General features: G+C 52.2%; 3 protein-coding genes across 5 annotated transcripts; 2 read left to right on the forward strand and 1 right to left on the reverse strand.

Moving 5' to 3' along the window:
• Positions 1-30590: 30590 nt before the first annotated feature.
• Positions 30591-33267, forward strand: LOC120924748 (microseminoprotein, prostate associated). The gene is made up of 3 exons (XM_040335771.1): positions 30591-30767; positions 31926-32034; positions 32826-33267. Exons 1-3 carry the CDS (start codon positions 30680-30682, stop codon positions 33013-33015), a joined length of 387 nt encoding a protein of 128 aa, XP_040191705.1. The 5' UTR covers positions 30591-30679; the 3' UTR covers positions 33016-33267.
• A 1234-nt stretch (positions 33268-34501) lies between these two features.
• RGP1 (RGP1 homolog, RAB6A GEF complex partner 1) lies at positions 34502-45389 on the reverse strand. The gene is made up of 9 exons (XM_040335775.1): positions 45284-45389; positions 43768-43899; positions 42116-42252; positions 39404-39487; positions 39172-39321; positions 38439-38585; positions 36149-36276; positions 34965-35142; positions 34502-34853 (listed from the first exon to the last, which is right to left on the reverse strand). Exons 2-9 carry the CDS (start codon positions 43881-43883, stop codon positions 34630-34632), a joined length of 1164 nt encoding a protein of 387 aa, XP_040191709.1. The 5' UTR covers positions 43884-43899; positions 45284-45389; the 3' UTR covers positions 34502-34629.
• A 244-nt stretch (positions 45390-45633) lies between these two features.
• Positions 45634-121427, forward strand: GBA2 (glucosylceramidase beta 2). 3 transcript variants are annotated; one of them, XM_040335772.1, is made up of 20 exons: positions 45634-45740; positions 58476-58575; positions 80025-80093; positions 83105-83366; positions 86579-86670; positions 90055-90170; positions 90284-90502; positions 97541-97780; positions 100224-100326; positions 103728-103881; positions 104103-104228; positions 112595-112782; positions 114301-114405; positions 114498-114605; positions 116564-116715; positions 116792-116898; positions 117231-117373; positions 118273-118388; positions 118597-118788; positions 121092-121427. In XM_040335772.1, the coding sequence occupies exons 4-20, from the start codon at positions 83191-83193 to the stop codon at positions 121317-121319; spliced, it is 2565 nt and encodes an 854-aa protein (XP_040191706.1). In that variant the 5' UTR covers positions 45634-45740; positions 58476-58575; positions 80025-80093; positions 83105-83190; the 3' UTR covers positions 121320-121427. The 3 variants fall into 3 exon arrangements, with proteins under 3 accessions (XP_040191706.1, XP_040191707.1, XP_040191708.1); XM_040335773.1 differs by lacking the exons at positions 45634-45740; positions 58476-58575 and adding an exon at positions 70132-70347; XM_040335774.1 differs by lacking the exons at positions 45634-45740; positions 58476-58575; positions 80025-80093 and adding an exon at positions 82056-82212.
• The last annotated feature ends 9895 nt before the right edge of the window (positions 121428-131322 follow it).

Below are 131322 nucleotides of genomic sequence, written 5' to 3' on the forward strand. Positions count from 1 at the left end.
CCCCGTGGGATTTATAAGCATTATCATTTGGAAATATCCCGGATACTGAAGGACTGAATCATTAGTAGCCGCTGCCAGCTCTGCAGGCCAGTGCCGGGTCCCGGCCAAGACAAACCAATAAAAGCCGAGACCCGGGCAAACACATAAACCGCAAGTTTATTCCTACAGAACGAGAACAAACTGAATGATAAACTGAAAACAGCCCAAACTAAGGAAGCGGAGCCGTACGGGGGGGGGGGGAGGGGGAGCGTGGATTGTCAGCTCCTCTGGCTCCATTCTGTATAATCTGGCTCCTGACACGTCTAAGACCCATAAATCCCATAGATGTGGTCAGAGACACTCATGATGTTAGAACATTGAAGCAGATACTTCTCCATCATGCCAGACCATCAGAGAGGCGTGTGATTGGCCCCCAATGTATTATATAGGGGGTTCCCATTCATTTTCTAGCAAAAAAAATGATTTTAACCCCTTCCCGCCGAGCGTATGCACATATATGGGTCCTCGGTATTTGGGGGTTATCCCGGCATGAAGCCCGCAGCTGCAGTCATCATCCCAGTATCGTTTTTTTGAGCGGGTGATCGGCTCTTCAGGGATAACAATCGATGTGGCTAAAAGCCGCTCGGTTGTTATCCCGGAGGAGCGGGAGGGGACATTCCCCCCTCCTGCCATGTAGGAAAGAAATGTCAGAATTGGTCTAGTGGGCAAGTGGTTAACCACTTCCTTACTGGGCACATATACCCCCCTCCTGCCCAGGCGAAATTTCAGCTTACGGCACTGCGTCGCTTTAACTGACAATTGCGCGGTCGTGCGACGTTGTAACGGATCATGGACTATGCTGCCGGGACAGTTATAATCTTCATGAGGACTACAAGGAACTGCATGGCTTGTCACAATTGGATGTACCACATTGTATTCTGAGCTTAAAGGGTTAATTGGACAAGTCTCTTTCATTGCTCTTTCATTACCTCTCTTTTGTGGAGGTAACAGCCCCCTGTGAGGTGTATGCTGAGGGGGATTATGTGTGAGTGATAATTGTTTTAAAGGTTAATTGAATTCTATTGTCTGATCAAGTTAAGGAGCCAAAACGGCTAGCGGCTGATTGGCTCAAGGGAGTGTCATTGTTTCAAAATATGTGTATTGAAGTCCCCCCTGGGGGGGGGGGAGTGTCATTTGTTTCTGTACAGTTGTAACCAGATATAAGGAGGAAAAATGTGGCAAATAAAGTCAGTCTGCTTGACCCTTCAAACGTAGCCCGTCTCGTTTCTTGGAAGGGCGTTCGATGGGATATACCGGCGGTACCTGCATATCGCAGCTTGCCAGGGAAAAGGACGTCTCCAACGGCTGAGACCCTCACACCAGTGGGTAGCCGTTACATTGGTTGGCAGCGGTGGGATGGTCCTTTTATCCAAAGAGCAAGTGCTGAATGGAGTCGCAGTACGCCAGGCTGAAAAGATCCACACTAAAAGATCTATTGGAGAGTCGTGGTAGGAGCGCCAGCAACAGACCACGGAGGGAGCTGATAGCTGAACTGCTGGAGCTGGACGAAATGGATGGATCCATGGAAGGAACGGAGCCCCTTGCACCTGTCAGCAAAGAAGATGTAATTACTGGGATTGTACAGCGGAGATTATCCTTGTATCCAGAAACGTCCGTGGAACTAATCAACCAGCTGTTCCGGGAAGCAAGGGAGGAGATACAAACGAAGAGGGGACAAGAACTGGAACTGGTAAGAGCGAGACAGCCCATTACACCTGCAGTTCCTACCCCCCCCACCCGTGGCTACAGGAAAGAAAATACCGTTCACTGCATTTAAAGCTTTTGTAGAAAGTGAGGAGGAAATCGATGGATATTTGGCGGACTTTGAGAGGCAGTGCTCACTACACCAGGTACCACCAGACCAATGGGTCACTATTTTGTCGGGGAAATTGTCGGGCAAAGCCAACGAAGCCTTTCGGGCTCTCGCTCCAGAGGATATTTTACAATACCAGCAAGTTAAAAAGGCGCTGCTAACCCGATACGCCGTAACGCCAGAAGCCTACCGCCGGCGCTTCCGGGAGTCCAAGAAGATGGCTGTGGACTCCCACATGGAATGGGCCAACCAGTTACAAAGGGTGGCATCCCTTTGGGTCCAAGGGTGCAAGGCCAACACCGGGGAGGAAGTATTGCAGCTGTTCCTAATGGAACATTTCTTCCAAGACCTGGCCGCAGACATACAAGACTGGGTACGAGATCGCCGTCCCGCTAACTTAAACGAGGCGGCTCGGCTAGCAGATGAGTACGCGGAGACAAGGAAAGTAAGCCAGGGTACTACATGGCTGGCTCAGAAGGTAGAACCGCGTACTCCAACCGTCACCCCACGCCCAGAGTTTCGGGCTCCAGGACCACCACGTCCTCAGGGGCCTAGCAACTACCCCCGGGATTCGCCTAGGGTGACGTGCCATCACTGCAGCGACACGGGACATATTGCTCGTTATTGCCCTTTGAGAGCTACAAATAACAATTGGAGACGCACAACACCCAACACAGAGGTCACTCCATCACGTCCCTCTGCGGCCCACTGCCTGGAGACCGAGGGGGGCCCTGAGGAATGTCTGGGAATTTGGTATGAGGCAGACCCAATACAAGCGGCCTCTCCGGATTAACCGTCAGCATCACCGTCAGGAGGTACGAGTGAATGGACAAGTAGCACAAGGCTAAGAGATTCCGGGACTACTATCACTCTGATTCAAAAACATCTGGTAAAGCCAGAGAACGTGTCCACTCGCACAGTTGCCGTCCGGGTCGCAGGGGGTGCTGTATTTCGCGTACCCACCACCCGGGTGCACTTAGACTGGGGAGCCGGGTCAGGAAAGACCACAGTTGGTATCATGGACAACCTACCTGCCGAGGTGGTGCTGGGCAACGACATTGGCCCTCTGACTTCGGCTTATTTACCTACACCTGCTGCTGCTTGTCCCGGGACCACCCGCGTTGCTGGAATCAACCCGCTTGCTGCTGAGAACCGGGTAAGACTACCTTCCCCGACATGTACTGTAGATCCGGCACAATATCACAGTCTAAAATGGGAATGTGACAAGTTGGCCAGTGAGAAATCAGAGATGCAACGACACTATGTCATGTATTATGAGATGTCCCGTGGCCTGAACATTGAAATGCACAAACAGGCGGAAATTGTCAAAAGATTAAATGGGATTTGCATCCAGGTGGTGCCGTATCTGTCCCAAGAGCATCAGCAACAGGTTTTGGGAGCCATTGAGAGAGCAAAGCAAGTGACTGTTCCAGAACTGAATTCTATTCTTCACCGTCACCATCAGCTACCGACCTGGTAAGCCAATAGGAAGGCCGACGGACTGTCCAGGCAAACTGAACTTTTACCCTAACAGCAGACCGGACATCCCCAAGTTGATCCGAAAAGGATCAATCCGGGTCTGCCGGAGTGTTCCACAAAAGGGGGGGCAGTGTAACGGATCATGGACTATGCTGCCGGGACAGTTATAATCTTCATGAGGACTACAAGGAACTGCATGGCTTGTCACAATTGGATGTACCACATTGTATTCTGAGCTTAAAGGGTTAATTGGACAAGTCTCTTTCATTGCTCTTTCATTACCTCTCTTTTGTGGAGGTAACAGCCCCCTGTGAGGTGTATGCTGAGGGGGATTATGTGTGAGTGATAATTGTTTTCAAGGTTAATTGAATTCTATTGTCTGATCAAGTTAAGGAGCCAAAACGGCTAGCGGCTGATTGGCTCAAGGGAGTGTCATTTGTTTCTGTACAGTTGTAACCAGATATAAGGAGGAAAAATGTGGCAAATAAAGTCAGTCTGCTTGACTCTGCAAACGTAGCACGTCTCGTTTCTTGGAAGGGCGTTCGATGGGATATACCGGCGGTACCTGCATATCGCAGCTTGCCAGGGAAAAGGACGTCTCCAACGGCTGAGACCCTCGCACTACGTGGGTAGCCGTTACAGACGTGGCTCCCAAACAAAATTGGCGTCCTTTTTTTCCCATAAATAGAGCTTTATTTTGGTGGTATTTGATCACCTCTGCGGTTTTTATTTTTTGCGCTATAAACAAAAAAAGAGCGACAATTTTAAAAAAATATATATTTTTTTACTTGTTGCTATAATAAATATCCCTTTTTTTATAAACAAAAAACAATTTTTTTTCTCAGTTAAGGCCGATACGTATTTTTCGACGTATTTTTGTAAATAAAAAAAAAATCGCAATAAGCGTCTGGTTTGCGCAAAAGTTATAGCGCCTACAAAATAGGGGACAGAATTATGATTTTTTTTTATTAGTTTTTTTTTTACTAGTAATGGCGGCAATCTGTGATTTTTATTGGGACTGGGATATTGCGACGGACGTATCGGACACTTTTGACACAAATTTGGCGCCATTCACATTTATACAGCGATCAGTGCTATAAATATGCACGAATTACTGTATAAATGTGACTGGCAGGGAAGGGGTTAACACTAGGGGGTGAGGAAGGGGTTAAATGTGTATCCTGGGTGTGTTCTAACTGTGTGGGGGGAGGGGGGTGACTGGGGGAGGTGACCGATGCTGTGTCTCTATGTACAAGGGACACAGATCGGTCTCCTCTCTCCTCTGACAGGACGTGGAGCTCTGTGTTTACACCCCATCATTACACACAGAGCTCCACGTCCCTGCTGTCACCGACGATCGCGTGTAACCGGCGGACATCACGGCCACCAGGTACACGCATCGGCTCTTCGGCGGTGCGCCGGGACAGTGTTTACCCGCCGCGCGCGGGTAATGCTTTTAAATGACGTCCAAAGACGTCCAGTTGGCACCTGAGAACCGCGCTGTGGACGTCTTTTGTCTATAGCGCGGGTCTCAAGTGGTTAAAGGAGACCTCCAGCCACACAGCTAAATACAGATTGAAAATGCGTTTCTCTTTAGCAGACTCCTCCCAGATTCATCCCAGACTCCTCCCAGATTCATCCCAGACTCCTCCCAGATTCATTCCTCCTCCCATGGAGTCATTCTTGTGATTCTAATGCCGCATACACACCATCACTTTATGTGATGAAAAAAAACGACATTTTCTGTGAAGTAAAAGACGAAGTTGCCTACACACCATCGTTTTTCTCACAATGTTCTAGCAAAGCGCGGTTACGTTCACCACGTTTTTCCATTGAAGCCCGCTTCAAAACTAGCTTCTGGGCATGTGTGGGTGTAAAAACGTTGTTTTTTACTACACACGGTCAATTTCTGTGAAGTAAAAAACGACGTTTTGAAAAACGACACATAAAATTGAAGCATGCTTTAATTTTTTTTGTCGTTTTTCAGAAGACATAAAACGTCGTTTTCCACCCACACACGGTCATTTATAGTGACGTTTTTAAAAACGTCGTTTTTTTTCATCACATAAAGTGATGGTGTGTACGCAGCATTACTCTCCGCACATTGCAGCTTCCTGTGTGACTGAAGTATGAACTTCCCCCCAAGGTCTTCCCTGTACGCTCCTTCTCCACACCGCTCCCTCCTGCTCTCACCCTTAGAAACGTTAGACTGACTGCAGAGTCCGATGGTGAGTCACGGTGCCGAGCCCCAGATCTGGGGGATGGGGTGAGAATTGTTCTCATTTAATCTCCCTGATGATTGGCTCTAAGTCTGGCAGTTGAAGGTCCTGTTCCGCCATGAAAGGGTTAAAGTTCCTCCAGGACCCCAAAGCAGCCCGTCCTTCCCGCGGTGTCACCGGTCAGGAATGTGCCGTCTCCCGGGGTTCACCGAGTGGCAGGAAATCTCATCTGTGAAATATTATGGAAGCCTCGGCTCTCTCTTTGACATAAAGCACCTGCTGGAGGCATGACCGGGGGGCTGGCACCGGGCGCTGCCACCGAGATCCTGGCAACGGAACCTTCGCAGCCCTTCCAGGCACCCCACTTATCCAGCAACTTACAAGAGCGCTAATTAACGGCAGGAAACAGATCTGACCGAGGCCGAGCGACACGGCCAGGACAAACATCCATAAAGCAAGGTGAGGACCAACATTGGGGCCCGGCCCAGGAGAGCCTCTGGGATTAGAAATCACGGGGCCCCGTACCTGGCAGGGCCCCCCTCAAATACTAAAATCATTCCTAGCGACACAAAGATAACAGAGAAGCTGCGTGAATTAGACATTTTTTTATTCGTTTTTTTTTTTACATTTTTGAACAAAAACATTTTATTATTAATTAAAAACTATGGGTCGGATTCACATACATCGGCGCATATTTATGCCACCGTAGCATATCTCTTTTACGCTACGCCGGCGCAGCGCACAGAGGCGAGCACTGGATTCACAAAGCACTCGCTCCTAAAGAGTGCTGGGTTTTCTCGGCGTAAGCCAGCGTAGGTGGAAGTGGGCGTGACCCCATGCAAATGATGCAAATGATGAATTGAGCGTCATAAAGATACGAATAACGTACGGCGCATGCTCCGTCCCGTGGATGCATCCCAGTGCGCATGTGCTGAATCACGTCGGAACTACTCCCTAAGACACGACGGATCACTGCCTACGACGTGAACGTAACCTACGCCCAGCCCTATTCACGTACTACGTAAACGACGTAAAATACGACGGCTGTGTTCCCTGGTCCATACCTTTGCATGAGTTGCGCCTCCAATATGGGAAATAACTTTGGCCGGACGTACACCTTACACAAACCACGTATATTATGCGCCGGGCGCAACTACGTTCGTGAATCGGCGTATCTCCCTCATTTGCATATGTGCATAGGAAATCAATGGGAGCGCCAAATGCGCCCGGCGTAAATGTGCGCCCCCGGCATAGGCAAGTTACGTCGGTGGGATGAAGCCTGTTTTCAGGCGTATCTCAGTTTATTTATGTGCACGGCGCACAGATACGACGGCGCATATTTACACTTACGCGGCGTATCTCGAGATACGTCGGCGTAAGTTCTTTGTGAATCCGGGCCAAGATGTTTTGAAAAAAAATATTTTACTAAATATTTTTTGAACAATTTATTTTTTTCCAATAATTTGAAGGGATTAAAACAACACAGGGTTGTCATTTTTTATTATTTTTATGGGCAGGGAAGCCGTCAGCTGTGTGTGTGTCTCTCCCTGCAGCAGCTGAAAGTCGGTGGGAGGGAGAGAAAGCAGTTTCCAGCTGCTGCAGAGAGTCACACAAGGCATCCTGCAATTGCCCCTCTATCCGACCGCACTGATTTCCTCTGCTGTGAGCCCGGGCCCCCTACAGGAGGACTGGTGGTCCCCCCCCCCATCAGCAGCCCTGGGTGTCAGTATGAAGGAACTCCGGACCACAGCCATAGAAAGACTCTCCTCATCCAATAATGAGACATAAAGGGGAACTCTACTGGTGATCGGAACACTTCACCGTCCAGGAAGAGGTCCTGGGTGTCGGTATGGAGGAACTCCGGACCACAACCATAGAATTAGAGCTGCAAGATTCCGGCTAAAATGAGAAGTAGATAGATCACAATTCTCGCAGCGTAGCGTCATCTTTCACATAAAAACTAAAAAATTGGGCTGACTTTACTGTTTCTTTTTTTTCATTAATTGAAGTGTATTTTTTCCCAGGAAATTGCATTTGAAAGACCGCTGGGCAAATACAGTGTGACATAAAATATTGCAGCAATAGCCATTTTATTCTCTAAGGTCTCTGCTAAAATATATATAATGTTTGGGGGTTCCAAATAATTTTCTAGCAAAAATTTACTTAAACAAGTGTCAGAAAAAGATTTGGGGCCAGATCCACATACATGTAGAACGGCGCAGCGTATCAGAGATACACTACGCCGCCGTACCTTACCTGGCGCATTGGCACATTTTCGAATCCTCTGCGATTTCGCGCCGTAAGTTACGGCGGCGTAGTGTATTTCTGGCGGCGGATTTGAAATTGGGCGGGTTTCATTTAAATGAAGCGTGTCCCTGCGCCGAATAAACTGCGCATGCGTCGTCCCGAAAGTTCCCGCCGTGCATTGCGCTAAATGACGTCACTAGGACGTCATTTTTTTAACTTAGACGTGAGTTATGTATACGCCAAAATATACCAGCTTTAACTATACGCCGGAAAAAGCCGACTACAGACGACGTTAGAAAATGCGACGGCCGCGCGTACGTTCGTGGATCGTCGTAAATCGCTAATTTGCATACCCAACACATAAAACGCCACCCAGCGGACGCCAAAGTATTGCATCTTAGATCCGAAGGCGTACAAAGCCGTACACCTGTCGGATCTAACCCAGAAGCCGTCGTATCTTGGTTTGAGGATTCAAACTAAAGATACGACGCAGGAAATTTGAAAGTACGCCGGCGTATTAGTAGATACACCGGCGTACTTTGTCTGTGGATCTGCCCCTTGGACTTTAAGTGGTTAAACTTCCTGCATTTACACACAGAAGTTTCATCTAAGAAGGAAGCGTTAGTTACATTGTTTCCTGATAAAAACTTGGCAGACTGCCGGATATTTTCTTTACACACAGAAGTTTATCCCTTTGATCTGAGAAGGAAGCGTTAGTTACATTGTTTCCTGATAAAAACTTGGCAGACTGCCGGATATTTTCTTTACACACAGAAGTTTATCCCTTTGATCTGAGAAGGAAGCGTTAGTTACAATGTTTCCTGATAAAAACTTGGCAGACTGTCGGATTTTTTCCTTTACACACAGAATTTTATCCCTTTGATCTAAGAAGGAAGTGTTAGTTACAATGTTTCCTGATAAAAACTTGGCAGACTGCCAGATATTTTCTTTTGACAGCTGAGTGAGCAAATGAAGTCTCTCCATATGAAAGAATCGGCAAATTCTGAATTGGAGATCATCGGGGGGGGGGGGGGTGTTGAATCGAGATCACGATTTTTTAACGATTAATTGTGCAGCTCTGCATTGAATGTCATAAGAAAGACTCCTGTTATTGTCACGCTGGTACTGTTGTGAGCCCACAGGCGAGCAGGTGACACGGGATCCCCCAGGGCATGGAATCTAAGGGCCAGCCGGTATTCTGCCAGGGACCCCCTCACAAGGGTTTGGGCTTAGCTGTGTGCTGAGGTCACGACCCCTAGGTTCACCCTGCTCGCGAGGAGAGTACCATAAAGACACAGATGGATGGATGAAGCAAAAGGAAAGCCGGATAGCGAGCCAAGGTCGGGGCGGGCAGCAGACAACGTAATCAGGAGAACGCTGATTCGGTACACAAGAGATGAGTCCGCGAGACGTCCGGTTAGCAGGTTACAGGAAGGGCGCTCAGAAACAAGTGTTGCTCAAGCAACCAGAAACTGATCTGAGTGGAATATAAATAGAGAGGCAGATGGGGGCCTGGACAGGAAGTAGCAGGAAGGAAGGATATAATAAGCAACAGGTGAAGCCGGCGACACCCATTGCTGCTGAGTCCAGCCAGAGCTGAACACAAGCTTGTGGAACAACAAGTGCCAGCCGACCTACAGCAGTAAAGGTAAGACACAAGTTGTAAACGTTTTTAATCAGGCTCACACTTACCACCCAAACAGCAAGCCAAATTCAACTGTCTAACTGTGTACATTAAAAGCAGAGGATTGGTTGCAGAGGATTGGTTGCAGAGGATTGGTTGCAGAGGATCGGTTGCAGAGGATTGGTTGCAGAGGATTGGTTGCAGAGGATCGGTTGCAGAGGATTGGTTGCAGAGGATTGGTTGCACGCATTTGCAAGTACATGATTAAGCTGCAGAGCCATCGCCAAGGCTCTCTGCGTTCTGCAAATGCGTGCAACCGATCCTCTGCAACCAATCCTCTGCAACCAATCCTCTGCTTTTAATGAACACAGTTAGACAGTTGAATTTGGCTTGCTGTTTGGGTGGTAAGTGTGAGCCTGATTATAAACGTTTACAACTTTATTTATACTTACTGTTTGCATCTCATCTGAAGTCCCAAAATCTTTCCTCTTTTTTGTATCCAACAGGGATGGAGGCGAATGTTTTTCATATGCCTCATTTAAAGTCCCAATGCTAGTTTTCGTCATCCAATAATGAGACATGTGAGGAACTCTACTGGTGATGAGAACACTTCACCTTCCAGGAAGAGGTTCGGGGTGTCGGACCACAACCATAGAATGTCGTCTGAAGGACTCCAAAGAATTGTTCCATTGGGTGTTACCGAGTATCCGGATTGATTGTGAGGACCTCTAGTGGTTATCAGAAGACGTGTGAGGACCTCTAGTGGTTATCAGAAGACCTGTGAGGACCTCTAGTGGTTATCAGAAGACCTGTGAGGACCTCTAGTGGTTATCAGAAGACATGCGAGGACCTCTAGTGGTTATCAGAAGACGTGTGAGGACCTCTAGTGGTTATCAGAAGACGTGTGAGGACCTCTAGTGGTTATCAGAAGACGTGTGAGGACCTCTGCTGGTTATCAGAAGACGTGTGAGGACCTCTAGTGGTTATCAGAAGATTTGTGAGGACCTCTAGTGGTTATCAGAAGACGTGTGAGGACCTCTGCTGGTTATCAGAAGACGTGTGAGGACCTCTAGTGGTTATCAGAAGACGTGTGAGGACATCTAGTGGTTATCAGAAGACGTGTGAGGACCTCTAGTGGTTATCAGAAGACGTGTGAGGACCTCTAGTGGTTATCAGAAGACGTGTGAGGACCTCTGGTGGTTATCAGAAGACGTGTGAGGACCTCTAGTGGTTATCAGAAGACGTGTGAGGACCTCTAGTGGTTATCAGAAGATGTGTGAGGACCTCTGCTGGTTATCAGAAGACGTGTGAGGACCTCTAGTGGTTATCGGCAGACGTGTGAGGACCTCTAGTGGTTATCAGAAGACGTGTGAGGACCTCTAGTGGTTATCAGAAGACGTGTGAGGACCTCTAGTGGTTATCAGAAGACGTGTGAGGACCTCTAGTGGTTATCAGAAGACGTGTGAGGACCTCTAGTGGTTATCAGAAGACGTGTGAGGACCTCTAGTGGTTATCAGAAGACGTGTGAGGACCTCTAGTGGTTATCAGAAGACGTGTGAGGACCTCTAGTGGTTATCAGAAGACGTGTGAGGACCTCTAGTGGTTATCAGAAGATGTGTGAGGACCTCTAGTGGTTATCAGAAGACGTGGGAGGACCTCTGCTGGTTATCAGAAGACGTGTGAGGACCTCTGCTGGTTATCAGAAGACGTGTGAGGACCTCTAGTGGTTATCAGAAGACGTGTGAGGACCTCTAGTGGTTATCAGAAGACGTGTGAGGACCTCTAGTGGTTATCAGAAGACGTGTGAGGACCTCTAGTGGTTATCAGAAGACGTGTGAGGACCTCTAGTGGTTATCAGAAGACGTGTGAGGACCTCTAGTGGTTATCGGCAGACGTGTGAGGACCTCTGCTGGTTATCAGAAGACGTGTGAGGACCTCTAGTGGTTATCAGAAGACATGTGAGGACCTCTAGTGGTTATCAGAAGACGTGTGAGGACCTCTAGTGGTTATCAGAAGACGTGTGCTGTGCGTTTGGTTTTGGAGCTCTTTGTTGATTGAAGAATTTTGCCTCCTCCTTCATTTTTCTGCACCGATTTGTTTCCATAATTCGTTTTGTATCTTTGGCGTTTGTTTTTTATATTCAGAACATCTGGTTGTTAAAGTGGAGTTCCACCTAAAAGTGAAAGCCCCGCTTATCTGCTTTCCCCCTCCCCCCACTTTCTGGTGACACATACCTTCTTTGACAAGTACCCGTCCCCACCTCCGAGAGATCCCGCCGCAGTGAAGTCCGAATCAAGACTGCTGAACAATTCTATAACTCTGATCAGCCGATTAGAACCCGCTGATCAGAGTTATTAACCCGTAATGTGACGCTCCCCTGACACCCACACACCCCGCCACCTCCCTATCCCCTGCCTCTCCACCCCCCACCACACCCACACTCCCCTCCCACCCACTCGCCACCTCCCTGTCCCCTGCCTCTACACCTCCGCCGCCCCCTTTTTATCTAAAACTGCCTCTTCACCCCCTTCTCCTCCCGCAGCACTAATTACCCCCCTGCACCTGATCCGACCCCCCCTGCAAACCCGCTCCCTGCAGCCACCAACATTAGCCGGCATTCCTCCTCTGCCCTGAAGACGTTGGTGTGCACCAACAAAACCGGTAGGGTGCCTGATTGTGATACGTCATTCCCGCCATTTTTTTTTAAGCGCAGCTGGAACGCACCGCCTCGTCTCCATCCACGCGGATTTTTATCTGTTTTCTGGAATAAAATGGTGGCATACTTCACTATGGAAGCTTTTTCTTTTTGATCTTACCCATTGACCATTGGACAGCTCTCCTCAGATCGTTGTTTGCCGGGGAACGTGCCGAAACCATCGGGATTCCTTTTTGGTGTGAGTGTCCTGGAGGTCGGTAGGGATCATCATTGGGATCGTGTACAACTCCTGCTGGATATACCCAATATATATATATATATATGTGTGTTTTATGACTGCCTGTAATGGGGGTCATGGAAGTCCGGTGGGGGGGATGTGTGGAAGAAATTTCAGTCACATTGACCTCCTGTCTGTCCAGCGGGGATTTGAAGATTGTGCGCACTACGTGACGAAGAAGTTGTTTGAACATTCACCGCGCGACTATTTACGTCGACAAAATGGCACGGCTGGGCACAAGGGCGTACAGGTACGTCCCCTTTAAGAGCCCAGCCATGGGTCGCGCGGCGCGGTCCTCTCCTCAGTGACCGTCCCCGCGGACCCGATCGCCGCCGGTGTCCCGCGATCGGGTCACAGAGAGGAAGAACGGGGAGAGGTGAGTGTAAACAAACCTCTCCCCGTGCTTCCTAGTGTGGCTGTTCCTTGTGTTAGGGAACGATGATCAGTGATGTCACACGCACAGCCACGCCCCCCCCCCCCCACAGTAAGAACACTCCCTTAGCGCACAATTAACCCCTACAGCGCCCCCTCCTGGTTAACCCCGTCACTGCCGATGTCATTTTCACAGTAATCAGTGCATTTTTATAGCACTGTTCGCTGTGAAAATGACAATGGCCCCAAAAATGTGTCAAAATTGTCCGAAGTGTCCGCCATAATTTCGCAGTCACGAAAAAAATCGCTGATCGCCGCCATTACTAGTAAAAAAAATAATAATAATAATAAAAATGCTATAAAACTATCCCCTATTTTGTAGGCGCTATAACTTTTGCGCAAACCAATCAATAAACGCTTATTGCGGATTTTTTTTACCAAAAATATGTAGAAGAATACGTATCGCCCTAAACTGAGGGAAACAATGTTTTTTTATATATTTTTGGGGGATATTTATTATAGCAAAAAGTAAAAAATATTGGGCCAGATTCACGTAGATGGGTGTAAATTTGGGCGGGCGTAACGTATCTGATTTACGTTACGCCGCCGCAAGTTTTTCAGGCAAGTGCTTTATTCACAAAGCACTTGCCTGTAAAGTTGCGGCAGTGTAGCGTAAATCACCCGGCGGAATTCAAATTCGGTGGGTAGGGGGCGTGTTTCATTTAAATGAAGCGCGTCCCTGCGCCGAACGAACTGCGCTTGCGCCGTCCCTAAAAAATTCCGGCGTGCATTGCTCTAAATGACGTCGCAAGGACGTCATTGGTTTTGACGTGGACGTAAATGGCGTCCAGCCCCATTCACGGGCGACTTACGCAAACGACGTAAAATTTCAAAATTTCGACGCGGGAACGACGGCCATACTTAACATTGGCTACGCCACCTAAGGGGCAGCTTTATCTTTACGCCGGCGTACCTCTTACGGAAACAGCGTATCTTTACTGCGACGGGCAAGCGTACGTTCGTGAATCGCCATATCTACTCATTTGCATATTTTACGCCGAACTTAACGGAAGCGCCACCTAGCGGCCAGCGGAAATATTGTACCCTAAGATACGACGGCGCAGGCCGTCGTATCTTAGGCAGGTTTAAGTGTATCTCAGTTTGAGAATACACTTAAACATACGACGGCCTTAGATTGCGAGTTACGTCGGAGTATCTACTGATACGCCGGCGTAACTCTTTGTGAATCTGGCCCATTGAATTTTTTTCACAATTGTCGCTTTATTTTTGTTTAAAGCGCAAAAAACAAAAACAGCAGAGGTGATCAAATTCCACCAAAATAAAGCTCTATTTGTGGGGATAAAAGGACGCCAATTTTGTTTGGGAGCCACGTCGCATGACCGCGCAATAGTCAGTTAAAACCACGTAGTGCCGAATTGCAAATAGGGGCCCGGTCCTTTACCTGCATAATTGTCCGGGGCTTAAGTGGATAATCAATTTAGTATTGATTGCTATTCATTTATTTTCTCTTATACAACGTGCTGCTCCTTATCAATACGCACCGGTTTAATTACTGCAATTACTCTAGTTGTTGTTACTCATTATCTTTCCACTTTGCGCTAGTTCTGGGTTTTTTACCCCTCATTCACATTTTTTTGCTTTGTTTTTAATCTGAGAATAATGGTTTTAGTGTATTTTTTGCCAATATATTGGTTTCGACAAACATTTGCGCAAATACCGCAGGGTCTAAAAAATCCGTAGCACCTTTTTTTTATTCTGAGGATCATGTGCTTTCAGGAAATATATGGTTTTGGGGGTCTTTTACAAACTCTGAAAGCTGTAAGGGAAAAATGAAAATCTTCAGACTGTTCAGAAATTTGGATATTTACACTTTTGCGTCTGTTCAATTTTCACCATTTCGCAAAAAGGCGCAATTTACAAATATTTGTTATTTATTCTCTCAATGCAGGTTAAGCTTTTATATTTAGCAGGAGTTTTGTAAAATGTTCTGTGTTTTTTTCTGCTAATAATGGTTTTAGTGCATTTTTATGCAAATATATCGGTTCGACAAACATTTGCGCAAATACTGCGGGCGTCTAAAAAATCCGTAGCGCCTTCTTTTTATTCTACTTATCTTGTGCTTTCAGAAAATATCTGGTTTGGGGGGAGGGGTCTTTCACAAATTCTGAAAGCTATAAGTGGAAATTAAAAAAACAAAAGGAAAAAATTGCCAAAAATGTTCTGGCCACCTGAGTGTAGGAAGTGGAGGGCGGGGCCTGGCAGTGAAGGGGTTAAGGGCCGACAGGACGCCACGCCCCTTAACAACCACGACTCATCATCCGTCAGCGGGATTCCCGACCGACAACAGAACGTAAACAAAACAAGTGCCGCCATTACATATTTTTTTTAATCTAAACATCGTGGGGGTCCCCCCAATCTCTAACAGACTCTTTAGGTCTGGTTTGGGTTTTGATGGGAATCCCATGCCAAGATTTTAAAAACAATGGCATGGGGTTCCCCCCAAAATCCATACCAGACCCTTATCCGACCTTGCAGGAAAAGGGGGGGAGCAAGTGCCTCTCCCACAAACCATTTTAGGACACTCCCCCCCCCAAAGCACCTAGTCCCCATGTTGATAAGGACTTCTTCCCCACAACTTTGCTGCATGTACACTCTGACAGGGGTAGAGAGCAGAGGGGTGAATGGTCAGTGTGTTAGCCAAATCAGCAGGCTGGGGGCAGGTAGGCGACACCACAATATGCCCGGTCTCTAACAGAGAAGGTGGTTTTACCCCCCAGGCTGTGGTGTCTGGCAGAGGTGTATGAATCAGAAATGTGGCCGGACAGAATCCGGACTCCTTTGGCAGAGGATCCAGTATCCAGCACAGATCACATGGAATCTGACAGAGGATCCAGTATCTGGAAAAGATCACAGGGACTCCTTTGGCAGAGAAGAAAATTTTTAGTGTTTGAAGCATTGAAAGTTTTATTTATAAATGCGCATCAAATTAACTTTAACAATTTTCAGCAGATCTCTTGATTGTCCTGATGGTGGTCCGATGGAGGACTCAGTATGAGGGCCAGATATAGTCTGTCTGATGTGGGGGTGCAGTAAAAAATGTCAGGGGGGGGGCAGAGGATGGGAGGTCAGCAGGGCATTATACAGGGGTCAGCATGGCAAAGGATGGGGTCAGCAGTTTATGGGGCAGAGTACAGGGGGTCAGCAGGGCAGAGGACAGGGGGTCAGCAGGGCAAAGGACAGGGGGTCAGCAGGGCAGAGGACAGGGGGTCAGCAGGGCAGAGGATGGGGGGTCAGCAGGACAGAGGATGGGGGGTCAGCAGGACAGAGGATGGGGTCAACAGGGCAGAGGACAGTGGGTCAGTAGGGCAGAGTAGAGGGGTCAGCAGGGCAAAGGACAGGGGGTCAGCAGGGCAAAGGATGGGATCAGCAGATTCTAGGGCAGAGTAGAGGGGTTAGTAGGGCAGAGGACAGGGGGTCAGCAGGGCAGAGGATGGGGGGTCAGCAGGGCAGAGGATGGGGTCAACAGGGCAGAGGACAGTGGGTCAATAGGGCAGAGTAGAGGGGTCAGCAGGGCAAAGGACAGGGGGTCAGCAGGGCAAAGGATGGGATCAGCAGATTCTAGGGCAGAGTAGAGGGGTTAGCAGGGCAGAGGACAGGGGGTCAGCAGGGCAGAGGACGGGGGGTCAGCAGGGCAGAGGACGGGGGGTCAGCAGGGCAGAGGACGGGGGGTCAGCAGGGCAGAGGACGGGGGGTCAGCAGGGCAGAGGATGGGGGGTCAGCAGGGCAGAGGACGGGGGGTCAGCAGGGCAGAGGACAGGGGGTCAGCAGGGCAAAGGATGGGGTCAGCAGATTATAGGGCAGAGTAGAGGGGTCGGCAGGGCAGAGGACAGGGGGTCGGCAGGGCAGAGGACAGGGGGTCAGCAGGGCAGAGGACAGGGGGTCGGCAGGGCAGAGGACAGGGGGTCGGCAGGGCAGAGGACGGGAGGTCGGCAGGGCAAAGTATGGGGTCAGCAGGGCAGAAGATGGGGTTAGCAGGGCAGAGGACAGGAGGTCAGCAGGGCAGAGGACGGGAGGTTAGCAGGGCAGAGGACGGGAGGTCAGCAGGGCAGAGGACGGGAGGTCAGCAGGGCAGAGGACAGGAGGTCAGCAGGGGATTGTACAGCAATCAGTAGGGCAGAAGACAGGGGGGTTTCGCCATTGGAGAGGCAGCGGACAAGGAGCGATTGCCAGCAGAAAGGCAATGGACAGGGGGGTCACCTGTGGAGTGGCAGAGGACATGGGCATCTCCATTGGCAGAGCTCTCTCTCTACTGTCACTGCACATCAAACTGACAGGAAACTGAAGATCTTATACAAAGGAGTCTACGAGAAGCAGGTGATCCAGTAACTGGTTGCGATCCCAGGTATGTGTAATCAAGGAGAGGATCCAGTCACTGCTAGAGATCACAGGTACCAGTTATCTGACAGAGGATCCAGTATCCAGCAAAGATCACATGGAATCTGGCAGAGGATCCAATATCAAGCAAAGATCACATGGAATCTGGCAGAGGATCCAGCAAAGATCACATGGAATCTGACAGAGGATCCAGTATCTGGAAGAGATCACAGGGAATCTGACAGAGGATCCAGCACAGATCACAGGGAATCTGACAGAGGATCCAGTATCCAGTGGAGATCACAGGGAATCTGACAGAGGATCCAGCACAGTTTACAGGGAATCTGACAGAGGATCCAGTATCCAGCGGAGATCACAGGGAATCTGGCAGAGGATCCAGTATCCAGCACAGATCACAGGGAATCTGACAGAGGATCCAGTATCTGGAAGAGATCACAGGGAATCTGCCAGATGATCCAGTATCCAGCACAGATCACAGGGAATGTGACAGAGGATCCAGTATCCAGCGGAGATCACATGGAATCTGGCAGAGGATCCAGTATCCAGCAAATATCACATGGAATCTGACAGATGATCCAGTATCTGGAAGAGATCACAGGGAATCTGGCAGAGGATCCGGTATCCAGCAAAGATCACATGGAATCTGGCAGAGGATCCAGCAAAGATCACACAGAATCTGGCAGAGGATCCAGTATTCAGCAAAGATCACATGGAATCTGGCAGAGGATCCAGTATCCAGCAAAGATCGCATGGAATCTGACAGATGATCCAGTATCCAGCAAATATCACATGGAATGTGACAGAGGGTCCAGTATCTGGAAGAGATCGCATGGAATCTGGCAGAGGATCCAGTATCTGGAAGAGATCGCATGGAATCTGACAGAGGATCCAGTATCTGGAAGAGATCGCATGGAATCTGGCAGAGGATCCAGTATCTGGAAGAGATCGCATGGAATCTGGCAGAGGATCCAGTATCTGGAAGAGATCATATGGAATCTGGCAGAGGATCCAGTATCTGGAAGAGATCACAGGGAATCTGGCAGAGGATCCAGTATCAGGCAGGTAACGTGGAGTCTGACAGGAGATCCAGTATCTGGAAGAGATCACATGGAATCTGCCAGAGGATCCACTATCTGGAAGAGATCACATGGAATCTGACAGAGGATCCAGTATCCAGCGGAGATCACAGGGAATCTGGCAGAGGATCCAGTATCTGGAAGAGATCACAGGGAATCTGACAGAGGATCCAGTATCCAGCACAGATCACAGGGAATCGGACAGAGGATCCAATATCAAGCAAATATCACATGGAATCTGGCAGAGGATCCAGCAAAGATCACATGGAATCTGGCAGAGGATCCAGTATCAGGCAGGTAACGTGGAGTCTGACAGGAGATCCAGTATCTGGAAGAGATCACTGGGGATCTGACAAAGCATTGTATACATGACGATGGGCATGACTGAGCCCAGGATGTGAGACACATGGTAACCCTCCATCCAATCCGGGGACTGGATCTGTCTACAATGAAGAACTTTCTATTGGTATCCCGTTGTGATTTGCGGCTTCCTATTCCACGTTCCGTAGACTGCAGCAGAGATCTCCCACCCGACAGATCCAAGGAAGACTCTGATGGGGTTACTAGATTTCCGTGTCTTCAGAGAGTGTGAGCTGTGGGGTCACCTATAGGGAATGTCCCCTCGGGGGCTACATACAGATCTTGTGACTGCATGGTGGTAAAGCAGAGAGTGTGAGCTGTGGGGTCACCTATAGGGAATGTCCCCTCGGGGTCTACATACAGATCTTGTGACTGCATGGTGGTGAAGCAGAGAGTGTGAGCTGTGGGGTCACCTATAGGGAATGTCCCCTCGGGGGGTTACATACAGATCTTGTGACTGCATGGTGGTGAAGCAGAGAGTGTGAGCTGTGGGGTCACCTATAGGGAATGTCCCCTCGGGGCCTACATACAGATCTTGTGACTGCATGGTGGTGAAGCAGAGAGTGTGAGCTGTGGGATCACCTATAGGGAATGTCCCCTCGGGGGCTACATACAGATCTTGTGACTGCATGGTGGTGAAGCAGAGAGTGTGAGCTGTGGGGTCACCTATAGGGAATGTCCCCTCGGGGGCTACATACAGATCTTGTGACTGCATGGTGGTGAAGCAGAGAGTGTGAGCTGTGGGATCACCTATAGGGAATGTCCCCTCGGGGGCTACATACAGATCTTGTGACTGCATGGTGGTAAAGCAGAGAGTGTGAGCTGTGGGGTCACCTATAGGGAATGTCCCCTCGGGGTCTACATACAGATCTTGTGACTACATGGTGGTGAAGCAGAGAGTGTGAGCTGTGGGGTCACCTATAGGGAATGTCCCCTCGGGGTCTATATACAGATCTTGTGACTGCATGGTGGTAAAGCAGAGAGTGTGAGCTGTGGGGTCCCCTATAGGGAATGTCCCCTCGGGGTCTACATACAGATCTTGTGACTACATGGTGGTGAAGCAGAGAGTGTGAGCTGTGGGGTCACCTATAGGGAATGTCCCCTCGGGGGCTACATACAGATCTTGTGACTGCATGGTGGTAAAGCAGAGAGTGTGAGCTGTGGGGTCACCTATAGGGAATGTCCCCTCGGGGGCTACATACAGATCTTGTGACTGCATGGTGGTAAAGCAGAGAGTGTGAGCTGTGGGGTCACCTATAGCAGTGGGAATGTCCCCTCGGGGTCTACATACAGATCTTGTGACTGCATGGTGGTAAAGCAGAGAGTGTGAGCTGTGGGGTCACCTATAGGGAATGTCCCCTCGGGGTCTACATACAGATCTTGTGACTGCATGGTGGTGAAGCAGAGAGTGTGAGCTGTGGGGTCACCTATAGGGAATGTCCCCTCGGGGGCTATATACAGATCTTGTGACTGCATGGTGGTAAAGCAGAGAGTGTGAGCTGTGGGGTCACCTATAGGGAATGTCCCCTCGGGGTCTACATACAGATCTTGTGACTGCATGGTGGTGAAGCAACCAGGGTTAGGTGTGAGACAAGGCCTCGGGTATTCACAGATCTAGGTTATCTGATGGCCAATGAGGGTCAAATGGAGGGGAGGTGATCAAAAGATACTGTAGGTGGGCAACAGGAAGAGACTGGAGATCGGCGTGCCCCATGGCTCTTCTGCAAAGCAGGGGCAGCAGAGGGAACCTACCTCAATGCTTAATGGAGGTAAAGAGAGCATGTTCGAATTTTTTTTGCCCATTTTTTAGAACCCGAAAAATGCTCTGAAGACCACACACGCGATCGTTTTTATTGAACCCGAAAAATGATCGCGTGTACGCGGCATCAGTCTTCAGATATGTTATATCTATTGCCAATCTTTATTTTTTGTATGCCTTTTAGATCTCATTAGTCTTCAAAGAAGGACACGCCCCTGAAGAAAGGGAATTTCCCTGAAACGCGTCGGGCCTCATCACAAAACTTGAGACAACGTTCGTTGTATTCATTTATGATTGTTTTTATGTATTCTGAATTATATTCATGATTTTATGGTCGCCATATACCTGGCTTCTTAGACATTTATACAAAAATTTAAATGATTTTCAAACTTAGTCCCAACCCCTTGCTGGGGGGACACCCATTTTTTCGTTCTCCAAACAGATGGGATGTTGGCAACATAATTGATCTATCTCTGGTACAAAACTGTTTTTTTGCAGTATTCAGTAGAGTGAGTCTTCAGAGACAGGGACCAGGGCTGAGCTCCCAGTGTTTAAACCCAACTGATATTATTCAGTAGAGCAAGTCATCAGAGACAGGGGCAAGTACTGAGCTCCCAGTGCTTCAGCCCAACTGGTCTTCCTTAGTAGAGTTAGTCTTTAGAGACAGGGGCAAGTACTGAGCTCCCAGTGCTTCAACCCAACTGGTCTTCCTTAGTAGAGTGAGTCTCCAGAGACCAGTGCTGAGCTCCCAGTGCTTCAGACCAACTGGTCTTCCTTAGTAGAGTGAGTCTTTAGAGACCAGTGCTGAGCTCCCAGTGCTTCAGACCAACTGGTCTTCCTTAGTAGAGTGAGTCTTTAGAGACCAGTGCTGAGCTCCCAGTGCTTCAGCCCAACTGGTCATCCTTAGTAGAGTGAGTCTCCAGAGACCAGTGCTGAGCTCCCAGTGCTTCAGCCCAACTGGTCTTCCTTAGTAGAGTGAGTCCTCAGAGACAGGGGCAAGTACTGAGCTCCCAGTGCTTCAGCCCAACTGGTCTTCCTTAGTAGAGTGAGTCCTCAGAGACAGGGGCAAGTACTGAGCTCCCAGTGCTTCAACCCAACTGGTCTTCCTCAGTAGAGTGAGTCCTCAGAGACAGGGGCAAGTACTGAGCTCCCAGTGCTTCAGCCCAACTGGTCTTCCTTAGTAGAGTGAGTCCTCAGAGACAGGGGCAAGTACTGAGCTCCCAGTGCTTCAACCCAACTGGTCTTCCTTAGTAGAGTGAGTCTCCGGAGACCAGTGCTGAGCTCCCAGTGCTTCAGCCCAACTGGTCTTCCTTAGTAGAGTGAGTCTCCAGAGACCAGTACTGAGCTCCCAGTGCTTCAGCCCAACTGGTCTTCCTCAGTAGAGTGAGTCTTCAGAGACAGGGGCAAGTACTGAGCTCCCAGTTCTTCAGCCCAACTGGTCTTCCTTAGTAGAGTGAGGCTTCAGAGACCAGTACTGAGCTCCCAGTGCTTCAGCCCAACTGGTCTTCCTTAGTAGAGTGAGTCTTCAGAGACAGGGGCAAGTACTGAGCTCCCAGTGCTTCAGCCCAACTGGTCTTCCTTAGTAGAGTGAGTCTCCAGAGACCAGTGCTGAGCTCCCAGTGCTTCAGCCCAACTGGTCTTCCTTAGTACAGTGAGTCTTCAGAGACCAGTGCTGAGCTCCCAGTGCTTCAGACCAACTGGTCTTCCTTGGTAGAGTGAGTCTCCAGAGACAGGGGCAAGTACTGAGCTCCCAGTGCTTCAGCCCAACTGGTCTTCCTTAGTAGAGCAAGTCATCAGAGACAGGGGCAAGTACTGAGCTCCCAGTGCTTCAGCCCAACTGGTCTTCCTCAGTAGAGTGAGTCCTCAGAGACAGGGGCAAGTACTGAGCTCCCAGTGCTTCAGCCCAACTGGTCTTCCTTAGTAGAGTGAGGCTTCAGAGACCAGTACTGAGCTCCCAGTGCTTCAGCCCAACTGGTCTTCCTCAGTAGAGTGAGTCTTCAGAGACAGGGGCAAGTACTGAGCTCCCAGTTCTTCAGCCCAACTGGTCTTCCTTAGTAGAGTGAGGCTTCAGAGACCAGTACTGAGCTCCCAGTGCTTCAGCCCAACTGGTCTTCCTTAGTAGAGTGAGTCTTCAGAGACAGGGGCAAGTACTGAGCTCCCAGTGCTTCAGCCCAACTGGTCTTCCTTAGTAGAGTGAGTCTCCAGAGACCAGTGCTGAGCTCCCAGTGCTTCAGCCCAACTGGTCTTCCTTGGTACAGTGAGTCTTCAGAGACCAGTGCTGAGCTCCCAGTGCTTCAGACCAACTGGTCTTCCTTGGTAGAGTGAGTCTCCAGAGACCAGTGCTGAGCTCCCAGTGCTTCAACCCAACTGGTCTTCCTTAGTAGAGTGAGTCTTCAGAGACAGGGGCAAGTACTGAGCTCCCAGTGCTTCAACCCAACTGGTCGAAAAAAGGGAAGGGACACAAAATAATAGAGATGAAGGAGCTGCTAACCCTGAGATTGCATGAAAAAGAGAGGTTCCCCAATGGGTCTATAGGCAGCGGATGAGACAGTAAAAATATGTATAATAAGTATTTATTCTGAGATTTTCTCGGGTAGCAACAATGAGTGAAAGATTGCATATGAACAATTGTACAGATTAAAAAGTCACATTCCTTATTAAAGAGAATCACAGTCCTTGATACAGTATAAGTGAAAGTAGGTAATGATACATATTACAGCTTCACATGATACAGTGTTGAGCCCCGACGCGTTTCGACCAATGGGGTCTCTTCAGGGGGACAGGATTGCTGGGAAATAATAATTACATGGGTTCAAACATTGGATGAAAGGACACATGTCAACATACATCACAGTTGAATTAGCCATCATATTATATTGACCATAATGTTATAGTTACCACTGGATCAAGGTGTCGATAGTCTGTGATGCCGTTGGATAATCGGGAAGGGCACAGATTGCCCCCGTCCACCCCAGGGGGAAGGGCCCACCCTGGAGAACTTACAAAGAGCCACATTAAGATCGCCCCCGGAGGGCGATGGAGGGGCAGATGCCTACAGGAGAAACACCCGGAATAACCATAATTAAAAAAGTATGCAAGTAGATAAATGCAGAAGGTGGCTGTTGTAGTGACAACTGAACCTATAACTGCATATGTGTGGGGTAATAGGGTATAGGGGAGCTAAGCAAAGGATAGTAGCTGAGATAATGGATAAAGGTCAGAGCATCCATGATTGTCCAAGTAGATAAGTATATGCGTAAAGAAGATATGTATATTTATGTATTTATGAAGTTGTATGAGTGTGCAGATAAATTGAAATGAGTAAAAGTAAATGTATTAAGTGTGTGATTGCCGAATAAGGGCAATGACAGTGATAAGTGATATCTAAGTATGTTGAATACCAAAAAGAAAAATTGGTGAGTAAAAGGGTATTTTGTTGAAAACAAATGTGTTAATATAAAATAAGTATGGAATAAAATGAAGAATATTATAATGAAAAATATTAAAATATGTCCCCATAAGGAGTAGGTGATGTAGTGTAGGAAAGTGCAGATAATCAAGTATATAGGTGTGATGCATTTGCCTATATGTCTCAGTCTAATTCTCCCTGCTTGCCCTGTGTAATTCTGTCCTGGCTAACAGGTTATTGATGTGCTAATGTCCCCTCACTATTTCTAAAGGTTAATTGATCTATTGTGTTGTGTGAAGGAGATCTGTGTTTAAGTGGCTTGTGTTAATTATTCTGATTGCTCCATTGTGGTAATTATCTCTCTATATGCGGGGTCGAGCGGTCTAGTTAATGTATTCAGTACAACTAGTAATCAGCGTCCTTGATGTCATTGTCTAAAGAAAATGTGTTTTCAGCATCGGCTCCGTCGTGTCTGCCTAATCATCTGTATGGAAGCCCCAGTGTGAGGGGGGGCGGAGATTTGTCATTGTAACAGTTTTGGAAATGACATATAAGCTGTGTGTTATAACATTAAACTCTGTCTTGTTCTAGCAGTAAGCCTGGACTAATGTGTGGCTTAATGGGCGATCTCAGGAATATTCCTCCTAGTGGAATATTGGGTGATGTTCTTATGGAAGAAGGGAATCTTTGACGGGGATATCATACCGATACCGTCACAATTGGTTGGTAGCAGTGGGATTTTCCCTTCTATTCCCCTTCACACCCGGATTCCAAGCAGACACTGGAAGAACTACTGGAAGTTCATGGAAGGATTGCTAGCAACAAAACCAAGCGGGTCATCATAGCAGAATCAATGGAGATAGACCAGGAGGACGGGATTGCAGCAACGCCAGCGGTACAAGAGATGGAGACACCAGTGATTCAGGAGGAGGAATCGCCAGCCAACAAGCTAATGAGAGAGAAGCTAGCATGGTTCGGCCCGAACCCAACGACGGATGTGGTGCTGAAAGTGATGGACCTGTTAGCGAAGGAGGCTAAACAAATAAGAGACGCAGAGCTACAGTTAAAACTGGCAGCAGTCCAACAAGCAGCCGCACATCCTCCAAACAGTGAGTACAGCACAGCAGACGCAAGGAAGATCCCGTTTAGCGCTTTTAAAGCTTTTGATGAAAAGGACTGTGAGATTGATAACTTCCTGGCGGATTTTGAGCGACAATGTAACCTGCACCGAATAGCTAGAGGAGAGTGGGTTGCAATATTGTCAGGCAAAGCTTCTGATGCTTTCCGGACCGTGCCAGATCAGGATATCCATAGCTACGCCAGGGTTAAAGAAGTGCTCCTGGCTCGTTATGCAGTAACCCCAGAGTCCCACCGACAGAAGTTCAGGGACTCACGCAAAACCACGAAAGACTCTTACGCAGAATGGGCATGCCAGCTGTCCCTGTCGGCCTCTAACTGGGCTAACAGCAGCCAGGCCACCACCGCAGAGGACATTTTGCAACTAATGCTCCTGGAGCAATTTTACAATCACATCCAGGCGGATGTCAAAGATTGGGTGAGAGATCGCAGGCCCATGACTCTACCAGAGGCCGCTAAGTTGGCAGATGAATATGCGGATACTCGCAAGACAAACCAGGTCACACCACGGGTACAACCTCCACGACCAACGGCGCCCTCACACCCACCAGCCGCTAGATACCAACCACCTAACAGACCGATGACATCTAGCCCTCGCTATCCACGCCAGGAGGACAACGAACAACGCTGCTTCCGGTGCAAACAGCTGGGTCACTTCAAGCAGAATTGCCCCATGAACGACAACACCAGGTCAAATTGGTCTCAACCTGGGTACCGCCCACCAGCAGCAGCCCATTGTGTAGAGTCGGCTTGGGATCTCCAGGAGCTGGGTCCGGAAGAAACATCGGACACCATTTACGAAGTCCTCACGGAACAATCTGGTATTACGGACAACAGGGAACACCATTGTCAGCTGGTCATGGGCGACAGCCCTGAGCCGGAGGGGCCCTGGAGGGAGCGGGGCAGAAAGAGGCACCGCCGGCTACCCCCCAAGAAGAAGAGGTCCTGGAAGCCGTATAACAAGCTGACCTGGGAGAAGAAGCGACTGGAGGAGAGGGAGTCGCAGCGGGCGTCTCAGATGCGGGCCGAGATGTTCGCCAAGGGCCCACCGGTGGCCCCTTACACCACCACCCAGTTCCTGATGATGAAGGACCACGTGGAGAGCCTGCAGGACATGAGCAAGCAGGAGCTGATCCGTGAGTACATGGAGCTGGAGGAGTGCATAAGCCGCATGGAGGAGGAGAACAACCACCTGAGGTCACAGCAGGCTGACCCCCCCAGGCTCCATGAACTGGAGATGGAGCTGGAGAAGCTCAAAGAGGAGAACTGGCGGCTGCGGAGGGAGCAGAGGGTGGCTGACCCTATGGGGCCCTGATTCCCCCCCCCCCGAACTCTGAGCACCGGTGCTACAGCATTTCAACAAATATAACTTTTTCTTTTTATGAATCTCCTGTGACTGTCACTTCAGAGCCTTAATCTGCCCCTCCCATAGCGGGACACCTAGATGGCGGCGCACAGACCCATTCGCCGTCTTCACACTGACTTCTGGTGACTCTGCAGATCGCACAAAGACTTGGGGACTGACCGGCGTGTGATCTGACGATCCGGTGACATACCTGAGTCGGAAGCAGTTGCCAAGGGAGGTCAGTCACGCCAAACAGAGTTAACCTCGGACTAAAAGCTCTGAACCCGTCAACCCTACTGGACCAGGGAAGGTCCAACCGGGTTTTCCGGAGCAGGGAGAAAAAGGGGGGCCATTGTGATGCATTTGCCTATATGTCTCAGTTTAATTCTCCCTGCTTGCCCTGTGTGATTCAGTCCTCGGCTAACAGGTTATTGACGTGCTAATGTCCCCTCACTATTTCTAAAGGTTAATTGATCTATTGTGTTGTGTGAAGGAGATCTGTGTTTAAGTGGCTTGTGTTAATTATTCTGATTGCTCCAGTGTGGTAATTATCTCTCTATATGCGGGGTCGAGCGGTCTAGTTAATGTATTCAGTACAACTAGTAATCAGCGTCACTGATGTCATTGTCTAAAGAAAATGTGTTTTCAGCATCGGCTCCGTCGTGTCTGTCTAATCATCTGTATGGAAGCCCCAGTGTGAGTGGGCGGAGATTTGTCATTGTAACAGTTTTGGAAATGACATATAAGCTGTGTGATATAACATTAAAGCCTGTCTTGTTCTAGCAGTAAGCCTGGACTAATGTGTGGCTTAATGGGCGATCTCAGGGATATCCCTCCTAGTGGAATATTGGGGTGATGTTCTTATGGAAGAAGGGAATCTTTGACGGGGATATCATACCGATACCGTCACAATAGGTATATATATATATATACGTGATTGGGCATGTATAAAGAAAAACCAAAGTATGGTAGTAGTTACCTAGAAAGGTGGTTGACGTGGAATATATCCATATGAGCCTGAGGTGCAATGTGCACTGGAGGAAGGACGGGATGCCTGAAGCGGGGTAGGGATGCAATAGCATCTAGCCTGCCCAGCGTGGTGTCTAGGAATATTTCCAAAAGTGGCTGCTCCTATATATCTGCCCAGGGGGTGTGTTGATCACATGTAGGCTGGTCCGTCAACAGCCCCCCAGCCGGAGGCGTTCCGGCCGCCACAATGGCGGCCCACGTGTGGCTCCCCCGGCGTCCCCGAGGGGCCGAACCGCCCCGGCCACCGCCGCCCCCCCGCCGCAGCCGCGCAACGTGATGACGCGGCACGCACGTGACCAGAGCGTGCGCGCCGCGCCAAAGGCAGCGCAGGGAGGACTCAGAGGACGCCGCCGGTGGGGCGGGGCCCGCACGGACGCCCGATAGGAAACCGGGCACCCTGCGGATTAGTGAAGAGGGGGGAAGGGAGGCGTGCACTCCTCCCCCCCACCCCAAAACACACATCCCACCCCGCCGGGAAGCACCCAAGGATAGGCCCCCCCCCTCGAGAAGGGGCCGGGCAGGGACAGCCGTGCCCCCCCCCAAATCCAATGCGGCCATAGTAACAGAGAAGTGTATCAGTGAACATATGTCAAAACTCAGTATGTTGAATAATAAATACTGTTATAAGGTGGAAAGTGTATACACATATGCAGTGTGTTAATCCCAGGAGTGGAACTCCTTACGAGAAAATCTGGGACTAATGGACAATAACCATAGGCAAATATTTGCACATGCTGCGCAACAGGAATATAATGCAATGATTCCAAGTGCGAGCAGGAGGGGGATGTATGGGTCTAATCTCCCAAAAAGGGAAGGTGTATGACCTTCTGGGCTCCTATTGCATAGGATTAACCCATTGCCCGCTAAAGACGTGAATCACTAGTGGGCGATAGAGGAGTCCACAAACCACCTTAATCTGTACAATTGTTCATATGCAATCTTTCACTCATTGTTGCTACCCGAGAAAATCTCAGAATAAATACTTATTATACATATTTTTACTGTCTCATCCGCTGCCTATAGACCCATTGGGGAACCTCTCTTTTTCATGCAACCCAACTGGTCTTCCTTAGTAGAGTGAGTCTTCAGAGACCAGTGCTGAGCTCCCAGTGCTTCAGCCCAACCGGCCTCACTCGGACTCTGAGCCTTCCGTGGTAACTTTTGCCAGGACTCAAAAGTCAGGAAGGTGCCACAAAGCAGTGTCCAGAGCCCGGAGGTCGAATTCCAAGCTAGCCCCACACGTCCAGTTCAGTCAAGTGTGGTCAAAGAAGAAATAAATCCAAAAACCGAACTGAAGAGAACCGCTAGCACAAATTGGTTAGACTTTTCTCAGCAGATCTATAGACAAGACTGCCATGCCCCTAAAAAAACACCGACCCATTCTGGGTAAAGAAGGGAATATTTTGGGTTGACCTACAATTTTTTCCTTTTGTCCTCCTGTAGGTGGTGATAACCCGACAGTATGTCAATTCCTGTGTCCCTCAAAAGCCACTTCTGGTTTCATAAAGCACTTCCCCTGGTGACGAGGAAGATGGTATCATGGATGAGGAGTCGGGAAATCTTAGCGTGTACCCAAGCCCACAATTTTCCCATTTTCTAGCTTTGGTTGAAGTGGGGGGAAGGGCTAAAATACTTGTCCGATTTTTTATTTTATTTTCTGTGTCCCAATGAGATTTCCCATTCAGACCAATCATTGATATGTCTGCAGCTCAGAAGAGCACCCACTTAGGTAGGTGACATAGGTAGGTGACTGTCATTAGACCTTGTACTGAAGAGCTAACACTTCAATGAACAGGTGTACCACAGCCACGAAGTTCATCCTCAAGACTTGCATGTCATCGGACTTTACTACGACTTTCAGACCTGTACTGAAGAGCTAACACTTCAATGAACAGGTGTAGCAGGGCCAGGCGCTGCCAATATCCACATTAGACGTAGAGTGCCAGGCCGAGGTGTGAGAGAGAGAGGTCCAGCGAGGGTTCCTCAGGACGGGTGCCAGCCCTGGGACGGACCCCCTCCGAGGGGCGCTGAATCACATTTTCACACCTTGTTAAAAACAAAAAGCTCCTTCATCGGGGGTTTGTTTTTCTGCCTTTCAAAGCAGGAAATGAGTTTTATAGGATTTCCAGGTCCTGGCCCCAACCGGCAACAAAATGATATAAATATACGAGGAGAGAGCAGAAATACATCACCTAGAGGAGAGGGACAGAGAGAGAGAGATAGGACCAGTCTATCCATCACACACAACTCCGGATAGAGACAACCAGACAAAGAGCACCCCAAACACCAAGACAAGGAGCACCCCGGCTACACACAGACAGGGAGCACTCCAGATAGAGACAACCAGACAAGGAGAACTCCAGATAGAGACACCCAGACAAGGAGAACTCCAGATAGAGACACCCAGACAAGGAGAACTCCAGATAGAGACAACCAGACAAAGAGCACCCCAGACACCAAGACAAGGAGCACCCCGGCTACACACAGACAGGGAGCACTCCAGATAGAGACAACCAGACAAGGAGAACTCCAGATAGAGACAACCAGACAAAGTGCACCCCAGACACCAAGACAAGGAGAACCCCGGCTACACACAGACAGGGAGCACTCCAGATAGAGACAACCAGACAAGGAGAACTCCAGATAGAGACAACCAGACAAGGAGAACTCCAGATAGAGACAACCAGACAAGGAGAACTCCAGATAGAGACAACCAGACAAGGAGAACTCCAGATAGAGACACCCAGACAAGGAGAACTCCAGATAGAGACACCCAGACAAGGAGAACTCCAGATAGAGACAATCAGACAAGGAGAACTCCAGATAGAGACACCCAGACAAGGAGAACTCCAGATAGAGACACCCAGACAAGGAGAACTCCAGATAGAGACAACCAGAACACCAGATAGAGACACCCAGACAAGGAGAACTCCAGATAGAGACAATCAGACAAGGAGAACTCCAGATAGAGACACCCAGACAAGGAGAACTCCAGATAGAGACACCCAGACAAGGAGAACTCCAGATAGAGACAACCAGACAAGGAGAACTCCAGATAGAGACAACCGGGCAAGGAGAACTCCAGATAGAGACAACCAGGCAAGAACTCCAGATAGAGACACCCAGACAAGGAGAACTCCAGATAGAGACACCCAGACAAGGAGAACTCCAGATAGAGACAGCCGGACAAGGAGAACTCCAGATAGAGACAGGCGGACAAGGAGAACTCCAGAAACAAGGAGAACTCCAGATAGACAGCCGGACAAGGAGAACTCCGGATAGAGACACACAAAGGGTTATTAGCAGAGACACAAGCAGGTGCTGCCAGGTAGATTTCCATACATAGTCATACACAGAGACCAGGCCCCCCCCCTCATATCCTCGGGGAACGATATCTGTCCTCGATATAAGAAGCCTTGAGCATGCTGCATCCTCGGACATCTCCACTTCTGGCGCTCCTCCTCCTCGTCCTTCCATACACACACAGCCGCTGCTACTTTCAGGCCAAAGGTGAGTGGTGCCCGGCGGGGCACTCAGCTATTTTTACAGTACATAGTGTGTATGGGATGTATTGGGGTAAATTTTACACTGGGGTCAGTGATTGGACTATATGGGATGTACTGTTGTAAATTATGCCCAATAGGCCTATTGCTGGGAGATGGCATTGTATAGGATGATTCCTGGGAAATGGCCTTGCATTGCACTATTCCTGGAGGGAATTTCATTGCATGGGACTATTCCTGGGGGAGTGGCCTTGCATGGGACTATTTCTGGGGGAGTGGCCTTGCATGGGACTATTCCTGGGGGAATGGCTTTGCATGGGACTATTGCCGGGGAATGGCATTGTATAGATCTATTGCTGGGGAATGGACTTCCATGGGACTATTGCTGGGGGTAAGGCCTTGCATGGGACTATTGCCGGGGAATGGCGTTGTATAGATCTATTGCTGTGGAATGGACTTGCATGGGACTATTGCTGGGGGAATGGCATTGTATATAGATCTATTCCTGGGGGAATGGCCTTGCATGGGACTATTCCTAGGGGAATGGCCTTGCATGGGACTATTTCTGGGGGAATGGCATTGTATATAGATCTATTCCTGGGGGAATGGCATTGTATATAGATCTATTCCTGGGGGAATGGCCTTGCATGGGACTATTTCTGGGGGAATGGCGTTGTATAGATCTATTGCTGGGGAATGGCCTTGCATGGGACTGTTGCTGAGGGAATGGCCTTGCATGGGACTATTCCTGGGGGAATGGCATTGTATAGATCTATTGCTGGGGAATGGTCTTGCATGGGACTATTTCTGGGGGAATGGCATTGTATATAGATCTATTGCTGGGGAATGGCCTTGCATGGGACTATTCCTGGGGGTATGGCCTTGCATGGGACTATTTCTGGGGGAATGGCATTGTATAGATCTATTCCTGGGGGAATGGACTTGCATGGGACTATATCTGGGGGTATGGCCTTGCATGGGACTATATCTGGGGGAATGGCCTTGTATAGATCTATTGCTGGGGAATGGCCTTGCATGGGACTGTTGCCGAGGGAATGGCCTTGTATAGGACTATTGCTGGTCATCTCTGGCAAACATAAAGTCGTTGGCACTATGAGATTGAAGTGTGTCTAATAAGAGTGCTCTTCTCTCTCCTGTCCTGCAGCACTGTGCCGCCATGCTGGGAAGAGCTACGGATTGGGGGAATCGTGGCTTGGCAAGGACTGTCAGCTCTGCACCTGTCTGCACCCCGTGGGAGTTGGATGCTGTGAGATGTAAGTACACACACATTCTGAGAGTGCACCTGTCACATTACATCATCTATATTTACCCAATCAGAAGACAGGGCCAGTCCCGATCACCCAACACAGCCAACCCCCCGATCCCCTGACCCCACACGGCCAACACCCCCCGATCACCTGACCCCACACAGCCAGCCCCCCAATCACCTGACCCCACACAGCCAGCCCCCCAATCACCTGACCCCACACAGCCAGCCCCCCAATCACCTGACCCCACACAGCCAGCCCCCCAATCACCTGACCACACACAGCCAGCCCCAATCACCTGACCACACACAGCCAGCCCCAATCACCTGACCACACACACAGCCAGCCACGGTCACACACAGCCAACCCTGACCACACACAGCCAGCACCAGTCACCTGACCCCACACAAACCATACCGCATCATTCAAATCATTTTGAACGCAGCTCACACTGGAGATATAAACTTTATTAAAAAATGAATTTTATTTGATCTTATAGAAATCAGGTAAATACAAATACAGTTCCATTTACAGTCCTCAGCCCCGTCATCAAGCTGAAATAGCAATGGAGGCATCCTAAAGTGTCCCCTCAGTTGTTGCAGGTTTTGGGGGACATACTTCCAATGTTACGAATACCCCATAAAACTTACACCATCGGCCAATCTTATTAGGGGTCATTCTAGTATGCCCTAAGCACCGTTGGGACTTAGGGCCTTGGTTCTCTTATATAAGCACAATGTACAGGAGAGGGGCCAGTGGGCTGCAGAGCTAACCATCTACTCTTTATTCCTCCACAGAACACAGCACCCCATTGACTTCCCATCGTGGTGTGAAGCTCGCTATGACCCTCAGACCTGTCACATCTCTGTCGTTCAGAAGGCCAATCCTAGTCTTCCATGTGTGCACAGCGCAGACTACGAATGGGGCTCAGCCGGGACCCCGGAACCCACTTCAGGGTCCATCTATCCCACCCACCTCGGCAGATAGACTGTAACCTGTGATCTCCGCCTTTCCATGACTACCAGACCACTGTGAGCGCTCTACCAGCTTCCTATTTACGATTCCGGGGTAGCCCTGTATATCCATTACAATGCGGCTGGCTCCCTGCAGCTTCCATCAGTGCCATGCGGTCAGCTATGTGCCAGCCAGACCCCGGCATCCCCCCCAGGACTATGATAACGTGTTTATGTTCTAATACTGTGTATGACCACTTAGCACCCAATAAACCACTCTGCTCAACCTCCGTGTCTACACTCATCTGTACCAAGATGGCGGACACCTCCATCAGTCTATAGACTCCACCCAGAGGGCAAACTGTGGAGGCCAAACACACCTTACTCCACCCACTGGGGCCAGACAGTCTGCACCTCTCACTGCAGGACAACCCAGAGGAGGAGCTATAGAGAGTAACCCCCCCCCCCCCCCCCACACCCAACTATGGGAAAACCCAAAGGAGTTAGCTAAACAGTGTGCCCCTCCCAATGTAGCACAACCCAATGGAGGAGCTATACAATATTCCTCTTAGTGCAGGACACCAAAGAGGAGGAGCTATAGAGGGTGTTCCCCTCCTACTGCAGAACAACCCAGAATAGGAGCTATAGAGAGAACAGTGAGCCCCTCCCACTGGACAAGCCAAAGGAGGTTCTATAGAGAGAGACCCCCCCCCCCCCCCCGCTATGGGAAAACCCAAAGGGAGTTAGCTAAACAGTGTGCCCCTCCCACTGTGTAAAACAACCCAATGCAGGAGCTATAGAACGTTCCCCTCACTGCAAAACCCAGAGGAGGTGCTATAGTGTGCCCCACCCACTGCAGAACTAAAGAGAAGAAATCTAAAGAGTGCCACCCCCCCTCCCCCCATAGCTATAGGAAAAGCCAATGGGGAGCAAGAGTGGGCCCTTCCCAGAAAATGGGGAGCTGTAAAGGATGCCCCTCCCACTACAAGACAACCCAGAGAAGAGCAAGTTAGAGTGTGCCCCTCCTACTGCAAGACAGCCAATGGGAGGGAGTTGTGGAGAAAGCCCCTCCCACCAATATGACAGTGTTTGGAGTGTCCTCCTCCCAATACAGGACAATCTCAGAGAATTGGGAGCTACAGACCATTCCCCTCCTATAATGGGACAGCCCAGAGGAAGGAGATATAGAGTGTGCCCCTCCCACTGCAGGACAACCCAGAGAGCCGGTAAATATAGAGTGTGTCCCACCCACTTCAGGAGGAAGGAGATATAGAGTGTGCCCCACCCACTGCAGGACAACCCAGAGAGGAAGGAGATATAGAGTGCCCCTCCCACTTCAGGAGGAAGGAGATATAGAGTGTGCCCCTCCCACTGCAGGACAACCCAGAGAGGCGGTAAATATAGAGTGTGTCCCACCCACTGCAGGACAGCCCAGAGAGGAAGGAGATATAGAGTGTGCCCCTCCCACTTCAGGAGGAAGGAGATATAGAGTGTGCCCCACCCACTGCAGGACAACCCAGAGAGGAAGGAGATATAGAGTGCGCCCCTCCCCTCCCACTGCAGGACCACCCAGAGAGGCGGGAGATAGAGTGTGCCCCTCCCACTGGAAGGAGAGGTTACAAAAGACGTGTCCAGTGTGGCCCCATGGTTAGATACAGATGGAATGGGAGGAGGAGGCCGGAGACACGTACGAGGCCAGTAAGGGGTTGGTGGGTACAATTTTGATGGGCAGGTCCCAGCTGAATGTGTCCACATCTATGTGTTCCGCTCCAGTCCACGTGATGATCTCCGATTGGTTCTCCGGTACGGTAGGCGCTTCCACCGGTTCCCGGGCCGTGACAAATTCAAAGTGCAGGCGCCACTTCAATGAAACTGCAGAACGGGGGAGAAGAAGAAGAGAAGTGACCATAGCGACACGTCCGAACCTTATCACATGACCTGCAACCCCCACCGGTGGGTCCTCCATATCCTCACCACACTCACCGATGTTGGTAGTGAAGCCCGGGCAGGAGCTCAACGGGACGGGGAGGCCGAAATGACTGCTGGCGGTGTGCAGGCAGGACTCGTGGTGCTGAGCGTGGGTGCTGATAGACACGGGCTGTCCACGGGAACGTCTGTACTCCTCCTGTACACTCTCCTCCGATTGTAGAGACACCGAATACTGTGCATAGACAACACACACATCATACACAACACCGGGGGGGGGGGGGGGGGGGGCTGTACACTCTCCTCCGATTGTAGAGACACCGAATACTGTGCATAGACAACACACACATCATACACAACACCGGGGGGGGGGGGGGGGGCTGGACACTCTCCTCCGATTGTAGAGACACCGAATACTGTGCATAGACAATGATACACGTTCATTTCCACAGCCTAAACCAGAGTTTCTCAAGAGGCCCCCCAGGTGTTCCACCCCCTCCACCATTGCTGTGGACTCAAAACGGGTTGACCTCGAAAGTTAGTCCATAGTTCCAGTCCCCCCAATGGCCGTACCCACACAGTACCCCAAATAGAGCATTTCTCACCCAACCAACCTTTGCCTCTCGTAGATCCAGGGGCAGCCTTAGGCCTAGGGGGCAAGTCCAGTCAAGTGGCCCATTGAACCAACCAATTGAAGCAACTAGTGAAGGACAACAAGTCCAAGCAATAACGCCTGAAATCTAAAAATGTCACCCCCTTAGATCTCACCGGTTCATGCTGTGACCTGTAGTTCTTCACTAGTTGGGGGGGGGAATGCAACACATCCTGAGCTCTGAGGGGTTCATGCAGGGACCTGTGTTCCTTCACTTTTGGGGGGGAGCACAATTTAGGCAATGCTCCCGACCTCACCTCAGGTAGGTGGACTCTTGAGAGGTGCTCTATTCTCATGGCACAGACAAGTCCCTTCCCTCAGGCAGGCTCTCGGCCACATTCCACTACACAGGAGAAGATGGAGGGAGGGGGCCTCGGCCTCACTCTCCTTCTCCTAACATCACTGGTTACTAGGCGGCTGGCAATCCTAGCAGCCAGTGTAGACAATAATGGCCAGCAATGGAACAGACGGGTCTCGGGGGACTGTGTAACCGAGTACAGCGGAGCTGCTGCTGTGGCGGCCTTTTCTGGGGGGGAAGTGACGGGTGCAGCACCCAATGGAAAACAATGGACGATAGAACATCACTGACCTGTAAGCAGGGAATTTCACCGTCAGAAAAGTTGAAGGTTCCGATCACATCTTCTCCGATCTTATAGACCGTCTTAAAGATACAGAAGGTCCCGACTCGGCCCCGTGTGTTACTGATGTTATACTGATCTGTGAGAGGAACAACAAGGATTACCACGGGGCCACTTCTCTACAGGGCCACAGCGGTCACTTCTCTAGTAGGGCCACGGGGCCACTTCTCTATAGGGCCCCCCCTTATTGTCTGATCACAAGAATATTATGACAGACGACTACTACACAATCACAGCCTACTACACAATCAGACTGATCACATCCCACTACACAATCACAGCCCACTACACAATCAGACTGATCACAGCCCACTACACAATCACAGCCCACTACACAATCACAGCCCACTACACAATCAGACTGATCACAGCCCACTACACAATCACAGCCCACTACACAATCAGACTGATCACAGCCCACTACACAATCAGACTGAGCTTATAGTACATACAACACCAAGAAGGGACAGTATCAGCTATTGTGGAGATGCTCACAAGGTCCTACTCCATGTCCTCCTCTACACACCACATCGTCATCGCCACACCCTCCTCCTGCTCCTCTATACACGCTACGTCGCCCTCTATTTACACTGAGGCCTCGTACACACGACCGAACATGTCCGCTGAAACTGGTCCGGCGGACATGTTCAGTCGTGTGTAGGGCCAACCGGACAATTTTCCGGCGGATCGCACAGTTTCCAGCGGACAAATGTTTCTTAGCATGCTAAGAAACATGTCCGCTGGAAGCCTGTCCGTCGGACATATTCGGTCGTCTGTACGACTCATCGGACATGTCCGCTCGGCCGAAAGCCCTCGCATGCGTGGAAGCATTGACCTTCCAGGGTTGCGATCGTCGCTGCCACATCACCGCGTATCCTGTCCGCGCAGATTTCGGTTTGATGATGTGTACAACCATCAGACAGAAATCTCCGAGCGGACATGTCCGATGAAAACAGTCCGCGGACCGTTTTCATCGGACATGTCCCCTCGTGTGTACGAGGCCTCAGTCGTCGTCCTCTATTTACACTACATTGTCGTCCTCTATACGCGCCACGTCCTCCTCCTCTATACGCGCCACGTCCTCCTCCTCCTCTATACGCGCCGCGTCCTCCTCCTCCTCCTCTATACGCGCCACGTCCTCCTCCTCTATACGCGCCACGACCTCCTCCTCCTCTATACGCTCCGCGCCCTCCTCTATACGCTCCGCGCCCTCCTCTATACGCTCCGCGCCCTCCTCCTCTATACGCGCCGCGTCCTCCTCCTCTATACGCGCCGCGTCCTCCTCCTCCTCTATACGCGCCGCGTCCTCCTCCTCCTCCTCCTCTATACGCGCCGCGTCCTCCTCCTCCTCCTCCTCTATACGCGCCGCGTCCTCCTCCTCCTCCTCTATACGCGCCGCGTCCTCCTCCTCCTCCTCTATACGCGCCGCGTCCTCCTCCTCCTCCTCTATACGCGCCGCGTCCTCCTCTATACGCGCCGCGTCCTCCTCCTCCTCTATACGCGCCGCGTCCTCCTCCTCTATACGCGCCGCGTCCTCCTCCTCTATACGCGCCGCGTCCTCCTCCTCTATACGCGCCGCGTCCTCCTCCTCCTCCTCTATACGCGCCGCGTCCTTCTCTATACGCGCCACGTCCTCCTCCCCCTCTATACGCGCCACGTCCTCCGCCTCCTCCTCTATACGCGCCACGTCCTCCTCCCCCTCTATACGCGCCACGTCCTCCGCCTCCCCCTCTATACGCGCCACATACTCCTCTATACGCGCCACGTCCTCCGCCTCCTCCTCTATACTCGCCACGCCCTCCTCCTCTATACGCGCCACGCCCTCCTCCTCCTCTATACGCGCCACGCCCTCCTCCTCCTCTATACGCGCCACGCCCTCCTCCTCCTCTATACGCGCCACGCCCTCCTCCTCCTCTATACGCGCCACATACTCCTCCTCCTCTATACGCGCCACATACTCCTCCTCCTCTATACGCGCCACATACTCCTCCTCCTCTATACGCGCCACATACTCCTCCTCCTCTATACGCGCCACATACTCCTCCTCCTCTATACGCGCCACATACTCCTCCTCTATACGCGCCACGTCCCCCCTCCTCCTCTATACGCGCCACGTCCTCCTCCTCCTCCTTACGGTGCCATGACTGGACCAGTGGTGGACAGACACCAGCTGACATAGGAAGGCTTCACAGACAAGTCAGCTCCAGGGGATTGATGTAGATGACATCACCAGACACTTACGTAACGTCCTTCGTGATGTCACAGCCATGAGAATCTCCACCGCGGAGTCCAGGAGACGAGAGTCTTTCTTCGACATTTCATCTTCATCCAGGAAGGGGTTGGAAGGAGCCACCTCGTCCTCCTGGGGAGGCTGGAAACTCTGGAGGGCTGAAAACCAGGACGGATCACAACCTGCATCCAATAACATCCACCGACAGCTCTGACTGGCTCCGGGGGTTAAAGGTCATGATGGAAACATGGAATCGGCCAACGTCTTTTCCTTGTGAGAACTGCCTGGATTTCCCTGACCCGAGTATACAGAGAGGGGTTCCTAACTTTCCTACGCTGTGTACTTGTGGGTCAATGACACTGCATCATTTTTCTGTAGTATGCTGCCATCTAGTAGCGGTTTATGGCTATTGCAACTTGTTAACTAATGTGATATTGGTTTCTCCCTCCTATTTAGTGCTAGTTAGTTCAGTCCTAGCTAGGCCAGTCCCACATCTTCCATGTTTCCTCTGTCAGTGTTAGTAATTCTCAATGGCAAGGTGTAGGAAAGACATTGTCTTCTTACACTTCAAAATACTGGAAATATATCCAGTGTACTGCAATTGTCTGAACGGAAAATGGGTGGAATTTAAGAGTGAAGCTGCCCGTGGATGATGCCGAGTCAGCAGGTGACTATACTGGGTGGACTGGGTCTAAGTATGTTTAGTGGCATTTAGAGCAGTCGCTGTGACCTCTGACCTCTCACCGTACAATAAGAGGACCCGGAACGGGACCCGCAGCAGCTGTATTGGGCAGTTGACTCTCTGGCAGCCGATGGTCAGCTTGTAGACGTATTTCACGGACTGACCTCGGAAGGACGGGGGAGCGGAGAGAGGTAATGTCTCACTATAGGAATCTGAAAGAGAAACAAGATCACCATCTGCTGGACAAACAGAGAAGTAACCATGGCCATTGTCCACTGTGTACAAACCACGTACAGGATTTGGTCTCTCCGGGGTCCAGGCGAAGGTCACAGAAGAGGATTTTGGGTGGAGTGGAGAGAATACACTGACCCCGCTCACCTGGAAGATGAGAAGAAGTGTGACAACAGACATTGAGACACTATGGGGGACACAAAACACTCCAAGACGCCATGGGGACACCAAAACACACCAAGACACCATGGGAACACCAAGACATTCCAAAAAACCATGGGGACACCAAGACATTCCAAGACGCCATGGGGACACCAAAACACACCAAGACATTCCAAGACGCCATGGGAACACCAAGACATTCCAAGACGCCATGGGGACACCAAAACACACCAAGACATTCCAAGACGCCATGGGAACACCAAGACATTCCAAAAAACCATGGGGACACCAAGACGCCATGGGAACACCAAGACATTCCAAAAAACCATGGGGACACCAAGACGCCATGGGAACACCAAGACATTCCAAAAAAACATGGGGACACCAAGACGCCATGGGAACACCAAGACATTCCAAAAAACCATGGGGACACCAAGATGCCATGGGGACACCAAGACATTCCAAGACGCCATGAGGACACCAAGACATTACAAGACACTATGGGGACACCAAGACACTATGGGGACACCAAGGCATTCCAAGAAGCCATGGGGACACCAAGACATTCCAAGACGCCATGGGGACACCAAGACACTCCAAGACGCCATGGGGACACCAAGACACTCCAAGACGCCATGGGGACACCAAGACACTCCAAGACGCCATGGGGACACCAAGACACTCCAAGACGCCATGGGGACACCAAGACACTCCAAGACGCCATGGGGACACCAAGACATTCCAAGACACCATGGGGGACACCAAGACACCATGGGGACACCAAGACACCATGGGGACACCAAGACATTCCAAGACACCATGGGGACACCAAGACATTCCAAGACACCATGGGGACACCAAGACATTCCAAGACACCATGGGGGACACCAAGACATTCCAAGACACCATGGGGGACACCAAGACATTCCAAGACACCATGGGGGACACCAAGACATTCCAAGACACCATGGGGGACACCAAGACATTCCAAGACGCCATGGGAACACCAAGACATTCCAAGACGCCATGGGGGACACCAAGACATTCCAAGACACCATGGGGAACACCAAGACATTCCAAGACGCCATGGGGGACACCAAGACATTCCAAGACGCCATGGGGGACACCAAGACATTCCAAGACGCCATGGGAACACCAAGACATTCCAAGACGCCATGGGGGACACCAAGACATTCCAAGACGCCATGGGGGACACCAAGACATTCCAAGACGCCATGGGAACACCAAGACATTCCAAGACGCCATGGGGGACACCAAGACATTCCAAGACGCCATGGGGGACACCAAGACATTCCAAGACGCCATGGGGGACACCAAGACATTCCAAGACGCCATGGGGGACACCAAGACATTCCAAGACGCCATGGGAACACCAAGACATTCCAAAAAACCATGGGGACACCAAGACATTCCAAGACGCCATGGGGACACCAAGACATTCCAAGACGCCATGAGGACACCAAGACATTCCAAGACGCCATGGGGACACCAAGGCATTCCAAGACGCCATGGGGACACAAAGGCATTCCAAGACGCCATGGGGACACCAAGGCATTCCAAGAAGCCATGGGGACACCAAGGCATTCCAAGAAGCCATGGGGACACCAAGGCATTCCAAGAAGCCATGGGGACACCAAGGCATTCCAAGAAGCCATGGGGACACCAAGGCATTCCAAGAAGCCATGGGGACACCAAGGCATTCCAAGAAGCCATGGGGACACCAAGGCATTCCAAGAAGCCATGGGGACACCAAGGCATTCCAAGAAGCCATGGGGACACCAAGGCATTCCAAGAAGCCATGGGGACACCAAGGCATTCCAAGAAGCCATGGGGACACCAAGGCATTCCAAGACGCCATGGGGACACCAAGGCATTCCAAGACGCCATGGGGACACCAAGGCATTCCAAGACGCCATGGGGACACCAAGGCATTCCAAGACGCCATGGGGACACCAAGGCATTCCAAGACGCCATGGGGACACCAAGGCATTCCAAGACGCCATGGGGACACCTAGGCATTCCGGGACACCAAAGAATTCCAAGACGCCATGAGGACACCAAGGCATTCCAAAACGCCATGGGGACACCTAGGCATTCCAGGACACCAAAGCATTCCAAGACGCCATGAGGACACCAAGGCATTCCAAGACGCCATGAGGACACCAAGACATTCCAAGACGCCATGAGGACACCAAGGCATTCCAAGACGCCATAGAGACACAAAGACATTCCAAGACACTATAGGGACACCAAGACATTCTAAGACACTATGGGGACACCAAGACACTATGGGGACACCAAGACACTATGGGGACACCAAGACACTATGGGGACACCAAGACACTATGGGGACACCAAGACACTATGGGGACACCAAGACACTATGGGGACACCAAGACACTATGGGGACACCAAGACACTATGGGGACACCAAGACATTCTAAGACACTATGGGGACACCAAGACATTCTAAGACACCATGGGGGACACCAAGACATTCTAAGACACTATGGGGACACCAAGAAGACATTCCAAGGCACTATGGGGACACCAAGAGATTTCAAGACAATGGAACCCTGGGGCCACGCTCACCTCTATTTGGGATGAAGACCGTCTCATTCTCTGCCTGGACGTCCTGTCTGGGCTCCTCGCTAGCTGGAAGCTGAACCCGGCTGTCACTGGCATGGAACTGACAATGGATCTGACCGCTGGCCCAGGCGAGAGTCTCACTAGAAACATACAATCAGAATACTGATAACAGATCTGCGTCCAGCGGAGATCACTACATCATACAATTATAACATATAGCAACCAAAACCAGCTCTGTCTGGTTTTGGTTGCTCTCTGGGGGCTCCCAGGTCAGGGCATTCAGTTCTGTAGTAAAATTCCTCCATTGAGAACACAGACAGAACTTCCTCTCAGCAGATTGGTGAGAAAGGTCAGAACATCTGTGATTGGTTGCAGTGTTCTCCCCCCCACTTCCTGTACAGGTGACACCAGGAGAGGATAAAGGAAGTTCTCCCCTGTGAGCTCACAGAAAGGAATGTTTGGAGTTCCTAATGGACATGCACTTTCAGGAGGACTTGCTGTATATCCCAACTAACCCCCCCACCTCAATCTGACACCCCGGGGTAACCAATCACTAGGCTTACACAATGTCACATGGGGGTGGGAGGAGTGTACACAGCAAACTCCGGTGGCCTGGCAGCGAGTAGGACGTGTTCCACCCCTCCTATAAGGTGACCCCGTCATTCTGATCAGTTCCGGTCCACTTCAATACATGGCACGAAGGAAGCCGAGTCACATGACAAGAAAGCCCAGCACTATCTGCCTGTGTGTAACTCATTGACAGGGGGGGGGGCAGGTTCCTCTGGATCACACAAGAAAGCCCAGCACTATCTGCCTGAGTGTAACTCATTGACAGGGGGAGGGGGGCAGGTTCCTCTGGATCACACAGGAAAGCCCAGCACTATCTGCCTGTGTGTAACTCATTGACGGGGGGGGGCAGGTTCTTCTGGATCACACAAGAAAGCCCAGCACCATCATCTTCCTGTGTGTGACTATTGGGGGGGGGGGTTCCTCTGAATCACAGAGCTGCAACATGTGGCAACTAAACAAAAATGATAACTAAAGACAAAGGAGTGTGAGTTTTGAGGAGAGGGGCTAGAACCCCTGCCAGGGGCTCCCTCTGGAGAGAGGCTAGAACCCCTGCCAGGGGCTCCCTCTGGAGAGAGGCTAGAACCCCTGCCAGGGGCTCCCTCTGGAGAGAGGCTAGAACCCCTGCCAGGGGCTCCCTCTGGAGAGAGGCTAGAACCCCTGCCAGGGGCTCCCTCTGGAGAGAGGCTAGAACCCCTGCCAGGGGCTCCCTCTGGAGAGAGGCTAGAACCCCTGCCAGGGGCTCCCTCTGGAGAGAGGCTAGAACCCCTGCCAGGGGCTCCCTCTGGAGAGAGGCTAGAACCCCTGCCAGGGGCTCCCTCTGGAGAGAGGCTAGAACCCCTGCCAGGGGCTCCCTCTGGAGAGAGGCTAGAACCCCTGCCAGGGGCTCCCTCTGGAGAGGGAGGAGGGTTTGTCACCAACACAGGAACAGGGAAGATCCTTCAATGGGGACACTACTTCCCTCACTTCCTGTTTTGACTCTTGGATGGGAAGTGAAGGGAAGTCCCCCCCCCCCCCCCCGTGGGACACCTAGAAGGGGTTCTAACCCTCCCTGACTCCGTCTCATCAGAAGGACAGCGATCACCTACCTGCTGGCGGAGGTGGAGAGGGCTGACAGCGGGTTGGTGAAGGTCACGATACACTCCAGGGGCTCACCGGCCAGGAAGACCGGACCGCGGACCAGCTTGGCCACCACTTCAATCATGGTGAGGAGAGCAGGCCTGCAACGGGAGGAGGGAGACAACTCAGGAGAGGACATGAGGGAGGAGACCGGCGGGAGGGAGACAACTCAGGAGAGGACATGAGGGAGGAGACCGGCGGGAGGGAGACAACTCAGGAGAGGACATGAGGGAGGAGACCGGCGGGAGGGAGACAACTCAGGAGAGGACATGAGGGAGGAGACCGGCGGGAGGGAGAAGGGAGACAACTCAGGAGAGGACATGAGGGAGGAGACCGGCGTGAGGGAGAAGGGAGACAACTCAGGAGAGGACATGAGGGAGGAGACCGGCGGGAGGGAGAAGAACATTCCGCCTCATCCAGTGCACACTCCATGCAGACTATCCACCAATCACAGCTCAGATCAGGTGAACAGACTGCAGATCCCATACATGGACCGCATGGAGGGGAGGCACCGAGGAGACAGCCGGGGGAGGGGAAGCTCACCAAAGGGGGTCCCCATGGAGGCTCGCCGAGGGGGTGCCAGGGAGAGGAGGCTCGCGAGGGGGTCCCCATGGAGGCTCGCCAAAGGGGGTCCCTGAGGTGGGGGAGGCTCGCGAGGGGGTGCCAGGGAGAGGAGGCTCGCCGAGGGAGTCCCCATGGAGGCTCGCCGAGGGGGTGCCCATGGAGGGGAAACTCGCCAAAGGGGGTCCCTGAGGTGGGGGAGGCTCGCCGAGGGGGTCCCCATGGAGGCTCGCCGAGGGGGTGCCAGGGAGAGGAGGCTCGCCAAAGGAGGTCCCACTGTGTATAGAATGTATACAGGAGTATATAGAATGTATACAGGAGTATATAGACCTGACACTTTGTATAGAATGTATACAGGGGTATATATAGAATGTATACAGGGGTATATATAGAATGTATACAGGGGTATATATAGAATGTATACAGGGGTATATATAGAATGTATACAGGGGTATATATAGAATGTATACAGGGGTATATATAGAATGTATACAGGGGTATATATAGAATGTATACAGGGGTATATATAGAATGTATACAGGGGTATATATAGAATGTATACAGGGGTATATATAGAATGTATACAGGGGTATATATATAATGTATACAGGGGTATATATAGAATGTATACAGGGGTATATATAGAATGTATACAGGGGTATATATAGAATGTATACAGGGGTATATATAATGTATACAGGGGTATATATAATGTATACAGGGGTATATATAATGTATACAGGGGTATATATAATGTATACAGGGGTATATATAATGTATACAGGGGTATATATAATGTATACAGGAGTATATATAGAATGTATACAGGGGTATATATAGAATGTATACAGGAGTATATAGAATGTATACAGGAGTATATAGAATGTATACAGGAGTATATATAATGTATACAGCTCATATTACCTCACAGCCAGCTCAGACCTCACACAGAACCCGGAAGTACTCTCAGTAACACACCCCGGAAGTTCTCTCCACAGCCTAACCCCGCCCACGCCTCGTTGACCGTTACACACCAGCTCGTCCCTTCCTACACGTTAGCACCGCCTCCTATAGGCGGAATCCCCGCCCTCTCACGTGTCCTTCCTCCTGGACGCAGCCCCCCCCCCCACCTTTCGGTCCTAATCGGATAGGTTTCGGCTTGTTCCGGAGTCTGCGCATGCGCAGTGCCTACGAATTTCCGGCCGCACGGAGTTAGACCCTGGAGTCAGGATTATGCTGTCCGCGGTTTTTGCCGGGCCTCTGAGCGTGTCCGCCATGTTTTTGGAGACCAATTTTGCGTATTCTCTACGGATAGGGCTCACACAGCATGGCGCCGCGGAAGGAGACAGTGAGGTGGTGAAGGATGGAGCTCTGTGTGATGGTGAATATTGTGTCTGTTCTACCGGGACTGTTACCGAATCTCGGGGGAGGGGGGGGCACCGAGAGGAGGGGGGACCCGAGAGGACGGGGGACACCTAGAGGGGGGAGGGGGGGGTCACTGACAGAGGAACTGAGAGGACAGGGGACACCTAGAGGAGGGGGAGGGGGGTCACTGACAGAGGAACTGAGAGGACAGGGGACACCTAGAGGAGGGGAGGGGGGTCACTGACAGAGGAACTGAGAGGACAGGGGACACCTAGAGGAGGGGAGGGGGGTCACTGACAGAGGAACTGAGAGGACAGGGGACACCTAGAGGAGGGGAGGGGGGTCACTGACAGAGGAACTGAGAGGACAGGGGACACCTAGAGGAGGGGAGGGGGGTCACTGACAGAGGAACTGAGAGGACAGGGGACACCTAGAGGAGGGGAGGGGGGTCACTGACAGAGGAACTGAGAGGACAGGGGACACCTAGAGGAGGGGAGGGGGGGTCACTGACAGAGGAACTGAGAGGACAGGGGACACCTAGAGGAGGGGAGGGGGTCACTGACAGAGGAACTGAGAGGACAGGGGACACCTAGAGGAGGGGGAGGGGGGTCACTGACAGAGGAACTGAGAGGACAGGGGACACCTAGAGGAGAGGAGGGGGGGGGGTCACTGACAGAGGAACTGAGAGGACAGGGGACACCTAGAGGAGGGGAGGGGGGGTCACTGACAGAGGAACTGAGAGGACAGGGGACACCTAGAGGAGGGGAGGGGGGTCACTGACAGAGGAACTGAGAGGACAGGGGACACCTAGAGGAGAGGAGGGGGTCACTGACAGAGGAACTGAGAGGACAGGGGACACCTAGAGGAGGAGGAGGAGGGTCACTGACAGAGGAACTGAGAGGACAGGGGACACCTAGAGGAGGGGAGGGGGGTCACTGACAGAGGAACTGAGAGGACAGGGGACACCTAGAGGAGGGGAGGGGGGTCACTGACAGAGGAACTGAGAGGACAGGGGACACCTAGAGGAGGGGAGGGGGGTCACTGACAGAGGAACTGAGAGGACAGGGGGCACCTAGAGGAGGGAGGGGGGTCACTGACAGAGGAACTGAGAGGACAGGGGACACCTAGAGGAGAGGAGGGGGGGTCACTGACAGAGGAACTGAGAGGACAGGGGACACCTAGAGGAGGGAGAGGGGGGTCACTGACAGAGGAACTGAGAGGACAGGGGACACCTAGAGGAGGGGAGGGGGTCACTGACAGAGGAACTGAGAGGACAGGGGACACCTAGAGGAGGAGGAGGAGGGTCACTGACAGAGGAACTGAGAGGACAGGGGACACCTAGAGGAGAGGGAGGGGGGTCACTGACAGAGGAACTGAGAGGACAGGGGACACCTAGAGGAGGGGAGGGGGTCACTGACAGAGGAACTGAGAGGACAGGGGACACCTAGAGGAGGGGAGGGGGGTCACTGACAGAGGAACTGAGAGGACAGGGGACACCTAGAGGAGGGGAGGGGGGTCACTGACAGAGGAACTGAGAGGACAGGGGACACCTAGAGGAGGGGAGGGGGGTCACTGACAGAGGAACTGAGAGGACAGGGGACACCTAGAGGAGGGGAGGGGGGTCACTGACAGAGGAACTGAGAGGACAGGGGACACCTAGAGGAGAGGAGGGGGGTCACTGACAGAGGAACTGAGAGGACAGGGGACACCTAGAGGAGGGGAGGGGGGTCACTGACAGAGGAACTGAGAGGACAGGGGACACCTAGAGGAGGGGGGGGGGGTCACTGACAGAGGAACTGAGAGGACAGGGGACACCTAGAGGAGGGGAGGGGGGTCACTGACAGAGGAACTGAGAGGACAGGGGACACCTAGAGGAGGGGAGGGGGGTCACTGACAGAGGAACTGAGAGGACAGGGGACACCTAGAGGAGGGGGGGGGGGGTCACTGACAGAGGAACTGAGAGGACAGGGGACACCTAGAGGAGGGGAGGGGGGTCACTGACAGAGGAACTGAGAGGACAGGGGACACCTAGAGGAGGGGAGGGGGGTCACTGACAGAGGAACTGAGAGGACAGGGGACACCTAGAGGAGAGGAGGGGGGTCACTGACAGAGGAACTGAGAGGACAGGGGACACCTAGAGGAGGGGGAGGGGGGTCACTGACAGAGGAACTGAGAGGACAGGGGACACCTAGAGGAGGGGAGGGGGGTCACTGACAGAGGAACTGAGAGGACAGGGGACACCTAGAGGAGGGGAGGGGGTCACTGACAGAGGAACTGAGAGGACAGGGGACACCTAGAGGAGGGGAGGGGGGTCACTGACAGAGGAACTGAGAGGACAGGGGACACCTAGAGGAGGGGGAGGGGGGTCACTGACAGAGGAACTGAGAGGACAGGGGACACCTAGAGGAGGGGGAGGGGGGTCACTGACAGAGGAACTGAGAGGACAGGGGACACCTAGAGGAGGGGAGGGGGGTCACTGACAGAGGAACTGAGAGGACAGGGGACACCTAGAGGAGGAGGAGGAGGGTCACTGACAGAGGAACTGAGAGGACAGGGGACACCTAGAGGAGGGGAGGGGGGTCACTGACAGAGGAACTGAGAGGACAGGGGACACCTAGAGGAGGGGGAGGGGGGTCACTGACAGAGGAACTGAGAGGACAGGGGACACCTAGAGGAGAGGAGGGGGGTCACTGACAGAGGAACTGAGAGGACAGGGGACACCTAGAGGAGAGGAGGGGGGTCACTGACAGAGGAACTGAGAGGACAGGGGACACCTAGAGGAGGAGGAGGGGGTCACTGACAGAGGAACTGAGAGGACAGGGGACACCTAGAGGAGGGGAGGGGGGTCACTGACAGAGGAACTGAGAGGACAGGGGACACCTAGAGGAGAGGAGGGGGGTCACTGACAGAGGAACTGAGAGGACAGGGGACACCTAGAGGAGAGGAGGGGGGTCACTGACAGAGGAACTGAGAGGACAGGGGACACCTAGAGGAGGGGAGGGGGGTCACTGACAGAGGAACTGAGAGGACAGGGGACACCTAGAGGAGGGGAGGGGGGTCACTGACAGAGGAACTGAGAGGACAGGGGACACCTAGAGGAGAGGAGGGGGGTCACTGACAGAGGAACTGAGAGGACAGGGGACACCTAGAGGAGGGGAGGGGGGTCACTGACAGAGGAACTGAGAGGACAGGGGACACCTAGAGGAGAGGGAGGGGGTCACTGACAGAGGAACTGAGAGGACAGGGGACACCTAGAGGAGGGGAGGGGGGTCACTGACAGAGGAACTGAGAGGACAGGGGACACCTAGAGGAGAGGAGGGGGGTCACTGACAGAGGAACTGAGAGGACAGGGGACACCTAGAGGAGAGGAGGGGGGTCACTGACAGAGGAACTGAGAGGACAGGGGACACCTAGAGGAGGGGAGGGGGGTCACTGACAGAGGAACTGAGAGGACAGGGGACACCTAGAGGAGGGGAGGGGGGTCACTGACAGAGGAACTGAGAGGACAGGGGACACCTAGAGGAGGGGAGGGGGGTCACTGACAGAGGAACTGAGAGGACAGGGGACACCTAGAGGAGGGGAGGGGGGTCACTGACAGAGGAACTGAGAGGACAGGGGACACCTAGAGGAGGGGGAGGGGGGGCACTGACAGAGGAACTGAGAGGACAGGGGACACCTAGAGGAGGAGGAGGGGGGTCACTGACAGAGGAACTGAGAGGACAGGGGACACCTAGAGGAGGAGGAGGGGGGTCACTGACAGAGGAACTGAGAGGACAGGGGACACCTAGAGGAGGGGAGGGGGGTCACTGACAGAGGAACTGAGAGGACAGGGGACACCTAGAGGAGGAGAGGGGGGTCACTGACAGAGGAACTGAGAGGACAGGGGACACCTAGAGGAGGGGAGGGGGGGTCACTGACAGAGGAACTGAGAGGACAGGGGACACCTAGAGGAGAGGAGGGGGGTCACTGACAGAGGAACTGAGAGGACAGGGGACACCTAGAGGAGAGGAGGGGGGTCACTGACAGAGGAACTGAGAGGACAGGGGACACCTAGAGGAGGAGGAGGGGGGTCACTGACAGAGGAACTGAGAGGACAGGGGACACCTAGAGGAGGGGAGGGGGGTCACTGACAGAGGAACTGAGAGGACAGGGGACACCTAGAGGAGGGGGGGGGGGTCACTGACAGAGGAACTGAGAGGACAGGGGACACCTAGAGGAGAGGAGGGGGGTCACTGACAGAGGAACTGAGAGGACAGGGGACACCTAGAGGAGGGGAGGGGGGTCACTGACAGAGGAACTGAGAGGACAGGGGACACCTAGAGGAGAGGGGAGGGGGTCACTGACAGAGGAACTGAGAGGACAGGGGACACCTAGAGGAGGGGAGGGGGGTCACTGACAGAGGAACTGAGAGGACAGGGGACACCTAGAGGAGAGGAGGGGGGTCACTGACAGAGGAACTGAGAGGACAGGGGACACCTAGAGGAGGGGAGGGGGGTCACTGACAGAGGAACTGAGAGGACAGGGGACACCTAGAGGAGGGGAGGGGGGTCACTGACAGAGGAACTGAGAGGACAGGGGACACCTAGAGGAGAGGAGGGGGGTCACTGACAGAGGAACTGAGAGGACAGGGGACACCTAGAGGAGAGGAGGGGGGTCACTGACAGAGGAACTGAGAGGACAGGGGACACCTAGAGGAGGGGAGGGGGGTCACTGACAGAGGAACTGAGAGGACAGGGGACACCTAGAGGAGAGGAGGGGGGTCACTGACAGAGGAACTGAGAGGACAGGGGACACCTAGAGGAGAGGAGGGGGGTCACTGACAGAGGAACTGAGAGGACAGGGGACACCTAGAGGAGGGGAGGGGGGTCACTGACAGAGGAACTGAGAGGACAGGGGACACCTAGAGGAGGGGAGGGGGGTCACTGACAGAGGAACTGAGAGGACAGGGGACACCTAGAGGAGGGGGGGGGGGGTCACTGACAGAGGAACTGAGAGGACAGGGGACACCTAAAGGAGGGGAGGGGGGTCACTGACAGAGGAACTGAGAGGACAGGGGACACCTAGAGGAGAGGAGGAGGGTCACTGACAGAGGAACTGAGAGGACAGGGGACACCTAGAGGAGGGGAGGGGGGTCACTGACAGAGGAACTGAGAGGACAGGGGACACCTAGAGGAGGGGAGGGGGGTCACTGACAGAGGAACTGAGAGGACAGGGGACACCTAGAGGAGGGGAGGGGGTCACTGACAGAGGAACTGAGAGGACAGGGGACACCTAGAGGAGGGGAGGGGGGTCACTGACAGAGGAACTGAGAGGACAGGGGACACCTAGAGGAGGGGAGGGGGGTCACTGACAGAGGAACTGAGAGGACAGGGGACACCTAGAGGAGAGGGAGGGGGGTCACTGACAGAGGAACTGAGAGGACAGGGGACACCTAGAGGAGGGGGAGGGGGTCACTGACAGAGGAACTGAGAGGACAGGGGACACCTAGAGGAGAGGGAGGGGGGTCACTGACAGAGGAACTGAGAGGACAGGGGACACCTAGAGGAGGGGAGGGGGGTCACTGACAGAGGAACTGAGAGGACAGGGGACACCTAGAGGAGAGGAGGGGGGTCACTGACAGAGGAACTGAGAGGACAGGGGACACCTAGAGGAGGGGAGGGGGGTCACTGACAGAGGAACTGAGAGGACAGGGGACACCTAGAGGAGGGGAGGGGGGTCACTGACAGAGGAACTGAGAGGACAGGGGACACCTAGAGGAGAGGAGGGGGGTCACTGACAGAGGAACTGAGAGGACAGGGGACACCTAGAGGAGAGGAGGGGGGTCACTGACAGAGGAACTGAGAGGACAGGGGACACCTAGAGGAGGGGAGGGGGGTCACTGACAGAGGAACTGAGAGGACAGGGGACACCTAGAGGAGAGGAGGGGGGTCACTGACAGAGGAACTGAGAGGACAGGGGACACCTAGAGGAGAGGAGGGGGGTCACTGACAGAGGAACTGAGAGGACAGGGGACACCTAGAGGAGGGGAGGGGGGTCACTGACAGAGGAACTGAGAGGACAGGGGACACCTAGAGGAGGGGGAGGGGGTCACTGACAGAGGAACTGAGAGGACAGGGGACACCTAGAGGAGAGGAGGGGGGTCACTGACAGAGGAACTGAGAGGACAGGGGACACCTAGAGGAGGGGGGGGGGGTCACTGACAGAGGAACTGAGAGGACAGGGGACACCTAGAGGAGGGGAGGGGGGTCACTGACAGAGGAACTGAGAGGACAGGGGACACCTAGAGGAGGGGAGGGGGGTCACTGACAGAGGAACTGAGAGGACAGGGGACACCTAGAGGAGGGGAGGGGGGTCACTGACAGAGGAACTGAGAGGACAGGGGACACCTAGAGGAGGGGAGGGGGGTCACTGACAGAGGAACTGAGAGGACAGGGGACACCTAGAGGAGGGAGGGGGGTCACTGACAGAGGAACTGAGAGGACAGGGGACACCTAGAGGAGGGGAGGGGGGTCACTGACAGAGGAACTGAGAGGACAGGGGACACCTAGAGGAGGGGAGGGGGGTCACTGACAGAGGAACTGAGAGGACAGGGGACACCTAGAGGAGGGGAGGGGGTCACTGACAGAGGAACTGAGAGGACAGGGGACACCTAGAGGAGAGGGAGGGGGGTCACTGACAGAGGAACTGAGAGGACAGGGGACACCTAGAGGAGAGGAGGGGGGTCACTGACAGAGGAACTGAGAGGACAGGGGACACCTAGAGGAGGGGAGGGGGGTCACTGACAGAGGAACTGAGAGGACAGGGGACACCTAGAGGAGGGGAGGGGGGTCACTGACAGAGGAACTGAGAGGACAGGGGACACCTAGAGGAGAGGAGGGGGGTCACTGACAGAGGAACTGAGAGGACAGGGGACACCTAGAGGAGAGGAGGGGGTCACTGACAGAGGAACTGAGAGGACAGGGGACACCTAGAGGAGGGGAGGGGGGTCACTGACAGAGGAACTGAGAGGACAGGGGACACCTAGAGGAGGGGAGGGGGGTCACTGACAGAGGAACTGAGAGGACAGGGGACACCTAGAGGAGGGGAGGGGGGTCACTGACAGAGGAACTGAGAGGACAGGGGACACCTAGAGGAGGGAGGGGGGTCACTGACAGAGGAACTGAGAGGACAGGGGACACCTAGAGGGGGGGAGGGGGGTCACTGACAGAGGAACTGAGAGGACAGGGGACACCTAGAGGAGGGGAGGGGGGTCACTGACAGAGGAACTGAGAGGACAGGGGACACCTAGAGGAGGGAGGGGGGTCACTGACAGAGGAACTGAGAGGACAGGGGACACCTAGAGGAGGGGAGGGGGGTCACTGACAGAGGAACTGAGAGGACAGGGGACACCTAGAGGAGGGGGGGGGGGGTCACTGACAGAGGAACTGAGAGGACAGGGGACACCTAGAGGAGGGGAGGGGGGTCACTGACAGAGGAACTGAGAGGACAGGGGACACCTAGAGGAGGGGAGGGGGGTCACTGACAGAGGAACTGAGAGGACAGGGGACACCTAGAGGAGGGGAGGGGGGTCACTGACAGAGGAACTGAGAGGACAGGGGACACCTAGAGGAGAGGAGGGGGGTCACTGACAGAGGAACTGAGAGGACAGGGGACACCTAGAGGAGAGGGGGGGGGGTCACTGACAGAGGAACTGAGAGGACAGGGGACACCTAGAGGAGGGGAGGGGGGTCACTGACAGAGGAACTGAGAGGACAGGGGACACCTAGAGGAGGGGAGGGGGGTCACTGACAGAGGAACTGAGAGGACAGGGGACACCTAGAGGAGAGGAGGGGGGTCACTGACAGAGGAACTGAGAGGACAGGGGACACCTAGAGGAGGGGAGGGGGGTCACTGACAGAGGAACTGAGAGGACAGGGGACACCTAGAGGAGGGGAGGGGGGTCACTGACAGAGGAACTGAGAGGACAGGGGACACCTAGAGGAGGGGAGGGGGGTCACTGACAGAGGAACTGAGAGGACAGGGGACACCTAGAGGAGGGGAGGGGGGTCACTGACAGAGGAACTGAGAGGACAGGGGACACCTAGAGGAGGGGAGGGGGGTCACTGACAGAGGAACTGAGAGGACAGGGGACACCTAGAGGAGGGGAGGGGGGTCACTGACAGAGGAACTGAGAGGACAGGGGACACCTAGAGGAGGGAGGGGGGTCACTGACAGAGGAACTGAGAGGACAGGGGACACCTAGAGGAGGGGAGGGGGGTCACTGACAGAGGAACTGAGAGGACAGGGGACACCTAGAGGAGAGGAGGGGGGTCACTGACAGAGGAACTGAGAGGACAGGGGACACCTAGAGGAGGGGAGGGGGGTCACTGACAGAGGAACTGAGAGGACAGGGGACACCTAGAGGAGGGGAGGGGGGTCACTGACAGAGGAACTGAGAGGACAGGGGACACCTAGAGGAGGGGAGGGGGTCACTGACAGAGGAACTGAGAGGACAGGGGACACCTAGAGGAGAGGAGGGGGGTCACTGACAGAGGAACTGAGAGGACAGGGGACACCTAGAGGAGGGGAGGGGGGTCACTGACAGAGGAACTGAGAGGACAGGGGACACCTAGAGGAGAGGAGGGGGGGTCACTGACAGAGGAACTGAGAGGACAGGGGACACCTAGAGGAGGGGAGGGGGGTCACTGACAGAGGAACTGAGAGGACAGGGGACACCTAGAGGAGAGGAGGGGGTCACTGACAGAGGAACTGAGAGGACAGGGGACACCTAGAGGAGGGGAGGGGGGTCACTGACAGAGGAACTGAGAGGACAGGGGACACCTAGAGGAGGGGAGGGGGGTCACTGACAGAGGAACTGAGAGGACAGGGGACACCTAGAGGAGGGAGGGGGGTCACTGACAGAGGAACTGAGAGGACAGGGGACACCTAGAGGAGAGGAGGGGGGTCACTGACAGAGGAACTGAGAGGACAGGGGACACCTAGAGGAGGGGAGGGGGGTCACTGACAGAGGAACTGAGAGGACAGGGGACACCTAGAGGAGGGGAGGGGGGTCACTGACAGAGGAACTGAGAGGACAGGGGACACCTAGAGGAGGGGAGGGGGGTCACTGACAGAGGAACTGAGAGGACAGGGGACACCTAGAGGAGGGGAGGGGGGTCACAGACAGAGGAACTGAGAGGACAGGGGACACCTAGAGGAGGGGAGGGGGGTCACTGACAGAGGAACTGAGAGGACAGGGGACACCTAGAGGAGGGGAGGGGGGTCACTGACAGAGGAACTGAGAGGACAGGGGACACCTAGAGGAGGGGAGGGGGGTCACTGACAGAGGAACTGAGAGGACAGGGGACACCTAGAGGAGGGGAGGGGGGGTCACTGACAGAGGAACTGAGAGGACAGGGGACCGCTCGAGGAGGGGAGGGGGGTCACTGACAGAGGAACTGAGAGGACAGGGGACACCTAGAGGAGGGGAGGGGGGTCACTGACAGAGGAACTGAGAGGACAGGGGACACCTAGAGGAGGGGAGGGGGGTCACTGACAGAGGAACTGAGAGGACAGGGGACACCTAGAGGAGGGGAGGGGGGTCACTGACAGAGGAACTGAGAGGACAGGGGACACCTAGAGGAGGGGAGGGGGGTCACTGACAGAGGAACTGAGAGGACAGGGGACACCTAGAGGACAGGGGACACTAGAGGAGGGGAGGGGGGTCACTGACAGAGGAACTGAGAGGACAGGGGACACCTAGAGGAGGGGAGGGGGGTCACTGACAGAGGAACTGAGAGGACAGGGGACACCTAGAGGAGAGGAGGGGGGTCACTGACAGAGGAACTGAGAGGACAGGGGACACCTAGAGGAGGGGAGGGGGGTCACTGACAGAGGAACTGAGAGGACAGGGGACACCTAGAGGAGGGGAGGGGGGTCACTGACAGAGGAACTGAGAGGACAGGGGACACCTAGAGGAGGGGAGGGGGGTCACTGACAGAGGAACTGAGAGGACAGGGGACACCTAGAGGAGGGGAGGGGGGTCACTGACAGAGGAACTGAGAGGACAGGGGACACCTAGAGGAGGGGAGGGGGGTCACTGACAGAGGAACTGAGAGGACAGGGGACACCTAGAGGAGGGGAGGGGGGTCACTGACAGAGGAACTGAGAGGACAGGGGACACCTAGAGGAGGGGGGGGGGGTCACTGACAGAGGAACTGAGAGGACAGGGGACACCTAGAGGAGGGGAGGGGGGTCACTGACAGAGGAACTGAGAGGACAGGGGACACCTAGAGGAGGGGAGGGGGGTCACTGACAGAGGAACTGAGAGGACAGGGGACACCTAGAGGAGGGGAGGGGGGTCACTGACAGAGGAACTGAGAGGACAGGGGACACCTAGAGGAGGGGGGGGGGTCACTGACAGAGGAACTGAGAGGACAGGGGACACCTAGAGGAGGGGAGGGGGGTCACTGACAGAGGAACTGAGAGGACAGGGGACACCTAGAGGAGGGGAGGGGGGTCACTGACAGAGGAACTGAGAGGACAGGGGACACCTAGAGGAGGGGGGGGGGGTCACTGACAGAGGAACTGAGAGGACAGGGGACACCTAGAGGAGGGGAGGGGGGTCACTGACAGAGGAACTGAGAGGACAGGGGACACCTAGAGGAGGGGAGGGGGGTCACTGACAGAGGAACTGAGAGGACAGGGGACACCTAGAGGAGGGGAGGGGGGTCACTGACAGAGGAACTGAGAGGACAGGGGACACCTAGAGGAGGGGGGGGTCACTGACAGAGGAACTGAGAGGACAGGGGACACCTAGAGGAGGGGAGGGGGGTCACTGACAGAGGAACTGAGAGGACAGGGGACACCTAGAGGAGGGGAGGGGGGTCACTGACAGAGGAACTGAGAGGACAGGGGACACCTAGAGGAGGGAGGGGGGTCACTGACAGAGGAACTGAGAGGACAGGGGACACCTAGAGGAGGGGAGGGGGGTCACTGACAGAGGAACTGAGAGGACAGGGGACACCTAGAGGAGAGGGGGGGTCACTGACAGAGGAACTGAGAGGACAGGGGACACCTAGAGGAGGGAGGGGGGTCACTGACAGAGGAACTGAGAGGACAGGGGACACCTAGAGGAGGGGAGGGGGGTCACTGACAGAGGAACTGAGAGGACAGGGACACCTAGAGGAGGGAGGGGGTCACTGACAGAGGAACTGAGAGGACAGGGGACACCTAGAGGAGGGGAGGGGGGTCACTGACAGAGGAACTGAGAGGACAGGGGACACCTAGAGGAGAGGGGGGGTCACTGACAGAGGAACTGAGAGGACAGGGGACACCTAGAGGAGGGGAGGGGGGTCACTGACAGAGGAACTGAGAGGACAGGGGACACCTAGAGGAGGGGGGGGGGTCACTGACAGAGGAACTGAGAGGACAGGGGACACCTAGAGGAGAGGGGGGGTCACTGACAGAGGAACTGAGAGGACAGGGGACACCTAGAGGAGAGGAGGGGGGGTCACTGACAGAGGAACTGAGAGGACAGGGGACACCTAGAGGAGGGGAGGGGGGTCACTGACAGAGGAACTGAGAGGACAGGGGACACCTAGAGGAGGGGAGGGGGGTCACTGACAGAGGAACTGAGAGGACAGGGGACACCTAGAGGAGAGGAGGGGGGTCACTGACAGAGGAACTGAGAGGACAGGGGACACCTAGAGGAGGGGAGGGGGGTCACTGACAGAGGAACTGAGAGGACAGGGGACACCTAGAGGAGGGGGAGGGGGGTCACTGACAGAGGAACTGAGAGGACAGGGGACACCTAGAGGAGAGGAGGGGGGTCACTGACAGAGGAACTGAGAGGACAGGGGACACCTAGAGGAGAGGAGGGGGGTCACTGACAGAGGAACTGAGAGGACAGGGGACACCTAGAGGAGGGGAGGGGGTCACTGACAGAGGAACTGAGAGGACAGGGGACACCTAGAGGAGGGGGAGGGGGGTCACTGACAGAGGAACTGAGAGGACAGGGGACACCTAGAGGAGGGGAGGGGGGTCACTGACAGAGGAACTGAGAGGACAGGGGACACCTAGAGGAGAGGAGGGGGGTCACTGACAGAGGAACTGAGAGGACAGGGGACACCTAGAGGAGGGGAGGGGGGTCACTGACAGAGGAACTGAGAGGACAGGGGACACCTAGAGGAGAGGAGGGGGTCACTGACAGAGGAACTGAGAGGACAGGGGACACCTAGAGGAGGGGAAAGGAGAGATGGGTGGGAGTGCAGGGCGGGGGGTGTGAGGAGAGAGGGGTGCAGGGCGGGGGGGGGGTCTGAGGAGAGAGGGGTGCAGGGCCGGGGGGGTGTGAGGAGAGAGGGGTGCAGGGCGGGGGGGGGGGGGGGTTTGTGGTGTAAGGAGAGATGGGTGGGAGTTGTGGGGCGGGGGCGGGGACAAGTGTTAGGAGAGATGGGTGGGAGTGCAGGGTGGGGGTGTAAGGAGAGATGGGTGCAGGGCGGGGGGGGTGGTGGTGTAAGGAGAGATGGGTGGGAGTTGTGGGGCGGGGGGTGTGAGGAGAGAGGGGTACAGGGCGGGGGTGGTATAAGGAGAGAGGGGTTGGAGTTGTACAGAAGGACTGAGATTGAACATCATAGGGATTGGTGGGATTATGTTTCTAACATGGAGAGACCCCTGCACCAGAGGCATGGCATGTGACAGAGAGACCCCCCTTTATGATCCCCCCCCCCCCACGAGGTCTTCCCTATCCAACGTGTCTTCTCTTCACCTCCAGCCTCCAACATCTCAGCCCAGAGAGTCAGGAGACCCGAGGAGGAGTTCCCATGGAGGAGACCACCTGTGCCAAACACCACACCAGTACCCTGTGCCAAAGAGTAAGTAGCTCTTCCTATTCTTATGTGCCGTACACGCGATCCGAATATCGTACGACTTTTTCCCTTTAATATTGGAAAGGAGAAATTGAATAGGATAGTAAAGTCACAGGAAATGTTCATGCTTGTGCGATCGAATGACATCGGATGAACTGCTGTGATCGGCTCTTCAAAGTAGTGTACACACCATCTGAAAATCGCACCATTCTTCCTCAGACGATCGTTTTCTTCCGATACTCAGATCGTGTGTACGGCCATTAGTGTTCCGTAATGACTATTTACTTGGGGGGCAACATTCCATAATGACCAGATACTTGGGGGGGGGGGGGTAACATACCGTAATGACTATTTACTTGGGGGGCAACATTCCATAATGACCAGTTACTTGGGGGGGGCGGGGGTAACGTACCGTAATGACTATTTACTTGGGGGGGGGGGCAACATTCCATAATGACCAGATACTTGGGGGGGGGGGGGTGGGGGGTAACGTGCTATAATGAATAGTTACTGGGGGGGACAACATGCGGTATTGACTAGATACTGGGGGAGGGATGCACAACTTTCAATAATGACCAGATACTTGGGGGGGGGGGGGGTAACGTGCTATAATGAATAGTTACTGGGGGGGGGGCAACATGCGGTATTGAGTAGACAATGGGAAAGGGATGCACAACATGCTATAATGAGCAGATACTTTGGGTGGGGGGGTGTGTGACGGTATTAGAATGATATCCCCGTCAAACATTCCCTTCTTCCATAAGAACATCACCCAATATTCCACTAGGAGGAATATTCCTGAGATCGCCCATTAAGCCACACATTAGTCCAAGCTTACTGCTAGAACAAGACAGACTTTAATGTTATAACACACACAGCTTATATGTCATTTCCAAAACTGTTACAATGACAAATCTCCGCCCCCCTCACACTGGGGCTTCCATACAGATGATTAGGCAGACACGACGGAGCCGATGCTGAAAACACATTTTCTTTAGACAATGACATCAAGGACGCTGATTACTAGTTGTACTGAATACATTAACTAGACGGCTCGACCCCGCATATAGAGAGATAATTACCACAATGGAGCAATCAGAATAATTAACACAAGCCACTTAAACACAGATCTCCTTCACACAACACAATAGATCAATTAACCTTTAGAAATAGTGAGGGGACATTAGCACGTCAATAACCTGTTAGCCGAGGACTGAATCACACATGGCAAGCAGGGAGAATTAAACTGAGACATATAGGCAAATGCATCACAATGGCCCCCCTTTTTCTCCCTGCTCCGGAAAACCCGGTTGGACCTTCCCTGGTCCAGTAGGGTTGACGGATTCAGAGCTTTCAGTCCGAGGTTAACTCCGTTTGGCGTGACTGACCTCCCTTGGCAACTGCTTCAGACTCAGGTATGCCACCGGGTCGTCAGATCACACGCCGTTCAGTCCCCAAGTCTTTGTGCGATCTGCAAAGTCACCAGAAGTCAGTGTGAAGACGGCGAATGGGTCTGTGCACCGCCGTCTAGGTGTCCCGCTATGGGAGGGGCAGGTTATGGCTCTGAAGTGACAATCACAGGAGATTCATAAAAAAAAAGAAAAAGTTATATTCGTTGACATGCTGTAGCACCGGTGCTCAGAGTCCGGGGGGGGGAATCAGGGCCCCATAGGGTCAGCCACCCTCTGCTCCCTCCGCAGCCGCCAGTTCTCCTCTTTGAGCTTCTCCAGCTCCATCTCCAGTGCATGGAGCCTGGGGGGGTCAGCCTGCTGTGACCTCAGGTGGTTGTTCTCCTCCTCCATGCGGCTTATGCATTCCTCCAGCTCTATGTACTCACGGATCAGCTCCTGCTTGCTCATGTCCTGCAGGCTCTCCACGTGGTCCTTCATCATCAGGAACTGGGTGGTGGTGTAAGGGGCCACCGGTGGGCCCTTGGCGAACATCTCGGCCCGCATCTGGGACGGCCGCTGCGACTCCCTCTCCTCCAGTCGCTTCTTCTCCTCCCAGGTCAGCTTGTTATACGGCTTCCAGGACCTCTTCTTCTTGGGGGTAGCTGGCGGTGCCTCTTTCTGCCCAGCTCCCTCCAAGGCCCCTCTGGCTCAGGGCTGTCGCCCATGACCAGCTGACAATGGTGTTCCCTGTTGTCCGTAATAACAGATTGTACCATGAGGGCTTCGTAAGGGGTGCCCAATGGTTCTTCCTGACCCAGCTCCTGGGGATCCCAAGCCGAGTCTACACAATGGGCTGCTGCTGGTGGGCGGTACCCAGGTTGAGACCAATTTGATCTGGTGTTGTCATTCATGGGGCAATTCTGCTTGAAGTGACCCAGCTGTTTGCACCGGAAGCAGCGTTGTTCGTTGTCCTCCTGGCGTGGATAGCGAGGGCTATATGTCACCGGTCTGCTAGGAGGTTGGTATCTAGCGGCTGGTGGGTGTGAGGGCGCCGTTGGTCCTGGAGGTTGTACCTGTGGTGTGACCTGGTTCGTCTTGCGAGTATCCGCATATTCATCCGCCAACTTCGCGGCCTCTGGTAGAGTCATGGGCCTGCGATCTCTCACCCAATCTTTGACATCTGTCTGGATGTGATTGTAAAATTGCTCCAGGAGCATTAGTTGCAAAATGTCCTCTGCGGTGGTGGCCTGGCTGCTGTTAACCCAGTTAGAGGCCGACAGGGACAACTGGCATGCCCATTCCGCGTAAGAGTCTTTCGTGGTTTTGCGTGAGTCCCTGAACTTCTGTCGGTGGGACTCTGGGGTTACTGCATAACGAGCCAGGAGCACTTCTTTAACCCTGGCGTAGCTATGGATATCCTGATCTGGCACGGTCCGGAAAGCATCAGAAGCTTTGCCTGATAGTTTTCCTGACAATATTGCAACCCACTCTCCTCTAGCTATTCGGTGCAGGTTACATTGTCGCTCAAAGTCTGCCAGGTAGTTATCAATCTCACAGTCCTTTTCATCAAAAGCTTTAAAAGCGCTAAACGGAATCTTCCTTGCGTCTGCTGTGCTGTACTCACTGTTTGGAGAATGTGCGGCTGCTTGTTGGACTGCTGCCAGTTTTAACTGTAGTTCTGCGTCTCTTATTTGTTTAGCCTCCTTCGCTAACAGGTCCATCACTTTCAGCACCACATCCGTCGTTGGGTTCGGGCCGAACCATGCTAGCTTCTCTCTCATTAGCTTGTTGGCTGGCGATTCCTCCTCCTGAATCACTGGTGTCTCCATCTCTTGTACTGCTGGCGTTGCTGCAATCCCGTTCTCCTGGTCTATCTCCATTTATTCTGCTATGATGACCCGTTCGGTTTTGTTGCTAGCAATCCTTCCACGAACTTCCAGTAGTTCTTCCAGTGTCTGCTTGGAATCCGGGTGTAAAGGGGAATAGAAGGGAAAATCCCACTGCTGCCACCAATTGTGACGGTATTGGTATGATATCCCCGTCAAAGATTCCCTTCTTCCATAAGAACATCACCCCAATATTCCACTAGGAGGAATATTCCTGAGATCGCCCAATAAGCTACACATTAGTCCAGGCTTACTGCTAGAACAAGACACACTTTAATGTTATATCACACAGCTTATATGTAATTTCCAAAACTGTTACAATGACAAATCTCCGCCCCCTCACACTGGGGCTTCCATACAGATGATTAGGCAGACACGACGGAGCCGATCAGTGACGCTCGACCCCGCATCTAGAGAGATAATTACCACAATGGAGCAATCAGAATAATTAACACAAGCCACTTAAACACAGATCTCCTTCACACAACACAATAGATCAATTAACCTTTAGAAATAGTGAGGGGACATTAGCACGTCAATAACCTGTTAGCCGAGGACAGAATCACACAGGGCAAGCAGGGAGAATTAGACTGAGACATATAGGCAATTGCATCACAGGGGGTAACATGCCATAATGACTAGATCCTGGGGGGGAGAGAAATGCGGTATTGACTAGATACTGGGGGGGGGCAACATGCTATAATGACCAGATACTTTGGGGGGGGTAACATGCCATAATGACTAGTTACTTGGGGGGGGGGCAATTTGCTGTAATGACTAGATCCTGGGGGGAAAAATGCTATAATGACCAAATACTTGGGGGGGGGGGGGGCAACATGCCGTAGTGACTTCATACTGGGGGGGGGGCAACATGCTGTAATGACCAGATACTTGGGGGGGCAACATGCTGTAATGACTACTTGGGGAGGGGGGGGGGGCAACATGCCATAATGACCAGATTTTGGGGGGGGGGGGCGCAACATGCTGTAATGACCAGATACTTGGGGGCGGGGGGTTAACATGCCATAATGACTAGATATTGGGGGGGGGGGGCGCAACATGCTACAATGACCAGATACTTGAGGAGGCAACATTCCATAATGAGCAGATACGTGGGGGTGGGGGTAACATGCCGTAGTGACTAGATACTGTGGGGGCAACATGCTACAATGACTTGGTGATCATCGATATTCTGTAATAACTAGATACTTGGTGGGGTAACATTCCGTAATGATAAAATACTTGGGGGGGGACAGACGGGACGCACATGCAGTAATGACCAGTGTGATGGACTACCTGGCACTCTGGAACCAGGAAGTGGGTATTATAGCTGGGAACCCAATAACTAGACGTCTCTAGCTTGGGTGCAAACTGGAAATAACTTTATTGTACAATCACGGAATATATACACTGGAGGATCCGATCCCAAACAATGCAAACTGTAAACAGTAATCTCATCCGTATATCTAATGAACAACTAATCACTTACACAATCCGTCCCCAACCAGACAGCGTGGCACAAGTTCCCCAGGAAGAAGACCCGGGGCTGTCCAAATCTCATTCACCAACTTCAACTTGTGTACTCTGTCCAAGGATGGTGGGAGGAGTCCAAGTCGTCCGGTTTGCGTGGAAGTCGAATTCTAGGACGACTTGGACTCCTCCCGCCATTCTTGGACAGACCATCACCCCCAGCACTAAAGTAAAAAGCCTTGGAGTGATCTTTGACTCAGACATGACGATGGACGCACAATTAGGATCGGTGGTCAGCGGATCTCACCATCTCCTCCGCCTGCTGCGTAGACTCCTCCCCTTCATCCCGGAAGAGGACACAGCGGTATTAGTCGGAACAATTGTCGATTCCCGACTCGACTACACAATCTCCCTCTACCTAGGACTCCCCAAATACCAGATCTCACGTCTACAAGTCGTCCAGAACACGGCAGCCAGACTGGGAATGGGAAAAAAAATGTGGGGACCATTCTCCCCGGTCATGAGGACCCTTCACTGGCTAGCCGTAAAGGATCGGGTGACATTCAAGACCCTCTGCTTCACCCACAAGTGCCCTCAAGGAAACGTGCCGCAATACTTATGTTCCCTCTCCAACCCAGTCTGCAGGAGGACCACCATATTCCCTCTCCAACCCAGTCTGCAGGAGGACCACCATATTCCCTCTCCAACCCAGTCTGCAGGAGGACCACCATATTCTCTCTCCAACCCAGTCTGCAGGAGGGCCACCATATTCTCTCTCCAACCCAGTCTGCAGGAGGACCACCATATTCCCTCTCCAACCCAGTCTGCAGGAGGGCCACCATATTCCCTCTCCAACCCAGTCTGCAGGAGGACCACCATATTCCCTCTCCAACCCAGTCTGCAGGAGGACCACCATATTCCCTCTCCAACCCAGTCTGCAGGAGGACCACCATATTCCCTCTCCAACCCAGTCTGTAGGAGGACCACCATATTCCCTCTCCAACCCAGTCTTCAGGAGGACCACCATATTTCCTCTCCAACCCAGTCTGCAGGAGGATCACCATATTCCCTCTCCAACCCAGTCTGCAGGAGGACCACCATATTTCCTCTGACCATTACCCTGTACAAGATTATTATTATTCCACTGTGACGGTATCGGTATGATATCCCCGTCAAGCATTCCCTCCTCTCCATACAAGCACATCACAGGATCATCCACACATGAGTCAAGACTGAATGCTGGAACCAAGACTGATTTATTGGCAGCTTGCTGCTGGTTATAAATACAGTTTTACAAGCTAAATCCTTAATCAAGGAACGATGGGAGCTCCACCCCCTTTTCACCCACTCTGGAGTTTCTCATACAGAATATAGCCAGACAATTCAGAGCCGACCTGAGACACATTTTCTTTAAATAATGACATCAGGGAAGTTAATTACAAGGTGTACAGAACACATTAGCTGGGCAGCCTGGCACCGCATAATGAAGCAATCAGAATACATAACATGAGTCACCTCTAATCACAGTAAACAGGATAGACATCCCTTTGAAATAAGGAGCTAGCTGCAGACGGGTCATTAACATGTCAATAGCTTGTACACATGAATCCATTTTACCTCTAACCCACAATTTAACCAAGCAGGGAGAATTACACTGACATATCCTTCACAATGGCCCCCCTTTTTCTCCCTGCTCCGGCAACCCGGTTGGACCTTCCCTGGTCCAGTAGGGTTGACGGGTTCAGAGCTTTCAGTCCGATGTTAACTCCGTTTGGCGTGACTGACCTCCATTGGTAACTGCTTCCGACTCAGGTATGCCACCGGATTGTCAGATCACACGCCGGTCAGTCCCCAAGTCTTTGTGAGATCTGCAAAGTCACCAGAAGTCAGTGTGAAGACGGCGAATGGGTCTGTGCGCCGCCGTCTAGGTGTCCCGCTATGGGAGGGGGCAGGTTATGGCTCTGAAGTGACAATCACAGGAGATTCATAAAAAGGAAAAGTTATATTTGTTGAAATGCTGTTGCACTGGTGCTCAGAGTCCGGGGGGGAGGGGAATCAGAGCCCCATAAGGTCAGCCACCCCCTGCTCCCTCCGCAGCCGCCGGTTCTCCTCTTGGAGCTTCTCCAGCTCCATCTCCAGTTCATGGAGCCTGGGGGGGTCGGCCTGCTGTGACCTCAGGCGGTTGTTCTCCTCCTCCATGCGGCTTATGCACTCCTCCAGCTCTATGTACTCACGGATCAGCTCCTGCTTGCTCATGTCCTGCAGGCTTTCCACGTGGTCCTTCATCATCAGGAACTGGGTGGTGGTGTAAGGGGCCACCGGTGGGCCCTTGGCGAACATCTCGGCCCGCATTTGGGGCGCCCGCTGCGATTCCATCTCCTCCAGTCGCTTCTTCTCCTCCCAGGTCCGCTGGTTATATGACTTCCAGGACCTCTTCTTCTTGGAGGGTTGCTGGCGGTGCCTCTTTCTGCCCAGCTCCCTCCAAGGCCCCTCCGGCTCATGGCTGTCGCCCATGACCAGCTGACAATGGTGTTCCCTGTTGTCCGTAATAACAGATTGTACCATGAGGGCTTCGTAAGGGGTGCCCAATGGTTCTCCCTGACCCAGCTCCTGGGGATCCCAAGCCGAGTCTACACAATGGGCTGCTGCTGGTGGGCGGTACCCAGGTTGAGACCAATTTGATCTGGTGTTGTCATTCAGGGGGCAATTCTGCTTGAAGTGACCCAACTGTTTGCACCGGAAGCAGCGTTGTTCGTTGTCCTCCTGGCGTGGATAGCGAGGGCTAGATGTCATCGGTCTGTTAGGTGGTTGGTATCTAGCGGCTGGTGGGTGTGAGGGCGCCGTTGGTCGTGGAGGTTGTACCCGTGGTGTGACCTGGTTTGTCTTGCGAGTATCCGCATATTCATCCGCCAACTTCGCGGCCTCTGGTAGAGTCATGGGCCTGCGATCTCTCACCCAATCTTTGACATCCGTCTGGATGTGATTGTAAAATTGCTCCAGGAGCATTAGTTGCAAAATGTCCTCTGCGGTGGTGGCCTGGCTGCTGTTAACCCAGTTAGAGGCCGACAGGGATAACTGGCATGCCCATTCCGCGTAAGAGTCTTTCGTGGTTTTGCGTGAGTCCCTGAACTTCTGTCGGTGGGACTCTGGGGTTACTGCATAACGAGCCAGGAGCGCTTCTTTAACCCTGGCGTAGCTATGGATATCCTGATCTGGCACGGTCCGGAAAGCATCAGAAGCTTTGCCTGACAGTTTGCCTGACAATATTGCGACCCACTCTCCTCTAGCTATTCGCTGCAGGTTACATTGTCGCTCAAAGTCTGCCAGGTAGTTATCAATTTCACAGTCCTTTTCATCAAAAGCTTTAAAAGCGCTAAACGGAATCTTCCTTGCGTCTGCTGTGCTGTACTCACTGTTTGGAGAATGTGCGGCTGCTTGTTGGACTGCTGCCAGTTTTAACTGTAGTTCTGCGTCTCTTATTTGTTTAGCCTCCTGTAGTTCTGCGTCTCTTATTTCTTTGTCTCTTATTTGTTTAGCCTCCTTCGCTAACAGGTCCATCACTTTCAGCACCACATCCGGCGTTGGGTTCGGGCCGAACCACGCTAGCTTCTCTCTCATTAGCTTGTTGGTTGATGACTCCTCCTGAATCACTGGTGTCTCCATCTCTTGTACTGCTGGCGTTGCTGCAATCCCGTCCTCCTGGTCTAGCTCCATTAATTCTGCTATGATGACCCGCTTGGTTTTGTTGCTAGCAATCCTTCCACGAACTTCCAGTAGTTCTTTCAGTGTATTTCTTTTAAGCAGGGTGTAGCAGCCTTCCATTCACTGTTCCCAGTGTCTGCTTGGAGTCCTGGTGTAAGGGAGAGTAGAAGGGAAAATCCCTCTGCTGCCATCCAATTGTGACGGTATCGGTATGATATCCACGTCAAGCATTCCCTTCCCTCCATACAAGAACATCACAGGATCATCACACATGAGTCAAGACTGAATGCTGGAACCAAGACTGATTTATTGGCAGCTTGCTGCTGGTTATAAATACAGTTTTACAAGCTAAATCCTTAATCAAGGAACAATGGGAGCTCCACCCCCTTTTCACCCACTCTGGAGTTTCTCATACAGAATATAGCCAGACAATTCGAAGCCGACCTGAGACACATTTTCTTTAAATAATGACATCAGGGAAGTTAATTACAAGGTGTACAGAACACATTAGCTGGGCAGCCTGGCACCGCATAATGAAGCAATCAGAATACATTACATGAGTCACCTCTAATCACAGTAACAGGATTAACATCCCTTTGAAATAAGGAGCTAGCTGCAGACGGGTCATTAACATGTCAATAGCTTGTACACATGAATCCATTTTACCTCTAACCCACAATTTAACGAAGCAGGGAGAATTACACTGACATATCCTTCACATACACCTTTCCATCCACTCCAGAAGAGACGCTGTATTGTCCTCATTCAGGGAATTATTCCAAGCCTCGCTCTCGGCGTTCATCACATTGTTCTCCATCATTGGAGAATCATCTGCTCTCTCCATGGGATCAGAGGCTGAACTGATCTCTTTTCCATCCTCTGACTGGAAGAAGCAAACAAAACCCCCCGGCCTCCTCTATGGGCCATAATCAGTGGGTAGGAGGCAAGCCCCCCCCCTCCAAAAGCCCCTGTCCTGGTTGGGTTTGTCACAACCAGATACTTTGGGGGCCAACATGCCATAATGACTAAATACTGGGGGGAAACATGCTGTAATGACCAGGTACTTGGGGGGGGGGGGGGGGGGGCAACATGCCGTAACGACTAGATACTTGGGGGGGGCAGGGAGCAATGTGCTGTAATGACTAGATACGTGGGGGGGGGGGGGCAAAATGCGTAATGACCAGATACCTGGCCTTGTGAATGCAGTGTGTGGAATCATGGTGAAGATTGGACAGTCCCGGGTAATGGAGTGCCATCTGGTGTTGTCTCGGGTCTCTGGTTAGGGAGTGTCGTCTCATGGTGAAGATTGGATAGTCGTGGTCAGTCTCTGGTTAGGGAGTGTTGTCTCGTGGTGTTGTCTCTGGTTAGGGAGTGTTGTCTCGTGGTGTTGTCTCGGGTCTCTGGTTAGGGAGTGTCGTCTCATGGTGAATATTGGACAGTCATGGTCAGCCTCTGGTTAGGGAGCGTCGTCTCATGGTGAAGGTTGGACAGTTGTGGTCAGTCTCTGGTTAGGTAGTGTTGTCTCATGGTGAAGGTTGGACAGTTGTGGTCAGTCTCTGGTTAGGTAGTGTCGTCTCATGGTGAAGGTTGGACAGTTGTGGTCAGTCTCTGGTTAGGTAGTGTTGTCTTGTGGTGTTGTCTCTGGTTAGGGAGTGCTGTCTTGTGGTGTTGTCTCTGGTTAGGGAGTGCTGTCTTGTGGTGTTGTCTCTGGTTAGGGAGTGCTGTCTCGTGGTGTTGTCTCGGGTCTTTGGTTAGGGAGTGTCGTCTCATGGTGAAGATTGGATAGTCGTGGTCAGTCTCTGGTTAGGGAGTGCTGTCTCGTGGTGTTGTCTCGGGTCTCTGGTTGGGGAGTGCTATCTCGTGGTGTTTTCTCGGGTCTCTGGTTAGGGAGTGCTGTCTCGTGGTGTTGTCTCGGGTCTCTGGTTGGGGAGTGCTGTCTCGTGGTGTTGTCTCTGGTTAGGGAGTGCTGTCTCGTAGTTTTGGCTCGGGTCTCTGGTTGGGGAGTGCTGACTCGTGGTGTTGTCTCGGGTCTCGGGTCTCTGGTTGGGGAGTGCTGTCTCGTGGTGTTGTCTTTGGTTGGGGAGTGCTGTCTCGTGGTGTTGTCTCTGGTTAGGGAGTGCTGTCTCGTAGTTTTGGCTCGGGTCTCTGGTTGGGGAGTGCTGACTCGTGGTGTTGTCTCAGGTCTCTGGTTGGGGAGTGCTGTCTCGTGGTGTTGTCTCGGGTCTCTGGTTGAGGAGTGCTGTCTCGTGGTGTTGTCTCGGGTCTCTGGTTGGGGAGTGCTGACTCGTGGTGTTGTCTCGGGTCTCTGGTTGGGGAGTGCTGACTCGTGGTGTTGTCTCGGGTCTCTGGTTGGGGAGTGCTGTCTCGTGGTGTTGTCTCGGGTCTCTGGTTGGGGAGTGCTGTCTCGTGGTGTTGTCTCGGGTCTCTGGTTGGGGAGTGCTGTCTCGTGTCTCTGGTTGAGGAGTGCTGTCTCGTGGTGTTGTCTCGGGTCTCTGGTTGGGGAGTGCTGTCTCGTGGTGTTGTCTCGTGTCTCTGGTTGAGGAGTGCTGTCTCGTGGTGTTGTCTCGGGTCTCTGGTTGGGGAGTGCTGTCTCGGGTCTCTGGTTGGGGAGTGCTGTCTCGTGTCTCTGGTTGAGGAGTGCTGTCTCGTGGTGTTGTCTCGGGTCTCTGGTTGGGGAGTGCTGTCTCGTGGTGTTGTCTCGGGTCTCTGGTTGGGGAGTGCTGTCTCGTGTCTCTGGTTGAGGAGTGCTGTCTCGTGGTGTTGTCTCGGGTCTCTGGTTGGGGAGTGTTGTCTTGTGGTGTTGTCTTGGGTCTCTGGTTAGGGAGTGCTGTCTCGTGGTGTTGTCTTGGGTCTCTGGTTAGGGAGTGCTGTCTCGTGGTGTTGTCTCGGGTCTCTGGTTGGGGAGTGCTGTCTCGTGGTGTTGTCTCGGGTCTCTGGTTGGGGAGTGCTGGGTCTCTGATGATGAAGTGTATGAGAAGAGGGATGGATCCCTTGTTGTCATACACACAGGAACTGGCTGAGCCGGTTTATCGCTGACCTTTTGTTCAGGGTTTTCCCTCACCTCAGCCGGCACAGTTTATCTTTTTTTGGCTCCCGGAAGGTAAATAATTAAAGCTGAACTCCGAGAAGCTCCAGAAACAAGCTGTGCTCCTTCTTTTATACCGGCCGGTTTATTTCTAACTGCAGCTAGTATGAGTACCTGAATCCCCCACAGCAGGATCTGGACTGAGGAGGACAATGTTTGGGTCGTAGGACTGTCTCCTGCACTGACCAGGGGGGACTTTATTCATGTCCTGCTGCTTCTTCATTGACCAATCAACACAATGGAGGTAAGTTCATAGCCAAGCTGCAGTGAGGGATCAATTATGGACTCAGCTTTGCTGTTCACAGGGTCAGGCAGGGACACCGGGGGGGTCCACCAGAGGAGGTTTTCATGGGCCCCCTGCCCAACCCGGGACATTTTCCTGAGACCTCAACTCAGGAGACAAATCCCTGCAACATTGTATCATTCTGTATATCGGATCACTCTCTACATTGTATCATTCTGTATATCAGATCACTCTCTACATTGTATCATTCTGTATATCAGATCACTCTCTACATTGTATCATTCTGTATATCGGATCACTCTCTACATTGTATCATTCTGTCCTTCGGTTGCCCTTCGGTCAACTAACCAAAACCTCCTTCACGTCCCGCTACAAATCTAAAGGAGAACGAACATTTGCAGTCCAAGGAACCCGGCTATGGAACGCTCTACCAACGAACATCCGCATGGAAGAAATCCATTGGGCCCTAAGGAAAAAACTTAAGACCCATCTATTCTGAAGGATCAGGACGACACTGGATGCAAAGCGCCTTGAGGCGATTTAGTTCGCATTTGTAGCGCAATACAAGTTACTCACTCACTGTAGTACATCATGCTTGGTGCTCATTGACCTGGAGATGGTATCAGGAATGGGGTGTAACGGAACCTCTTCCCACTCCACTTGAGTTCTTCCATCAGAATACCGCTTCCTACAGAGTGAACATAGATATCAGATATTATAGCCGCACATTGCAACCAAGAACTAGGCAGGACTCGTTTCTTGTTCAAACTGTTTATTTGAACAAGAATACAGGCTTTTATACACCCCAGGAGGACACCCCCCCCCCTCCCTGATCATATTACCCCAACAATACAACCTGTACACAGGAAACCTAAATACAACAACTGAAATATACTATAAACATTACGTTAACCACCTGGATGACTCGAATGTCTCATTGAGGGTCAGACTTGCCGGCTTCGACCTCAGAAGGTACAATACACGTTAACATAAGTATAAACACAGAACACCTTCAGACAATAGCAGGAGATCCCAGTAGCAGACTGTCCGGCTCCTACATAGAACAGAGGCCAGTGTGATCAGCTCTTTCAATTACCATGATTGGTTCAGAATCAGACAAACCAGTAATAGTCTTTGTAGATTTCCTGGGAGATTTTGTGGATAAATATCTCTGTTCCATCTGAAATAATCCAAACCACATTCTCTGTGTCTATTAAGTGGTGGTCCATCATTAGAGAATGATCTGCTCTCTCCCTGGGCCATGGTCAGTGGGCAAGAAGCTTGCTGCTCCTAGTCCTCTCCAGAAGCCTCCATCTTGGTTAGGTCTGTCACATGGGGCCGCTGCTCCTTGATGACATCACTGTGTTCATCATACTTGGTGCTCATTGACCTGGGGGTGGTATCAATGGGGCCGCTGCTCCTTGATGACAGCACTGTGTTTACACCATATTTGGTGCCCATTGAACTGGGGATGGTATCAGGAATGGGGCACTGCTCCTGGAGGACATAACTGTGTTGCATCATATTTGGTGCCGATTGACCCGTGGATGTTGTCATCCAGGAGCAGTGCCCCATTCCTGATATCACTACATATTTGGTGCCTGTGACGGGAGTCACTTTGGGTGGGGGGTGGGGGGTTTGTGGAACTCGGCTTACCTTGGAGAGCTCTGGAAACTTTGTGTCCAGCTTCCCTGACCCCTCTTATGTGTAAATCCCCCTGTGTTTCTAACAGGTGCACAGGGTGACTGAGAACCCCACTATGGTCTGTACTAATCGGACTCACTGGAATGCTGTGTGTGTGTATTGTCTCCTTGTGTTGTGTACTATTTGCTGTGATGGTTTGGGGTGTGACTGTATTCTATTCTATTGTGGCGTCTGCCTCAAATATTATGGGATGTGTAAGTGTTTGCTGAGGGAGGGGGAATCCTCCAGCAGCCCCCCCCCCCGGCCGATAAGAATGTTTACTGATGAGCAGTTTAAATACACCTGACCTGTGTGTCTATTGTCATTGGACAGTTTAACCCGCCCTGTTTTCCAAGGGTGGGAGAAGTGTCTCGGAGTTGGATATCTGTGTAACATGTGTGATAATCAGTTTGATGTTGTTCACCCTACACCGAAGTATGGCTGGTGATTGGGTAAGCTAAGGGGTCTTGGACGGTGCTGGTTCTGGACAGAGGAAGCATTGACGGCAGACATAGTCGTGTTGAGGACGAGAGTTCTTCACAGTGCCCATTGCCCTGGGGGTGGTATCAGGAATGGGGCACTGCTCCTGGATGACATCACTGTGTTACATCATACCTTGGGGCTCATGGTCCTGGGGGTGGATATAGAAGGATACTGCCGGTGGGGTGATCTGAGGGTCTTCCATCATACTTGATGCTGGTTGGTCTTGGATGACATTGGCTTCTGGTCTAGGACTCTGGTGAAGGACGTCTCAGCCGTGTTCTTCTTGTAATGATTTGTTATATCTTCCAATAAAATAATGATCCGGGGAGTATTGATTATACTCTGATAGGTATGTTACATATCAATCACCACGGCTTCCTCATTATGCATACCAACCTTGTATGTTCTATGTATTGATTATTGGTTTCCATAGACCTGACCACTGACCTAGTATGTTCAATGTATTGATTATTGGTTCTTATAGACCTGACCTAGTATGTTCAATGTATTGATTATTGGTTCTTATAGACCTGACCACTGACCTAGTATGTTCTATGTATTGATTATTGGTTCCCATAGACCTGACCACTGACCTAGTATGTTCTATGTATTGATTATTGGTTTCCATAGACCTGACCACTGACCTAGTATGTTCAATGTATTGATTATTGGTTCTTATAGACCTGACCACTGACCTAGTATGTTCTATGTATTGATTATTGGTTTCCATAGACCTGACCACTGACCTAGTATGTTCTATGTATTGATTATTGGTTTTCATTAGGGTTGTCCTGATACCAGTTTAAGGCCGAGACCAATACCAAGTACCAATACTTTTTTTTTTTTTTAAAGTATCCGCCAATGCCGATACTTTTATTTAATCTCATGTGAAAGTGGCACATGTGTCAGTTTTTTTTTTTTTTTTGTTTCTTTTTTTTTTTACAATGCTTTCTTTTTTTAAGGGATGGTGGGGGGGTGGACAGTGTCAATGTGGTTTATTTTTTGTATTATTCTTTTTTACAAATATGTTTTTTTATTTTATTTTTGAGATATTGGGGGTCTTAACAGACCTCTGACATCTCCCCTTTGAGACAGGAAAAGCGACTAAGGAAAATAAATGGAGAGAAGACAGCGGCTCCTTCCCAATCATAAACTGAAACATCGTAATCACAGGAGGTTACAATGTTTCAGTTATGTGAATGGACAGAGTCGTGATCACTGACTGTCCATTTAGAAAACGAAGGAGCCGGGTTTACCGGCTCCTACCACCGCTCTCCATCCTGACAGATCAAGGGCGATGGTAGCACGGAGGGAAGAAGAGAGGGGGACACGGAGAACGGAGGGTGGCAGCAGCATGGAGGGGGATGCGAGGGAGACGGCAGCATGGAGGGGGACTGGAGGAGGATACGGGAATTGGATTTCTTGAGGGATATTGTTGATAAATATTTCTGTCCCAAGTGAAGGAACCTCTCCAACCCAGTCTACGAGAGGGCCACCATATTCCCTCTCCAACCCAGTCTGCAAGAGGGCCACCATATTCCCTCTCCAACCCAGTCTGCGAGAGGGCCACTGTAACGGTCACCACCGTTTACAATATTCATTCCATCAACCACGACAGCTTATCTGACACTCCAACCATCCAACAGACATCAGACACGATCCATCCCATTTCCCCAGAATAACGAGACCGACAAGCTCTGTTACTGGTTTCAAAATGTATGTATGAATGAACCAATGCTTTTATGGTATCTTAGCTCTCTTATATACAGTACATGCATGTTACAATAATTAAAGAAACACTCCACCCACACACCACACAATGGGGGGGGGGCTTCAATACGCTTTCTCTTAGACAATGACATTCAGTTGAGTTAATTATTAGTCATTATCCAGACAGCCTGTCTCCGTATACAGCTTGACAAGTCACATTCCACATCACCACAGTAGCAGACTTAGTTAGCATCTCACAATGTAATGTCTAGGAGCAGACACAATTAACACATCAAAAGCATGTGTCCCCCCATTGAATGAAAACACTCCATTTGGAGTCAGACTTTAACAACCTGTAAAATCCCAAGATATCCTGCAAAACATGAATTATCATTTCTCAGTCACCCTATGCCCAAAAGGGGCACATGGTGACCCTAGACCCAAGAGTCATTAGTGACGCTGGCACAGGAGTACCCCACATCCTTCAAAAGTCTCTGGGTGTCACAGGTCATTCCGTTACATCTCTCCCCTTTCGGTGGGAGACTAACACAGGAGGGAACCCCAAACGGGTTGACTCCAAAGTTAGTCAGTAGTTCCATTCCTCCCTGCTGGTATCCATACCGTACCCCAAATAAATTGATCCCAACAGAGCATTACTCTCCCAGCCAACCTCTGCCTCTCTCATAGAACATGCCTGCCGCTGGGGAGAGGCTTGGACTGGCCCTTCTCCCTGGAGTCCTTTCAGCCGCTGGAGAGAAGACAGGGTGACAGGGCTCAGTCCATCATGCTGTTGGGGATCTGGGCCAACTGCCCCCCATCCCTGGGGTATACCAGTGGAGACTGAAGTCTCATCCACTACCACAGGAACTCCCTCTCCTGCTAGTTGAGAGCAGAGGCTTGTGGCACTCTGCTCTGCTGCCAGCTCTTCTGCTGGGTTTGCATAAACCGTAACATCCTCTGAACGGTCCATTAAGTCCATACGTTCTGTAATCTGTGGCTGGGGAGATGAGCCAACTGCCCTGGCCCCCTGGAACTCCACACCATCCGCTTCAGCTTTGAGAATGGCAATGTTCAGATTTTCCACTGCTGATTCATCAGCCAGGATTTCACAGTTGTCATCTGAAATTTCCTCATAGTCCCAGGCAACGGGAGCCCCATCCTTCTGCTGAGCAGAGTCTAGCAGCTGTCTGTAGGCGATCTCCAGCTCCCATTCCTGGATGGCCAGAAACTCCAAATCTTCCTGTAACCAGTGCCCTTCCGAGACATTCAATTTTCCCTCTCTGTTCTCCATTATGTCCTCCAAGCGCCACTCCCGATCATCCCCGAAGTCAGGATCACTGGACATCCTCCAATACAACAATCCCAGGCCATCATAGTCATAGCCTTCCATGGGGCTGTCATCCGCTGACCACGGGCACCCTTGGGATACATACCACCGGAGGGCTCTGTAGCTCTCGTCCATCCGCATCTCTGCCCGGATCAGCCTGCTTAACTCGGCTGTCCACTTCTGCTTCAGTTGTTCCCCCAATAACGGCATTCGTACGTCATACTGCGGCCAGTACCCTGGTGTTGCTGCTCGAGAGCTAGCGCTTCCTTCCAGAGTTGGCAACGAATCAAATCCGACTATCCCAGCAGGGCCTCCTCTGATACTGGTCCTCTGTGCTGTATCCGCATCTCTTGTAACCTCCTGAATTCCTCTTCCATAGAGACTGGTATCTGTACCTCTCCTCTCTCTTCAGTTGGTGCTGCTGTGACTTCTGCTACTGGAGCATCTCTTTGATGTAGCCAAGTGGCATCCACAGCCGCTATAACCAGGTCTATGATCTCCGGTGGAGGGTTAGGACCATACTGTGCCAGTCCACGTTTAACAGCCCAATCAAAACTTTCTTCCTCGGTGTCCTGTCTGTTACGCCGGGCCTTTCAGCTCTATCCATTTCGACAAGTTCTGCGATAATGTCCCTTTTCTTAGACCCCTTTCACACTGAAGCGTTTTTACAGAGTTTTAGCTTTAAAAATAGCGCTCTTAAAACGCTCATAAAACACTCTCCATGCATCTCAATAGACCCTTTCACACTGAGTCCTGCAAGCAGCATCTTTGGAGCAGCTTTTGAGCGCTGAAAAAAACGCTCCAAAAACGCCCCTCTCCATTGACATGAATTGAAAGCGCTGTAAAAACGCCTTACCCTTTCACACTGAGGCGTTGAACTGGCGGGGCGTTAAGGGCCCTTTCACACTGGGGCATTTTTCAAGCGCTTTAGCGTTAAAAAAAGCGCCTGTAAAACGCCTGAAAGAAGCTGCATCTGCAATCCCAATGTGAAAGCTTGAGTGCTTTCACACTAAAGCGCCTGAAAAACACCCCAGTGTGAAAGTGGTCTTAGCGTTAAAAAAAGCGCCTGAAAGAAGCTGCATCTGCAATCCCAATGTGAAAGCCTGAGTGCTTTCACACTGAGGCGCTGAGCTGGCAGGGCGTCAAAAAAAGTCCTGCATGCAGCTTCTTTGCAGCGCTTTAGGAGCGGTTAATACACCGCTCCTAAAGCCCCCTTCCCATTGAGGAAGCTTTTTTTAACGCCAAAGCGCCTGAAAAGCGCCTCAGTGTGAAAGGGGTCTTAGCAGCGCTTTACCAGCGTTTTTCGGGCGCTGGCAGTGTGAAAGGCCTCTGAAAGCACTTGGGCTTTCACATTGGGATTGCAGATGAGGCTTCTTTCAGGCGCTTTACAGGCTTTTTTTTAAACGCCAAAGCGCCTAAAAAACGCCCGAAAAACGCCCCAGTGTGAAAGGGGTCTAAGAAAAGTCCTGCAAGCAGCATCTTTGGAGCAGCTTTTGAGCGCTGAAAAAAACGCTCCAAAAACGCCCCTCTCCATTTAAATGAATTGAAAAGCGCTGTAAAAGCGCCTTACCCTTTCACACCGAGGCACGGCAAAAACGCCCTAAAACTTTAGGGTCTTAGCGGTGCTTTACCAGCACATTGGGATTGCAGATGAGGCTTCGCTCGAATAACGCTGCAATAACGCTCGAAAAACGCTCTAATAACGCTCGAAAAACGCTTGAATAACGCTTGAAAAACGCCCCAGTGTGAAAGGGGCCTTACGGTTGCTGACCGGTCTGCCCCGGCTCTCCAGTAAGTCCATGAGGGAAGAGAGCTTCAGCCGTTCATACTGAGCCTCCATTGTCCTGTGTCCTTGTAGCTGTTCTACTGGCGATGCAATCATCCCACTGCTGTACCACCACTGTTTACGATCTTCCCATTCCATCAACCCAAGACAGCTTATCCGACACTCCACAATCCACCAGACAGGACCCATTGGATTTTCCCCAGAAATAACGAAACAGAGCTCTGTTACTGCTTTCAAAATGTATGAATTAACACTTTTAATGGTTCCTTAGCTTTCTTATATACAGTACAAATATGTTACAGTAATCAAAGGAACAAAGACACACTCCACCCACACATCACACAATGGGGCTTCAATCACATTCTTTTAGATAATGACATTCAGAGGAGTTAATTATCCCCAGACGTCCTGACTCCGACAAGTTCCCCTCACCTGTTACACAAAACACATTCCTTTACTAAACATAATTGACATGCTAATTCCCTACCCCTGAAAGGAGACACCTGACCTTTCAGACTTAATCAGTACAATGGACACAACACAGTATTAGCCTCACACAATGGACAATGGAACGTCTTTCAGGAGCCTATTGACCTGTTGTGAGTCAGCATGAAATCACCTGTAATATGTCCAGATCTTCTGCAATACATGAATTATCAGTTATCAGTCACCCTATGCCCAAAAAGGGGCACAGGGTGACCCAAGAGTCATTAGTGACGCTGGCACAGGAGTACCCCCCCATTCTTCAAAAGTCTCTGGGTGTCTTGGGTCATTCCGTTACAGCCACCATATTTCCTCTCCAACCCAGTCTTCAGGAGGGCCACCATATTCCCTCTCCAACCCAGTCTGCAGGAGGGCCACCATATTCCCTCTCCAACCCAGTCTTCAGGAGGGCCGCCATATTCCCTCTCCAACCCAGTCTTCAGGAGGGCCACCATATTCCCTCTCCAACCCAGTCTTCAGGAGGGCCACCATATTCCCTCTCCAACCCAGTCTTCAGGAGGGCCACCATATTCCCTCTCCAACCCAGTCTTCAGGAGGGTCACCATATTCCCTCTCCCAACCCAGTCTGCAGGAGGGCCACCATATTGCCTCTCCAACCCAGTCTTCAGGAGGGTCACCATATTCCCTCTCCCAACCCAGTCTTCAGGAGGGTCACCATATTCCCTCTCCCAACCCAGTCTGCAGGAGGGCCACCATATTCCCTCTCCAACCCAGTCTTCAGGAGGGTCACCATATTCCCTCTCCAACCCAGTCTGCAGGAGGACCACCATATTCCCTCTCCAACCCAGTCTTCAGGAGGGTCACCATATTCCCTCTCCAACCCAGTCTGCAGGAGGACCACCATATTCCCTCTCCAACCCAGTCTTCAGGAGGGTCACCATATTCCCTCTCCAGTCCAGTCTTCGGGAGGGCCTCCATATTCCCTCTCCAGCCCAGTCTTCGGGAGGGCCTCCATATTCCCTCTCCAGCCCAGTCTTCAGGAGGACCACCATATTCCCTCTCCAACCCAGTCTGCAGGAGGACCACCATATTCCCTCTCCAACCCAGTCTTCAGGAGGACCACCATATTCCCTCTCCAACCCGGTCTGCAGGAGGACCACCATATTCCCTCTCCAACCCAGTCTTCAGGAGGGTCACCATATTCCCTCTCCAACCCAGTCTGCAGGAGGACCACTATATTCCCTCTCCAACCCAGTCTGCAGGAGGACCACCATATTCCCTCTCCAACCCAGTCTGCAGGAGGACCACCATATTCCCTCTCCAACCCAGTCTACAGGAGGACCACCATATTCCCTCTCCAACCCAGTCTGCAGGAGGACCGCCATATTCCCTCTCCAACCCAGTCTGCAGGAGGACCGCCATATTCCCTCTCCAACCCAGTCTGCAGGAGGACCGCCATATTCCCTCTCCAACCCAGTCTTCAAGAGGGCCACCATATTCCCTCTCCAACCCAGTCTTCAGGAGGATCACCATATTTCCTCTGATCATTACCCTGTACATGAATAATATTAAGAAGTTTTTTTCGTAGTAAGTAACCCAAGCCTCGCTCTCAACGTCCATTAAGTGGTGGTCCATCATTATAGAATGATCTGCTCTCTCCATGGGCCATAATCGGTGGGTAGAAGGCTTGCCCCTCTCCTGGTTGGGTCTGTCACAATTCCCCCCCCCCCCTCTGACCACATTTACATCCCTCAGATACAATACAGCTCGGTTTGCGCTGTGATTGGATTTTAAGCTGCTCACTGATGAGGTCATCAAGATCTTCCAATTAGGAAGCTCCATTTGTTAGATTCACAGCACTGTGCAATAACCTCATTGGTCCCCAGAGCTGACCCTCCCCTCCAGGAGCTTACAGGAGACCTGTCCATACTAATAGGAATGTGGAACTCTCGGATATCGAGGAGACCTGTACAAAGTCCTTACATCATCAGGGTGGAGGTGTCCCCATCCATGGATATAGAACTCATTGGAAGGACTTGGGTGTGTATTTATAAAAATGTTCAGAGCTATTTGTCCTGTAACACCGCATGTCACTATATGATGGACGCAGGGCACTGATCTGGGGTTAAATAATAGGAGCTTATTGATCCAAGTGTGATTAGAGTAAACTGATCATAGAGAGTATCAGGATTATTGATCATAGAATCGGAGGCTCAGTCTGATGATCTCTGTTTGTCTGTACAGGTGTTGGAGGCCGTGTGACGTCTCACTGAGGAATTCCCTGTCTGGTGATCGGATCTCTGGATCAGCCAGGTAAGAACAAGTCAGACTGGATGGGGAGGAAGAGGGGGACTGATCATAGACTGGAGAATGGAGGGGCAGAGGAGGACTGCTCATAGACTGGAGAATGGAGGGGGAGAGGAGGACTGGTCATAGACGGGAGAATGGAGGGGCAGAGGAGGACTGGTCATAGACTGGAGAATGGAGGGGGAGAGGAGGACTGGTCATAGAATGGAGAGACAGAGGAGGACTGGTCATAGACTGGAGAATGGAGGGGCAGAGGAGGACTGGTCATAGACTAGAGAATGGAGGGGCAGAGGAGGACTGGTCATAGACTGGAGAATGGAGGGGGAGAGGAGGACTGGTCATAGACTGGAGAATGGAGGGGCAGAGGAGGACTGGTCATAGACTGGAGAATCGAGGGGCAGAGGAGGACTGGTCATAGAGTGGAGAATGGAGGTGGAGAGGAGGACTGGTCATAGAGTGGAGAATGGAGGGGCAGAGGAGGACTGCTCATAGACTGGAGAATGGAGGGGCAGAGGAGGACTGGTCAAAGACTGGAGAATGGAGAGCAAAGGAGGACTGGTCATAGACTGGAGAATGGAGGGGCAGAGGAGGACAGGTCACTGGTCATAGACTGGAGAATGGAGGGGCAGAGGAGGACTGGTCATAGACTGGAGAATGGAGGGGCAGAGGAGGACTGGTCATAGACTGGAGAATGGAGGGGGAGAGGAGGACTGGTCAAAGACTGGAGAATGGAGGGGCAGAGGAGGACTGGTCATAGACTGGAGAATGGAGGGGCAGAGGAGGACTGGTCATAGAGTGGAGAATGGAGGGGCAGAGGAGGACTGGTCATAGACTGGAGAATGGAGGGGCAGAGGAGGACTGGTCATAGACTGGAGAATGGAGGGGCAGAGGAGGACTGGTCACTGGTCATAGACTGGAGAATGGAGGGGGAGAGGAGGACTGGTCATAGACTGGAGAATGGAGGGGCAGAGGAGGACTGGTCATAGACTGGAGAATGGAGGGGCAGAGGAGGACTGGTCATAGACTGGAGAATGGAGAGACAGAGGAGGACTGGTCATAGACTGGAGAATGGAGAGCAGAAGAGGACTGGTCATAGACTGGAGAATGGAGGGGCAGAGGAGAACTGGTCATAGACTGGAGAATGGAGGGGCAGAGGAGGACTGGTCATAGACTGGAGAATGGAGGGGGAGAGGAGGACTGGTCATAGACTGGAGAATGGAGGGGCAGAGGAGGACTGGTCATAGAATGGAGAATGGAGAGCAGAAGAGGACTGGTCATAGGCTGGAGAATGGAGGGGCAGAGGAGGACTGGTCATAGACTGGAGAATAGAGAGACAGAGGGGGACTGGTCATAGACTAGAGAATGGAGGGGCAGAGGAGGACTGGTCATAGACTGGAGAATGTAGGGGCAGAGGAGGACTGGTCATAGATTGGAGAATGGAGGGGCAGAGGAGGACTGGTCATAGATTGGAGAGACAGAGGGGGACTGGTCATAGACTGGAGAATGGAGAGACAGAGGAGGACTGGTCATAGATTAGAGAGGAGGACTGATCATAGAGTGGAGAGGTGGAGGTGGAGAGGAGGACTGGTCATAGAGTGGAGAGGTGGAGAGGAGGACTGGTCATAGAGTGGAGAATGGAGGGGCAGAGGAGGACTGGTCATAGAGTGGAGAGGTGGGGGGGGGGGAGAGAAGGACTGATCATAGACTGTAGAGGGAGAGAGGAGGACTGGTCATAGACTGTAGAGGGGGAGACGGTTGTAGTCTGGGAAGGGTGTTCCTCTTTCTCTCGGGTGGGATATGAAATGTGGAGTATCACTTGTACACGACACGCCTGACACGGATTGGGGATTTTATGAGAGGGGCGAGGCTGAGCAGACGGTTATTTGGGGTGACCCGTCTGGAGAAGGGTGTCATTATCTGGGTGATGTGAGGTGAACGGCTCGGAGAAGAACGATGAGGCGGCACAGAACTCGTTGAGCGAGTTGTTGTCTCATACGGGTGGCATGTGCCAATCCTACACTCAGAATCCTCCTTCTGAGGAGTGACATCCCGGGATCCCGACTCACCCGGTGTGGGCAGAACGCTCCGTCCCGGAGACCGGAGAGAAGTCCGGGGACTATCCGAGGTAATGTGGGTGACGGAGGTTCTTCCCGTACATTCTATAGACCTTACTACTCGTCACATGACTATTGTCACCTCTGATAGGAGGAGGGATATCCATGCCGGTCATGTGACCTCTCCAGATCATCCTCATTATACTCCTAGTGATATGTGATGTATACTTTTACACTATATTACCAAAAGTATTGGGACACCTGCCTTTACACACATATGAATAAAGCAAGGTCCATAAAGACGTGGAGGAACTTGACTGGCCTGCACAGAGTCCTGACCTCACAAATGCTCTTCTGGAAGAATGGTCACACATTCCCATAGACACCCTCCTAAACCTTGTGGACGGCCTTCCCAGAAGATTTGAAGCTGTTATAGCTGCAAAGGGCGGAGCCAACTCAATATTGAACCCTCTGGACTAAGACTGGGATTAAAGTTCATGTGTGTGTGTAAAGGCAGGCATCCCAATACTTTTGGAAATATAGTTATATATAGAAGGGGGGGGGGGGTGTAAAGGCAGGCGGCCCTTTTGGTAATATAGTGTATACTCCATGTGAGGGATGGTACGGTGGCGTCCCAATACTTTTGGGAATATAGTGTAAACTCCATGCATGGGAGGGATGGGACAGTGGCGTCCCAATACTTTTGGGAATATAGTGTATACTCCATGCATGGGAGGGATGGGACGGTGGCGTCCCAATACTTTTGGTGACAGGGGAGGGATGGGGGCGTCCCAATACTTTTGGTGATAGGAGAGGGATGGGGGCGTCCCAATACTTTTGGTGACAGGAGAGGGATGGTGGCGTCCCAATACTTTTGGTAGCATGGGAGGGACGGGGGCGTCCCAATACTTTTGGCGATAGGGGAGGGATGGGACGGTGGAGTGATATGGATTTGTGTTGCAGGAATTCTCGGCAAGGACTTTGCTCTCCTGGGTGTGACGAGGAGCAGAGACATCACCCGGCTCACAGTCTGTCGGTGACACTCAAACATGGAGACCAGCCAGCCTCTGATGGACATGTACCAGGGGGCGGTGCCCGGGTTTGGGGTGCCCAGCCACGGGTGGAGGATCTGCCTGGCACACGAGTTTAAGGAGAAGAGTAAACCCTTCCAACTGGAGCACGTCTCCCCCTCCAAAATCCTCCACCACCTACCTATGGGCCTCAGGTAAGAGATTCTCATAGTGTCTGTGTGGTGTCTGGGGGGTTCCCTCTGTGTGGTGTCTGGGGGGTTCCCTCTGTGTGGTGTCTGGGGGGTTCCCTCTGTGTGGAGTCTGGGGGTTCCCTCTGTGTGGTGTCTGGGGGGAGTTTCCTCTGTGTGGAGTCTGGGGGGTTCCCTCTGTGTGGAGTCTGGGGGGTTCCCTGTGTGTGGAGTCTGGGGGGTTCCCTGTGTGTGGAGTCTGGGGGGTTCCCTGTGTGTGGAGTCTGGGGGGTTCCCTGTGTGTGGAGTCTGGGGGGTTCCCTGTGTGTGGAGTCTGGGGGGTTCCCTGTGTGTGGAGTCTGGGGGGTTCCCTGTGTGTGGAGTCTGGGGGGTTCCCTGTGTGTGGAGTCTGGGGGGTTCCCTGTGTGTGGAGTCTGGGGGGGGTTCCCTCTGTGTGGAGTCTGGGGGGGGGTTCCCTCTGTGTGGAGTCTGGGGGGGGTTCTCTCTGTGTGGAGTCTGGGGGGGGTTCCCTCTGTGTGGAGTCTGGGGGGGGTTCCCTCTGTGTGGAGTCTGGGGGGGGTTCCCTCTGTGTGGAGTCTGGGGGGGGTTCCCTCTGTGTGGAGTCTGGGGGGTTCCCTCTGTGTGGAGTCTGGGGGGTTCCCTGTGTGTGGAGTCTGGGGGGTTCCCTGTGTGTGGAGTCTGGGGGGTTCCCTGTGTGTGGAGTCTGGGGGGGTTCCCTGTGTGTGGAGTCTGGGGGGGTTCCCTGTGTGTGGAGTCTGGGGGGGTTCCCTGTGTGTGGAGTCTGGGGGGTTCCCTGTGTGTGGAGTCTGGGGGGGTTCCCTGTGTGTGGAGTCTGGGGGGGTTCCCTGTGTGTGGAGTCTGGGGGGTTCCCTGTGTGTGGTGTCTGTGGGGTTCCCTGTGTGTGGTGTCTGTGGGGTTCCCTGTGTGTGGTGTCTGTGGGGTTCCCTGTGTGTGGTGTCTGTGGGGTTCCCTGTGTGTGGTGTCTGTGGGGTTCCCTGTGTGTGGTGTCTGTGGGGTTCCCTCTGTGTGGTGTCTGTGGGGTTCCCTCTGTGTGGTGTCTGTGGGGTTCCCTCTGTGTGGTGTCTGTGGGGTTCCCTCTGTGTGGTGTCTGTGGGGTTCCCTCTGTGTGGTGTCTGTGGGGTTCCCTCTGTGTGGAGTCTGGGCGGTTCATCTTTGTGGCGTCTGTGGGGTTCCCTCTGTGTGGAGTCTGGGCGGTTCATCTTTGTGGCGTCTGGGGGTATTTCTGTGTGGCCTCCCTGGGTGATGTCTGCGTGGTGTCTGGGGCCCCCTGGGTGATGTCTGCGTGGTGTCTGGGGCCCCCCTGGGTGATGTCTGCGTGGTGTCTGGGGCCCCCCCTGCGTGGTGTCTGGGCCCCCCTGCGTGGTATTTGCATGGTGTCTGGGCCCTCTGTCCTGTGTCTGGGCCCTCTGTCCTGTGTCTGGGCCCTCTGTCCTGTGTCTGGGCCCTCTGTCTGGTGTCTGGGCCCTCTGTCTGGTGTCTGGGCCCTCTGTCTGGTGTCTGGGCCCTCTGTCTTGTGTCTGGGCCCTCTGTCTTGTGTCTGGGCCCCCCCTGCGTGGTGTCTGGGCCCTCTGTCTGGTGTCTGGGCCCTCTGTCTGGTGTCTGGGCCCTCTGTCTGGTGTCTGGGCCCTCTGTCTTGTGTCTGGGCCCTCTGTCTTGTGTCTGGGCCCTCTGTCTTGTGTCTGGGCCCTCTGTCTTGTGTCTGGGCCCTCTGTCTTGTGTCTGGGCCCCCCCTGCGTGGTGTCTGGGCCCCCCTGCGTGGTATTTGCATGGTGTCTGGGCCCTCTGTCCTGTGTCTGGGCCCTCTGTCCGGTGTCTGGGCCCTCTGTCTGGGCCCTCTGTCTTGTGTCTGGGCCCTCTGTCTTGTGTCTGGGCCCTCTGTCTTGTGTCTGGGCCCTCTGTCTTGTGTCTGGGCCCTCTGTCTTGTGTCTGGGCCCTCTGTCTGGGCCCTCTGTCTTGTGTCTGGGCCCTCTGTCTTGTGTCTGGGCCCCATGTCTTGTGTCTGGGCCCTCTGTCTTGTGTCTGGGCCCTCTGTCCTGTGTCTGGGCCTTCTGTCTTGTGTCTGGGCCCTCTGTCTTGTGTCTGGGCCCTCTGTCTTGTGTCTGGGCCCTCTGTCTTGTGTCTGGGCCCTCTGTCTTGTGTCTGGGCCCTCTGTCCTGTGTCTGGGCCTTCTGTCTTGTGTCTGGGCCCTCTGTCTTGTGTCTGGGCCCTCTGTCTGGTGTCTGGGCCCCCTGTCTGGTGTCTGGGCCCTCTGTCTGGTGTCTGGGCCCTCTGTCTGGTGTCTGGGCCCTCTGTCTGGTGTCTGGGCCCTCTGTCTTGTGTCTGGGCCCTCTGTCTTGTGTCTGGACCCTCTGTCTTGTGTCTGGGCCCTCTGTCTTGTGTCTGGGCCCTCTGTCTTGTGTCTGGGCCCTCTGTCTTGTGTCTGGGCCCTCTGTCTGGTGTCTGGGCCCTCTGTCTGGTGTCTGGGCCCTCTGTCTGGTGTCTGGGCCCTCTGTCTGGTGTCTGGGCCCTCTGTCTGGTGTCTGGGCCCTCTGTCTGGTGTCTGGGCCCTCTGTCTGGGCCCTCTGTCTTGTGTCTGGGCCCCCTGTCTTGTGTCTGGGCCCTCTGTCTTGTGTCTGGGCCCTCTGTCTTGTGTCTGGGCCCCCTGTCTTGTGTCTGGGCCCTCTGTCTTGTGCCTGGGCCCTCTGTCTTGTGTCTGAGCCCTCTGTCTTGTGTCTGGGCCCTCTGTCTTGTGTCTGGGCCCTCTGTCTGGTGTCTGGGCCCTCTGTCTGGGCCCTCTGTCTTGTGTCTGGGCCCTCTGTCTTGTGTCTGGGCCCTCTGTCTTGTGTCTGGGCCCTCTGTCTTGTGTCTGGGCCCCATGTCTTGTGTCTGGGCCCCATGTCTTGTGTCTGGGCCCTCTGTCTTGTGTCTGGGCCCTCTGTCTTGTGTCTGGGCCCTCTGTCTTGTGTCTGGGCCCTCTGTCTTGTGTCTGGGCCCTCTGTCTTGTGTCTGGGCCCTCTGTCTTGTGTCTGGGCCCTCTGTCTTGTGTCTGGGCCCTCTGTCTTGTGTCTGGGCCCCCTGACTCCCCCGTCTGTGGCCCCTACCTAACCCACCTCTATCTCATGTCACTGACTTTTTCATAATCTCCCCCCCCCCCTTCCCCCCATCTATGGTCCATGACTCCCGTACCTGTGTGACATGCTGTGTTTTCCTCCATACAGGTACTTGATGTGGTGGTGCCGCAAGACCTACGTAGAGAAGAAGGCTCCATTCATAGACATGTTCAACGCCACGCCCCTCCGCCAGATATACGGTGAGTCCCTCACCCGCCACTCAGTGTGTGTTACCAACATATATATTGATGAAGATAAATGAACCCCACCTTTCAGACTGCTGGAACATTGTGGGAGTTTGTCTCGTAGACTGAGGTGGGGGTGGGGTTTGGAGTAGGTCTCTCCCATTGTTCTATTGTGTCTGTCTGATCATCTCTCGGAGATTAATCTTGTGACCACTTCTGTGTAATGAAGATGATTGTAAACTGCTAATTGGATTGGTGTTTGCATTGTAATGATAATATTCTCAAGAGGGGAGTGTCCTCCTGGGGGGTAAAAAGTACATGTCGGGTTAAAAAAAAAATTCCTTTGGTTCTCTCCCAACATCTTGTCTGTGTACGATGATTGGGGTAAAAAGGGCTGGTGTTGGCTCTCGGTCTGCTCAGAATGGGTTGGAGGGCAGGAGGCGCTGTTTGGCGGAAGGAAGCACCTAGTCGGGGTGCCAGGCCGTTTCGTCGCATTCGCTCCAGGAGGTCTCCTCAGCTTCTCGCTACAGGAGGTCTCCTCAGCTTCTCGCTCCGGGAGGTCTCTTCGGCTTCTCGCTCCGGGAGGTCACCTCGGCTTCTCGCTCCAGGAGGTCTCCTCGGCTTCTCGCTCCAGGAGGTCTCCTCGGCTTCTCGCTCCAGGAGGTCTCCTCGGCTTCTCGCTCCAGGAGGTCTCCTCGGCTTCTCGCTCCAGGAGGTCTCCTCGGCTTCTCGCTCCAGGAGGTCTCCTCGGCTTCTCGCTCCAGGAGGTCCCCTCAGCTTCTCGCTCCAGGAGGTCTCGTCGCATTTGCTCCAGGAGGTCTCGTCGCATTTGCTCCAGGAGGTCTCGTCGCATTTGCTCCTGGTCATGTGCTTTGTGACTGACCAATGGGTTGGGGCTGGAATCCTGATCATGGGTTCTGTTACTGGCCGATTGGTTGGAGCTGTATTCAATAGTGCCACAGATAATCCTGGTCATGGGTTCTGTTTCCGGCTGATGGGTTGGGAGTGGGGACTGTCGTCAATCGTTTCCGGCTGATGGGGGTGGCGCAGTAGGAAGATTGTAATATAGTAAGGGCTCAGTGTGGGCTTCAAGGAGGAATGCATGTCCTATAAAAGGGTTACCCAGAGGTTTGCTTATTAAAGATTTTCTTGTACTTGGAAGGACATCCCCCGTTTTTGTAAACTAGTTGGTTGTATAGTAGGGTTCCAAAGACCTAAATTTGATCCTGCCAGTTCTCTTGTAAGAATCAGAAACATGGACTCTGCTTAAACCTGACACAGGTAAGCTTGAGGTCTTCTGAATGCGATGTCTAAAGACAGATCTTCATGATCACCATCGTAATGAGACAATTCGGACAAGTTCAGAATCAAACTTCAGTTGGAGAAGCGATCCAAAAATATAGACTGCTAAGGTTTGGCCATGTTTTCAGAATGAACACCAGTCGGCTGCCATATAAACTGGTCTGGCAAGAGCAACCTGTCCACTGGAGGGTTTAACGAGCCGTGCTAAAGAAAATGTGGTCTACTGGAGGGTTTAACGAGCTGTACTAAAGAAAATTTGGTCTACTGGAGGGTTTAACGAGTCATACTAAAGAAAATGTTGGCCACTGTAGGGTTTAACGAGTCATACTAAAGAAAATTTGGTCTACTGGAGGGTTTAACGAGCTGTACTAAAGAAAATGTGGTCTACTGGAGGGTTAAACGAGTCATACTAAAGAAAATGTTGGCCACTGGAGGGCTTAACGAGCTGTACTAAAGAAAATGTGGTCCACTGGAGGGTTTAACGAGCTGTACTAAAGAAAATGTGGTCCACTGGAGGGTTTAACGAGCTGTACTAAAGAAAATGTGGTCCGCTGTAGGGTTTAACGAGCTGTACTAAAGAAAATGTGGTCTACTGGAGGGTTAAACGAGTCATACTAAAGAAAATGTTGGCCACTGGAGGGCTTAACGAGCTGTACTAAAGAAAATGTGGTCCACTGGAGGGTTTAACGAGCTGTACTAAAGAAAATGTGGTCCACTGGAGGGTTTAACGAGCTGTACTAAAGAAAATGTGGTCTACTGGAGGGTTTAACGAGCTGTACTAAAGAAAATGTGGTCTACTGGAGGGTTTAACGAGCTGTACTAAAGAAAATGTGGTCTACTGGAGGGTTTAACGAGCTGTACTAAAGAAAATGTGGTCTACTGGAGGGTTTAACGAGCCGTACTAAAGAAAATGTTGGCCACTGGAAGGTTTAACAAGCTTTACTAAAGAAGACGTGGTCCGCTGTAGGGTTTAACAAAACCGTACTAAAGAAAATGTGGTATACTGGAGGGTTTAACAAGCCGTACTAATGAAAACGTGGCTAAAACCCATTAAAGAAGACCTAAGGAACCACCGACTGACCATTGACATGAAATCTCGCCGCATATTGTGGACAACACGTGGAAGCAGCACCTACCACAGTGTAGGTGGAGAGGATGGACTTGCTCACCTTTTGCCAGCTAAGGATAAAGAAGTTGGTAAGGTTGCAATAACTTCTGCCCTCCATTGAGACACGAAAGGTGGTTGGGCCTGAATCCAGCGTTTCCTGCCCATAAATAAGGTTTGCTGCATAGCTGCCAACATCTGAAAGGGTAAGTATGCCCTGTAGACAGGCCTTTGGGTCCAAAGTTATTGGAGAGCCCATGCAATCATATAGGATTTGAATTACTGAAGCTGGTCATCTTCTATTGCAGGCCAAGATCAAGTGTTTGTTAACCCAAAAAAAAAACGATCTTCATCCCTTCACTGCGCTTGTGCTGTGTAATCTGCCCCATCTAAACTGTAAAAAAAACTTAGTGAACCTGACACTTCCTGTATCTCCTCTCTGTACTGACCACGAAAATCAGGGCTGCTGAGCCCTGACCACCGTGGTCAGAGTGCGTCCCTCCTTCATATGCAGCTGTCCTCTCTGCTCTCCTCCTCACCCCTTCCTTCCTGCCTGTCGGCTCCCTCTCTGTGTCTCTGCCTCCACCCCGCCGATATTATTAAAAATGAAAAACCTAAAATTGTCAATGCCAGCCCCTCGATTAGCGCCTACCTAACGATTGTCCTATTTAGAGCCGTCTTCAGGCCTGTCATGTGATGTAGATGAGGCCCTGTATGTCCACAGATTCATGTCCAGTGTGGTAACAATTTCCGCCAAATGTCAGGAAGACAGGTCCAATACACAGGGGGAGACATCCTGATTGGTCATGTCCCATGGTGCATTGTGTGTCATGGGACTGCCATGCCATTGTGAGGTGACCAGCAGTCAGATCAGGAGGGGGTTCCTGCAGAATGTCTCTCAGTCCTCCCATGCCTTCAGTAAGCAAAGGGCAGTCATTGGTGGGTTGTACCATGTGACAGCTACTGATGATTGGCGTTTTTTTTTTCTCCAGGAGCTCCTCTTGGTGGCATCGGAGGAGGAACCATCACCCGCAGCTGGTCTGGAGAGTTCTGCCGGTGGCAGCTGATTCCGGGCCTGTACCACTACAAGACGGTGACAGAAAACCAGGTGTGTCCCGCTGTACCACTCACAGAACCCCAATTCATTTCCTCTCTGTGTCCCTGTCTCTGTGTGTCCCTGTCTCTCTCCCCCCTCTCTGAATGTCTCTTGTTATCTCTTAGTTCACAGTGTGTGTCCGGCGTCGCGGTGAAACCGTCTACCAGCAAGTCTTATCATTGGAGCGCCCACATACCCTGCAGGGCTGGAATTGGGGCTACTGTGGCAACCAGGCCTTTTATCACGCCTTGTACCCCCGAGCCTGGACCGTCTACCACCTTCCGGGACAGAACATCACCCTGACCTGCCGACAGGTCTCGCCCATCATCCCGCATGACTACAAGGTAGGTGATCCCCTCCCCCTCCCATTTCCCAATACACCCTTCCTGTGCTGGACTGTATTCCTCTTCCTCCCCCACCCCAAACTACTGCCCCAGCTGTACTGTATTCTTCTGACCACCCCCCCCCCACCCAACTACTACCCCAGCTGTACTGTATTCTTCTGACCCCCCCCCCCCCCCCCCACCCAACTACTGCCCCAGCTGTACTGTATTCTTCTGACCACCCCCACCCAACTACTGCCCCAGCTGTACTGTATTCTTCTCCCCCCCCCCCCCCCCCCACCCAACTACTGCCCCAGCTCTACTGTATTCTTCTGACTGCCCCAGCTCTACTGTATTTTTTTTACCCCCAACTACTGCCCCAGCTCTACTGTATTTTTCTACCCCCAACTACTGCCCCAGCTCTACTGTATTTTTCTACCCCCAACTACTGCCCCAGCTCTACTGTATTTTTCTACCCCCAACTACTGCCCCAGCTCTACTGTATTTTTCTACCCCCAACTACTGCCCCAGCTCTACTGTATGCTTCTACCCCCCCAACTATTGCCTCCTTCAACCCCTGGCTCCAGCTTTACTGCATAAACCCCCCCCCTTAGATCTGCTGTAATATCTCCCCTTGCTTCTCTGTGCCACCCCCTTTGGTTACCCTCTGTTGTCCCCCCCTCCTCTGTACCACCGCCTTTGGTTACCCCCCCTCCTCCTCTGTACCACCCCCTTTGCTTACACTCTATTGTCCCTATCCCACCCCGACTCCTCTGTACCACCACCCCCTTTGGTTACTGTGAAGGGAGGTACTTTGGGCGGGGGTCAATGGAACCCAGAATCCCTTGGAAAGGTTGGGGAAACCCTTGTGTCAGCTCCCCATGCACCTCTAACCCTGTGTCTTTTAGGGGTACAGGATGACTGAGGAAATATATCTTGGATTACTGCAGATGGGACAGTAATATTTCTCCACAATATCTCCCGGGATAGATGTAAAGACTATTCTTGGTTTGTTTGATTCTGAACTCCACATGTTAGTTGAGAGAGCCGATCACATTGGCCTCTGTACAATGTAGGAGACGGGCCGACTCCTGCTGGAGCTCCTGCTATTGTGAGAAGGTGTCCTGTGTTTATACTTATGATGATGTATCATCTACTGTGTGAAGCTCGGTGACAACAAGTCTGACCTGTAGTTAGATCCTGATTTATCACAACAATGCCCAGGAGTACACGGAGTCACATCCGCTGCTTTAAGGGATTAGTTAATTAGCTCATGTTAATTAGGTTTCTGGTTACAGATTTTATTGCTAGAGAGATGTCCTCCCGGTGTATATATTTGGGTGAGTTTGTTCAAATAAACATTCCATGTTCCTATAAGCGAGTGTTGTATGTTACATAGAAGGTGAGGTTGAAAAAAGCCCATCAAGTCCCCCCTATGTGTGTGATTGGATGTCAGTGTTACATTGTATATCCATGTGTGTTGTGGTCCTTCAGATGATTATCTAATAGTTTCTTGAAACCATTGATGCCCCTCCCCCACTGAGACCACCGCCTGTAGAAGGGAATTCCACATCCTTGCCGCTCTTACAGTAAAGAACCCTCTACATAGTTTAAGGTTAAACCTCTTTTTGTTGGTCACGTGTCTTATTAAACTCTCTTCCACAGAAAAGTTTTCTCCCTATTGTGGGGTCACCAGTCCGGTATTGAAATTCCCTTTCGAGCGTCTCTTCTACAGAGAATAAGTTTAGTGCTCACAATCTTTCCTCATCACTAATATCCTCCAGACCCTTTATTAGCTTTGTTGCCCTTCTTTGTACTCTCTCCATTTCCAGTACATCCTTCCTGAGGACTGGAGCTCAGAACTGGACAGCATACTCCAGGTGCGGCCGGACCAGAGTCTTGTAGAATATGTTTTGGCTGTAATGTCTAATATCTAATGTTCAGACTGGAGGAGGCAGTATACTGACAGAAGCACTCATGCAGAGAGCAACTAGGATCTGTTACATTGGTGGCAGCAGCGGGATGCTTCCTGCAGTCTGGGACATCCAACCTCCACCTGGATCCAAGGTCCGGATAAGAGGAGAGGTACAGATACCAGCCGCCATGGAAGAGGAATTCGGAAGGAGGTTGCGAGAGAAGCAGATACAGCACAGAGGACCAGTATCAGAGCAGGCCCTGCTGGGATGGTCTGATTCTATTTGCTGGGAACTCTGGAAGGAAGCGATAGTCCGTGAGCAGCGACACCAGGGAAAAGTTCTCCCCTCCAACCGGGAAAGGTACTGGTCGCAGTATGGATTGCGGGAGAAAAACCGCACAAGGAACAGACAGCTGAATTAAGCAGGCAGGTCTGGGCAGAGATGCGACTGGATGAGAGCTACAGAGCCCTTCGGTGTATCCCAAGCATGTCCCTGGATAGCAGATGACGGCCCAACGGAAGGCTTAAGCTATGGCGGCCTGGGACTGTTGTATGTGAAGCTGACAGGGGACTCTAACTTCGGCAGTGATTTGGAGTGGCGGTTGGAGGAAATCATGGATTTCAGAGAAGGGCTACTGAACGTCTCGGAAGGGCACTGGGCACTGGAAGATTTGGAGTTTCTGGCCGTTCAGGAATGGGAGCTGGAGATCACCTACAGACGGCTGCTAGACTCTGCTCAGCGCCAGGGCTGGGCTCCCTTTGCCTGGGACTATCAGGAAATATCAACTGAAGTGTCGGCAATGGATTTAACCACTTCCCGACCGCCGCATGTAAATGTACGTCCACAGAATGGCACGTACAGGCAGATGGGCGTACATCCCTGTTTTTCCGCATGTCGGGGGTCCGATCGGGACCCCCACCCCCCTGCTACATGCGGCGGTCGGATACCCGCGGGGAGCGATCCGGGACGACGGCGCGGCTATTCGTTTATAGCCAATCCGTCGCGATTGCTCCCCGGGAGGTAAAGAACGGGAAAAAAAAAAAAGTTTTATGTATGTTTTTGGGGGATATTTATTATAACAAAAAGTAAAAAATATTGCATTTTTTTTCAAAATTGTCGCTCTATTTTTGTTTATAGCGCAAAAAATAAAAACCGAAGAGGTGATCAAATACCACCAAAAGAAAGCTCTATTTGTGGGGGGAAAAAGGACGCCAATTTTGTTTGGGAGCCACGTCGCACGACCGCGCAATTGTCTGTTAAAGCGACGCAGTGCCGAATCGCAAAACCTGGCCTGGGCATTTAGCAACAAAATGGTCCGAGGCTTAAGTGGTTAATTGACTTTTCATCAGAGGATGTTATCGATGAAGAGCCACCTGCCAACGTGTAGGCACTGAGCCCCAGGGCCACCAAGCCATGCCCTGGATTTTTAGCAATTCCAGAGACAGGGGAATTAATAGATTTTGCTGTAGAGGAGGAACCACCTAGAGAACCCCCAGCAGAAGTACTGGCAGCAGGACAGAGTACTGCAAACCCCTGCTCTACACCCGTGGCAGTTTCGGAGGCCCGAGGTGATGTTTCTTCTTCCCCAATGGCTTGCAGGGAGGGGAAGCGGTTCGTGCACCTGAGAGACAGTACCAGAAAAAGAGCGTCCCAGCAGCAGACGATGCCCCAGAAGGATGAGATCAACCTAGCTGAAGTGCTGGCAATCGGACAGAGGGTCCAAGACCTCTGCCCTACACCTGCGGCAGTTCGGGAGGCCCAGGGTGTGGAGATGGCAGTCACTCCCGAGCAGGAGATTAGGATCCCGGAGAGGAAGGGAAAGGAGGTCGTCGTCTTCCCTCTCCAACAGTAAGCCGGAGCGGATGATGTGAGCGCTAACAGGGCGGAACACTACTGGCCTCTGCCCACAACAATCCACTCCACAGGACATCCAGGGAGAGAGTGCAATCGGCACCTCACAACTGCAGGTTTATCTGTTGTTTTGTGGATGGGCTTGCAGTCTCCACTGGTATACCCCAGGAATGGGGGGCAGTCGGCCCAGATTCCCAACAGCATGACGGAGTGAGCCCAGTCACCCTGTCTTCTCTCCAGCGGCTGAAAGGACTCCAGGGAGAAGGGCCAGTCCAGGCCTCTCCCCAGCGGCAGGCAGGTTCTCTGAGAGAGGCAGAGGTTGGCGGGGTGAGTAATGCTCTGTTTGGAGCAATTTATGGATTTATGTGGATACCGGCATTGGAGGACTGGAACTACTGACTAACTTCGGAGTCAATCCGTCTGGGGTCTCCTCCTGTGTTACTCTCCCGCCGAAATGGGAGAGATGTGACAGGAGTCACTTTGGAAGGGGGGCCAGTGGAACCCAGAATCCCTTGGAAGGCTTGGGAAACCCTTGCTTCAGCACCCCATTCACCTCTTATGTCTAAGTCCCCCTGTGTCTATTGGGGTACAGGGTGACTGAGAAAATGGACAACTCGTTATACGGCAACAGGTCGGCTCTCCTGCACGTGGATCGCCGTAGCTGTCTGGCCACTCGCGCAGGCGATCCCCGCCGGCCACCCACGATCGCCTTGTACACAGGCAGAAAGAGGAACTAGGCTCTATTGTGTACCACCACCCCCTTTGGTTACCCTGTATTCCCCCCCCCCCCCCCCGGTACAACCCCTTTTGGTTATCCTCTATTGTACCCCCGGCTTCTCTGTACCATCACCCCCTTTGGTTACCCTATATTTTCCTCCCCCCTTTGGTTGTCCTCTATTGTTTCCCCGGGCTCCTCCGTGCCACCCCTGTTATGCCTCCCCATACCATATGGATCAGGTCATAGTGTTTGGAGTAATGAAGTTCGAGGTGTGATTCCTGATAACAGTCACGTGTCTCGGCCGGTTCAAAGTCTCATTATTTATAGCAGGTAATTGTCATCTGTAACCAATCTATAAACCAAGGGTAATATTTAACAATGACGATCTTCTACCCCACACATACCCCTCCCCCACCCTACACATAATGATCCCCCTCCCCCACCCTACACATAATGATCCCCCTCCCCCACCCTACACATAATGATCCCCCTCCCCCTCCCCTACACATAGTGATCCCCCTCTCCTTCCCCTACACATAGTGATTCCCCCTACACATAGTGATCCCCCTCTCCTCCCCCCTACACATAGTGATCCCCCTCTCCTCCCCCCTACACATAGTGATCCCCCTCTCCTCCCCCCTACACATAGTGATCCCCCTCTCCTCCCCCTACACATAGTGCTCCCCCCTACACATAGTGATCCCCCTACACATAGTGATCCCCCTCCCCCTACACATAGGGCTCCCCCCTACACATAGTGATCCCCCTCCCCTCCCCCTACACATAGGGCTCCCCCCTACACATAGTGATCCCCCTCCCCACCCCCTACACATAGTGCTCCCCCCTACACATAGTGATCCCCCTCTCCTCCCCCTACACATAGTGATTCCCCCTCCCCTCCCCCCTACACACAGTGATCCCCCTCCCCCTACACATAGTGATCCACCTCCCCCTACACTTAGTGATCCCCCTCCCCTCCCCCTACACATAGTGCTCCCCCCTAGACATAGGGATCCACCTCCCCCCTACACATAATGATCCCCCTCCCCTCCCCCTACACATAGTGCTCCCCCCTACACATAGTGATGATGAGCTTACCCCCGAGGAGTCCTAGTCTTCTACTCCCCCCCCCCCCATATTTGGGGCGCTCCAGTCTGAAACTAAAGGATCAGCTTGTTGCTTCTTCCGCCACCGTTTCCAGTCTTGGCCCCTTGGAATGCCCTGAGGCCACAAAGACTTTCCCTTTTGAACCTGCTTGTCCAGCTCTTCCTCTGGAGATTAGACGCACCCTTAGGAGCTGCTTTGCTTCCACCAAATGCTTATTGGCCTTGTACTTGTCTCTCATGGGCCCGACAAACAGGGATCGCCCGACGCGTTTCAGAAATCACATACAGCCATAAGTGATGCTGTATGTAATACATACACTCACCGGACACTTAATTGGGTACACCTGCTCAATTGCTCTGTAACATAAATTGCTAATCAGCCAATCGCACAATGCATCTAAAAGCGGCGAAGACGACTTGCTGCATCAGAATGGAGAAGAATGGGGGTCTCTGTGACATTGAACGTGGCAGGGTTGTGGGTGGCAGACGGGCCGGTCTGAGTATTTCTGGGATTTTCACACACAACCATCTCTCGGGATTACAGAGAATGGTGGGAAAAGAGAAAATATCCAGTGAGCGGCAGTTGTGTGGAGGAAAATGCCTTGTTGAGGTCAGAGGAGAATGGGCAGACTGGTTCCAGATGATAGAAAGACAACAATAACTCGGACAGCCCCCCCCCCACCCTTGGAAAAGTGGTTTAAACTGTCCAATGACAATAGACACACAGGTCAGGTGTGTTCAAACTTCTCATCAGTAAACATTCTTAGCAGGGGGGCTGCTGGAGGAATCCCCCTTCATCTTTCCTCACAGCAAGACACTTACACATCCCATAATAGTTGAGTCAGCCACAATAGACTATAGAATACAGTCACACCCCAAACCATCACAGCAAAGAGTCCACAACAGCATGAAACAACACACATTATATATATATATACAACATTGAGTGTGACTAGTACAGATCACAGTGGGGTTCTCAGTCACCCTGTACCCCTATTACAGACACAGGGGGATCTACACATAAGAGGGTCGGAAAGCTGGACGTGGAGCCTCCAGGGCTCTCCAAGGCAAGCTGAGTTCCACAAACCCCCCACCCAAAGTGACCCCCGTCACAGCCCCCCACCCAAAGTGACCCCCGTCACAGCCCCCCACCCAAAGTGACTCCCGTCACAGCCCCCCACCCAAAGTGACTCCCGTCACAGCCCCCCACCCAAAGTGACTCCCGTCACAGCCCCCCGCCCAAAGTGACCCCCGTCACAGCCCCCCACCCAAAGTGACCCCCGTCACACTTCCCTCTTCATCATTAGGCTCCTTGTCTTCGTTCTCTTTGTCCAATCTTCAGAGGCAGATACAATCCTGTTTATGGGTTTAGAAATCCACGTGTTTCTGTTACTAGAAACTGCGGGAGGGTTTTGTTGTAAAATTCTTACTTAACCTCACCAATTATGTAACATCTCTTCTTCCTCAGGACTCCTCGCTGCCGCTGGCCGCCTTTGTTTGGGATGTGGAGAATTCTGGCGATGAAGAGGTTGAAGTGACCATCATGTTCACCATGAGGAATGGAAGCGGCACCAAGACGGACAAGGCCGGGGGCCATTGGAATGAGCCATTCCATCTCAGCAGAGAGGGGGAGACGGTGTCTGGTGTGCTTCTTCATCACTGTACCGCTGTCAATCCATTCACTCTGGGCATAGCCGTACGAGAGAGGGTAAGTGGGAGGGATCACATGATGAGGGTCATTATCAAGGTCCATAGTCGTACAAAAGTGTAAGGATCAAAGGATGCGGGTCAATATCAAGGTCTATATATTACAAGAGGAGTTAGGTAGGGGGAGGAATTGCATGATGAGGGTTATCAAGGTCCATTGACAGAGGGTAAGTGGGAGGGATCACGTGATGAGGGTCGTTATCGAGGTCCATAACCCTACAAAAGAGGGTAAGTGGGAGTGATCATAGGATGAGGGTCATTATCAAGGTCCTATAGCCTTACGAGAGAGGGTAAGTGGGAGGGATCATAGGATGAGGGTCATTATCAAGGTCCTATAGCCATACGAAATAGGGTAGGGTGAGGGTCATTTATTAAGGTGCATATCTTACAAGAGGGGTTAAGTGAGGGGAGTAGAGTAATCACATGACAAGGGTTATTCTCTATAGCCTTACGAGAGAGGGTAAGTGGGAGGGATCATAGGATGAGGGTCATTATCAAGGTCCTATAGCCATACGAAATAGGGTAGGGTGAGGGTCATTTATTAAGGTGCATATCTTACAAGAGGGGTTAAGTGAGGGGAGTAGAGTAATCACATGACAAGGGTTATTCTCTATAGCCTTACGAGAGAGGGTAAGTGGGAGGGATCATAGGATGAGGGTCATTATCAAGGTCCTATAGCCATACGAAATAGGGTAGGGTGAGGGTCATTTATTAAGGTGCATATCTTACAAGAGGGGTTAAGTGAGGGGAGTAGAGTAATCACATGACAAGGGTTATTCTCTATAGCCATACGAGAGAGGGTAAGTAGGAGGGATCCTAGGATGAGGGTCATTATCGAGGTCCTATAGCCATACAAGAGAGGGTAAGTGGGAGGGATCATAGGATGAGGGTCATTATCGAGGTCCTACAGCCATACGAGAGAGGGTAAGTGGGAGGGATCATAGGATGAGGGTCATTATCAAGGTCCTATAGCCATACGAAATAGGGTAGGGTGAGGGTCATTTATTAAGGTGCATATCTTACAAGAGGGGTTAAGTGAGGGGAGTAGAGTAATCACATGACAAGGGTTATTCTCTATAGCAATACGAGAGAGGGTAAGTAGGAGGGATCCTAGGATGATGGTCAGCATAAAGGTCCATATCTTACAAGAGGGGGGGAATCGCATGACAAGGGTTATTATCAATGTCCATAGCTGTACCAAAGAGGGTAAGCAGGAAAGATCACAGGATTAAGGATCATCATCAATATCCATATCTTACACGAGTCATAAGGTAGGGGGAGGAATCGCATGATGAGGGTCATTATCAAGGTTCATAACCCTACGAAAGAGGGTAAGTGGAAAGGATCACATGATGAGGGTCGTTTTCGAGGTTCATTGCCATGTGACAGGGGTAAGTGGGTGGGATCATATGTAATTTTCGAGGTTCATTGCCATGTGACGGGGGTAAGTGGGTGGGGTCATATGATGAGGGTCGTTATCGAGGTCCATTGCCGCAGGAAGGAGGGTAAGCGGGGGAGTGATCACAGGATAATGGTTGTTATCAAGGTCCATAGCCATATGTAGGAGGAATCACATGACAGGGGTCCTGGGCATAGCCGTACAAGTGAGTTCTCCTCAGGACCAATCACATGATGGGAGACAGAGCTTATTGGTGGCATCTCTCAGAACAGGGTCTTAGTGGCCTCACATTTACCAGTCAGATCAGGGGCCTCATTGGTGGCCTCACTATGGGTGGTCAGATGAGGAGGCTTATCGGTGGCATCACATTGGTCGGTTGGATGAGGGGATTATTGCTAGCGTCACAATAGCGGTCAGATGGGGAATTCATTGGTGGCTTCACAATAAGCAGTTGAATCAGGGGGCTTATTGATGACGTCACATTGGGGGCCGGATCATGAGGCTTAATGGTTGCATAACATTGGACGGTTGGATGAGGGACTTAATTGGCGGCTTCACATTGGGATGTTGGATCAGGGAGCTGATTGATGGAGTCACATTGGGTGATTAGATCAGGGGGGGGGTCATTGATGGAGTCACATTGGGTGATCAGATCAGGGGGGGGTCATTGGTGGAGTCACATTGGGTGATCATATCAGGGGGGTCATTGGTGGAGTCACATTGGGTGATCATATCAGGGGGGGTCATTGATGGAATCACATTGGGTGATCATATCAGGGGGGGGGTCATTGATGGAATCACATTGGGTGATCATATCAGGGGGGGTCATTGATGGAATCACATTGGGTGATCATATCAGGGGGGGGGGGGGGTCATTGATGGAATCACATTGGGTGATCATATCAGGGGGGTTCATTGATGGAATCACATTGGGTGATCATATCAGGGGGGGGGGGGGTCATTGATGGAATCACATTGGGTGATCATATCAGGGGGGTCATTGGTGGAGTCACATTGAGTGATCAGTTGTGTGTTTCTCCCCCAGCCCGGGACACACGTGTCCCACTGTACAGAGTTTGACCCCAACGGGATGGGACAGGACATTTGGAAAGACTTGCTGGAAGACGGACGTTTGAACTCCACCCCTAGTAAGTGTTGGGATCATGAAGTGGTTCTTATCAGCGCTGTATCCACCAATCGGGGAACAGTTCTCTGCACAGATTGCAGTAGCAGATCCAGTGAGCTCTCTACTAAAGCTGGCCACCTCCTGTGACACACAAGAAAAGGGTTCATCTTTCGGGACACACAAGAAAAGGGTTCATCTTTGGGGACACACAAGGAGAGGGTTCATCTTTGGGGACACACAAGAAAAGGGTTCATCTTTGGGGACACACAAGGAGAGGGTTCGTCTTTGGGGACACACAAGTAGAGGGTTCATCTTTAGGGACACACAAGAAAAGGGTTCATCTTTCGGGACACACAAGAAAAGGGTTCATCTTTCGGGACACACCAGAAAAGGGTTCATCTTTCGGGACACACAAGAAAAGGGTTCATCTTTCGGGACACACAAGAAAAGGGTTCATCTTTGGGGACACACAAGGAGAGGGTTCATCTTTGGGGACACACAAGAAAAGGGTTCATCTTTCGGAACACACAAGGAGAGGGTTCATCTTTCGGGACACACAAGGAGAGGGTTCGTCTTTGGGGACACACAAGGAGAGGGTTCATCTTTGGGGACATACAAGGAGAGAGTTCATCTTTCGGGGACACACAAGAAAAGGTTTTATCTTTCGGGACACACAAGGAGAGGGTTCATCTTTCGGGGACACACAAGGAGAGGGTTCATCTTTCGGGACACACAAGGAGAGGGTTCATCTTTCGGGACACACAAGGAGAGGGTTCATCTTTCGGGACACACAAGGAGAGGGTTCATCTTTGGGGACACACAAGGAGAGGGTTCATCTTTCGGGACACACAAGGAGAGGGTTCATCTTTGGGGACACACAAGGAGAGGGTTCATCTTTGGGGACACACAAGGAGAGGGTTCATCTTTCGGGACACACAAGGAGAGGGTTCATCTTTGGGGACACACAAGGAGAGGGTTCATCTTTGGGGACACACAAGGAGAAGGTTCATCTTTCGGGACCCACAAGGAGAGGGTTCATCTTTCAGGACACACAAGGAGAGGGTTCATCTTTGGGGACACACAAGGAGAGGGTTCATCTTTGGGGACACACAAGGAGAGGGTTCATCTTTGGGGACACACAAGGAGAGGGTTCACCTTTGGGGACACACAAGGAGAGGGTTCATCTTTGGGGACACACAAGGAGAGGGTTCATCTTTGGGGACACACAAGGAGAGGGTTCATCTTTGGGGACACACAAGGAGAGAGTTCACCTTTCGGGACACACAAGGAGAGGGTTCATCTTTCGGGACACACAAGGAGAGGGTTCATCTTTGGGGACACACAAGGAGAGGGTTCATCTTTGGGGACACACAAGGAGAGGGTTCATCTTTGGGGACACACAGGGAGAGGGTTCGTCTTTGGGGACACACAAGGAGAGAGTTCATCTTTCGGGACACACAAGGAGAGGGTTCATCTTTGGGGACACACAGGGAGAGGGTTCATCTTTGGGGACACACAGGGAGAGGGTTCGTCTTTGGGGACACACAAGGAGAGAGTTCATCTTTCGGGACACACAAGGAGAGGGTTCATCTTTGGGGACACACAGGGAGAGGGTTCATCTTTGGGGACACACAGGGAGAGGGTTCATCTTTGGGGACACACAAGGAGAGGATTCATCTTTGGGGACACACAGGGAGAGGGTTCGTCTTTGGGGACACACAAGGAGAGAGTTCATCTTTGGGGACACACAAGGAGAGGGTTCATCTTTGGGGACACACAAGGAGAGGGTTCATCTTTCAGGACACACAAGGAGAGGGTTCATCTTTCGGGACACACAGGGAGAGGGTTCATCTTTGGGGACACACAAGAAGAGGGTTCATCTTTGGGGTCACACAAGAAGAGGGTTCATCTTTGGGGTCACACAAGGAGAGGGTTCATCTTTGGGGACACACAAGGAGAGGGTTCATCTTTGGGGACACACAAGGAGAGGGTTCATCTTTGGGGACACACAAGGAGAGGGTTCATCTTTGGGGACACACAAGGAGAGGGTTCATCTTTGGGGACACACAAGGAGAGGGTTCATCTTTGGGGACACACAAGAAGAGGGTTCATCTTTGGGGACACACAAGGAGAGGGTTCATCTTTGGGGACACACAAGGAGAGGGTTCATCTTTGGGGACACACAAGGAGAGGGTTCATCTTTGGGGACACACAAGGAGAGGGTTCATCTTTGGGGACACACAAGGAGAGGGTTCATCTTTGGGGACACACAAGGAGAGGGTTCATCTTTGGGGACACACAAGGAGAGGGTTCATCTTTCAGGACACACAAGAAGAGGGTTCATCTTTGGGGACACACAAGGAGAGGGTTCATCTTTGGGGACACACAAGGAGAGGGTTCATCTTTGGGGACACACAAGGAGAGGGTTCATCTTTGGGGACACACAAGGAGAGGGTTCATCTTTGGGGACACACAAGAAGAGGGTTCATCTTTCGGGACACACAAGGAGAGGGTTCATCTTTCGGGACACACAAGAAGAGGGTTCATCTTTCGGGACACACAAGGAGAGGGTTCATCTTTGGGGACACACAAGGAGAGGGTTCATCTTTGGGGACACACAAGGAGAGGGTTCATCTTTGGGGACACACAAGGAGAGGGTTCATCTTTGGGGACACACAAGGAGAGGGTTCATCTTTGGGGACACACAAGGAGTGGGTTCATCTTTGGGGACACACAAGGAAAGGGTTCATCTTTGGGGACACACAAGGAGAGGGTTCATCTTTGGGGACACACAAGGAGAGGGTTCATCTTTCGGGACACACAAGGAGAGGGTTCATCTTTGGGGACACACAAGGAGAGGGTTCATCTTTGGGGACACACAAGGAGAGGGTTCGTCTTTCGGGACACACAAGGAGAGGATTCACACAAGTCCTGAAGGTCTTTTTCCTCTTCCAAGTTGTGTAATAGGGGTCACTACAAAGGATTGGCACTTACCATCCAAATAGTAACGATCCTTCAGGTGCATCCTGGGAACCCCCAGTCCCACACACATATAGAAATCTCCACTTTGCTCTGAGGTGGTTTCCAGAAACGCCCCCCAAATGTTCCTCAATTCATCATACTGGGAGGGACATCGGGGACATTTCTGAGCTCTGAAGCCATTTGCCTTAGATCAGAGCTCCTGGGACACATAGACGGTGTACATGGGTTCCTAGTGCTGCCTCCCATTGCAGAGTAAATTGTGAGTAGACAAATTCTGGGGTTCCTTCCTGCCCCTTCCTATTGGAATGTAAGCTCTCAGGAGCAGGACCCTCCTAACCCCCTTGTATTGAATTGTACCGTCTCCCTTTATATTATAAAATGCTTCATAAACTGTTGTCACTATAAATCCTGTATTGTAATAATGATATAATAATGGCACAGGCCCGAGTTCTCACACCGTGAAGGGGAAGAAGATCGCAGCGGGTGTGGCAGGAGGATGCTCGGTGAGCCCCGGGGGACGCAGGACCTTGGAATTCTGCCTATCCTGGGACATGCCCCGGGTTCGCTTCGGTTCAGGACAGAGAGAGTACTGCCGGTATGTGTCTGTCTGCTTCCAGCGACCACCACTGACCGTCACCGTCCACCACCACTGACCGTCACCGTCCACCACCACTGACCGTCACCGTCCACCACCACTGACCGTCACCGTCCACCACCACTGACCGTCACCGTCCACCACCACGACCTGAGAAGAGTCGTGTTACTGCAACGTGCCCTGTCTGTGTTATCCTCATCCCTCCTCTTCTCTCTCTGCAGGCGATACACACGGTTTTTCGGCAGTCAGGGGAATTCGGCGTCAGTTCTTTGTCATTACGGTTTGTTCCACTATGAGGAATGGGAGCGGAGGATGGAGGCCTGGCAAGACCCAATCCTGACAGATGAGTATGTACTGAGAGAGAGGGAGGAGTATGTACTGAGAGAGAGAGGGAGGGAGGAGTATGTACTGAGAGAGAGGGAGGCTTATGTACTGAGAGAGAGGGAGGCTTATGTACTGAGAGAGAGGGAGGCGTATGTACTGAGAGAGAGGGAGGAGTATGTACTGAGAGAGAGAGAGAGGGAGGGAGGAGTATGTACTGAGAGAGAGGGAGGCTTATGTACTGAGAGAGAGGGAGGCGTATGTACTGAGAGAGAGGGAGGAGTATGTACTGAGAGAGGGAGGAGTATGTAATGAGAGAGGGAGGAGTATGTAATGAGAGAGGGAGGAGTATGTAATGAGAGAGGGAGGAGTATGTAATGAGAGAGGAAGGAGTATGTAATGAGAGAGGGAGGAGTATGTAATGAGAGAGGGAGGAGTATGTAATGAGAGAGGGAGGAGTATGTAATGAGAGAGGGAGAGGAGTGTGTACTGAGAGAGAGAGGGAGGCGTATGTACTGAGAGAGAGGGAGGCGTATGTACTGAGAGAGAGGGAGGCGTATGTACTGAGAGAGAGGGAGGCGTATGTACTGAGAGAGAGGGAGGAGTATGTACCGAGAGAGAGGGAGGAGTGTGTACCGAGAGAGAGAGGGAGGCGTATGTACTGAGAGAGAGGGAGGAGTATGTACTGAGAGAGAGGGAGGCGTATGTACTGAGAGAGAGAGAGGAGTGTGTACCGAGAGAGAGAGAGGAGTATGTACTGAGAGAGAGGGAGGAGTATGTACCGAGAGAGAGAGGGAGGCGTATGTACTGAGAGAGAGGGAGGCGTATGTACTGAGAGAGAGGGAGGCGTATGTACTGAGAGAGAGGGAGGCGTATGTACTGAGAGAGGGAGGGAGGCGTATGTACCGAGAGAGGGAGGGAGGAGTATGTACCGAGAGAGGGAGGGAGGAGTATGTACCGAGAGAGGGAGGGAGGAGTATGTACCGAGAGAGGGAGGGAGGAGTATGTACCGAGAGAGAGAGAGAGAGGAGTATGTACCGAAAGAGGGAGGAATATGTACCGAAAGAGGGAGGAGTATGTATTGAATGATATGACTGGTGTACAGTGGGGGCCACACACATCTATAGATCCAGTGGAGGCGCTCCTTCTGTAGGTCGAGTGGAGGCGTTCCTTCTCTAGGTCGAGTGGAGGCGTTCCTTCTATAGGTTGTTATGGCAAAATGGGCTGTATGCAGAGCACACCGCCATCTTGCCCTGTGCTAAAAAGCACATACTCCGTCTTAATGAAATAAGCCATCTTTAAGCTAAATAAGTTCACTCACCATATTCCCTGCCATTCATACAAGTCAAGAGACCTCACCAAATGTTCTCATTCCTCTTAGCTCCCAGTCATCACTGGTTTGCCAACACCCTCACAGGCTGTTTTATTAACACAATAGGCTTCACAGACCACATCTGATTGGAGGAGATCACAGCATGTGACCATAGGAAGTGATGTCACAGCATGTGACCTCCTCCATGGGAAGTGATGTCACAGCATGTGGGCTCGATACAACAAATGCCCATATATCGATTTGGCAGCACAGATAACCCCGTCCAACAGGGATTCAATACAGTAATATTCAATAACAATATAATACAACACCACCACAATACAGCAATATAACACGATACGATACAGTAATAATCAATAACAATACAGCAATATAACAATACGATACGATACAGTAATAATCAATAACAATACAGTAATATAACAATACGATACAGTAATAATCAATAACAATACAGCAATATAATAACAATAGGACACAGTTCCTGATGGGAGGAGCTTATCTGCAGGCGTAGGCTCACATCACAAAACAGTGTTGATCAGGTACTGAGAGATGACAGGAGCGCACACCAGCTAAACTGACAATGCTCTTGCAGAGCGGACGCACCGAGAAGGCGAATATCTGCGCATCACACAGGGGCCCTTTCGCCGGCCGACACCCCCCTCCACAAACACCCTTCTCCAAATCAGGAAGTGTATCTCCACCAGTCTGTCTGCCCCAGTCAGCTTTCTAGAGCGGGCTGAGGGAGAACCAACCATGGGTGACACTATGACAATACAGAATAAATACATCTTTACATTTCCACAACAAGGTCCGGTGGAGGCGCTCCGTCTATAGGTCGGGTGGAGGCGCTCCTTTTATAGGTCGGGTGGAGGCGTTCCTTCTATAGGTCCGGAGGAGGCGCTCCTTCTATAGGTCTGGTGGAGGCGTTCCTTCTATAGGTCCGGAGGAGGCGCTCCTTCTATAGGTCGGGTGGAGGCGTTCCTTCTATAGGTCCGGAGGAGGCGCTCCTTCTATAGGTCGGGTGGAGGCGCTCCTTCTATAGGTCCGGAGGAGGCGTTCCTTCTATAGGTCGGGTGGAGGCGCTCCTTCTATAGGTCTGGTGGAGGCGCTCCTTCTATAGGTCCGGAGGAGGCGCTCCTTCTATAGGTCCGGTGGAGGCGCTCCGTCTATAGGTCGGGTGGAGGCGCTCCTTCTATAGGTCGGGTGGAGGCGCTCCTTCTATAGGTCGGGTGGAGGCGCTCCTTCTATAGGTCGGGTGGAGGCGCTCCTTCTATAGGTCGGGTGGAGGCGCTCCTTCTATAGGTCGGGTGGAGGCGCTCCTTCTATAGGTCGGGTGGAGGCGCTCCTTCTATAGGTCGGGTGGAGGCGCTCCTTCTATAGGTCGGGTGGAGGCGCTCCTTCTATAGGTCGGGTGGAGGCGCTCCTTCTATAGGTCGGGTGGAGGCGCTCCTTCTATAGGTCCGGTGGAGGCGCTCCTTCTATAGCTCGGGTGGAGGCGCTCCTTCTATAGGTCCGGTGGAGGCGTTCCTTCTATAGGTCCGGAGGAGGCGCTCCTTCTATAGGTCTGGTGGAGGCGCTCCTTCTATAGGTCGGGTGGAGGCGCTCCTTCTATAGGTCCGGAGGAGGCGTTCCTTCTATAGGTCGGGTGGAGGCGCTCCTTCTATAGGTCTGGTGGAGGCGCTCCTTCTATAGGTCCGGAGGAGGCGCTCCTTCTATAGGTCGGGTGGAGGCGCTCCTTCTATAGGTCGGGTGGAGGCGCTCCTTCTATAGGTCCGGTGGAGGCGTTCCTTCTATAGGTCCGGAGGAGGCGTTCCTTCTATAGGTCGGGTGGAGGCGCTCCTTCTATAGGTCGGGTGGAGGCGCTCCTTCTATAGGTCGGGTGGAGGCGCTCCTTCTATAGGTCCGGAGGAGGCGTTCCTTCTATAGGTCGGGTGGAGGCGCTCCTTCTATAGGTCTGGTGGAGGCGCTCCTTCTATAGGTCGGGTGGAGGCGCTCCTTCTATAGGTCGGGTGGAGGCGCTCCTTCTATAGGTCGGGTGGAGGCGCTCCTTCTATAGGTCGGGTGGAGGCGCTCCTTCTATAGGTCGGGTGGAGGCGTTCCTTCTATAGGTCCGGAGGAGGCGCTCCTTCTATAGGTCCGGTGGAGGCGCTCCTTCTATAGCTCGGGTGGGGACGCTCCTTCTATAGGTCCGGTGGAGGCGTTCCTTCTATAGGTCCGGAGGAGGCGCTCCTTCTATAGGTCCGGTGGAGGCGCTCCTTCTATAGCTCGGGTGGAGGCGCTCCTTCTATAGGTCCGGTGGAGGCGTTCCTTCTATAGGTCCGGAGGAGGCGCTCCTTCTATAGGTCGGGTGGAGGCGCTCCTTCTATAGGTCGGGTGGAGGCGCTCCTTCTATAGGTCGGGTGGAGGCGCTCCTTCTATAGGTCGGGTGGAGGCGCTCCTTCTATAGGTCGGGTGGAGGCGTTCCTTCTATAGGTCCGGAGGAGGCGCTCCTTCTATAGGTCCGGTGGAGGCGCTCCTTCTATAGGTCGGGTGGAGGCGCTCCTTCTATAGGTCCGGTGGAGGCGTTCCTTCTATAGGTCCGGAGGAGGCGCTCCTTCTATAGGTCGGGTGGAGGCGTTCCTTCTATAGGTCCGGAGGAGGCGCTCCTTCTATAGGTCCGGAGGAGGCGCTCCTTCTATAGGTCGGGTGGAGGCGTTCCTTCTATAGGTCCGGAGGAGGCGCTCCTTCTATAGGTCCGGTGGAGGCGCTCCTTCTATAGGTCGGGTGGAGGCGCTCCTTCTATAGGTCGGGTGGAGGCGCTCCTTCTATAGGTCGGGTGGAGGCGCTCCTCTAGTCCGATTATAGGTCCGGTGGAGGCGCTCCTTCTATAGGTCCGGAGGAGGCGCTCCTTCTATAGGTCGGGAGGAGGCGCCTCCTTCTATAAGGTGGTCGGGTGGAGGCGCTCCTTCTATAGGTCCGGTGGAGGCGCTCCTTCTATAGGTCGGGTGGAGGCGCTCCTTCTATAGGTTCGGTGGAGGCGCTCCTTCTATAGGTCCGGAGGAGGCGTTCCTTCTATAGGTTCGGTGGAGGCGCTCCTTCTATAGGTTCGGTGGAGGCGCTCCTTCTATAGGTCCGGTGGAGGCGTTCCTTCTATAGGTTCGGTGGAGGCGCTCCTTCTATAGGTCCGGTGGGGACGCTCCTTCTATAGGTCCGGTGGGGACGCTCCTTCTATAGGTCCGGTGGGGACGCTCCTTCTATAGGTCCGGTGGAGGCGCTCCTTCTATAGGTTTGGTGGAGGCGCTCCTTCTATAGGTCCGGTGGAGGCGCTCCGTCTATAGGTCGGGTGGAGGCGCTCCTTCTATAGGTCGGGTGGAGGCGCTCCTTCTATAGGTCGGGTGGAGGCGCTCCTTCTATAGGTCGGGTGGAGGCGCTCCTTCTATAGGTCGGGTGGAGGCGCTCCTTCTATAGGTCGGGTGGAGGCGCTCCGTCTATAGGTCCGGTGGAGGCGTTCCTTCTATAGGTCCGGTGGAGGCGCTCCTTCTATAGGTCCGGTGGAGGCGCTCCTTCTATAGGTCCGGTGGAGGCGCTCCTTCTATAGGTCCGGTGGAGGCGCTCCGTCTATAGGTCCGGTGGAGGCGTTCCTTCTATAGGTCCGGTGGAGGCGCTCCTTCTATAGGTCGGGTGGAGGCATTCCTTCTATAGGTCGGGTGGAGGCGTTCCTTCTATAGGTCCGGTGGAGGCGCTCCTTCTATAGGTTGTTATGGCAAAATGGGCTGTATGCAGAGCACACCGCCATCTTGCCCTGTGCTATAAAGCACATATTCCGTCTTAATGAAATAAGCCATCTTTAAGCTAAATAAGTTCACTCACCATATTCCCTGCCATTCATTCAGTCAAGAGACCTCACCAAATGTTCTCATTCCTTCTAGCTCCCAGTCATCACTGGTTTGCCAACACCTCACAGGCTGGTTTATTAACACAATAGGCTTCACAGACCACATCTGATTGGAGGAGATCACAGCATGTGACCATAGGAAGTGATATCACAGCATGTGACCTCCTCCATGGGAAGTGATGTCACAGCATGTGGGCTCGATACAACAAATGCCCATATATGGATTTGGCAGCACAGATAACCCCGTCCAACAGGGATTCAATACAGTAATATTCAATAACAATATAATACAATAACACCACAATACAGCAATATAACAACACGATACAATACAGCAATATAATAACAACAATAGGATACAGTTCCTGATGGGAGGAGCTTATCTGCAGGTGTAAGCTCACATCACAAAACAGTATTGATCAGGTACTGAGAGATGACAGGGAGCGCACACCAGCTAAACTGACAATGCTCTTGCAGAGCGGACGCACCGAGAAGGCGAATATCTGTGCATCACACGGGCCCTTTCGCCGGCCGACACCCCCCTCCACAAACACCCTTCTCCAAATCAGGAAGTGTATCTCCACCAGTCTGTCTGCCCCAGTCAGCTTTCTAGAGCGGGCTGAGGGAGAACCAACCATGGGTGACACTATGACAATACAGAATAAATACATCTTTACATTTCCACAACTAGGTCCGGTGGAGGGGTTCCTTCTATAGGTCGGGTGGAGGCGCTCCTTTTATAGGTCGGGTGGAGGCGCTCCTTCTATAGGTCGGGTGGAGGCGCTCCTTCTATAGGTCGGGTGGAGGCGCTCCTTCTATAGGTCGGGTGGAGGCGCTCCTTCTATAGGTCGGGTGGAGGCGCTCCTTCTATAGGTCGGGTGGAGGCGCTCCTTCTATAGGTCGGGTGGAGGCGTTCCTTCTATAGGTCCGGTGGAGGCGCTCCTTCTATAGGTCCGGTGGAGGCGCTCCTTCTATAGGTCGGGTGGAGGCGCTCCTTCTATAGGTCGGGTGGAGGCGCTCCTTCTATAGGTCGGGTGGAGGCGCTCCTTCTATAGGTCGGGTGGAGGCGTTCCTTCTATAGGTCGGGTGGAGGCGCTCCTTCTATAGGTCGGGTGGAGGCGTTCCTTCTATAGGTCGGGTGGAGGCGCTCCTTCTATAGGTCCGGTGGAGGCGCTCCTTCTATAGGTCGGGTGGAGGCGCTCCTTCTATAGGTCGGGTGGAGGCGCTCCTTCTATAGGTCGGGTGGAGGCGCTCCTTCTATAGGTCGGGTGGAGGCGTTCCTTCTATAGGTCCGGTGGAGGCGCTCCTTCTATAGGTCGGGTGGAGGCGCTCCTTCTATAGGTCGGGTGGAGGCGCTCCTTCTATAGGTCGGGTGGAGGCGCTCCTTCTATAGGTCGGGTGGAGGCGCTCCTTCTATAGGTCGGGTGGAGGCGCTCCTTCTATAGGTCGGGTGGAGGCGCTCCTTCTATAGGTCGGGTGGAGGCGCTCCTTCTATAGGTCGGGTGGAGGCGCTCCTTCTATAGGTCGGGTGGAGGCGCTCCTTCTATAGGTCGGGTGGAGGCATTCCTTCTATAGGTCGGGTGGAGGCGCTCCTTCTATAGGTCGGGTGGAGGCGTTCCTTCTATAGGTCGGGTGGAGGCGCTCCTTCTATAGGTCGGGTGGAGGCGCTCCTTCTATAGGTCGGGTGGAGGCGCTCCTTCTATAGGTCGGGTGGAGGCGCTCCTTCTATAGGTCGGGTGGAGGCGCTCCTTCTATAGGTCGGGTGGAGGCGCTCCTTCTATAGGTCCGGAGGAGGCGCTCTTTCTATAGGTCCGGTGGAGGCGCTCCTTCTATAGGTCGGGTGGAGGCGCTCCTTCTATAGGTCGGGTGGAGGCGCTCCTTCTATAGGTCGGGTGGAGGCGCTCCTTCTATAGGTCGGGTGGAGGCGCTCCTTCTATAGGTCGGGTGGAGGCGCTCCTTCTATAGGTCGGGTGGAGGCGCTCCTTCTATAGGTCGGGTGGAGGCGCTCCTTCTAAAGGTCCGGTGGAGGCGCTCCTTCTATAGGTCGGGTGGAGGCGTTCCTTCTATAGGTCGGGTGGAGGCGCTCCTTCTATAGGTCGGGTGGAGGCGCTCCTTCTATAGGTCGGGTGGAGGCGTTCCTTCTATAGGTCGGGTGGAGGCGCTCCTTCTATAGGTCGGGTGGAGGCGTTCCTTCTATAGGTCGGGTGGAGGCGCTCCTTCTATAGGTCGGGTGGAGGCGCTCCTTCTATAGGTCGGGTGGAGGCGCTCCTTCTATAGGTCGGGTGGAGGCGCTCCTTCTATAGGTCGGGTGGAGGCGCTCCTTCTATAGGTCGGGTGGAGGCGCTCCTTCTATAGGTCCGGAGGAGGCGCTCTTTCTATAGGTCCGGTGGAGGCGCTCCTTCTATAGGTCCGGTGGAGGCTCCCCTTCTATAGGTCGGGTGGAGGCGCTCCTTCTATAGGTCGGGTGAAGGCGCTCCTTCTATAGGTCGGGTGGAGGCGCTCCTTCTATAGGTCGGGTGGAGGCGCTCCTTCTATAGGTCGGGTGGAGGCGCTCCTTCTATAGGTCGGGTGGAGGCGCTCCTTCTATAGGTCGGGTGGAGGCGCTCCTTCTATAGGTCGGGTGGAGGCGCTCCTTCTATAGGTCGGGTGGAGGCGCTCCTTCTATAGGTCGGGTGGAGGCGCTCCTTCTAAAGGTCCGGTGGCGGCGCTCCTTCTATAGGTCGGGTGGAGGCGTTCCTTCTATAGGTCTGGTGGAGGCGCTCCTTCTATAGGTCCGGAGGAGGCGCTCCTTCTATAGGTCCGGAGGAGGCGCTCCTTCTATAGGTCCGGAGGAGGTGCTCCTTCTATAGGTCCGGAGGAGGCGCTCCTTCTATAGGTCGGGTGGAGGCGTTCCTTCTATAGGTCTGGTGGAGGCGTTCCTTCTATAGGTCTGGTGGAGGCGCTCCTTCTATAGGTCCGGAGGAGGCGCTCCTTCTATAGGTCGGGTGGAGGCGTTCCTTCTATAGGTCCGGTGGTAGGTACAGATCTCCAGGGTGACCAGTTCCTGGGAAGAGGGTAGCTTCCGTGTCCCTTGTGGTGTCCCCAGAGCGGAGATTGTTTTGTATAAAGGAAGGTCACATTCAGATCTTCTCCCTCCCCCAGTCTGGAATATGAACCCTTCCCCCTTCTTCTGCCCCCTATAGGCGGCTCCCATCCTGGTACAAGTCGGCGTTGTTCAATGAATTGTATTTTGTGGCGGACGGCGGGACGGTGTGGTTGGAGGTCCCGGCGGACAGCTCTGAGGACGACGATCTGATGAAGATTGGAGAGAAGGAGATCCCCGGCATGAAAAGTCTCCTGGAGGAGTACGGGCGATTCGCCTACCTGGAGGGTGCGTACCCCTAACCCCTCCCCCTGTGTCACCTGAAATATCCACCCAACAACCCGTGTATAGACATCTCCCCTACATGAAGATCACTATACTGCCCTCTTCAGGGGGGTGAAGTTACCAGCTCTCATCTATCTATGGTTCTTCCTCCTACAGGGGGAGGGGACACAGGACAGGAAGTCACCATTATATACATGGGGGAGGGCACACAGGACAGGAAGTCACCATTATATACAGGGGGAGGGGGGGACACAGGACAGGAAGTCACCATATATACAGGGGGAGGGGACACAGGACAGGAAGTCACCATTATATACATGGGGGAGGGCACACAGGACAGGAAGTCACCATTATATACAGGGGGGGGGGACACAGGACAGGAAGTCACCATTATATACATGGGGGGGACACAGTACAGGAAGTCACCATTATATACAGGGGGAGGGGACACAGTACAGGAAGTCACCATTATATACAGGGGGAGGGGACACAGGATAGGAAGTCACCATTATATACAGGGGGAGGGGACACAGGACAGAAAGTCACCATATATACTGTACAGGGGGAGGGGACACAGGACAGGAAGTCACCATATATACTGTACAGGGGGAGGGGACACAGGACAGGAAGTCACCATTATATACAGGGGGAGGGGACACAGGATAGGAAGTCACCATTATATACAGGGGGAGGGGACACAGGACAGAAAGTCACCATATATACTGTACAGGGGGAGGGGACACAGGACAGGAAGTCACCATTATATACAGGGGGAGGGGACACAGGATAGGAAGTCACCATTATATACAGGGGGAGGGGACACAGGATAGGAAGTCACCATTATATACAGGGGGAGGGGACACAGGACAGAAAGTCACCATATATACTGTACAGGGGGAGGGGACACAGGACAGGAAGTCACCATTATATACAGGGGGAGGGGACACAGGATAGGAAGTCACCATTATATACAGGGGGAGGAGACACAGGACAGAAAGTCACCATATATACTGTACAGGGGGAGGGACACAGGACAGGAAGTCACCATTATATACAGGGGGAGGGGACACAGGATAGGAAGTCACCATTATATACAGGGGGAGGGGACACAGGATAGGAAGTCACCATTATATACAGGGGGAGGGGACACAGGACAGAAAGTCACCATATATACTGTACAGGGGACACAGGACAGGAAGTCACCATTATATACAGGGGGAGGGGACACAGGATAGGAAGTCACCATTATATACAGGGGGAGGGGACACAGGATAGGAAGTCACCATTATATACAGGGGGAGGGGACACAGGATAGGAAGTCACCATTATATAGAGGGGGAGGGGACACAGGACAGGAAGTCACCATATATACATGGGGGAGGGGACACAGGACAGGAAGACACCATATATACATGGGGGAGGGGACACAGGACAGGAAGTCACCATATATACATGGGGGAGGGGACAAAGTAATGGTTGTCTCTGTAGAGTCACCCCAATGTCGGGTCCTTTCTCTGGCAGGTCAGGAGTATCGGATGTATAACACCTACGACGTTCACTTCTACGCCTCGTTTGCACTCGTCATGCTGTGGCCGCAGTTGGAGCTCAGTCTGCAGTATGATATGGGTGAGTGACCCCCCAATCTCCTTCCATCGTAGTTTCCTGAGATCTTTCCAATCTAACGATCCTCTCACATGGAACATTTGTCTTTCCTCCAGCGGCGGCGGTTCTCCAGCAGGATCTGGAGCAGAGACGCTATTTAATGAGCGGGACTCTGGCTCCTGTGAAGATAAGAAATGTGGTCCCACATGATGTTGGTGACCCGGGTGAGAGAACCCCCAACTCCTCGCTTTCTGCCCTACCTTCTGTTCTTCATGTCCATCTCTTGTCCTGCAGGTCCATCTCTACTCCTCCCTCTCCTGTCCTCCATGTCCATCTCTACTCCTCCCTCTCCTGTCCTTCATGTCCATCTCTACTCCTCCCTCTCCTGTCCTCCATGTCCATCTCTGCTCCTCCCTCTCCTGTCCTCCAGGTCCATCTCTACTCCTCCCTCTCCTGTCCTCCATGTCCATCTCTACTCCTCCCTCTCCCGTCCTCCATCTCTACTCCTCCCTCTCCTGTCCTCCATGTCTATCTCTACTCCTCCCTCTCGTGTCCTCCATGTCCATCTCTACTCCTCCCTCTCCTGTCCTCCATGTCCGTCTCTACTCCTCCCTCTCCCGTCCTCCATGTCCATCTCTACTCCTCCCTCTCCTGTCCTCCATGTCCATCTCTACTCCTCCCTCTCCTGTCCTCCATGTCCATCTCTACTCCTCCCTCTCCTGTCCTCCATGTCCATCTCTACTCCTCCCTCTCCTGTCCTCCATGTCCATCTCTACTCCTCCCTCTCCTGTCCTCCATGTCCATCTCTACTCCTCACTCTCCTGTCCTCCATGTCCATCTCTACTCCTCCCTCTCCCGTCCTCCATCTCTACTCCTCCCTCTCCTGTCCTCCATGTCTATCTCTACTCCTCCCTCTCGTGTCCTCCATGTCCATCTCTACTCCTCCCTCTCCTGTCCTCCATGTCCGTCTCTACTCCTCCCTCTCCCGTCCTCCATGTCCATCTCTACTCCTCCCTCTCCTGTCCTCCATGTCCATCTCTACTCCTCCCTCTCCTGTCCTCCATGTCCATCTCTACTCCTCCCTCTCCTGTCCTCCATGTCCATCTCTACTCCTCCCTCTCCTGTCCTCCATGTCCATCTCTACTCCTCCCTCCCTTGTCCTGCAGGTCCATCTCTACTCCTCCCTCTCCCGTCCTCCATGTCCGTCTCTACTCCTCCCTCTCCCGTCCTCCATGTCCATCTCTACTCCTCCCTCTCCCGTCCTCCATCTCTACTCCTCCCTCTCGTGTCCTCCATGTCCATCTCTACTCCTCCCTCTCCTGTCCTCCATGTCCGTCTCTACTCCTCCCTCTCCCGTCCTCCATGTCCATCTCTACTCCTCCCTCTCCTGTCCTCCATGTCCATCTCTACTCCTCCCTCTCCTGTCCTCCATGTCCATCTCTACTCCTCCCTCTCCTGTCCTCCATGTCCATCTCTACTCCTCCCTCTCCTGTCCTCCATGTCCATCTCTACTCCTCCCTCCCTTGTCCTGCAGGTCCATCTCTACTCCTCCCTCTCCCGTCCTCCATGTCCGTCTCTACTCCTCCCTCTCCCGTCCTCCATGTCCATCTCTACTCCTCCCTCTCCCGTCCTCCATCTCTACTCCTCCCTCTCCTGTCCTCCATGTCCATCTCTACTCCTCCCTCTCGTGTCCTCCATGTCCATCTCTACTCCTCCCTCTCCTGTCCTCCATGTCTATCTCTACTCCTCCCTCTCCTGTCCTCCATGTCTATCTCTACTCCTCCCTCTCGTGTCCTCCATGTCCATCTCTACTCCTCCCTCTCCTGTCCTCCATGTCCGTCTCTACTCCTCCCTCTCCCGTCCTCCATGTCCATCTCTACTCCTTCCTCTCCTGTCCTCCATGTCCGTCTCTGCTCCTCCCTTTCCCGTCCTCCATGTCCATCTCTACTCCTCCCTTTCCCGTCCTCCATGTCCATCTCTACTCCTCCCTCTCGTGTCCTCCATGTCCGTCTCTACTCCTCCCTCTCGTGTCCTCCATGTCCGTCTCTACTCCTCCCTTTCCTGTCCTCCATGTCCGTCTCTACTCCTCCCTCTCCCGTCCTCCGTGTCCATCTCTACTCCTCCCTCTCCTGTCCTCCGTGTCAGTCTCGGCTCCTCCCTAATCTTATTCCTGGTTCCCTAGACGATGAGCCGTGGCAGAGACTCAACGCCTACATCATCCATGACACTGCCGACTGGAAGGACCTGAATCTCAAATTTGTGCTGCAAGTGTATAGAGACTATCACCTGACCAGAAGCTCCTCCTACCTGCAAGACATGTGGCCCATCTGCCAGGTAAATGTCACATGATGGGTTGGTGAAATGTCATTGGCTCAGTGCTTGATGTGTCTGTGATATTTGTCTCCATAAGGCAGTCATGGAGTCGTCTCTGAGATTCGATCAGGATGGCGATGGTCTGATCGAGAACTCCGGCATCGCTGACCAGACGTACGATGGTTGGGTGATGACAGGACCAAGGTGAGGGCGGGGACAAACGAGGGTGACTCTGGCCACTCCCCCTGGAAATTATCACCTTTTTACAAGCCGATCTTTTATATCATTTTCTTCTATAGATTCTTTATTTTACTAAATAGCATTTGTAACCAGATAATTCCATGAGGACGAGTCTGCAGAGAATGCTGGGCTTTCCTATCGGAGAGCCCAGCACTGCCTGCTCACTTCTTGGCTGCCAATGTATACTGACCGTCTCTTCTCTGTCCCTCCCCCCTTTCCTGTCACTCCAATCTTTCCCCTCCCCCTCTCTTCTTCCCTCGCACCTCCCTCTCTTCTTCCCTTTTGCCCCCTCTCAGCTCGTACTGTGGGGGTCTTTGGCTGGCAGCGGTGTGTATGATGTGTCAGATGGCGGATCTCCTGGGTGACACCTCCGCCTACAATAAGTTCTCCGATATTCTCAGCCGGGGAAAAGAAGCCTTTGAGAAGCTGCTGTGGAATGGTAAATAATGATTTATACCCCCCCCCCCCCACCCCGCTTTAAATACCGTCTGCTGCAATCCTGAGTCTGTGGTAGAAGGTGGGGAGAGATGGTAGAGGGGCTGCCAGAAATGGAGGACGGTGTAGAAAGAGATGGTGGGGGTGGGACTTCTGGAATCGGTGGAAGTAAGAAGGTCAGTACAGCCTGCAGGAGATGTTGGGAGGGGCATAACGGAGAGGGCAAAGTGTAGGGCCTGCAGAAGATGGTGGAGGACAAGCAAAGGGGTCTGCAGGAGATCGAGGACAGGGGGGTGTTGCATGCAGGAGAGGTAGGGACGGCAAAAGATGAAGCGCAAGGGATGGGGCCTACAGAAGAAAGAGAGAGCAGGGGGTTGGGCCTGCAAAAAATTGAGGAGGGCAGGGGGTAGGGCCTGTATTAGATGGTAACAGACAGGGACTGAGGCCTGCCAGATATGAGTTCAGAGGCTGGGCCCTGTAGGAGATGGTGAAAGGCAGGGGGTGGGGCTTGTAGGAGATGGTGGGGCCCTGTAGGAGATGGTGGGGCCCCTGTAGGAGATGGTGAAAGGCAGGGGGTGGGGCCTGTAGGAGATGGTGGGGCCCTGTAGGAGATGGTGGATGGCAGGGGGTGGGCCCTGTAGGAGATGGTGGGTGGCAGAGGGTGGGTCCTGTAGGAGATGGTGGGTGGCAGGGGGTGGGGATTGCCGGAGGTGCATAGTTGGGATGGGTCCTGTAGGAGTTTGTGGATGGCAGAGGGCTGGGCCTGTATTAGGTGATGAGGGGCAGGTGGCGGGGTTTGTGGGTGGCGGAGAGTGGGAGGGCAGGGCCTGTAGAAAGTGATGGCGAGGAATAACAAGTCCAAGGTTGTAGTCAGTTGAACATTTTCTGCTTTTTCATTTGCAGGAAAGTATTATAACTACGACTGCGGGGATCAGACTTACTATAACAGCATCATGTCAGACCAGTGCGCTGGCCATTGGTTCCTCCGGGCGTGCGGCCTGGGCTGTGGACAGACTGAGGTACGATATTGGAGAGACGGGCCGCTGCATTTAGCTGGGACTTTGGTCATGTGGCCCGGAGATGGTTCACCTGGAAGTCTCCAGAGATATGGGCGGAGTCTGGTCTCCCAGAAGTTGGTCTCCTTTGTGGGCTCTCAGGGGTTGGGGGTGTTTGGAGTAGATCTATCTGGGTAACGCCGGGCCTGTTTTGGCATTGCCGGTTTTCTAGGTCTTCCCCAGCGCACACGTGGTCAGCTCCCTGAAGACAATCTATGAATTGAATGTGAAGCAGTTTGCAGACGGACAGATGGGTGCAGTGAACGGGATGCGCCCGGACGGCAGTGTGGATACCTCCAGCGTACAGTCGGATGAGGTGTGGATCGGGGTGGTGTACGGACTGGCGGCTACCATGATACACGAGGTAGGAGGATTTTGTTGGGTTGTTGTCACTCTGATATCATTTATGGGGTGATCTGTTACAAATTACTCGAAGGCGACTCGGATCTCCTCCATATCTCAGCTGCATGGCCTGCTGGTGCTTACAGCTGTCCGTATGCCAAAGACTAGCCAACCACGTGTCTTTTAGGCAATCCTAAAGTCCTAGCCGGAGTGTACAGGGTCAGCCGCTTTACAGATTGGTCATACTGCAACTACATGCCAGCAAGAGATGTAATGGTTGCTTATCGCAGCTTTGACTAGGCTGGGGGGGGGGGCATGAGGGGATATAGCCCCACCCACTACAAAGAATCCCACAAACTGCTACATCCACCAAATGCTCCATAAAGGAATAGAATAGGAAACATACACGTGTGAAAGTTCAAGCTGCGCACCCCAAAATAAATTTGAATGCTGGAACGTTCCCCCAGGGAGTATGAGATTTCATAAAAGTCTTTATTGAAAAGAATAGTGAATACAGGTGAACATAAAAAAATATAAATTCTGGTTGTAAGAGTACATACAAAAAATTCCACGGTAGAGCAAGGCAACCATGATTGAACTGTATAGAAATCTGACGCGTTTCGACCTATTAAAATCATGGTCTTCTTCAGGGGCAAGGCTGACTCCTAAATAAATATATTTAACATCTCAGTGTTACAAAGACATTTATCATTACCCACTAATTTTAGTGAACATAATGATGTTACATTTACCGCTAAGGCGTGAAATAGGCGCGCTCGAAGCCAGAAAATGGAATGCTCCATAAAGGTATCTGAGATCCGGTCTGTGAGATAATTGGGAAAGACTGAAGCAGGAAAATGGGATTATCAGATCTCCACCTTTGAATGGTCTTCTGTGATCAGCGATAGGAACATGCTGGGGACAATTAATATGGATATACTAGACATGGCATGGAGGAGGACATACATGGCAAGGAAGGTTGATGGACACACATGAAGGTCGGGGGTGATTAATGAGGACAACCATGGCAAAGAAGAATGAGGAGGACAGTCATAGGAGGGAAGATTGATGGAGACTACTGTGCTAGGGATGATTGATGAGCGACAACCATCATAGGGGAGATTTATGGGGGGCGGGGGTCAACCATGATGGAGAAGATTGATGGGATGATTGAAGAGGTAAAGCCGTGGTAGAGAAGATTGATGCAGGGAAGTTGTCTCGAGCTCTTAACTAGAATCCTGTATTGAGTTGGGTGGAAAGGGACATTTCTGATGCCCATCAGATTTCTTCCTGTCCCACAATAAGCAGTGAGCTTTGGGAGGACTTGCCATTTTTAAATTGTGTGTCTTGTCTGCAGAAAGTTCTCTGCCAATAGGATGGTATAGACGTCTACCAGTTGGGTGGGTAGTATCTCTCAGGTTTCAGACGGAGATTACAGTTGGGTTTGTAGTATCTCTCAGGTTTCAGACGGAGATTACCAGTTGTATGTATAGAATCTCTCGGGTTGAAGACGGAGATTACCAGTTGGGTTTGTAGTATCTCTTGGGTTTCAGACGGAGATTACCAGTTGGGTTTGTAGTATCTCTCAGGTTTCAGACGGAGATTACCAGTTGTGTGTATAGAATCTCTCGGGTTGAAGACGGAGATTACCAGTTGGGTTTGTAGTATCTCTTGGGTTTCAGACGGAGATTACCAGTTGGGTGCGTAGTATCTCTTAGGTTTCAGACGGAGATTACCAGTTGGGTTTGTAGTATCTCTTGGGTTTCAGACGGAGATTACCAGTTGGGTGCGTAGAATCTCTTGGGTTTCAGATGGAGATTACCAGTTGGGTTTGTAGTATCTCTTGGGTTTCAGACAGAGATTACCAGTTGGGTGCGTAGTATCTCTCAGAGATTACCAGTTGGGTTTGTAGTATCTCTCAGAGATTACCAGTTGGGTGCGTAGTGTCTCTCAGGTTTCAGACGGAGATTACCAGTTGGGTGGGTAGTATCTCTCAGGTTTTAGACGGAGATTACCAGTTGGGTTTGTAGTATCCCTTGGGTTTCAGATGGAGATTACCAGTTGGGTGCGTAGTATCTCTTGGATCTCAGATGGAGATTACCAGTTGGGTGCGTAGTATCTCTCAGGTTTCAGACGGAGATTACCAGTTGGGTGCGTAGTGTCTCTTGGGTTTCAGACGGAGATTACCAGTTGGGTGCGTAGTATCTCTCGGGTTTCAGACGGAGATTACCAGTTGGGTGCGTAGTATCTCTCAGAGATTACCAGTTGGGTTTGTTGTATCTCTCAGGTTGGAGACAGTTCATTGATGTGTTGTTTGTCTTGCAGGGACTCCTGGAGGAAGGCTTGACGACGGCAGAAGGATGTTACCGTACGGTGTGGGAGCGGCTGGGAATGTCCTTCCAGACTCCGGAAGCGTACGGTGAGAAGAATGTCTTCCGCTCTCTGGCATACATGCGTCCGCTCAGTATTTGGGCCATGCAGCTGGCATTGGATGGACAGGCTCGGGGGTGTCCTGCAAGCACCAATGAGGAAGGACAGCAAAAAAGCCAATAACTGTGCCCGCCTCCAGCGAACCCTTTAGATGAAGAGAGGAGGACTCCAGACTATGAGATCATAGAGACTCCTCCCCCAATATTAGTCCTCCATACTGTATTAACATCCCTTTGAACCCGGGACTCTGGGCTCTCAGAAAGACTTGTCCATACTGTGGTCATCTACCTCCTCGTGTCGCCTTCACCCTCCCAGAGCAGAAGATGTGGAGGAGTGGTGGGACACCCATTTCATGTGCCAGTCCCTGGATCTTGTCCTGCTGCTTTGTAATACGTCAATCACTGGATGAGACCGGGGCCGGAGGTGTCCACGTCAGTATTCGTCCAATAATGTCTCTTAACATGGCGGCCATCTTGTATTTTCTGGTGCCCCCCACCCCCATACTGGGTTCCTGTGTTATATATATCAGGACTATGTATTATATAAGGGACCCTGCATTATATGTCAGGGCTTGTACTATATATATATCCATTGCTGTATTCTATGCTGGTCCTTGCCCTGTATAAGGCCGGTCCTTGTACCGTACAAAGCCCTCCCGGTATTGTGGGCTGGTCCTTGCACTGTACAAGGCCCTCCCGGTATTGTGGGCCAGTCCTTGTACTGCATAGGGCCCTCCCGCTATTGTGGGCCGGTCCTTGTCCCGTGCCAGGCCCTCCCGGTATTGTGGGCCAGTCCCTGTCCCCTGCTAGGCCCTCCCGGTATTGTGGGCCTGTCCTTGTACTGTGCAAAGTCCTCCTGGTATTTTATGTGGTCCTTGTACTGTGCAAGGCCCTCCCGGTATTGTGGGCCTGTCCTTGTACTGTGCAAAGTCCTCCCGGTATTTTATGTGGTCCTTGTCCCGTGCCAGGCCCTACTGGTATTGTGGGCTGGCCCTTGTACCGTGCAAGGACCTCCCGGCATTGTGGGCCTGTCCTTGTACTGTGCAAAGTCCTCCCGGTATTTTATGTGGTCCTTGTCCCGTGCCAGGCCCTACTGGTATTGTGGGCTGGCCCTTGTACCGTGCAAGGCCCTCCCGGTATTGTGGGCCAGTCCTTGTACTGAATAGGGCCCTCCCGGTATTGTGGGCCAGTCCTTGTACTGAATAGGGCCCTCCCGGTATTGTGGGCCAGTCCTTGTACTGTGCAAAGCCCTCCCAGTATTTTATGTGTTCCTTGTACTGTGCCAGGCCCTCCCGGTATTGTGGGCCGGTCCTTGTACTGTGCAAAGCCCTCCCCCGTATCACATGACCACCTCCTCCCCCACCCTTGACCGACCATTATAGGGGTCTTTTATTATGAGGCCCTATGTGATATACTCTGGAATGCGACATTGGGTGGGACGATGTATTATACAATCTGACCCCTCCCCGTATTATATGATCCCCATCCTAGACCGGCCCTGTCATGGACTCCGGTCTCCTACCCTCTGGACTGTATTGTGAGATGACCAATCGTATTGGATGATTCCTCTTATTATTATTATTGCCCTCATGTATTTTTACCCCCCCCCCCCCCATGGTTCTGTACAATGCCCTCCCCTGTATATTATACAGTGATTGTAAGATTCGAGCCGCCCGTTGTACAACATTTTGGTTTTATTTTGGATGTATTTTATGCCGTGTTCCACTTAAAATGCTGTTTCTGCTCGGACTGTACGGAGTATTATTGGGTCGCACTTCGTTGTGGAGGTCTGACTGTGGCCCCCATCCCCCATGTGTCTTCCCACCATCTCCAGATCCCCCTCCTCTGCTGTAGGACATAAGATCTCATTCACATGCAGCGTTTCATTCTCTGGCCCGTGATTTAGCGGCACAGGTGTTGTTGTTTGCACCCCCCAATGTGTACAGCCCCAATCCCAGACCCAGGGCTGTGCACCTTCACCAATATCACATTGGGGGCCGTGGTCGTGTCCTTATAGACAACTATGGGATTGCCGGACCCAGGGAATGCGCACAACTCCTTGACCGTAAATCGATGCGTGTGAATGAGGCCTAAAAAACTCAGAAAACATTGGCTTGTAGCCCCAGTCCGGTATGAGCAGAATTCAGGTCTGACCCAGAAGAATGAGGTTCTCTAAGGGGTGTGAGTCGGGACGTGTCCATCTTCCAGCCTACACCCCACAGCTGGCCATGGTCTGTAATCTGAATGGAGAGCTCTCCTTGTGATGACCGGCTTCCCATCTTCTACAAGAAGGACCCCTTCCAATAATTCTAGTGTTACTATTGACTAATCCAGCCCTAGAGGACCACTTTCAATAATTCACACGTTACCATTGACTAATCTAGCCCTAGAGGACCCCTTTCAATAATTCACACGTTACCATTGACTAGTCCAGCCCTAGAGGACCCCTTCCAATAATTCTAGTGTTATCATGGACTAATCCAGCCCTAGAGGACCCCTTTCAATAATTAATGTGTTACTATTGACTAATCCAGCCCTAGAGGACCCCTTTTAATAATTCATGCGTTACCATTGACTAGTCCAGCGCCAAGGGAATCCTTTCAATTTTTCAAGTGTTACCATTGCCTAGTCCAGCCCCAGAAGACCCCTTCCAATAATTAATGTGTTACCATTGACTAGTCCAGCCCTAGAGGAACCCTTTCAGTAATTTACATGGTATGTTGACTAGTTCAGCTCCAGAAGACCTCTTCCAATAATTAATGCATTACCATTGATTAGTCCAGCCCTAGAGGACCCCTTTCAATAATTCTAGTGTTACCATTGACTAATCCAGCCCTAGAGGAACCCTTTCAATAATTCATGTGTTACTGTTGACTAGTCCAGCCCCAAAGGAACCCTTTCAGTAATTTACATGTTATGTTGACTAGTTCAGCTCCAGAAGACCCCTTCCAATAATTAATACGTTACCATTGACTAGTCCAGCCCTAGAGGAACCCTTTCAATAATTCACGCGTTACCATTGACTAGTCCAGCCCCAGAGGAACCCTTGGAATGATTTTCAGGTCTCAGGGAGGTCCTGATAAGATTAGTTTATTGATGGTAATTGGGGGGGAAATGCCCCTTGCATTGGTGGTGGTAAATGTGAAGAACCCCTCCCTTACCAGGGTGTCCAGGATGACACCTTTGCAGTCATGCCGCTGGCTCTGCCAAGTGGCGTTGGACCTGAAAATATGCCAACACATCAGATGGCAGGTCAGGTAGCCACAGCTCAACGGACCCCTAGCTACCCTTAGAGGAACCCTGGTAAGATTAGTCTATCGATGGGAAAATGCCCCATTTATTGGTGGTGGTAAGTATGAGGAACTCCTCCATTACCGGGGTGGCCAGAATGACACCCTTGCAATCAGGCTGCTGGCTCTGCAAAGTGGCGATGGACCTGGAACTATGCCGGCACCATCACATGGAAGGTCAGTTAGCCAAAGCTCAAGGAGTCCTTTGCTATCCTTAAAGGAACCGTGGTTCAGAACGGCTGGACTAGTCAGTCCAAGATGGACGGTTCATTGCTTTACTGGACCTAAGTTTTCTCTATTCCAGCTCTTCACAATCGCTCCTCATTCACGTCATCGGTTTTCGGCAGCACCGAGAATTGTCAGCAACTTTTTCCAAGGATGAAGAACACGAGGAGCAAAATTAGAACCCGAATAGCTGATGAGCATCCCGAGAATTCATTGAGAATCGCTCCTCCATCCAACCAGATATCGATGCGTTTGTCAGATATCGCACTCGTTTTATGTTCCCTCCTACTTTTATAATAAAAAATATTACCAAAATGGCTTTCCATTCCTCAGATCCATCATCTATATCGGTGATCGGGAACTTGTCTGCTCACCTTATTGTTTGTGTATTTTATGGGGGGCCCAAGACATGTCCTCTTCTTCCACTGTGGCCCAGGAACGTAGAGCCTTCCATACATTGCAGCTCTGTACAGTGTTTTTAATATTAAAACATTGTTTTTTTTCTTGTATATTGTGTAACTCATGGAGAGGAAGTGAGAGCTGATGGTGGGGAGGAGGAAGACGAGAAGAGATGATGGAGGTGAAGTGTTTCATGTGAGTGGATGGAGGAGATATGAGGGGGACAGAATACTTTCCCTGCCATCCTTTCACATGTGACATCTGCTGTCACCACCCTCCTGTGTGCTTCTGTCCCCGGAGACTCGCCTCTCTCATGTGGCATTAATACTGGCCTCTCACCCCCGTCTCCCGCGTGACTATCTCTGTGGCCTCTTTCTCTCACTCCCTGCAGCCTCTCGCCCCCTCTCCTGCGTAACCGTGTCTCCTGTAGCCTCTTGCCTCCTCTCCTGTGTGGTCCTCTCTCTGTGGCCCCTTGCCCTCTATGCTTTGTTACCGTGTCTTTGCGGCCTCTCGTCCCCTCTCTCCCATGTGGCTCGGTCTCTGTGCCCTTTTCCCGGATGACTGTCTCTGCAGCCTCTGGCCTCCTCTCCTGTGTGGTCCTGTCTCTCTCTGCGGCCTCTCGCCTCCTCTCCCTCGTGACCGTGTCTCTGCGGCCTTTCGCCCCCTCTCACATGTGGCCTGGCCTCTGCACTCTTTCCCATGTTAACCAGTCTCTCTCTGCGGCCTCTTTCCCTCTGGACCATGTCTCTGCGGCCTCTCCACCCTCTCTTATGTGTGGTCCTGTCTCTGTGGCCTCTCATCCCCGGTGCCTCGTGACCATGTCTCTGTGGGCACCTCGCCTCTTCTCCATCGTGACCGTGTCTCTGAGGCCTCTCTCCTGTCTCTCTCTGTGGCCTCTCACCCCCTCTCCCATGTTACCTGGTCTTTGTGGCCTCTTGCCCTTCCCCCCCCCCCCTGTGTGGCATTGTCTCTGTAGACTCTGACCTCTCCTGTGTGTACCTATAGTAACTTGGGACAACGGTGTGGTCAGTCACCAGTGTACTCTCATCAGCAGGGAGGGTATGAAGATAAGTGACGGTAATGTTGGTGTGGCCCTCAGGAGGGGATAAGGTTTTGGTCACAAAGTGTCCCTACAAAGGAAATCTAAACACACGGGGAGGACATTTGTTTCTTCTGCCACACCGCAAAATAATGAGTGAGACAGAAGGTGCCTCCGATCCATTATAAAGTTACAGATTTATCAATTCTCCCTTTAGCTGCTCTGAAGTTGTACAAAAAGACCCCCCCCCCCCCCCGGGGGGGAAAACAGAGGAAATGTATCCTCCCTGAGATAAAGATGCCAAATGTGGGCCGTGCCGCATAAAAAAGGGTTTATCGATACAAAAATGTAGCAATCACATAAATACAGACACCTTGACACCCATCACCCAATATAAAAACTAAAAGAGTTGGATAACGTTATGTAAATAGACACGGACTACATACGGGACGCATGCATGCGGAGTTACTCAGACTGGAAAAATCAGCTGGAATTTGTCCAGCCGACTACCCAGCATTTGGTTGGATGATCAGATCCAAGCAGGACATATATCCGAGTAATTCAATATTTGTTAAATAAGCTGTGGCTGACCAATGAATGATATCGTGACCTGAATATCTTGGCTATGCAGTACTGTCAGCTTTTTTTTTTTTTTATATTCTTTATTATTTTTTTCTTTACAATGCTTTCTTTGGGGGGAGGGGGCGGTGTCAGTGTGTTTTTTTTTTTTATTAAAATTTTTATTATTTTTACAATTTTTTTTTTTTTTTTTATCAGCCCTGTTGCGGGGCTTTGGAGAGATATCAGGGATCTTTACAGACCCCTGATAGTCCCTTTCTCTGTCTCAAAGAGGAGATAAGGACACAGATTCCCCAGTCCCTTTCTCTGCAGGCTCAACTGCACTGTAGATGAATGTAAAGGAGACAGCAGCTCCTCTCCATTCATAAACTGAGACGTTGTAACACAGTCACTATGCTCAGTTATAAACAGTCAGTGATCACTTAAAAAAAAAAATCACTGACTGTTCATTCAGAAAAGGGCTCCTTCCTCCGCTCTCCATCCTGAGAAATCGGGGACAGAGGGGGGGGGGGGAGGAGCACGGCGGGGGACCAGAGCGGAGCATGGCGGGGGAGCTGAGCATAGAGGGGGACCAGAGCGGAGCATGGCGGGGGACCGGAGCAGAGCACGGCAGGGTACAGGAGCAAAGCATGGAGGGGTACACGGCGGGGGACAGGAGCACCACTGACAAAATATCGGATTAGGCATCAGAGCATTTGCCCGATTTCAAGTACTCGGGCAAATGCTCGGTATCGATACCGATATTGGTATCGGGACAACCCTACTGCAAATCAAACAGTAACACCCGACCCGAGTTCTCCATGACATACAACATCAATAATCAGCCCAGGCCCAGACACTGGGGGGTAATTTACTATAACTGGGAGTGCAAAATCTGGTGCCGCTGTGCATGGCAGCCAATCCGCTTCTTCAATTAAGCTTTGACAATAAAACCTGAAAGCCGACTGGTTTCTGTAGAGTTGCACCATCAGGTTTTAGTAAATCGACCTCCAACTCATCAATCACCAGCCGGTGACTGAACAACGGAATGCCGTCCGTCAGTTCCATCGTCTGGAGGGGTTCTAGAAGGGAGAACTGACTTTGGCTGTACAGGGTTACGTTCAACCCCCAGATTGCTCCATAGTGGAGTATTCCCACGACCCCACCCCCAAGATTGCTCCATGGTGGGTGGCAGAGTACTCCTACAACCCCCAAGATTGCTCCATGGTGGATGGTAGAGTATTCCCACAAACAGCCAGAGATTGCTCCATGGTGGAGTATTCCCACAACCCCCAAGATTGCTCCATGGTGGAGTATTCCCACAACCCCCAAGATTGCTCCATGGTGGAGTATTCCCACAAACCCCAAGATTGCTCCATGGTGGAGTATTCCCACAAACCCCAAGATTGCTCCATGGTGGAGTATTCCTACAATCACCTAGATTGATCGATGGTGGAGTATTCCCACAACCCTCAAAATTTGGCCAGTCCCTGCTGAACATGGAAGTGACCATACGCTGCAGGTTCAGAAGGGGCCGGACAATTTTTTTTGTGGAATTTAGGAGAAGGGTGCGGGGAAGGGGGTGGAGACTGGCAAAACACAGAAACAAATATTTGCACTCTTGGAGGCTTCCATTATGAATTGGGGAACATTGGAGATGGGTCGTATGTAAGGCCTCTATGCTGGACCAAAGAAGTGACGTTTCAGTGACGACAACGGACAGTTCCAATAAAGTTTATTAAAATTCAGACATGACAGAACATACATAAATATTTACATAAAGTCTCAGTGCAGCTCATTCATCTCTATACACCCCGAGAATCACATGGACCTGCTAAGTGCCTCGTTTACCATGAGGGACCCCTGGCCCAGCTCCATAATAATTGGAAATCTCTGATTAATGATGCAGGACTTCTATATACACCCCGAGAATCACAGAGTCCTCCTAAGTGCCTCCTATCACCCAGATTAGTGCTGAGGGCCCCCGACCCAGCGCCATAATATGAAGGAATCTGAATAATAAAGGACTTCTGTATCTCTATTTACAACCCGAGAAGCACACAGTCCTCCTAAGTGCCTCCTATCACCTTCATCAGTGCTGGGGGACCCCCTTGACCCAGCTCTGTAATAATGGGAAATTTCTGAATAATGTAGGACTTATATATCTCTCTATACACCCCGAGAAGCACACAGTCCTACCAAGTGCCTCTTTTCACCCTATGGGTTGTGGGATTGCTGGCCCAGCTCCACAATAATGGGAAATGCAGTCTATGTACACGAGGCAGGCAGCCATTACATTTCATCTGAATGGTGCGGGGTGAGGATGACGCTTCGAGTTTTATCCAACCAGTTGGATTTGTCCGGCGTGACATGCAGCAATTCCGGCGGACCGGACAATTCTCCGCCAGGTCGGGGCTCGGGCTGTCCTTCCGCTGGCTGTGTCTGTTTGGGGAGGTCGGAGGAGGAATTACTGTTAATTGAAGGTTTGGATTCTGCGGTTCCAACGTCTTGAACCTTGGGGGTGTCATTCTGAGCTCCCTGCAGGGTGGGGTCCAGGTGGAGCTCCTGACGTGAGAGGTCCAGCAGAGAGTCATCCTCGGGTGGCCCCACTGGGCTTTTCTCCAAAACAATTTCGGGAAGAGTCTCCACAGCTTCATGTGGACCAGATGGACCGACAACAGGGAGATCGGAGTGGAGGTTCCGCAGCTGACGAGAAACAACTGAAAAACAATATGGAGAATGTGAAGAAGACCTCAAAGTGAATGGAAGGTGCTGAGAACCACATGGATGTCCTACAAAACATGGACAAAGGATTCCCGAGAACCCCATGGATGTCCTACAAACATGGACAAAGGATTCCCGAGAACCCCATGGATGTCCTACAAACATGGACAAAGGATTCCCGAGAACCCCATGGATGTCCTACAAACATGGACAAAGGATTCCCGAGAACCCCATTGATGTCCTACAAAACATGGACAAAGGATTCCCGAGAACCCAATGGATGTCCTACAAAACATGGACAAAGGATTCCCGAGAACCCCATGGATGTCCTACAAACATGGACAAAGGATTCCCGAGAACCCCATGAATGTCCTACAAACATGGACAAAGGGTTCCAGAGAACCCCATGGATGTCCTACAAACATGGACAAAGGGTTCCAGAGAACCCCATGGATGTCCTACAAACATGGACAAAGGGTTCCCGAGAACCCCATAGATGTCCTACAAAACATGGACAAAGGATTCCCGAGAACCACATGGATGTCCTACAAACATGGACAAAGGGTTCCCGAGAACCCCATGAATGTCCTACAAAACATGGACAAAGGATTCCCGAGAACCCAATGGATGTCCTACAAAACATGGACAAAGGATTCCCGAGAACCCCATGGATGTCCTACAAACATGGACAAAGGGTTCCCGAGAACCCCATGGATGTCCTACCAAACATGGACAAACGGTTCCAGAGAACCCCATGGATGTCCTACAAAACATGGACAAAGGATTCCCGAGAACCACATGGATGTCCTACAAACATGGACAAAGGGTTCCCGAGAACCCCATGAATGTCCTACAAAACATGGACAAAGGATTCCCGAGAACCCAATGGATGTCCTACAAAACATGGACAAAGGATTCCCGAGAACCCCATGGATGTCCTATAAACATGGACAAAGGGTTCCCGAGAACCCCATGGATGTCCTACAAAACATGGACAAAGGGTTCCAGAGAACCCCATGGATGTCCTACAAAACATGGACAAAGGGTTCCAGAGAACCCCATGGATGTCCTACAAGACATGGACAAAGGATTCCCGAGAACCCCATGGATGTCCTACAAACATGGACAAAGGGTTCCCGAGAACCCCATGGATGTCCTACAAAACATGGACAAAGGGTTCCAGAGAACCCCATGGATGTCCTACAAGACATGGACAAAGGATTCCCGAGAACCCCATGAATGTCCTACGAAACATGGACAAAGGGTTCCCGAGAACCCCATGGATGTCCTACAAACATGGACAAAGGATTCCCGAGAACCCCATGGATGTTCTACAAACATGGACAAAGGATTCCCGAGAACCCCATGGATGTCCTACAAACATGGACAAAGGATTCCCGAGAACCCCATGGATGTCCTACAAACATGGACAAAGGGTTCCCGAGAACCCCATGGATGTCCTACAAACATGGACAAAGGATTCCCGAGAACCCCATGGATGTCCTACAAACATGGACAAAGGTGTCCTGGCCACCATCTACACCTCAATGGCCCGGGAACACAGAGCAGAACACTCACCTCCACGATGGTTTTGGTGTCCAATGTTCGTCCCAAATGGATAGAGACTGGGGAAGAGGATGAGGCAGAAGGAGAGAGCCAAGACCTGCCGGGAGACACAGATATAAGTGGAGAAAACACATGGCTGACAGACACACACTATGGATGCCGGCGGCACACACACTCACCATGACGCAGGTACTGGCAGCGGTGGTTTTGGTGCCGGTTTGACTCACAAGTGCCTGCAGGTTTCTCAGTTGCTGTAATAAGGACCTAAAAACAGAAACCTTGTATCAGACATACGCCCGTCATTACACCCTACAGAGGTCATGTGA

Source organism: Rana temporaria, chromosome 1, assembly GCF_905171775.1.
Source record: "Rana temporaria chromosome 1, aRanTem1.1, whole genome shotgun sequence".
In the NCBI taxonomy this organism is placed as follows: Eukaryota; Metazoa; Chordata; class Amphibia; order Anura; family Ranidae; genus Rana; species Rana temporaria.

Bases quoted from the DNA above. Each gene is read 5' to 3' on its own strand.
- LOC120924748 (XM_040335771.1), top strand. From the start codon at position 30,680: ATGCTGCATCCTCGGACATCTCCACTTCTGGCGCTCCTCCTCCTCGTC. The intron at 30,768-31,925 runs GTGAGTGGTGCC...CCTGTCCTGCAG, and splicing joins CTGCTACTTTCAGGCCAAAG to CACTGTGCCGCCATGCTGGG. The intron at 32,035-32,825 runs GTAAGTACACAC...ATTCCTCCACAG, and splicing joins GGAGTTGGATGCTGTGAGAT to AACACAGCACCCCATTGACT.
- RGP1 (XM_040335775.1), bottom strand. From the start codon at position 43,883: ATGATTGAAGTGGTGGCCAAGCTGGTCCGCGGTCCGGTCTTCCTGGCC. The intron at 38,586-39,171 runs GTGAGAGGTCAG...CCTGGTTTTCAG, and splicing joins CCGGGTCCTCTTATTGTACG to CCCTCCAGAGTTTCCAGCCT. The intron at 36,277-38,438 runs GTAAGTGTCTGG...TTCCTCTCACAG, and splicing joins GACATCACGAAGGACGTTAC to ATCAGTATAACATCAGTAAC.
- GBA2 (XM_040335772.1), top strand. From the start codon at position 83,191: ATGGAGACCAGCCAGCCTCTGATGGACATGTACCAGGGGGCGGTGCCC. The intron at 97,781-100,223 runs GTAAGTGGGAGG...TTTCTCCCCCAG, and splicing joins GCATAGCCGTACGAGAGAGG to CCCGGGACACACGTGTCCCA. The intron at 100,327-103,727 runs GTAAGTGTTGGG...ATAATGGCACAG, and splicing joins ACGTTTGAACTCCACCCCTA to GCCCGAGTTCTCACACCGTG.